At 41.9% G+C, this 144,179-nt stretch overlaps 1 protein-coding gene across 1 annotated transcript; it reads right to left on the bottom strand.

Annotated features, from left to right (window-relative positions):
• Positions 1–64,229: 64,229 nt before the first annotated feature.
• Positions 64,230–114,953, bottom strand: LOC128059613 (ankyrin repeat domain-containing protein 26-like). The gene is given in 20 exon segments (XM_052652024.1): positions 64,230–64,496; positions 66,557–66,724; positions 68,330–68,496; positions 68,499–68,864; positions 68,867–69,284; positions 73,797–73,818; positions 73,820–73,978; positions 74,685–74,907; positions 76,609–76,744; positions 83,012–83,211; positions 83,293–83,353; positions 86,482–86,560; positions 93,042–93,075; positions 95,818–95,853; positions 95,856–95,884; positions 100,602–100,665; positions 100,668–100,707; positions 104,828–105,001; positions 105,164–105,278; positions 114,724–114,953. Coding segments are annotated over 20 exon segments (2,988 nt in total).
• Between the last annotated feature and the right edge of the window lie 29,226 nt (positions 114,954–144,179).

The following is a 144,179-nucleotide window of genomic DNA, read 5'->3' as shown; positions in this document are numbered from 1 at the left end:
TCCTGTTTCCCTTAGTTGAAGAGACCCATTTTTGCTTCCCACATCAAATGTTAAGGAGCCCTGATGTGATGGAGCCTACAGCACATGCTTATTTGAAGGAGTTTCAAAGTTCCCTTGTGGCTCATCTGGTAAAGAATCCACCTGCAATGCGGGAGACCTGGGTTCGATTCCTGGGTTGGGAAGATCCCCTGGAGAAGGGAAAGGCTACCCACTCTAGTATTCGGGCCTGGAGAATCCAATGGCGTGTATAGTCCATGGGGTTACAAAGAGTCGGACACAGCTGAGCAACTTTCACTTTCACTGAGAACTTCAGGCTTTGGGTTGAAGTGTTTCCCTGATTTTGAGGAGCTATGAAAACAAAAGCCTACGTGATTCTTCAGATGCTGCCGTCCAATTTTGCCATGGCCCTTTCTTGAAGAGGCTTTGTGTTCCATTTGCAGATTCTCCCCTGCTTTGTAGTAGATGAATTGACCATAGAAACTTGGGTTTATTTCTTGGACTCTCAACTATCTTGTATGGATCTGGATCTGCATGTATGTTTGTGTGACCAACACCATACTGTCCAGATGATCCTAGTGTTGCAGTCTAGTTGGCTATCAGGCAGCCTGGTGGGCCCATATCAGGCTTTCTATCGTTAGACTGTGCAGACGATTTAGGCTCCTTTGTGTTTCCATACCCATTTTGGAATTCCTTGGTTTAGTGCCCCGAGAACATCTCTCGGTGTTTTGAGAGGAATAGCATGGACCCTCTGGATTGCCTTCGGGGCTGTGACATCATTTCACCAGTAGGAATCCTTTCAATCTATGAGCTCAGCTTATTTTCCATCGGACCGTGTGGATTTCATCTTCTTTCATCCATCTCTTGCAGTTTTCTGAGAACAGGTCCTTCCCTCCTGGGTTACATGGACTCCTGGGTATTTCCTTTCAGTGTATGTCATTGTCAGTGGGGTTGATAGTTACCTTCTCATTCTAAGAGTTTGCTGTGAGCGTTGGAAATGTAAACGATTTCCCTCCCTTCCTCCTCACCCATCTCTCTGAGCTGCCAGGTCGAACAGGCCTGGGACTCAGGGAGTGCAGCCAAAACTTGTTTCTCAGGCCCTCGGTGCTGGGCATCATGTGGTATACTCTCCATGTACCTTCCTTGGCCTGGTTTCCCTTCAGACCTTTCCCTCGTTTTAGTAGCCTTGTTTGTGTTCTCTTTGGAGACAAATCCTTTATCAGCGGTGTGTTTGCGAGTATTTGTCTGCCAGTGTGTGACGTGTCCTTTACTTTCTTTTCATAAGGTCTTTACCAGAACAGAGACCTTTGATTTTACACAGTCCGCAGAATTGCCTTTTTGTGCCTTGCCTTTCTGTATTGTGTGTGAAGACTCAAAGCTCATGCCTAGCCTCTGCTCGAGTTTCTTCTGGATTTGTGAGACAGTTGGCATGGAGAATAGGTCTCAGGAAAATGTGAAGCACATTTGGTGTAAAGTGTCCAGTTTCCATCCACATTCATGTCACCCCCTCCCGTTTTCAATTCATCGGTCCTGAACTCTTTTGGAGGCCTTGTGTGAGGTTTGGTTGCATTTCAGTTTGGATTTCTGCCCTGTAGTAGATTGACCCAGTTCTGCCAGCAGGGACCCTGTGAAGTGGAGTGAGGTGCAGCCTGCACTTCCAGCACTGACCACAGGGTGGGGCACTCTGGGGCGAGTGCTGCCCTCCCCTCTGGGAGCCACAGCCTTAGGCATCCCAGTGAGGAGGGGCTGAAAGGCCTTCGTGTCTCAGGCGCCTCTGCGAGCTTGCCTTTGGGCCCCCCAGGTGCGCGTTTACCCTGACAGGAACCACTGCAGCGCACGTGAAGTGAGAACCCATCTGAAATCCGCCACTGCTCCTAAAGAGATGTCCCTGAGGCCCCTGGAGGACCCTGCACAGAACCCTGTTTGGTGGAAATGCTGGGGATCTGCTCCCTCGTGGGCTGCCCAGGGAAGGCTGTCAGCAGTCCAGACACAGCCCACGGGGATGACCGTCACTGCTGCCTGCAAAGGGTTTTTGTTGGCTGGTGGGTGTCCTCATCAGAGTGGTCAGGCCGTGTGGGCTGCCTCTCCATGCAAGGTCTAGGCCATGTCTCTTAGGCTAGAGCTCTCAGGTCTAACTTGCAGGTCTAGGCTGCGCTGGCCATGTGCATTGCCTCTCCTTGCAACTTTGCAGCTTGCTTCTCTTCTTTACTGTACATTGTTTTTCCAGAGTGTGTTTGGTCCACAAGGATGTTGGGTCTTTCTCTAGCCTTGTGTCGTGAGGTTTAGACAGCGCTTTTCTGGTTGTTGGCGTGCTCATTTTGCCCACTCTCTGTCCTGGCTTCTTTTGGTGACTTTGTTTGTGCCTTAGGAAGAGCTCAGCATTTTCCTTCTGGCTGAGACATCACACGACAGTAATGCCAACGTGGAGATTATTTGCCACATGGGTCTCATTTTGCAGATGGCATCTTGAAATCAGCTGCACTGCCCTTTCTGATACACAAAGGCTGCCTGAACGGAAATAGAACAAGAAGAATTCTGAAGTCTACTGTTGAAATATGTGCGGAGCCTAATAACACCGCCTTTTCTATGATTTTGTTCATCAGCATTGACTGGAGACATCCAGGATAGGGGAAGACACTCAGATAGAAGAAGATTCAAGGTTGTCAGGGGCGAGGGAGGAACAGGGAGTGCTTAAGGTGAATACAGGATTTGCTGGGGGCGGGGAGAATTTAAGGGCCCCCAACAACTGGAGAGTGGTGAGGGCTGCACGGCATTGTGAAGGCCCTTAATGCTCCGGAATTGTACGCCGACCATGGCTTTTATCTATTGACACTCAGAGGAAAACAATCCACAACTCTATGAAGAACAGCATACAAATCAAGAAAATACAGAGAAAGCGAATGAAGAAAAGCTCAGGAAAGGGAACTCTATCTCCATTGGCTGGAGAGAGAATTGATGGCGTCCTCGGGGTTGGGAGGCGAAGAGAGGGATGGAGGATGCAGAACTAACCCCTCCCCTGGACACAGTGTTTCCAGAAATGGAACTGGAATGGGCTCTGGGTCTCTGTCCAGAGCAGGGGCCCATTCTCTCTGCAGGGGTGTGTCAGTCATCATGTGCATGTGAGTCTTGGGCAGGAGCCAGGGCAGACTCTCCTTGCAGGGGTGGTAGCTTATCGCCTGACTCGGGTTCTGCTGCCAAAGGCCGAGCAGGGACAGGTCTAACTGCACAGGTAGGTGGACGTGGAGGTTCTCCCTGGGGGATTGGAGCATTGGCGCCTGGGGCTGGGGTTCCTGCAGGCACAGAGATCTGATCTTCCCAGTGTGCTGGCCAATACCCAGCGGGCCCGGTGTCTTTGGGAGGGGAAGTCTCAGGTCTCGATCTCCCCTCAGTGGATCCCTGTGTCCTGCACCCATAGCAACCATCTCCGTAGGGACAGGTCTTGGAGGTGGAGCCTGGTTGAACGTGGGGGCTGGTGCTAGAGCTGTGAGAGAAAAAAAGATTACCCATGGCAAGCCTTGCCCTGTGCTTCTGCGGAGACAGAATTCTTCCCTGAACTTTCGAGACAAGTCCCACTCGAGGAAGTCACAATAGGATGCCTTCTGGGACTGCAGTGTGAAAGATGGGTGGTGTGAGGCCAGCCTTTGGTCCAGGTCCAGCCCCCACCTCTGGGGGACCCCTCGTTGTGTAGCTCAGCACCCCTTCCCCACACACTCACATGCACAGCCCCAGCCTCCTCACCTCTGTGCTCTGCCGTGCTGGGCCCCAGGTCCTCCTTCTGCCTCAGAGGCAGGGGTTCTCGGGGCTCTGGGTCGGAGCCGGGTGTGGTGAGCCCCGTGGCAACCTCATACTGGTCCCCGGAGAGTGTCCTGGGTGGCATCTGGGCAGGAGGCCTTGCCTGCATTCTGTTCATTCCCAGTTGGCTGACCCCTCCTCCGGCACGTTCACCTGGAGCCTGCACTGGGCCTCACGGGCAAGGGGGAAGGTGGTCCAACCCCTCCCTCGGGGAGGTGCATGGGGTGTCTCCCTCATTGGCCAGATCCAGTGGGAAGCTCTGCAATGCCAGTGACCATCAGTCAGCCCTGCTGGCGAGCTGTGCCTGGCCAGTATGGCTGCTGCTTCTGCCCACTTCACCTTCTGCTCCAAGAATGAGCGGAGATGCATGTCTGCTCTGACACCCCCCCCACCACCACCCCTGGGTGGGTGTAAACCCGGCTGAGGGCGTGAGGTCAGCCTGGGCAGCCGGCACTGCCTGGACTCTCCCCATTCCGCCCTGGCCGCTCTCCCCTGGGGTGTGGACATACCCGGCCCACAGGCTTGGGACCCACATCCGTCTGGGCTTGCTTGAGGGCGACATACCCTGAGAAAACCCATCCAGACTCACAAGGCAAGGACTCAGGGTTACCCAGGTGGGATGGGAGACGGGGCCCTGCCTGGCCTGGGGCTCCCGTGTTACCTTTCTGTTCCTTCGGGTAAAGGGCCAGAGGCCTCTAGGGGTGGGCCCTGAGCCAGTGTCACCCACGTTCCCACACACTCTCCCTTTGAGGTCTGCTGAGGCCTCGGCCTCTGGGCAAGGCAAACAGCAGAACATCTTGGCCGCGAGCAATCTGGCTGCGGGCTCCTCTCCACTGTGGAGGCCTGGATACCCAGGTTCCGGGTTCCATTGGGTTCTGTTGCAGGAAGTGACACCATTTCCTAGGTTCGTTGCCGAGGTCCCTGACAAAAAGCTAGACCGTGTTTCTCAGGCTCTTGGTGCTGGGCATCATTCGGTATACTCTCCAAGTACCCTCCTTGGCCTGGTTTCCCTTCAGACCTTTCCCTTGTTTTAGTAGCCTTGTTTGTGTTTTCTTTGGAGACAAATCCTTTATCAGTGGTGTGTTTGCAATATTTGTCTGCCAGTGTGTGACGTGTCCTTTACTTTCTTTTCATAAGGTCTTTACCAGAGCAGAGACCTTTGAATTTTCACAGTCCACAGGATTGCCTTTTTGTGCCTTGTCTTTCTGTATTGTGTGTGAAGACTCAAAGCTCATGCCTAGCCTCTGCTCGAGTTTCTTCTGGATTTGTGAGACGGTTGACATGGAGAATAGGTCTCAGAAAAATGTGAAGCGCATTTGGTGTAAAGTGTCCAGTTTCCATCCACATTCATGTCACCCCCTCCCGTTTTCAATTCATCAGTCCTGAACTCTTTTGGAGGCTTTGTGTGAGGTTTGGTTGCATTTCAGTTTGGATTTCTGCCCTGTAGTAGACTGACCCAGTTCTGCCAGCAGGGACCCTGTGAAGTGGAGTGAGGTGCAGCCTGCACTTCCAGCACTGACCACAGGGTGGGGCACTCTGGGGCGAGTGCTGCCCTCCCCTCTGGGAGCCACAGCCTTAGGCATCCCAGTGAGGAGGGGCTGAAAGGCCTTCGTGTCTCAGGCGCCTCTGCGAGCTTGCCTTTGGGCCCCCCAGGTGGGCGTTTACCATGACAGGAACCATTGCAGCGCACGTGAAGTGAGAGCCCATCTGAAATCCGCCACTGCTCCTAAAGAGATGTCCCTGAGGCCCCTGGAGGGTCCTGCAGAGAGCCCTCTTTGTTGGTCATGCTGGGGATCTGCTCCCTCGTGGGCTGCCCAGGGAAGGCTGTCAGCAGTCCAGACACGGCCCACGGGGATGACCATCATTGCTGTCTCCAAAGGGTTTTCGTTGGCTGGTGCGTGTCCTCATTGGAGTGGTCAGGCCGTGTGCACTGCCTCCCCATGCAATGTCTAGGCCATGTCTCCTAGGCTAGAACTCTCAGGTCTAACTTGCAGGTCTAGGCTGCGCTGGCTGTGTGCATCGCCTCTCCTTGCAACTTCGCTGCTTGCTTCTCTTCATTCTGTGCATTGATTTTCCAGAGTGCGTTTGGTCCACAAGGATGTTGGGTCTTTCTCTAGCCTTGTGTTGTGAGGTTTAGACAGCACTTTTTCGGTTGTTGATGTGCTCCTTTTGCCCACTCTCTTTCCTGGCTTCTTTTGGTGACTTTGTTTGTGCCTGAAGAAGAGCTCAGCATTTCCCTTCTGGCTGAGACTTCGCATGACAGTAATGCCAACATGGAGATTATTTGCCACAAGGGTCTCATTTTGCAGATGGCATCTTGAAATCATCTGAACTGCCCTTTCCAATACACAAAGGCTGCCTGAACAGAAATAGAATAAGAAGAAATCCGAAGTCTACTCTTGAAATATGTGTGGAGTCTAATAACACTGACTTTTCTATGATTTTGTTCATCGGCATTGACTGGAGACATCCAGGATAGGGGAAGAGACTCAGATATAAGAAGATTCAAGGTTGTCAGGGGTGAGGGTGGTACAGGGAGTGCTTGAGGTGAATACAGGATTTGCTGGGTGCAGAGGGTGGGGCCGGGAGAATGAAAAGGCCCCAAATGAGAGAGTGGTGAGGGCTGCACAGCATTGTGAAGGTCCTTAATGCTCCAGAAATGTACCGCTGGCCATCAGTTTTATCGATTGACATTTAGAGGAAAACAATGCACAACTCTGTGAAGAACAGCATATAAATGAAGAAAATACAGAGAAACCGAATGAAATGAAGCTCAGGAAAGTGAACTCAATCTCCATTGGCTGGAGAGAGTTGATGGCGTCCACCGGGGGTGGGGGTGGGGGCCAGAGAGTGATGAAGGATGCAGAAGTAACCCCTCCCCTGGACACGGTGTTTCCAGAAATGGGACTGGAAAGGGCTCTGGGTCTCTGTCCAGAGCAGGGGCCCATTCTCCCTGCGGTGGTGTGTCAGTCATCATGTGCATGTGAGTCTTGGGCAGGAGTCAGGGCAGACTCTCCTTGCAGGGGTGGTAGCTTATCGCCTGACTCTGGTTCTGCTGCCAAAGCCCGAACAGGGGCAGGTGTAACTGCACAGGTAGGTGGACGTGGAGGTTCTCCCTGGGGGATTGGAGCATTGGCGCCTGGGGCTGGGGTTCCTGCAGGCACAGAGATCTGATCTTCCCAGTGTGCTGGCCAATACCCAGCAGGCCCGGTGTCTTTGGGAGGGGAAGTTTCAGGTCTCGATCTCCCCTCAGTGGATCCCTGTGTCCTGCACCCATAGCAACCATCTCCGTAGGGACAGGTCTTGGAGGTGGAGCCTGGTTGAACGTGGAGGCTGGTGCTAGAGCTGTGAAAGATGAAAAGATTACCCATGGCCAGCCTTGCCCTGTGCCTCTGCGGAGACAGAATTCTTCCCTGAACTTTCGAGACAAGTCCCACTCGAGGAAGTCACAATAGGATGCCTTCTGGGACTGCAGTGTGAAAGATGGGTGGTGTGAGGCCAGCCTTTGGTCGAGGCCCAGCCCCCACCTCTGGGGGACCCCTCGTTGTGTAGCTCAGCACCCCTTCTGCACACACTCACATGCACAGCCCCAGCCTCCTCACCTCTGTGCTCTGCCGTGCTGGGCTCCAGGTCCTCCTGCCTCAGAGGCAGGGGTTCTCGGGGCTCTGAGTCAGAGCTGGTTGTGCTGAGCCCCATGGCAGCCTCAGACTGGTCCCCAGGGTGTGTTCTGAGTGGCATCTGGGCAGCAGGCCTTGCCTGCTTTCTCTTCATTCCCAGTGGGCTGACCCCTCCATACGCACGCTCACCTGGAGCTTGCACTGGGCCTCACGGGCAGGGTAGTGATCAGGTAGGTGAATGGGGTGTCCCCCTCATCGGCCAGATCCAGTGGGAAGCTGTGCAATGCCAGTGACCATTAGTCAGCCCTGCTGGTGAGCTGTACCTGTCCAGTATGTCTGTTGCTTCTGCCCACTCGAACTTCTGCTCCCAGAATGAGCGGAGTGCCTCTGCCCCCTGGGAGGGTGGAGACCCTGCTGAAGGCGTGAGGTCAGCCTGGGCAGCCGGCACTGCCTGGACTCTTCCCCATCGGGCCCAGCCTGCTCTCCCCTTAAGTGGGGAGTCATTTGACCCACAGGCTTGTGACCCACATCCGCCTGGGCTTGCTTGAGGCAGATATACCCCGAGAAAACCCATCCAGACTCACAGGGAAATTACTCAGTGTTACCCAGGTGGGATGGGAGAGGGGGCCCAGCCTGTGTCTCCCCTGTTACCTTTCTGTTCCTTTGGGCAAAGGGCTAGAGGCCTTTTGGGGGGGGCCCTGAGCCAGAGTCGTCCGCGTTCCCACACACTCTCCCTTTGAGGTCTGCTGAGGCCTCGACCTCTGGGCAGGGGCAAACAGCAGAACATGTTGGCAGCGAGCAATCTGGCTGGAGGCTCCTCTCTGCTGTGGAGGCCTGGATACCTAGGTTCCAGGTTTTGTTGGGTCCTGTTGCGGGAAGTGACATCATTTCCTGGGTTTGTTGCCGAGGTCCCTTACACAAAGCTCCCCAAGGGAACCTCTGCGTTTCTGACTGTTCACCCATCTTGTTAGTCCCTGTACAGGCACTGTGAGATACACTGCCCTCCCCTCCCCCCACCCAGCCACAGCTTGGTGGTCCTCGGTGTAGCCAGGGCCTCAGCTCTGAGAACACAGCCAGTTTCAGACCAGGCTCCTCCGCCTCATCTGTGATGTGGCCCTGGACAAGCCATGTGCCCCTCAGATTTTCCTCAATGTCTCCATCTGCTGAGTGGGGGTCATTCTCACATCTACAGCCTAGGTCTGTTAGCCTACAAACAGCTCCAGTGCCTGTTTAGTCTTGGGCTGGTAATACATGGAGCTCATGCACTGAAACTTTACACAGGACGGATTCAATACAGGGCTGACATAGCACAGAATGGGAGTGGAAAGAGGCCTGGGTTGCACTCTAGAATCTAGGAAAAGGCACTCCCATTCCTGCTTATTTCGAGACACCCCCATTAGGAGGATCGACAGTAAGGTTCAGACATCACCCCCTCTGATAACAACCTTCCTCATCCCTGTTTTCCATTGAGATTCTGTTTCAAGTGTCCCTCCTCAGCCTCTAGTGGATGGGGAGGCTGCCCCTCCAATGGCTGCCAGCTCTAAGGTGAGTGCGGAGCAAAAGAGAGGGGGCCAGGCAGTCAGGCAAGGAAATAAAAAAAAAAAAAAAGAAATTCATTAGAGGGAAAAGCGAAGGTGACTGGCTCTTATGGAGCACCAATGTTCTCCCTTTCTGATGGAATCCTTCTTATACCCCACCAGTGAAAAATTCTCTGAAGGGATGGTAACGTAGCCGGAGGTCTGGAATCTGGTGGTCTCACAGCTTTGAGAAGACAGTCACCAGTGAGGTAACAGGATGCCATTTGGGCAATTTGGTCAGTCTCACAGATCGCTGTGATTTATTCTTTGTTTGCAAGGTTGACCTAACGAGCCATCTTATCAATGAGCCCCCATGTGGGCCCTATCATTCCTAGGATAAGGGCTGAAGGTCAGTCTTCTGTGACTGCTTCCTGTGGGACTGGGTTGTCATGGGGGTAAGAGAAGAAAAGGCTGCAATGAAGGTCATGCGGATTTGTGTGGGGTCGAAGTTTTTGATAACCTGAGTAGTTAGAAGTAGCTCGTCGATAGTTCAGTTGGTGAAGGCTTGTAAGCAGTCCTGAAGAAATTTTGAAAAAAGATGCATTCAGAAAAAAAAAAAAAAGAGCGGGAGTTAACTGTGGCTCAGATCATGAACTCCTTATTGCCAAATTCAGACTTAAATTGAAGAAAGTGGGGAAAACCACTAGACCATTCAGGTATTACCTAAATCAAATCGCTTATGATTATACAGTGGAAGTGAGAAATAGGTTTAAGGGACTAGATAGGATAGACAGAGTGCCTGATGAACTATGGATGGAGATGAAAGAAGCGAAAAGCAAAGGAGAAAAGGAAAGAGATACCCATTTGAAGAGTTCCAAAGAATAGCAAGGATCAATCAGAATGCCTTCCAGTGATCAATACAAAGAAATAGAGGAAAACAATAGAATGGGAAAGGCTAAAGATCTCTTCAAGAAAATTAGACATACCGAGGGAACATTTCATGCAAAGATGGGCTCAGTAAAGGACAGAAACGGTATAGACCTAAGGAGAGGTAGCAAGAATACACAGAAGAACTGTACAAAAGAGATCTTCATGACTCAGATAATCATGATGGTGTGATCACTCACCTAGAGCCAGACATCCTGGAATGTGAACTCAAGTGGGCCTTAGGAAGTATCACTACGAACAAAGCTAGTGGAGGTGATGGAATTCCAATGGAGCTATTTCAAATCCTAAAAGGTGATGCTGTGAAAGTGCTGTACTCAATATGTCAGCAAATTTGGAAAATTCAGCAGTGGCCACAGGACTGGAAAAGGTCAGTTTTCATTCCAATTCCAAAGAAAGGCAATGCCAAAGAATGCTCAAACTGCCCCACAGCTGTACTCATCTCACATGCTAGTAAAGTAGCGCTCAAAATTCTTCAAGCCAGGCTTCAGCAATACGTGAACTGTGAACTTCCAGATGTTCCATCTGGTTTTAGAAAAGGCAGAGGAACCAAAGATCTAATTGCCAACATTCTCTGAATCATCAAAAAACTATGAATTCCAGAAAAACATCTATTTCTGATTTATTGATTATGCCAAAGCCTTTGATGTGTGGACCACAATAAACTTTGGAAAATTGTTCAAGAGGTGGGAACACCAGACCACCTGACCTGCCTCTTGAGAAACCTGTATGCAGGTCAGGAAGCAACAGTTACAACTGGACATGGAACAACAGACTGGTTCCAAGTAGGAAAAGGAGTACGCCAAGGCTGTATATTGTCACCTTCCTTATTTAACTTATATGCAGTGTACATCATGAGAAACTCTGGGCTAGATGAAGCACAAGCTGGAATCAAGATTGCTGGGAGAAATATCGGATATGCAGATGACACCACCATTATGGCAGAAAGTGAAGAAGAACTAAAGAGCCTCTTGATGAAAGTGAAAGAGGAGAGTGAAAATGTAGGCTTAAAGCTCAACATTCAGAAAACGAAGATCATGGCATTCAGTCCCATCACTTCATGGCAAATAGATGGGAAAAGTGTGGAAACAGTGTCAGAATTTATTTTTGTGGGCTCCAAAATCACTACAGATGGTGATTGCAGCCATGAAATTAAAAGACGCTTACTCCTTGGAAGAAAAGTTATGACCAACCTAGACAGCATTTTAGAAAGCAGAGACATTACTTTGCCAATAAAAGTCCGTCTAGTCAAGGCTATGGTTTTTCCAGTATTCATGTATGGATGTGAGAGTTGGAGTATAAAGAAAGCTGAACACCGAAGAATTGATGCTTTGGAACTGTGGTGTTGGAGAAGACTCTTGAGAGTCCCTTGGACTGCAAGGAGATCCAACCAGTCCATCCTAAAGGAAATCAGTCCTGAGTGTTCATTAGCAGGACTGATGTGGAAGCTGAAACTCCAATATTTTGGCCACCTGATGTGAAGAGCTGACTCCTTTGAAAAGACTCTGATGTTGGGAAAGGTTGAAGGTGGGAGAGGAAGGGGATGACAGAGGATGAGATGGTTGGATGGCATCACCCACTAATGGACATGAGTTTGGGTAAACTCCGGGAGTTGGTGATGGACATTTAGGCTTGGTGTGCTGTGGTTCATGGGGTCGCAAAGAGTCGGACACGACTGAGTGACAGAACTGAACTGAAAGTTAGAAAAATGGTAAGTAGAAGGAGAGGCCCTAGAAAAGGTAGGACCCAAGACATCCCATTCCAATTGCTTAACCAGTTTTCCTGTGAATGACTGATGTGTTGGCATCAGTCATCAAGCAGTTTCTTGCTGCTTCCTTTACAATGCCTGATTTATTGATGTAGAAATAGCAGGCTTCCTCCAAAAATAGGCATCAGTTCAGTCAGTTCAGTTCAGTTCAGTCACTCAGTCGTTTCCGACTCTTTGTGACCCCATGCATCGCAGCACTCCAGGCCTCCCTGTCCATCACCAACTCCCGGAGTTCACTCAGACTCGCATCCATCAAGTCAGTGATGCCATCCAGGCATCTCATCCTCAGTCGTCCCCTTCTCCTACCCCCAATCCCTCCCAACATCAAAGTCTTTTCCAATGAGTCAACTCTTTGCATGATGTGGCCAAAGCACTGGAGTTTCAGCTTTAGCATCATTTAGGCTTGATCTCCTTCAGAATGGACTGGTTGGATCTCCTTGCAGTCCAAGGGACTCTCAAGAGTCTTCTCCAACACCACAGGTCAAAAGCATCAATTCTTTGGTGCTCAGCCTTCTTCATAGTCCAACTCTCACATCTATACATGACTACTGGAAAAACCATAGCCTTGACTAGATGGACCTTAGTCAGCAAAGTAATGTCTCTGCTTTTGAATATGCTATCTAGGTTGGTCATAACTTTTCTTCCAAGGAGAAAGCGTCTTTCAATATCATGGCTGCAGTCACCATCTGCAGTGATTTTGGAGCCCCCAAAAATAAAGTCTGGCACTGTTTCCACTGTTTCTCCATCTATTTCCCATGAATTGATGGGACCGGATACCATGATCTTCGTTTTCTGAATGTTGAGCTTTAAGCCAACTTTTTCACTCTCGTCTTTCACTTTCCTCAAGAGGGTTTTTAGTTCCTTTTCACTTTCTGCCATAAGGGTGGTGTCATCTGCATATCTGAGGTTTTTGATATTTCTCCCGGCAATCTTGATTCCAGCTGTGTTTCTTCCAGTCCAGCGTTTCTCATGATGTACTCTGCATGTAAGTTAAATAAGCAGGGTGACAATAGACAGCCTTGACGTACTCCTTTTCCTATTTGGAACCAGTCTGTTTTTCCATGTCCAGTTCTAACTGTTGCTTCCTGGCCTGCATACAGATTTCTCAAGAGGCAGGTTAGGTGGTCTGGTATTCCCATCTCTAGGCCTCCTTTTTCTGCTGTGAGGAGTTCCAATCCTCTTCTGTTTTGGAGGACCATGGTTGTCAAGGAATCTAGCTAGTTTTGGATAGTGATAGAGCTGTTAGCTGTTTCTTCTAGGCTGTGCTGTTTCTTCTAGGCTGTCAGCGAGGTCTTTAGAAAGGCTTTGATAGTAATTTAAAGAGGTTGTGAGTCCTGCGATCCCTGTCCCAATCCCAGCAGCTATTCCTAAACTGATTACTAGAGGAGTGAGTTTAATTGCCCATCTGGGTCAGTTATGAATTCGTGGATAGGAAGGGTTTGAGTGTTAGGAGCAATAGACATGTCTGGGGCTAGATATACCAGGTTGCATGTTCCCGTCCAGTTAGTGGGAAAATATAAATAAATAGTGGTTCCACATAAGGAGGAGGAAATGGCAACCCACTCCAGTATATTTGCCAAGAGAATCCCATGGACAGAGGAGCCTGGTGGGCTACAGTCCATGGGTTTGCAAAGAGTTGGACACGACTGAGCGACTAATTCTAATACCACAGAAGAAAAATATTCTAGGAATAAAAAGACAACAGCTGAAATCTATAGCAAATAGGAGTCTTTCTAGGAACTTGTTAGTACTCTTTGAAACTGACAGTGAACTAGCGAGTGTAACCTCTACAGGAGGAGTATTTACACCATATGCAGCAGGGAGTCTCCCTGAGAAAGTAAGAGAGTGTCCTACAGTTCCTGAGACATGATAGGTCAGCTTGAAGGGAAGGAGAGATGTGAAGTGTGATTACAGAGGTGTGGTGGTATAGCTTCTAGTTGGGGGTGAGAATTGTTTATAGAGTTTTGTTTGGAAAAACAGAAAGGAGCCAGTTGTTATAGATGAATGTCAGAAGTGATGGGTGTTAAAGGAGCAGTACCCAGGCTAGATCAGTGGGTGGGCTTGGGATCATAATAGAGGCTTTGAATTTTGAGAGAAGGTCTCTCCCAAGAATAGGAGTGGGGCATTTTGTGAGTATGAGAGAAGAATGAGAAAATGGGCCATCTTGAAGTGTGCAACGGAGAGGCTCGGTTATTCATGGTATAGATATGAAGCCGTCAACCCCTATGACAGAGACCTGAGAGACCTTGGATTTTCCGGAGTAGGCAGGCATAGCAGAGAAGTGGCCCTCGTGTCAATGAGAAAGGAGATCGGCTTACCTGTGTCAACTACAAATTGGCACTTACCAAGAGCATTACGAACGACTGGACAGCAAAGGTGTTTTCCATCTGCCTCTTTGGAGCTTGAGCCCCATGCTGCTATAGCTGTTGACCTTCAACAACCCCTGAGGGAGTTTCGGGTGGAGGGAGGAACTCTGTGCTCCAGGGAATCTGGTGGGACAGGTCTTTAGATGGTTGAATGTTTTTAGGAACAGACTTTATGACTTCAGTCCTTGCATGTCCTCCTATCTAGAGAAGCACTAAATCCCTTCGGGGTGGTATCAGATCCTCATGACTAACAAAAAGCCTTTTTTAAAAAGAGTGCTTCATGGTATTGAACTCCCTTTCACCAAAACCTTATATATTGTCTGTCCCACACTGCCGCTTGAGAGCAGTCTCTCAGAGCTATCTGAGATGCTGCCTCCTGGGCTGCAGTCCACATTTTGCCCCAAATAAAACTTAACTCACAGCTCTCAAGTTTTACATCTTTTTTTAGTGGACAGTTATGGCGACCACAAAGGGACCCAGAGAGGACTTCTTTCCTTCGACTGGACTCAACCAGGAACCAGAGCTTTGGTACCAGCAGTGGCACCTTGCGCCCATCTGCCTCCTCGGGGAGTGCAGACGAATTTGGGAAGATCTTTCCTGGTTCTTGAATCTCCCATGTTGGTTGAGATTCTGAGTTTTATTCAGTGGTGGAGCAGGTTACCTGCCCCCTCCTAGTAGGAAGATACTAAGGGGGGGCATACCCCCCTTGATGAAACATCTGGGGCATAGCCACTCATGGTCTAGACACTGAGTGGGGCTTGGTTGAAAGATACTGAGGAATTCTCACCCAATCAAAAGATGCTGGGTAGGGGTGCTGGCTGAAAGATGCCAGGGGAATTGCCCATGCAATGGAAAGGTACTGGGTAGGGGGGCTTGACTGGGGAAAAAATCAACAAATACCCGGGGCTCGGCTGAAAGATGTCAAGGTTGCTTCATTGTAGGGGACTGAATGGTCTTGGCCGAGCGGTCAAGTAAGAGGCTGATCTGACACTTTTCCTCAATTGGACAGCCATTATAGAATATAATAGGATAAAACTGAGAAAAATACATGAGAACTCTGCTCTGAAGAAAAGGGACAAGACTCCTCCCGGCCAGTTTCGGTTTTCTCCGGTAACTGAGAAATTTACGGGAGTGGTGGAGGCCTAGTTCTCATACTGTTCAGTGGTCCCATAGGAAACCCACTCAATTAAAATACTTGCTCATCTGGGGGTCACACATAAGGACTGGCCATTCAGCGACTGGGCAGCCCTGGTGTTCCTAGATTGCCAGAGGCAGAATCCAAGACATGTAAGATGAGCTGAAATGACTCTGGGGTGATTCCTGGAGGAGTTAAGCTCACAAGCAGCACATGGGCCCACTACACAAGTTCACTAGTGATTTTTGTCCCTGAAAATTTCAGAGTAAAATAGGAAATAAAATCTCTCAAAAACAGAAACAAAGAGGTGTCAGAAAGCCAGCCTCTGACTAACACTCTAGGTAGCTTCATGTACAATACATATGGAGCTCATACTTGCAAGTACCTAGTTAATTGGAGAAATTGTACTAAAAGAGAACTCAACCTAAAATGGCCAAATTGGGGTTCCTTTGATATTCTAAAATTGATATTTTTGCATGCACAGTTAGAAAAGGCCAGCTGTGCTTTGACTGGTATCTGCTGCTGCCAACTTGCTTTAGTCCTGTGCGACTCTGTGCGACACCAGAGACAGCAGCCCACCAGGCTCCCCCGTCCCTGGGACTCTCCAAGCAAGAACGCTGGAGTGGGTTGCCATTTCCATCTCCCATGCATGAAAGTGAAAAGTGAAAGTGAAGTCGCTCAGTCGTGTCTGACTGTTAGTGACCCCGTGGACTGCAGCCTACCAGGCTCCTCTGGCCATGGGATTTTCTAGGCAAGAGTACTGGAGTGGGTTGCCATTGCCTTCTCCGTGACTGGTATCTAGAAGCTTATAAAACAGAAAATGGTAGAGTAACTTCTTTGCAGAAAATCAACAAGAAATTGCTTGAAACTATCAGAATGAGAAAGGCTGCTGGCACTGACTTTGCCAGGTCACAGGTCTAGTGGAACTGGGAAGTAACTTTTGGCATTTATGCCATTTGGTTTTGCTTTTGGGGGCACTTTTGCCACTAGGCTTTTGATTTGGGAGCATCTCTTTGCTTTTTATTTCATTTGGAGTGTGACTTCTGGCTGGTGAAGTTGTTCAGTTTGGTTTGTTGGTTTGGTTTGAGTGTACAGACATCTGGTACAAACTGTTCGAGCTAATATGTGAATTGCTCACTCTAAGCTTCTACACCGCACCTGGGAAACCGTTGGGGAAACTTTTTAAGTGACTGGCCAATCTATAGCTATGATCCAATGCCAAGAAAAGTGGCCTAAAATTATTAGATGTTTACTGACATAGGATAAGAAAATGGACTGAAGTTCTCTCACTTCCAGGACTTCCTCTTGTAATCCACAGCCGGGGGCTGATCAAATTGAGACCCCCTAATTTCCCAGAGAGACAATCCCTGCTGGGACCAATCTGCCCTTGTTATCAGGGCCAAGTTGAGCAATATTTGGTCTAAATTTCAGCTGTAAAACTATGGTCACAAAAAAATACAATTTTTGACAATGTGGTCGCAATATTCTTTAGACTCCAGAGGAAGCTTGAAGAGAAAAATTATCTCTTTAAGAGTTCTTGCCCTGAGGAAATAACTCCTCCTATACATCTAGACCATATCTAATTCCTGAAACCAAAACAAAAGGGGAACAAAACCTTTTAAAATCTTACTGCAACCATTTTTTATTCATAACTAACTTTGAAAAACAAAGCTATAGAATCTCTTGTGTCTATTTGGATGTATGTATGTCTCAGTGAGTGTCTTTGCTTTTTTTGATAATATTGCTGATTGCTGAGATCAATTTGTAAATGAACTCTAATCTAATTGGCCTTAAAAAAAGTAAGCACTTACAAATCAGTAATTCTAAGTACAAGAGAAATTAACCTAAATGAATTTCAGGTCCATGTGAAATGGGAAATATTCAGTGTAAAATACCTGGTATTAATGTTTAGTTGTTGATCTAAATGATATAGACATGTCTAAGAGTACTTAACATTAAACAGAATATTTCCATTGTACCTAGGTTTAATATAAGTTAAATATTATTATATCCGTTACAAGTTTGTCAGCAAGGAAATGACTTCCAGTGAAAAGACTTCTAAAAAATGTAGATGAGCTATGAGCCTTTAGATAGGCTCTATTAAAAATAATTATGCTTTTTAGGAATATGTATCTAAAATAGTCTCTCCAGATTGGGGTAACTTGAACTTCTAAGGGTTGTGCTAAAATAAGTGTTGGAAGTCTATTGAATAGAAGAGTTATTTCCAAATAAAATAAGATTTTGGAACATTTACTACTAAACACTAATTACCTCTTACTGAGAAACTAAAGAGATTTGAGATTAAACATAAATGATGTTTGGTGCCATTCTAAAATGTTCTGTAAGTAAACAAAGGTTTTAGAAATCATCACTGGTATTTTATTTATTTATCTATAAAATGCTAATATAAAAGTCAGTTCTTTGTTGCTTTAGGGAAGTAGGAAGTGTGTTTTCAGTAAAGAAGGTATGAGGAATAGAATTTCATTTTGTGAAGGGAAAAGGAAGTAAGTCTGACTTACAGGTGACTTTTTAGGATGGAAGAACACAGTAATGGGTACGATAAGGTTTCTGAAAAGTAAACCATGAGGAAAGAGTTTTATATATATATGGTTAGGACTAAGTTTAAAATAAAGTTAACTAAGTGTACCTTTTAAGTAAGCTGGTGCAAACACTTGAGTTTAGCTTTTCTGTCTGTTAAGAGGGCACCTTTCCTTCATATAAAGAACTGCCTTTGACAACAGATTTAAGTTTCTTTATCTCTTAAATGATCTGTTCTGAAATTCTTTATTGTGACTTTGGCTAGCTGAACAGTATTGTTTCACAATGACTTGTAGTCCTATCTGACTGAATTGTTCTAAACCTCTTTGATATTTGTTGACAAGGCTTGTTCAATCATTCTAAGGAAGAAGATTTCTAGCCTAACTTTGGGATGCTTCAGAAGGCCCCTGAAACATCCCAAAGAGAGATATTACACTAATTGGGTTCGTTTTATATACAGAATTACATGGGAAGTATTGTCAAGTGAGTAATAAGTCTCAGGTTATATTGTATGGTAATATGTTACTAATATAGATATCCTAGAAACTGTATGGAGTTCCTGAAATTTTGATATGTTTGGGTAAAATGTTATCAGGTATAATTCAGTTACTATCTCAAAATATTGTCATAGCACTAACCAAATTTTGCAAAAATGCTTCCTCTTCAAGATTTATAAAAATAACTTTTGGATAAATACCAGTTTCTGAACTGGAGAAAGATTCTAAAGAAAAATCTGCTGACTTCACAAAGGTTAACAAGAGGACTGAATGAACTGGTGAATATGCTTATAACTTTTATGGTTTCTAGTTTTTCAGGTTTAAGAAAAACTTGCCCTTCAAACTAATTATGACAGTAATTTGGTAAAATTATATTTTATAAAAAATTGAAACATTTGTCTTTTCTCTCTGTCTGAACCCTCCAGAGATTGGAAACTCTTAGTTTCCAGTAATTTTATCAGATAAGTTAGGAAGGTTATTTCACTAACAGGTACAGAAATCTGAAGGAACTTGAATCTGAGACCTTGAGATCGGAGGAATTCACTTAGATCTGTTAGGCAAAATCTGTGATAAACGTTTGGCATGACTTTCCTAGTCCTGAGAGGTTTTATTTTAAACGTTCAGTCTGAGACTTTTGTAGTCTCAGCAAAGCAAAAAAGTCTATGATCAATTATGGTTATATAAATCATAAGGAAAAATTTATTGCGACCATACTTATATTACAAATAAGTCTTAATTTGGTTATATTTGGTTAAAATGATGGTGATTTTAGGGAGAAAAAGATGTTTCAATGAATGTTAAATCCCAGTTTGTTAATGGAGGTCTGTATCTACTAAGACTCATTTCCTGGATAGTTCTTTGTTGTTAGGGTATATTAACGTAAAATTTAATTGCATTATTAAAGGACACTCTAGGGTTGTTTCTGAAGCTTATCTTAGTAATCTGTCTTTGGATGAAGATCAGATGCTTCATGCATGACCTGCAATTAAGACTGAAAGAAGACATAGTTTAAGGAACTCTCTCCAACCTGAATGGATGGACCTTTCCATCAGGTACTCTTAACTAGCTCATGCCCAGTGAAATTGAAGGGAAACTGACTCTTGGGCTAACTCCCACTTCCAAAGGCCCCTAAGCTGGACTGGGTCTATAAAGATGCCTGCTGACCTCAAACTCACCTTAAAACAATGCTCAAACAGAGGAAAAGACGCTACTCTAGGACGAGAAGAAGATGACATCACAAGTAGACAGCTTGCCCAAGATGCTGATCTGACTTTTATGATCATTTATAATGTTTTCTTGATTCCTTGGACCTATGCATATCAATCAATCTTTTCTATCATGGACATGATTCTATGCTAGTTTAAAACTCAATCTAGTTGTTTGATTGTGGCCAATTACCTATGTCTAGTACTTCTGGGTTTCCTTGGTGGAGTTTTGTTCTCCAGGGTTACCCACTAGGAAATTTCTTTTAGATGACTGTTCAGTCCTGTTCTATCTTGATGATATTATGAATGGGATTCTCTCACCTGGCCAATTAATAATACCTGCTCTGGGGATGCTGGCCATAGATTTAAGTTTTCTCTTAGGGTCATTTTAACTCAATCGGAGTGATGACCTAAGTTTCAATTAACAAAATTAACCTATCATTTGTGAAAAGGAAAATTCCCACAATTATGGGGTAGATCTACATGGTTAACACCAGGTTATGGTCATTTAAGTTTAAAAGTTCCTCTATGTTGGGAAGGGTTAAGTCATACTAAAAATGATCAACCTGGTAATTACGAGACAAGGCTGGGTGCTTTATGAACTATGTCTCTTATTACCCTTAGAGAGAGTGATTGGTATGGAACTCAGTGGATTTGTGGCACTAGTTTATGGCCTTCATATCTACAGGGTTGGATATGAAGGTGTAGCCCGGGATTCCCATGAATTTTATGTCATACATGTCAATGAATTAGAGGTAACCCTAGCCAGTCTATCATTGGTATGATCCCAATGGGTTAAAGACCTGTATTCTACTGGTATGATCATTTAGCAGCTTGTGTGTATATGTGTGTGTGTGTGCACCTTCAGTGGGGTTGGAGGACGTAATTGACCATATCTAAGCCTTAACATCTTTCATAAGCTTTAAATGAGAGTAACTGGGCTATTAGCCTATTGAATTCTGAGATCCCTATGATGAGAGAGGCAGTGCTACACAACTGCAAGGCCCTTGACACCTTAAAGCATCTCAGGGAGATATCTGTGCTGTAATGCAAACTGAATGCTATATTTTCATACCTGGTAAATCCTTTAATGTAACACATTTGAATCACATGATAAATAAGATTTCTGCTTTCAGTGACCCATTCCCTAATCTTGACAATCTTTTAAGAAAACTGGTGTGGGAGGCTCATGGCTAAAATATTTACTTTTAATTCCGCTAGTGTTACTAACTACACCATTTATATTTTGCTTGTTTCACAAGATTATCATTTCTTGTATTACCAAGTGTATGAACCTCCAATGAAAATGATGACTAGACTTGAAGCAGTTGATCAAATGTATAGCTTGATATATGATCAGTGATTGTAATAATGTAACTCTAGGTTTGAAAAGATGCAACGAGAGGGAATACTTTCCTGGACCATAACTAGAAGACAGGTGTCCAGAGATCTTTGACTATTAAGACCTAGTCCAGTAATAGCACCTTGAGTGTCTTATCAACAAAAACCTTCTTCAGAACTGGGAATGAGCCTTCCCAGAAATGAGAAACAAAATGCTCATGAAATGCCCGCCAAAGTATGGTCAGATTTATGACCACAAGGGGGCTGTGTCAACTACAAATTGGCATGGACCAAGAGCATTGCCAACGAACAACAAAGGCGTCTAGAGATTGAACCCCATGCTGCTCTAGCCATTGACCTTCAACAACCCCGTGAATTGAGGCACTGGGTGCTCCAGGGAATCTGGTGGGACAGGTCTTTAGATAGTTGGATGTTTTTAGGGACCAAGATTTTATGATTTCAATCCTTGCATCTCCTCATATCTAGAGAAACACTAAATCCCTTCATGGTGATATCAGATCCTCATGACTAACAAAAAGCCTTTTGTAAAATGAGTGCTTCATGGTATTGAATTCCCCCTTTGGTAAACAATCTGCCTGCAGTGCAGGAGACCCAGGTTCAGTTCCTGGGTTGGGAAGATCCCCTGGAGAAGGAAATGGCAATCCACTCCGGTATTCTTGCCTGAAGAATCCCATGGACAGAGGAACCTGGCAGGCTACAGTCCATGGGGTCTCAAGAGTTGGACATGACTTAGCAACTAAACTACTACTACTACTGCTACTTCCCCAAAAGCTTATAAATTGTCTTTCCCCCACTGTTACTTGAGAGAAGTCTTCTCTCAGAGCTATCTGAGATGCTGCTTCCTGGGGTGCAGTCCTCATTTTGCCCCAAATAAAACTTAACTCAAACTCTCAAGTTGTACATCTTTTTTTAGTTGACACCTGCCACTGCAAAAGTTACCCTGGGCTCCATAGAGGTGATGAGAGTCGGGGCCTGGGGCCCTGGGCACCTCCAGTATTTCAGTGGTGAGCCTGAGGAGGCTGGTCAGAGCTGGGTCAGAGAACTGCTCAGGATCAGGAGGGGATGTCTGGTTCCCTAGAGGGATCCAATGTCCCTTTGTGCCACAGCTGGGACATGGACCTGGAGGGGGCCTTGGCTTTAGGTGTGAGCGGGCCCAGTGGCCTTCTTTGCTGCATTTGAAGCAGGGCCCAGGTCGCTTCCTTTCTTTGTTGGTTGATGGAGGCTTGGAGCCATGTAGGGCAGTGGCTAAAAGGTGGCATTTGGCTTGATCTCGTTGGGCCTTCTCTAGCTTTGCCTGTCCTTCCTGGTTATTGAAAATCTTAAAGGTTAAATTTAAAAGGTCTCATTGAGGGGTTTGAGGATCTTCTGCCTTTTTTAGTTTCTTTTGGATATTTGGGGACGACTGGCAGATAAAATGGGTGTTAAGGACAATGGTACCCTCTGCTGAAGTGGGGCCTAATTTTGAAAATTTTTTGTAGTGCTTCTGTTAACCTGGCTAGAAACTGTGCTGGGTTTTCATCTAGCCCTTGAGTTATTTCCAAGAGCTTGTCAAAGTTGATGGCTTTATGCCTTACCTTTTGGAAGCTCACAATGAAGCAAGCAACCGCGTGATTACAGGCTGCTTGTCCAGGTCTCCCTGCCTAATAATCCCAGTTGGGATCATTGTGGGAATAGCTGTTTCCCCTATGGGTTTAGTGTTGTGTGTCCTGTGTATCTCATCAGCATGCGCCTGAGAGGCTTGCTGTAGTCGTTCCTTTTCTTCTGGGAGAAGAGTGGAGGAAAGGATGATGTAAATATGATGCCAGGTTAAGTTGTAAGACTGGGTAACATGCTTGAATTCTTTTAGATAATTATCAGGGTCCGAGGAGAAGGAGCCAAGATGCTTTTCAATCTGAGATAGATCAAAGAGGGAGAATGGGACATGAACCTGAACAATGCCTTCTGCCCCAGCTACTTCCCCTAAAGGGAGGAGTGGAGCGCAGAAAGGAGCGGAGTCCTGCGGTGAAGTTTCCTGTTTTAAAGGTGTTTGCGACAGGGTACTAGGGAGGGGATCTAGGGAAGTGGGGTAAAGCCTTAGGACCCTGGGGTAGACGATGGGGCTGAGGTCTCAGAGGTTATCTCAGGCACAGGCTTGGGTGGGGGTCGGGAGCTGCAGCAGTGGCCTGTGCCTGAGAAGGAGGGAGGAAGGAGGGGGTGTAAGGTGGAGGTTGTGCAACTGGATCTGGAGCTGCTGCAAGGGGATTGGGAGTGATAGAGGGTGGGCTGTTGTCGGAAGGGTCGAAGGAAGAAGAAGGCAAGTCTGAACAGGGAAGGGGAAACATCGTATTTGGAGGATGTGGCCCAGAGTGGATTCACAGAGAGAGGGTCGAGAGTGAAGAGCAAAGAAGGCCTGAACATAAGGGATTTCTAACCACTTGGCATTGCAGTGGCAGAAGCTATCAAGGTCCGGTAGAGTATCATAATCAAGAGTTCTGTTTTCTTGCCATTGGGACCTGTTATCGAGTCTGTATTGCAGCCAGACAGTGTTAGAATAGTAAATAAGTCTTTTTGGTCTTATCTTCCCTTGGAAGCCCAAGGCTTTTAGGTTACGGAGAAGGCATCCTAGAGGAGTAGGTTTTGAGGGCTGGGATTGAGAATTTCCCATTGCCACTGAAGAGGTAGGTTAGGCAAAGGTGAGAGAAAGCAAGAAGAAAGGTCCGAGAGAAAAGGCTTCCCCATTCTCAGGACTCTCTCAGAGAGTAATAACAGTCTGGTTTGATATGGGCATCCCCTATTTCAAAGTCAGATGGAGTGCAAGGGCCATGGAAATCCTCCCGCCCAGTGTGAGAGAGAAGATCCAAGAGAATAGGATTCCACTCACTCTTGTAACCTGTGGATGAAAAGTGGGCTGGTGTGTGGATGTCAGTCCAGCAAGGCAAGTGGAGAGTCTCAGTTTCTTGGCAAGGTCCAAGGGAGGGGACAACTGGAGGTGGGCAAGGAGCCTACCCAGGTGCCATGGATCTTCCTTCCTGGGCTTTGGCACTAAAACGTAAGGTGAGTGTGGAGAAAAAGAGAGCAAGCTGGGCAGTCAGACAAGAAAAGGTAATTCATTAGAGGGAAAAGAGAGGGTGACTGGCTCTTAAGGAGAACCAGTATTCCCCCTATCTGACAGAGTCTTTCTTATACCCCACCAATGGGAAATTCTCTGAAGGGATTATCACATAGCCAGAGGTCTGGAATCTGGTGGTCTCGCAGCTTTGAGAAGATAGGCACCAGGATGCCATTTGGGCAATTTGGTCAGTCTCACAGATCACTGTGATTTATTCTTTGTGAAATCATCATAATGAGTCATCTTATCAATGAGATCCCATGTGGGCCCAATCACTTAATAGGCTTGTGCCAAAGTACTGATTCTGAATGTCAGCTCATAAGGCAGCAGCTTGAAAAGTGCATGGGTCATGTGGAAAGGAGAATTATGGACTAGTTTTAGGAAAAGTGCCAAAGGGGCAAGGATTTCTTGGAGATTTCTCTAGGGATGAAATCACTTATTGATGACATTTAAAAAAATCCTCCCTGTACCTAGCTGGCCCAGTCCTAGCAAGAGAGAATTCTGACATTCCCCACTTACCTTGCTAGCACTGCTTGCCCTACTATGTCTATCTATTACCTGTGGAACACACATATCTAGCCCAGCCATGCCCACAACGCTCCTCCAAAATGGTTTCCCCCTGAGGGCCTGGATTCCCCCCACAACAGACTCCTTCCCTACCACACACAGTGGTTGGACTCGGCCATGACTCACAACCCCTCAAGGTGGTTCCCACTCCATGTCAGCTCCAGCCAGAAGCACATCTGCAACTGTTGAGGAGGGGTTCACGCTCGGCTGCACTGGTGGTCAACCAGACCCATCAGCCTGCCCAAAGCAACGTTGGCACGTCCAACAGGACACCACACTCAGCCTACACAGGAGACACACTGGATTTCCTGTCTCTGCTGACCTGGAGGAACTGTTCTTCTGAGCCACACAGGAGACACTGTACTTAAGTCCACTCATTCAACATGGAGTCATAGATCATCTACCTAACATTAATGCATAGAAGCAAAAAAGATAGGCAAAATGAGGAGACAAAGACTATAAATGAACAGCTAAGACATAACCTCAGACAAAGAATTAAACAAGGTGGAGATAAATAATCTATATCAGATGGGTGCAAAGTAAGGGTCATAAAGATATTTACTTCCTTATATCCTTGCTGGTTCATTGGTTAAGATGTTCCTAACAATGTAGGAACATCGGTAAAGGACAGGAATGGTATGGGCCTAACAGAAGCAGAAGATATTAAGAAGATGTGGCAAGAATACACAAAATAACTGTTCAAAAAGCTTCACGACCCAGATAATCATGATGGTGTGATCACTCACCTAGAGCCAGACATCCTGGAATGTCAAGTCAAGTGGGCCTTAGAAAGCATCACTACGAACAAAGCTAGTGGAGGTGATGGAATTCCAGTGGAGCTATTTCAAATCCTGAAAGATGATGCTGTGAAAATGCTGCACTCAATATGCCAGCAAATTTGGAAAATTCAGCAGTGGCCACAGGACTGGAAAAGGTCAGTTTTCATTCCAATCCCAAAGAAAGGCAATGCCAGAGAATGCTCAAACTACTGCACAATTGCACTCATCTCAAAATTCTCCAAGACGGGCTTCAGCAAAACGTGAACCATGAACTTCCAGATGTTCCAGCTGGTTTTAGAAAAGGCAGAGGAACCAGAGATCAAATTGCCAACATCCACTAGATCATCGAAAAAGCAAGAGAGTTCCAGAAAAACGTCTATTTCTGCTTTATTGGCTATGCCAAAGCCTTTGACTGTGTGGATCACAATAAACTGTGGAAAATTCTGAAAGAGATGGGAATACCAGACCATCTGATCTGCCTCGTGAGAAACCTATATGCAGGCCAGGAAGCAACAGTTAGAACTGGACATGGAACAACAGACTGGTTCCAAATAGGAAAAGGAGTACTCTACGGCTGTAAATTGTCACTCTGCTTATTTAACTTCCTCGCAGAGTACATCATGAGAAACGCTGGGCTGGAAGAAGCACAAGCTGGAATCAGGATTGCCAGGAGAAATATCGATAACCTCAGATATGCAGATGACACCACCCTTATGGCAGAAGAAGGGAATGAACTGCAGATACTTTTAAAAGTCATGAATATCAAAACATCATGCTTAGAGATCAAAGATTACACAACAGATGGTGAGATACACCATGTTCTTGGATTAAATGAATCAATATTGTGAAAATGACTCTGCTACCCAAGGCGATCTAGAGAGTCAATGCAATCCCTGTCAAGTTACCAATGGCATGTTTCACAGAATTACAACAAAAATTTTTACAATTTGTGTGGAAACACAAAAGAACCCAAATAGCCGAAGTCATCTTAAGAATGAGAAATAAATCTGGAATAATTAGCCTCCCTCAGTTCAGACTATACGACAAAGCTACAGTAATCAAGACAGCAGGGCAGTGGCACAAGAACAGAAATAAAGATCAATGGAGGCTGAACCATAGAAGAAGATTTGATATCTTCCAAAGAAGATATATAGATGGCCAGAAACCCATGAAAAGATGCTCAACATCACTCACTATTCTGTCAGTACTATAGAAATGCAAATCAAAACTACAAATGTGGTATTACCTCACACCAGTCACAGTTGGCATTATCAAAAAATCTACAAACAATGCAGGAGAGGATATAGAGAAAAGGGAACCCTCTTGTGCTCTTGCAGGAATGTACATTGATACAGCCACTATGGAGGGCAGTATGTATGTTCCTTAAAATCTGAAAATAGGACTACCTTATGATACATCAATCTAGGTTACGCTAGAAAACCATAATTTGAAACGACACATGCACCCTACTGTTCATGGGGTCACAAGGACTCACACAGGACTGAGCAACTAAGCACAGAATGAACACACACACACACACACACGTAATAGTTCAAAACATAGTTCAAATATATGCACACATATGGAATCTAGAAAAATGATACTGATGAATCTGTTTACAGAGCATAAATAGAGGTAAGCCATAAAAAATGAACTCGTGGACACAGCTGGGGAGGGAAAGAAGGGGACAGATTGAGAGAGTAGCATTGACGTATGTACACTACCATGTGTGAAATGCTAGCTAGTGGGAAGTAGCTGAACAGCACAGGGAGCTCAGCTTGCTGCTCTGGGATGACCTAAAGAGGAATGAGGGGTGGAGGGAGGATCAGCAGGGAGGGTGTATATGCACACGCACAAATGATGCACTCATGTTGCAGCAGAGACTAATGCAGCATTGTAAAATAACTATAACCCAATTAGAAATAAGGCAAAAGAAAGAACAAATAAAAATATAAATATCCATCACTCCCCTGGCGGTCCAGTGGTGAAGATTCCATGCTCCCAATACAGGGATCCCAGATTCCTGTACTAGTCAGGGAACTAGATCCCACATGCCACAACTGAGACCCAGAGCAACCAAATAAAAAACTAAATTAAAACATAGAAGCACCACGGAAAGCATAAATACAGTGTTATCCATATATGTCTAATGAACTTTATAGAGAATGGGTACATTTCCTTTTAAGAAAAAGACTTGAACATTAACAGAAATAAATTAAGGAAATTTAAAAACAAAAAGCAACCAAAAACTTACCATGCCAAACAATAAGTGTCAGACATAAAGGAAAAATACATGAACCAATCTGTATGAAATCCTAGAAAAGTAGATCTAATCTCTGGGGATCAGCATATTATTGGCTGCCTAGGGTTGACTGAAGTGATTGGGAAAAGGACAGGAGAATAGTTGGGGTGATGGATGCATTCTGTATCTATTACATATATAGGTAACCCTCAACCAACACAGGTGTGAACTGCACAGGTCCTCTTACACCTGGATTTTTTTGATAAATACATACTATGACATGAGCCATGGTTTTTGAATCCACAGATGTGAAACTGAGGCTACAGAGGGCTGACTGTAAAGTGTACACATTATTTTTGATTACATGGAGGGTCTTAATAATTTTTGCTTTCAAATAACTAAATTTTCTAAAGGGAATGGTGCTCAGAGATATACATTGTTACTTTCATCTCCACCAGCCTACCTCTCATCTTCATGTTGATATCTAAGAGATGCCTCAAGCTCAGGCAAGTCCACAGCCGTGACTTGTCACTTCCCATCTGTTCCACCAGGGGCCTCCCCCATAGTTGTCACTGCTTGTTTCTCGGGTCCAAACAACGGTGTCATAATTGGCTACTTCCTTTCCACCAACTCCAGATACAAAGATATGAATTGAAGAAAAATAAAGTTGAGTCTGTCTTTCAAATATATCTAGTCTTACCCATATATGGGCACTTGCTTTATTACACTACTAGTACCAGTCAGAGGTGAAGTGGATTTTAAGTCAGTGGTGCTTTATTAACTACCCATGTGCTGCTGCTGCTGCTGCTGCTAAGTCGCTTCAGTTGTGTCTGACTCTGTGCGACCCTGCAGACGGCAGCCCACCAGGCTCCCCCGTCCCTGGGATTCTCCAGGCAAGAACACTGGAGTGGGTTGCCATTTCCTTCTCCAATGCATGAAAGTGAAAAGTGAAAGTGAAGTCACTCAGTCGTGTCTGACTCTCAGCAACCTTATGGACTGTGGCCTACCAGGCTCCTCCATCCATGGGACTTTCCAGACAAGAGTACTGGGGTGGGGTGCTATTGCCTTCTCCGAACTGCCCATGTAGATGGAATAAAATCAGTCCAACAAAAGTCAGTTCCAAGTGAATAGTGGTTCTAAATGTGAAGGTAAGAAAACCTGGAAGACATAGGGGAATATCTTCATGATCTCAGGTAGGCAAAAATAGACACGAGTCTACTTTGTTCATGCTGCATCTCCAGTATGGATGCCCAGTATTAACAGAAGGAACATAAAGGAAATTTCAACACCTTCTGGAGAAATCTACACACATGCAAGTACTTGAGTCATTGTGAAAATATACAGTGTTCTTAGTGATCAGATTGAATGTGAGAAATGTCACTTCTTATTAGTCTAACATTGAATGCAATCCTAATTAGCATTCAGACTGATTTTCAGGATAAACTGAGTCTAAGCTTCACACAGAAAAACTGAGCAAGAATACCTCAGGAAACCCCTGAGGGGGAAAAAGTCAGATCAAGTGACGAGGTGTGATAACGCCTACCATGAGATGAGACAGATTTTAAAGCCATGATTATCATTTTGTTGAAGAACCAGGCCAAGTGTAGTACAAGGTGCATTACTGGCTCATGAACAACCACTAAAAATACTGCCAATTATTAAGGTTCTGACTTGTTAGGTGCCTCCCAATTCAGAGATCTCAGAAGTGTGAAGACATGTGTGCTTTGGACTGGCCTTGATGCATGGATTCTCAGAGAGATGAAGCGAACAATGAAAAAGCCAGATACAGACTCCCAAACGGGCATAATTTTAGTAGAAGATTAACATAATATTTCAGATAGTTGGGAAAAGGAGATCTTTTCTTGACTGATAGTGAGAAAACTAGGTAGTCATCTAGGAAGAGATATTCTTGTCTCACACTTTACACACAGACATACACACACCCTACAGCTGTCCCAAATGTGTGCAACCAAAAGCCAAGAGATAAACAGTTGTGTAGAAGCCAAGGGATAACAATTGTTCCATCCTCAGACTAGGAAGGCCTTTCCAAATATGCGAAGAGCCTACAAGCCACACAAACTGATAACCTGACTGCATAAAAACAAAGCCCAGTGCTGAGGCCAACCCTGTCCCAGAACTGAAGTGAAAATCCAAAAGGTAAGATTGGAGGTAGCCTAGCCCTTAGCCCCAACCCATCCTGTTTTCAGAGTCCTCATTCTCCCCAGAACCCCACCTGCATGGCTGGTGGTGTTCCAGTTTATATGGGACCTCAGTCAGTTCCTAGAAGAAGAGGGTCACTTTATATAGAAAGCAGGTTGAATGGTGTCCCCAAAAGATCTGTGCCCCAGAAATTGTGAAGGGATCTTGTCTGAGAAAACGGTCTTTGATATCAATAGATTTGCTCCACAAATGGCTGCTACAAACCATCAGTTCAGTTCAGTCGCTCAGTCGTGTCCGACTCTTCGTGACCCCATGAATCACAGCACGCCAGGCCTCCCTGTTCATCACCATCTCCCAGAGTTCACTCAGACTCACGTCCATCGAGCCCGTGATGCCATCCAGCCACCCATCCTCAGTCGTCCCCTTCTCCTCCTGCCCCCAATCCCTCCCAGCATCAGAGTCTTTTCCAATGAGTGAACTCTTCTCATTAGGTGGCCAAAGTACTGGTGTTTCAGCTTCAGCATCATTCCTTCCAAAGAAATCCCAGGGCTGATCTCCTTCAGAATGGACTGGTTGGATCTCCTTGCAGTCCAAGGGACTCTAAAGAGTCTTCTCCAACACCACAGTTCAAAAGCATCAATTCTTCGGCACTCAGCCTTCTTCACAGTCCAATTCTTACATGCATGCATGACCACAGGAAAAACTATAGCCTTGACTAGACGGACCTTAGTCGGCAAAATAATGTCTCTGCTTTTGAATATGCTATCTAGGTTGATCATAACTTTTCTTCCAAGGAGTAACCGTCTTTTAATTTCATGGCTGCAGTCACCATCTGCAGTGATTCTGGAGCCCCCCCCACAAAAAAAAGTCTGACACTGTTTCCACTGTTTCCCCATTTATTTCCCATGAAGTGATGGGACCGGATGCCGTGATCTTCGTTTTCTGAATGTTCAGCTTTAAGCCAACTTTTTCACTCGTCTTTCACTTTCCTCAAGAGGCTTTTTAGTTCCTCTTCACTTTCTGCCTTAAGGATGGTGTCATCTGCATATCTGAGGTTATTGATATTTCTCCTGGCGATCTTGATTCCAGCTTGTGTTTCTTCCAGTCCAGCATTTCTCATGATGTACTCTGCATAGACGTTAAATAAGCAGGGTGACAATATACAGCCTTGACGTACTCCTTTTCCTATTTGGAACCAGTCTGTTGTTCCATGTCCAGTTCTAACTGTTGCTTCCTGACCTGCATACAGATTTCTCAAGAGGCAGGTTAGGCGGTCTGGTATTCCCATCTCTTTCAGAATTTCCCACAGTTTATTGTGATCCACACAGTCAAAGGCTTTGGCATAGTCAATAAAACAGAAATAGAGGTTTTTCTGGAACTCTCTTGCTTTTTTGATGATCCAGCAGATGTTGGCGATTTGATCTCTGGTTCCTCTGCCTTTTCTAAAACCAGCTTGAACGTCAGGGAGTTCACGGTTCACGTATTGCTGAAGCCTGGCTTGGAGAATTTTGAGCATTACTTTACTAGCATGTGAGATGAGTGCAATTGTGTGGTAGTTTGAACATTCTTTGGCATTGCCTTACTTTGGAATTGGAATGAAAACTGACCTTTTCCAGTCCTGTGGCCATTGCTGAGTTTTCCAAATTTGCTGGCATATTGAGTGCAGCACCTTCACGCATCATCTTTCAGGATTTGAAACAGCTCAATTGGAATTCCATCACCTCCACTAGCTTTCTTTGTAGTGATGCTTTCTAAGGCCCACTTGACTTTACATTCCAAGATGTCTGGCTCTAGATTAGTGATCACACCATCATTTGTTTAAAAAAATTTTTTTTCAAGGGAATGATGTGTGAAGGGCAATAAATCAAGTCTTAAACCAAGATGTGCCTGTGCTTAGTGCAGCCTAGGAGGATGCCTCGGTGCCTCCTACCCACTGACCTCACAGAACAGGGCCATCCAGCATTGCAACATTGAAATCTCTTGGAGCTGGCCTGTGCTCTGCTTCCCCTGATGTCCTACAAACTCTTCTGCTTTTAAGGGGCTCTTAAAGCAACAGCTCTATTGAGATGAAATTCATATTAACGTGCAATTCATCCATTTAGAGCTTACAATTCAGTGGTTTTTATTATATTCAAAAATAGCCATTACCCTATGTAATTTCAGAAACTTTCATCACCTCAAGATGAAAACCAGGGAACTTCCCTGGTGGCCCAGTGGTTGAGAGTTCACCTTGCAGTTCAGGGGACTCATGAACTGCAATCCTGCATGCCATGAAGCAACTGGGTCTATGTCCCACAACTACTGAGGCTTGCACACTCTGGAGGCCATACAACGAAACTGGAGTCTGTACACCACAGCAAGTGACTGGCAAAATGCAGTGAAGATCCAACATGTAGCAACTAAGACTCGATGAAACCAAATACTTAAAAAAAGAAATATACTTAAGAGTGTTTAAAATTTTAATATTTTTATAGAAAGATTTTTGAATTCTAAGGTGCTCTACAATTTTCAAAAGGTTCACACATGATTTCCTCTAATCTCCTATTCCCATAATAACGTTTTTTTTCTCCCCCACCACTATATTGCTCTCCCCACCAGTATATTTTATAGATATATAAAATCATGAACTGTGAAAAATAAATGCAAAAAACACAAATTCATGTACCATCATAACAGGGCAGGGTGATCCTTGCCTTACCTAGTGATTAGTGAGGCTGAATATCTTTAACTTGCTGGACATTTGTGTGTCTTTGGAGAAATGTCTATTTAACTTCTTTGTGTGTTATAAACAGGTTGTTCATGTTTGGTTTTAGGAGTTCTCAATGTTAAAGGTATAAATCCCTTATAAGATGTGATTTTATCACACTAGACTTAATGTTGGGGTTGCTCAGCATGGTCAGTGGTCACTATGGACTCAGCCCCTCCTCTGTGCTCACATTCCCTGTCCTCAAGGAAATATGCATGGTTCACAACAGAGAACCCTCTGAAGGTACTTCTGTATACTAGAAACTGGCAAAGGCCAAATGTGAGGAGAGGACACAGAAAAGGAAACCTGCCTCTGGGGTGCGCCACAAATTGCCAAAGCTTGGAAGTCCTTGCTACTTGGGATTTTGAAAAATGCTTCTTAATATGTAAATGAAGAGAGGAGGCCCATTCCGGCTATTTCACATCCACTGGGAAAGTAAGTTGGATCCCTGCCTCAGAAAACATCACCCAAGCATCTAGACATACACTAAGAACCAACACTTGAAAACTTGACAAATTTTAAAATTTTTGATTGAATATTTTTCTTTTTAATTGAGGTATTATGGATTTTTAAAGATTTGTTACTTTAAGGCATACAGCAAAGTGACTCAGGGATTCAGTGTCTCAGGGGCTTCCTTGGACAAAATTCACTCCATGGCCCACCCCTGGGCCATGTCCTCTACTCAGTTCAGTTCAGTCACTCAGTCGTGTTCGACTCTTTGTGACCCCATGAATCACAGCACGCCAGGCCTCCCTGTTCATCACCATCTCCCGGAGTTCACTCAGACTCACGTCCATCAAGCCCGTGATGCCATCTAGCCATCTCACCCTCAGTCGTCCCCTTCTCCTCCTGCCCTCAATCCCTTCCAGCATCACAGTCTTTTCCAATGAGTGAACTCTTCTCATGAAGTGGCCAAAGTACTGGAGCCTCAATTTAGCATCATTCCTTCCAAAGAAATCCCAGGGCTGATCTTTAGAATGGACTGGTTGGATCTCCTTGCAGTCCAAGGGACTCTAAAGAGTCTTCTCCAACACCACAGTTCAAAAGCGTCAATTCTTCGGCGCTCAGACTTCTTCATAGTCCAACTCTCACATCCATACATGACCACAGGAAAAACCAGAGCCTTGACTAGACGGACCTTAGATGGCAAAGTAATGTCTCTGCTTTTGAATATACCATCTAGGTTGGTCATAACTTTTCTTCCAAGGAGTAACCGTCTTTTAATTTCATGGCTGCAATCACCATCTGCAGTGATTTTGGAGCCCCCAAAAATAAAGTCTGACACTGTTTCTACTGTTTCCCCATCTATTTCCCATGAAGTGATGGGACCGGATGCCATCACTAGTTTTCTGAATGTTGAGCTTTAAGCCAACTTTTTCGCTCTCCTCTTTCACTTTCATCAAGAGGCTTTTTAGGTCCTCTTCACTTTCTGCCATAAGGGTGATGTCATCTGCATATCTGAGGTTATTGATATTTCTCCTGGCGCTCTTGATTCCAGCTTGTGTTTCTTCCAGTTCAGCGTTTCTCATGATGTAGTCTGCATAGAAGTTAAATAAGCAGGGTGACAATAGACAGCCTTGACGTACTCCTTTTCCTATTTGGAACCAATCTGTTGTTCCATGACCAGTTCTAACTGCTGCTTCCTGACCTGCATACAGATTTCTCAAGAGGCAGGTCAGGTGGTCTGGTATTCCCATCTCTTTCAGAATTTTCCACAGTTTATTGTGATCCACACAGTCAAAGGCTTTGGTATAGTCAATAGAGCAGAAGTAAATGTTTTTTCTGGAACTCTCTTGCTTTCTCGATGATCCAGTGGATGTTGGCGATTTGATCTCTCTGGTTCCTCTGCCTTTTCTAAAACCAGCTTGAACATCAGGGAGTTCACGGTTCACGTATTGCTGAAGCCTGGCTTGGAGAATTTTGAGCATTACTTTACTAGCATGTGAGATGAGTGCAGTTGTGCAGTAGTTGGAGCATTCTTTGGCATTGCCTTTCTTTGGGATTGGAATGAAAACTGACCTTTTCCAGTCCTGTGGCCACTGTTGAGTTTTCCAAATTTGCTGGCATATTGTGTGCAGCACTTTCACAACATCATCTTTCAGGATTTGAAACAGCTCAACTGGAATTCCATCACCTCCACTAGCTTTGTTTGTAGTGATGCTTTCTAAGGCCCACTTGACTTCACATTCCAAGATGTCTGGCTCTAGATTAGTGATCACATCATCATGATTATCTGGGTCATGAAGATCTTTTTGTACAGTTCTTCTGTGTATTCTTGCCACCTCTTCTTAATATCTTCTGCTTCTGTTAGGTCCAGACCATTTCTGTCCTTTATGGAGCCCATCTTTGCATGAATGTTCCCTTGGTATCTCTAATTTTCTTGAAGAGACCTCTAGTCTTTCCCATTCTGTTGTCTTCCTCTATTTCTTTGCATTGATCGCTGAAGAAGGCTTTCTTATCTCTTCTTGCTATTCTTTGGAACTCTGCATTCAGATGCTTTTATCTTTCCTTTTCTCCTTTGCTTTTTGCTTCTCTTCTTTTCACAGCTATTTGTAAGGCCTCCGCAGACAGCCATTTTGCTTTTTTGCCTTTCTTTTCCATGGGGATGGTCTTGATCCCTGTCTCCTGTACACTGTCACGAACCTCACTCCATAGTTCATCAGGCACTCTATCTGTCAGATCTAGACCCTTAAATCTATTTCTCACTTCACTGTATAATCATAAGGAATTTGATTGAGGTCATACCTGAATGGTCAAGCGGTTTTCCCTACTTCAATTTGAGTCTGAATTTGGCAATAAGGAATTCATGATCTGAGCCACAGTCAGCTCCTGGGCTTGTTTTTGTTGACTGTATAGAGCTTCTCCATCTTTGGCTGCAAAGAATATAATCAATCTGTGTCCTCTACTCAGAACAGGCAATAATCCTGAAAACACCCAGCAGCGTGTTGTGGTGCTCGTGGGTCTTTTTGACTGAATCAATTATTCTACCATGACACACAGAAGAAGCCTAGATGCTAGGAGGGGATCTCCAAACCTATCTTCAAACAGGAGGGCTTGCTCCCTTGAATATGGTTGCATGAAATCGCACTTGGGAAGGGAAAAGGTGTGTCATGAACATTTTGTCTGCATAGGACAAAGTAGTTTATAGAGATGATGCACAAGCTCATCCCAGGACACTGAGCATATGGACACAGTGACTTGATTCTCAGCCCTATTCTTGGGGCATTGCACTGTCTCCACCCCTGACATATGGTAAAGTGCTCATAGGTGTCCTGGAGAGTAAGGTCACATGACCTGTATCTGTCTAATCTGTGTGTTCCATCCTCCCTGGCCACCGTGATGGGCTCAGGACTGAGGCAGTGACCAATCGGGGCCCAGGGCCGGGACTCACTCTGGAATCAAGGGGAAGAGGAGTTCTGGTTCTGCTGGAAGGGGTGGGGCCAGTGAGGTCAGTCTACAGCAATGGGAGGGGCATGAGGTCGGCCTGGGGCGATTGGTGACCTTCCTGCTGCCATCAGGATAGAGGTGCAGGCTTGAGAATGAGGGCGCTGCTGAGCCCAGGGGTTGAGAGTGCCGGTTCCTGCTATGGTCCCTGAGCTCCACCTGAGACCTGAGGGAAGCCGTCTGCCTGTAAGTCCTCCTGCTTATCTGTGAACTTGTTAGAACCACGCTGGGTTTTCTGTCCAGCAGGCTAAGTGGAGACCCTGGAAATGCAAGTGTGTGGGATTTGGCTGGCTTCAGGGAAGAAATACCAGATGACACTGGGAGACTCAGTCTAATCTGGATTCTGTGATATCTCTTGAAAGTGAAGTGAAAAGTCCTTCAGTTGTGTCTGACTCTTTGTGAACCCATAGACTATATGATCCATGAAATTGTGCAGGCAAGAATACTGGAGTGGGCAGCCTTTCCCTTCTCCAGGGGATCTTCCAAACCCAGGGGTCAAGCCCAGGTCTCCCACATTGCAGGCAGATTCTTTACCACCTGAGCCACAAAGGAGGCCCAAGAATATTGGACTGGGTAGCCTGACCCTTCTGCAGTGGATCAGGATTCCTGACCCAGGAATCGAACTGGGCTCTCCTGCAACACAGGAGGATTCTTCACCAGCTGAGGTATCAGGGAAGCTCAAGACCAGCTACTATTTCTAGGATTACTCTAATGAATCTTCACAGGATTAAGGTAGCAACCTGCTCAGGTAGCAATCGATGCCCTTATTCTAGAGGACAAAACTGGGGCTCTAAGAAGGGGGTAACCCAGCTATAGCAGGTTAGTGTGTACCCAGACAAACCTCCCAGATCCTGCTGTTAGAACTCAGGGAGGCCACATGGTGGGGCTTGTCCGTGTGACAGGGGCTAAGGCACCCAGCCCACACTGGGTGCTGTGGGGACCTGACTTGGTAACTGCTGTCTGGCAGCTTGGAGACTCACAAAAGCAGTTTCATTGAAGAGAGGAAGGGCACCTCCCTTCATCCACCCCACCACACCCTCTCCCACACCCTGCCCCCTTTCTCTTGCTTTGTGAGGAAATTAAAGTCATGCTCATGTGACCACATTGGCTGTCCACTGTTCACAGGCTACCACTGGAGCTGCTACAGGAGAGGCCAAGAGCCTTTACCCCTGAGTACCTCTTTCCTTTGCACCATCGGGGCCCTCCTCCACACTTGCACACCAGAGGCCTTTTCTGAGACATTCAGGTACCCTCCCTCAGTTTGCAACAGGCTGTATCCACTGCTGTCCTTTCAATGCCTCCCTTGAAACTCAGCTCATGAGCTCCTTTGCCTGCATTGAAGCCCACCTGGCTGCCATGAGAGGGACAAAGCTGTGAATCCAAAGCGCAGGTCTGATAGTTGGGAATTTGTGTATAAAGGACCTGATTATTCACGCTATAAAGGCTGTAGTAGCCTCCAGGGGCCCAGAACTAGGGTTTGGGCCAACATGACTACAGAGGTTTTTGATGCCTGGGGAGGCTTCTGTATAGTGGGGCTGGGGCAAGTTTCTTGAGGTTCTGAAGGCCCACTGTGTGCAGGTTCACAGTACAGAGGGGAGAAGGTGGAGTCTACCCTGGAGATGGTCACAGCTCATGGATGAGCCAGACAGGCATGCAGGTCCTGAAAGCCCCTAAGCTGCCTTCCTGAGGGAGGGATGTGGGGCAGAGGAAGAGACCCAGGTCTGCTCCCTCGTGTGGTACCTGGGGCAGGTTGTCACCAGACTAAACACTTACATGGTGATGACCATCGCTGCTGTCTGCAAAGGGTTTACACTGGCGTGTGTCTTCATCTGAGAGGTCAGGCCGTTTTTAAACTACACTGGCCATGGGTATGGCCTGTCCACCCTCACATGTTTCTTCTCTTCCTTACTGAACATTCATTTCCAAGAGGGTTTTTGGGCCATAGGATGTTGGCTTTTCTCTAGCTTTGTCCAATGAGGAACACTTTTTGGTTGTTGGTATTGTTCGTTTTCCAGCTCTCTCTTTCGGCTTATTCTGTGAATTTGTTTGTGGAACAGGAAGAGCTCCGCAGCTCCCTTCTGGCTGAGATGTCACATTTACAACAGCAATGCCTAAATGGAGGTTCTGACCACATTTGCCGAAAGGGCTTCATTCTGCAGATGACATCTTGAAAGTACCTACACTGTCCTTTCAGTTACCCGAAGGCTACTTCAAATGAAATACAAACAAGAATTCTGAAGTTTAGTCTTAAAATATGTGGAGAGTCAGAGAAATCCCCTGGAGAATGGAACAGCTACCCACTCCAGTATTCTGGCCTAGAGAATTCCATGGACTATAAAATCCATGGGGTTGCAAAAAGTCTAACAAGACTAAGAGCCTATAACGTTCCCTTTCTGTCAGAAAAAAATCCATTTTTCTATCATTTCAGTGATTGGCATTGATTACAGACACGCAAAGAATGGGAAGAAATGGAGAAAGAAGAAGACTAAATGTTGTCAGGTGGGGGAGGGAGGAATGGGGAGTGCTTGACATGAATCCAGGGTTTTCTGGGAAGTGGGGAGATAGAATGAGAAGGTGTGAATGTAGACAGTGGTGATGGTTAACAGCATTGTGAAGGCCTTAATATTCCCAAATTGCATCAATTAAAGTAATATTTATTAACAAAAACTTAACAGAAAAAAATACATAAAGCCGTAAAGAAAATAAAACATCACAAGAAAGCTACACATAAACCAGATGGAAATAAGCTCAGGGGAAGGGCACTCAATCTGCCCTGGGTAGGGAGCAAGTTGATGGCATCCACGGGGATGGAGGCTGCAGAGCCAACAGGTCCCCTGGACGAGATGTTTCCAGAAAGGGCTCCAGGTCTCTATCCTGAGCAGGGGCCCGTTTTCCCTGCAGGAGTGGGTCAGTCAGCGTGGGCATCTGGGTCTTGGGCAGGAGCCAGGGCAGGCTCTCCCTGCAGAGGTGGTGACTCATCCCCTGACTCGGGTTCTCCTGCCAAAGCCCGAGCAGGTGCAGGTGCAGGTGGAGGTGGATGTTCTTGCTGAGGGGGGTGAGACATCAGTGCCTGTGGCTGGGGGTCCTGCAGGCACAGAGGTCCAATCTTCTCGGGGTGCTTGCCAGTACCCAGCTGGCCTGGTGTCTTTGGGAGGGGAAATCTCAGGTCTCTATCTCCCCTCAGTGGATCCCTGGGTCCTGCACCTGGAGTAACCACCTCTGTAGGGATAGGTCTTAGAAGTGGAGCCTGGTTGAATTTGAAGTTCAGAGCTAGAGCTGGGAGAAAAGAAAAGTTTGCCCACAGGCCATCCTTGCCACGTGCCTAACTGGACACTAAAGCTTCCTAGAGATTCCCAAAGAATACCCAGCATAGGAGCCTTCTCTGCAGTCTATAAGATGGGTGGTGTGAGGCCAGCGTTTGCTCCAGGCCCAGAGCCAGCTCTGGGGGATCCCTCCCTGTGTGGCTCAGCACCCTCTCCCCACATACTCACATGCACAGCCCCAGGCTCCTCACCTCTGTGCTCTGCCGTGCTGGGCTCCAGGTCCCCCTTCTGCCTCAGAGGCAGGGGTTCTTGGGGCTCTGGTTTGGAGCCAGGTGTGCTGAGCTCCGTGGCAGCCTGAGACAGGTACCCGGGGTATGTCCTGGGTGGTGTCTGGGCAGCAGGCCTTTCCTGCTTCCTCTTCATTCCCAGTGGGCTGACCCCTCCATGGGCACGCTCACCTGGAGCCTGCACTGGGCCTCACTGGGAGGGGGGTGGTAGTCTGATCCCTCCCTCGGGGAGGTATATGGGGTGTCCTGCTCATTGGCCAGATCCAGTGGGAAGCTCTGCAATGACAGTGACCGTCCCCTGCTGGCGAGCTGTGCCTGGCCAGTATGGCTGCTGCTTCTGCCCACTCGAACTTCTGCTCCCACAACGAGTAGAAACGAGTGTCTGCTCAGATATGCACACAGGACGAAGGAGACTCACCTGAGGGCGTGAGGTCAGCCTGGGCAGCCGGCACTGCCTGGACTCTCCCCATCCTGCCCAGCCTGCTCTCCGCTGGGGTGTGGACATACCCTGCCCACAGGCTTCTGACCCACATCCGCCTGGGCTTGCTTGAGGCCGACACACCTCGAGAAACCCCCATCCACACTCACAGGGAAAGGACTTAGGGTTATATGGTTGGGATGGGAGAGGGTACCTGGCCCGGCCTGGGGCTCCCGTGTTACCTTCCTGTTGCTTCAGGCAAAGGGCCAGAGGCCTCTCGGGGGTGGGGGGCCTGAGCCAGCATTGACCATGTCCCCACACACTCTGCCTGTGAGCTCTCCCAATGCCCCGGCCTCTGGGCAGGGGCAAACAGCAGAACATCTGGGCAGCAAGCTCTCTGACTGGGGTTCCTCTCCACAGTGGAGGCCTGGATACCTGGGTTCCGGGTTCTGTTGGGTTCTATTGCCAGGAAGTGACATCATTTCCTGGGTTCGTTGCCGTGGTCCCTTACACAAAGCTCCCCAAGGGAACCTCTGGGTTTCTGACTGCTCACCCACCCCCTTAGGCCGTGTGTAGACACAGTGACTACCACACAGCCCACCCCTCAGCCTGGGGAGGCCTGGGTGCAGCCAGGGCCTGAGCTCTGAGGACACAGCCATTTTCAGACCAGGCTCCTCCTTCTCATAAGTGATGTGGCCCTGGACAAGCCATGTACCCCTCAGGGTTTCCCCAGTGTCTCCACCTGCAGAGTGGGGGTCATTCTCCCATCTCCTGCCTAGGTCTCTTGGCCTACAAACAGCTCCAGTGCCTGTTTACCCCATGGGTTGGTATCACTTGGAGCTTGTGCACTGAGACTTCACACAAGAAGGACTCAATACAGGGCTGACCTAGCATAGAATGGGGCAGAAACAGGCCTGCATGGGCTCTGGGACCTAGAAAAAGCCACTCCCTTCCTGCCTATTTCTTGACCCCCACATTGGAAGGACCAGAAAGTAATATTCAGACATTATCTCCTCTAATATCAACCTTCCTCGTCATCCTCTTCCATTGAAATTCTGGTTCAAGTGACCCATCTCAGCCTCTAGGAGAGGGGGAGGCTTCCCCTACAATTGCTCCCAGCATCCTTGTGTTTTACTCTCATCGCCTTGGGTCATTTCACCCCTTGCAGGGTGAATAGGCACTGTCATTGGTTCAAACCGCAAGATAGATTCATGCAAATTCTGTGAAACCTGCTCATTTCCTCTGTCCATCATTCAGTCTCTCTTTCTAGATCCATCTCTTTCTTGACCTTTCTAAATTCAGTCTGTCTCTTCCTCTCTGTGTCTCTCCTGTGGTTGCATGCATGCATGTACACATGTATATTGTTCACTTAGGGTTAGGGTTTAGGGTTTAGTTTAGAGTGAGATAAAGGTTTGGGGTTGGAGTTGTCAGGGGAAGGGATAGGTATGGTGTTGTTTCAGGGAGACTTAGTGGTGTGAGTTCTCAGTAGGTGTCAGGGGAGGGGATAGGTCTGGTGGTGTTTCTGGGAGACTTAGTGGTGTGAGTTCTCAGTCTATGTTACCTATGAACCCCTTATCAGACATTCTGCTTGCAAATATTCTTTCATGTTCAGTTTGCTACCATTTTGATTTGTGAATGCTTAGCTATTCTGTTGCAAAGCTGTTCAATTGGATCGAAGCCCATTGGTGTACTTTGGTTTCCTGTTTCCTTTACTTAAAGAGACCCATTTTTGCTTCCCCCCTCCACATGTTCAGAAGCCCCTGACACTTAGGAGCCTATGGCCCATGCTTATTTTAAGGAGTTTCGTAACTTCAGGCCTTGCGTTGATATGTTTCACTGAATCTGAGGTGTTAAGAGACCAAAAGCCTATGTTATTGTTCAGATGTAACTATCTAATTTTCCCATGGCCTTTTATTGAAGAAGCTCTTGTTCCCATTTGTATATTCTCCCCTTCTTTGTCATAGATGAATTGACAAATTAGAAGCTTGGGTTTATTTCTTGACTCTCAACTCTATTCCGTGGGTCTGGTTCTGTGTGTTTTATTTAATACCAGTACCATGCTGTCCTGATGATCCTAGTGTTGTAGTCTAACTGGCTATCAGGCAGCCTGGTATGTCCATTTCAGGGCTTTTCACCAGATCGTATTGACTAATTTGGCTCCTTTGTGTTTCCATATACATTTTGGAATTCTTTGGTTATAATGCCCTAAGAACATCTGTGGGTATTTTGAGAGGAATAGCATGGACCCTCTGGATTGCCCCACAGCGGGGGTGGGGGTGGGTGACATCATTTTACCAGTAGGAATTCTTTTGATCCATGGGCATAGCTTATTTTCCATTGGATTGTGTGGGCTTCACCTTCTTTCACCCATCTCTTGCAGTTCCCTGAGAACAGGTGCTTCCCTCCTGGGTTAGATGGACTCCGAGGTATTTCCTTTCAGTGAATGTCATTGTCATTGAGGTTGATACTTGCCTTCTCATTCTAAGTGTTTGCTGTGAGTGTTAGAAATACAAATAATTTCTTTTCCCCTTCCTCCCTGTCCATGGCTCTGAGCCTCCAGGTAGAACAGGCCTAGTCAGGGTCACACAGGGCTCGGGGAGTGGAGCGAGACCGAGTTTCTCAGGCCCTCAATGCTGGGCATCATTTGGTGTACTCTCTGTGTACCTTTCTTAGCCTGTTGTCCCTTCAGAGCTTTCCTTCAGGCTCGTTTGTGTTAATGTTCTTTGTGTATTAGGAGACAAATCCTTTATAAGCTCTGTGTATGCAAATATTTGTCTCGCAGTTTGTGATGTGTCCTTTGCGTTTTTCATAAGGTCTTTACCAGAATACAAATCTTTGATTTTACAAAGTTCACTGTATTCCTTTGTTATTCTTTGTGTACTGCCTTTTTGTGTTATGTGTGAAGACTCGGAGCTCATGTCTAATTTCTGCTCAGTGTCCTTCTGGATTTGTGATACGTTTTGCATGGAAAGTATGTCTAGGAATAATTTGAAGTGAATTTGTTGTAAGGTGTCAAGTTTCCATCTACGTTCATGTCATCCCCTCTGGTTTCCAAATTCATTGCTCCTAAACTCTTTTGGTGGAGAAGGCAAAGGCACCCCACTCCAGTACTCTTGCCTGGAAAATCCCATGGACAGAGGAGCGTGGTAGGCTGCAGACCATGGGGTTGCAAAGAGTCGGAAACGACTGAGCGAGTTCACTTTCACTTTTCACTTTCATGCACTGGAGAAGGAAATGGCAGGCCACTCCAGTGTTCTTGCCTGGAGAATCCAAGAGACGGGGGAGCCTGGTGGGCTGCTGTCTATGGGGTCGCACAGAGTCGGACACGACTGAAGTGACTTAGCTGCAGCAGCAGCAGCAGCAAACTCTTTTGGAGACCTTAACAGAAAGATGGTTGTTTTTCAGTAAGAATTTCCACAGTTTAATGGATTCAGCAGTTCTACCAGCAGGGATGCTGTTTCCAGTGAAAGGTAAGTCAGGTGTGACCTCACTTTCAGCACCAACCCCCAGGTTGGGTTGACAGGGCGCTGATCTTACATCTGTGAGCCACAGGCCACAGACATTCTTGGCTGTGTGAGCAGCTGAAGGGAGTTCAGTCTCCGCAGGCGCCCACCAGGGCTTCGACTTTGGACCACCAAAGGTGAGCATCTAAGATGATAGGAAAAACTTTGCCAGAAGTGGAGTGGGATCCACCCTGAGGATGGGCTCTGATAGTAAAGAGATGCACCTGTAGTACCTTCATGGGTCCTGCATACTCTTCTCCCAGAGAGAGAGATGTCTATGGGCTCTGCTAGGCCCTCTGCTCTCTCTTGTGGGTCTTGAGGTCTGGTTGTCACCATACTGAGCACCTAGCACTGAGATGATGACCACTGCTCTCTGCACTGTGTTTACCTTTGCCCACGTGTACATCTGAAGTCTCAGGCCATCTCTGAGCTACACTAGCCATGTGAATTGCCTCTCATTGGACCTTCACATGTTTCTTCTCTTTCCTTACAGAATATAGATTTTCTAGAGCATTTGGGGGCCACGAGGATGTTGGGTCTTTCTCTGGCCTTGTCTTATGAGGAACACTTGTCCCTTTGTTGGTGTGGGTTTATCTTTCCTGTTCTCCTGCTTGGTTTATTTTTGTGAGTTTGTTTGTGGCAGCGGAAGAACTCAGCATTTCCCTTTTGGCTGAGGTGTCACACTTAAAACAGCAGTGCCTACCCATCATTGCTAAAAAGGCTTCATTTTGCAGATGACATCTCAAAACCACCTTCCCTGCCCTTTTTGATACCAAAATGCTATTTCAAATGAAATCAAAAGCAAGAGTACCCTAGTCCAGCCTTTAATTATGTGGGCAGTCAGAAAAAGCCACCTTTTCTATGGTTTCATTGGTAGGCATTTATTGGCAACATCCAGAATACGGGAAGAAAGAGAGAAGGAGGAGGATCACAGGTTGTGAACAACCTCATATAAGCAGATGATACCACTGCAGTGGCGGAAGGCAGAGAGGAACTAAAGAGCCTCTTGATGAAGGTGAAAGAGGAGAGTGAAAAATCTGGCTTAAAACTCAACATTCAAAAAACTAAGATCATGTCATCTGGTCCCATCTCTTCATGGCAAATAGATGGGGAGAAGTAGGAACAGTGACAGATTTTATTTTCTTGGGTTCCAGAATCACTGTGGAGGATGACTGCAGCCATGTAATTTAAATATACTTGCTTCTTGGAAGGAAAGCTATAACAAACCTAGACACTGTATTAAAAAGCAGAGACACCACTTTGCCAACAATTGTTCATATAGCAAAGCTATGGTCTTTCCAGTAGTCATACTATATGGATGTGATAGTTGGACCATGAAAAAGGGTTGAGTGCTGAAGAATCGATGCTTTCAAATTATGCTGGAGAAGACTCTTGAGAGTTTCTTGGACAGCAAGGAGATCAAACCAGTCTGTGCTAAAGGAAATCAGTCCTGAATATTCATTGGAAGGACTGATGCTGAAGCTGAGGCTCCAATACTTTGCCCACCTGATGCGAAGAGCCAGTTCATTGGAAACGACCTGGATTCTGGGAACGATTGAAGGCAAAAGGAGACGAGGGGGGCAGAGGATGAGATGGTAAGATAGCATCCCCGACTCAATGGACATGAATTTGAGCAAACTGCAGGAGACAGTGGAGGACAGAGGAGTCTGGCTTGCTGCAGTTCACAGGGTTGCAAAGAGTCAGACACTACTCAGCGACTCAACAACAGCAACGAGTCATTGTCTTGGCTCTTCAAATATGCTTAAGGTTTAGATTTTAATGTATTTTTGTCTTAAATTGCCTTAAGTAGTGCGCAATTGCTAGTATTTTAAAGATTACAACTGTTTGGATATTCAAACTGATTGACAATATTTTTATTAATCTCAAACAATTTTGGTAGTGACCTTGATATTTTTATTTTTTAACAATACTAATCAGATGTTGCAAAACATGTTTCAATAAACTAATATTTACAAGTATTTATCCCTATGCTGTGAGAAAATATCAAGCATGGCAATATTTTACTTTGAAAACAAGCTAAGAAGTATATTTTAGATGTGCTACAGATAGTTTGTATTCTTTTAAAGCCATGAAAGTAAAATTTTAAAAAATTCTGATTTTGACATGTTTAAAATATGAATATGTTAATGTGTTTTCATAGACTTCCATCTTAGGTTTTTTAAAAAAATATTTTTTCAATCACTTTTACATTTTATGCATATTATCTGCCCATAGCACATGTTTAGTAAAGATCTTTGCACCAGTGAATAAGTGAATAATTCAGTGCCCTTGAGGATCAGGGAGGCAAACTCTTTTCTAGGCCACTAGTGAAAATAGACATTTTTGTAAGCTGACAGAGGACATGTGTTTAAAAAATAATGACAGCATGTTCATAACTGTAAGGGATCATGTGTCTCTCACCAGGCCCACCCTCCCTGTCCCTGTCTCATTCAACTCCCTGGAGTAGAAGGTCCTTGTCACTGATACTTTCCTTTCCTTACACACGTGTTTCTGTCTCTGAATCGTGCAGGATTTCCTCCCACAAGACAACCCTGAGCATGCATTTCCTCCCAACCAGCCCCTTAAAACCAGCTCCAGCTATAAAATAAGCCTTGTTAACATATTACCTGAATATAAATGATAAACTAGTGAATAAAACAAAAAAAGAAAGGCTCATAGATACAGAAAACAAACTAGTGGGAAGAGGGAAGAGGGAGGGGCAGTATAAGACTGGGGGATTAGGAGGTACAAAATTTTATGTTTAAGCTACAAGGAAATATTGTACAGCACAGGGGATATAGCCAATGTTTTATAATAACTATAAACAGAGTGCATGCTCAGTCGTCTCTGACTCTGCGACCGTGTGAACCATAGGCTGCCAGGATCCTCTGTCCATGGAATTCTTCAGGCAAGAATACTGGAGTGGGTTGCTCTTTCCTCCTTCTGGGGATCGTCCTGACCCAAGGATGGAACTTGTGTCTCCTGGGTCTAATGCATTGAAGGGGCTTCTTTATCCACTGAGCCATTGGGAAAGGTCCCATAAATGAAGTATATACTTTCAAAATTGTGAATCACTGTCTCACAAACTTTATTGTGTATCAGTTATACTTCAATAAAAAAGATTTTAAATGAAAAAAATTTAAACAATAATATAGAAAGTAGAGAGGAAAACACAGGGGAGCTTCCAGAAAAAAAAAAAAAAAAAAAAGCTCTGTGCTGCTCAGTTCAGTTCAGTTGCTCAGTCATGTCCAATTCTTTGTGACCCCATGGACTGCAGCACGCCAGGCCTGCCTGTCCATCACCAACGCCCAGAGTTTACTCAAACTCATGTCCATCGAGTCGGTGATGCCATCCAGCCATCTCATCCTCTGCCCCCCGCCCCACTTCCCACCTTCACTCTTTCCCAGCATCAAGGTCTTTTCCAATGAGTCAGTTCTTTGCATCAAATGGCCAAAGTATTTGAGTTTCAGCTTCAGCATCAGTCCTTCCAATGAATATTCAGGACTGATTTCCGTTAGGATGGACTGGTTGGATCTCCTTCCTGTCCAAAGGACTCTCAAGAATTTTCTCCAACACCACAGTTCAAAAGCATCAATTCTTCGGTGCTCAGCTTTCTTTATAGTCCAGCTCTCATATCCATACATGAGTACCAGAAAAATCATAGCTTATACTAAAAGCTATAAGTTGGCAAAGTAATGTCTCTTCTTTTTAATATGCTGTCTAGGTTCTTCCAAAAAGCAAGCATCTTTTAATTTCATGGCTGCAGTCACCATCTGCAGTGATTTTGGAACCCAAGAAAATATAAAGTCTCTCATTGTTTCCATTGTTTATCCATGTATTTGCTGTGAAGTGATGGGACCAGATGCCATGATCTTCGTTTTCTGAATGTTGAGTTTTAAGCCAACTTTTTTACTCTCCTCTCTCACTTTCAACAAGAGGCTCTTTAGTTACTCTTCATTTTCTGCCTTAAGGGTGGTGTCATCTGTCATCTGTGTATCTGAGGTTATTGATACTTCTCCCAGTAATCTTGATTCTGTGCTGCTATTTAAGACAGGTCTTGCCCTGAACAAGAGCCCCACAGCCTCACCTCAGATGCCGTGGCGCCAACAGGGAAATCTGTTTTCCTTCAGACGTGGCCATACGCAGGCACGTCTCCCAAAGGCACTGTGATGCCCCCTCAGTCATCCTGACGGGGAAGGCGGGACGGAATCTCTTGGCCGCGGGGAAGAATGGTCTGCAAGTAAGTGGACATGTTGCTCTGGAGCCCTGCACACGGAAGAAAGGGCGGGTTCTTGCGCCACCTGCCGGCCATGTGATGGCAGAGCAGGACGCTCAGAACAGCATTTGGAGAGGGACACGCTCCCCACCCTCCCCCCAACCCGCTTGTCCAGGATTGATAAAATTACTAAATGTATCAATGTCCCAACCTCTCTGCTGATGACACTGGTGATGCCCTGCTCCCGTCATGCCAGCTTTCCTGCTGGACGTGTCTCACCCTTTGGAACCACCTTCCAAACCCTTGGAAGCCTAGAGAACAAGTCATCAGCTTTTTATGGCACCTGAAAAAAATCCTCTCTATTCCGTCCCTAGAAAGGAGCTGCACGTTTCCACCATCAGATTCTCCACTGGATCATTAACCTGATTATAGAAATGGCCATTGGATGCATGAAATGGTGCTCAGCATCACTAACCATCAGGGAAATGAAATCAAAACCCTACTGAGAGATCACCTTACACCTCTTACAATAGCTGTCATAAAAATGATCAGAAATAAATGCTAGCAATAAAGTGCAGCAAAGGGAACCCTCTTGCAATGTTGGTAGGAATGTAAATTGTTGCAGTTGCTATGGAAATCAGTCTGAATATTCCTCAAAATATTAAAAACAGTTCATTTCAGTTGCTCAGGTGTGTCTGACTTTGCAACCCCATGAACTGCAGCACGCCAGGCTTCCCTGTCCATCACCAACTCCCGGAGCTTGCTCAAACTCATGTCTATCGAGCCAGTGATCCCATCCAACATCTCATCCTCTGTAGCCCCTTTCTCCTCCCACCTTCAATCTTTCCCAGCATCAAGGACTTTTCCAGTGAGTCAGTTCTTCACATCAAGTGACCAAAATATTGGAGCTTCAGCTTCAGCATCAGTCCTTCCAGTGAATATTTAGGACTGACTTCCTTTACAATTGACTGGTTTGATCTCCTTGCAGTTCAAGGGACTCTCAAGAGTCTTCTCCAACACGAAGTTCAAAATCATCAATTCTTCAGTGCTCAGCTTTCTTTATAGTCCAACTCTCACATCCATATGTGGCCACTGGAAAAACCACAGCTTTGACTAGATGTACCTTTGTTGGCAAAGTAATGTCTCTGCTTTGTAATACACCATCTAGGTTGGTCACAGCTTTTCTTCCAAGGAGCCAGTGTCTTTTAATTCCATGGCTGCAGTCACTATTTGCAGCGATTTTGGAGCCCAAGAAAATAAAGTCCATCACTGTTTCCATTGTTTCCCCATCTGTTTGCCATGAAGTGATGAGACTGGATGCCATGATCTTAGTTTTCTGAATGTTGAGTTGTTTTAAGCCAGCTTTTTCATTCTTCTCTTCCACTTTCATCAAGAGGCTCTTTAGTTCCTCTTTACTTTCTATCATAGGGTGGTATCATCTGTAGATGTGAGGTTATCGATATTTCTCCCTGCAATCTTGACTCCAGCTTGTGCTTCATCCAGCCTGGCCCTTCACATGATGTACTCCACATATATGGAGAAGGAAATGGCAATCCAATCCAGTATCCTTGCCTGGAAAATCTCATGGACAGAGGAGCCTGCCTGGTTGGCTGCAGTCCATGGGGTCGCAAAGAATCAGGCACGACTGAGTGACTAACACTTACTTACACTTATTCTGCATATAAGTTAAATAAGCAGGGTGACAATATACAGCCTAGACAAACTCCTTTCCCAATTTGGAGCCATCTGTTCCGTGTCCAGTCCTCAATGTTGCTTCTTGAACTGCATACAGATTTCTCAGGAGGCATGTCCGGTGGTCTGGTATTTCCATCTCTAAGAATTTTCCACATGCATGCATGCTCACTAATTCGATTGTGTCCAACTCTTTGCGACTCATGGACTGCAGACCACCAGCATCTTCTGTCCATGGGATTCTCCAGGCAAGAATACTGGCATGGGTTGCCACTTACTCCCCCAGGAGAATCTTCCCAGCTCAGGGACTAAACCCACATCTCCTGCATCTCCTGCACTGACAGGTGAATTCTTTATTGCTGAGCCAGCTGGGAAGCCCCTTAAACCAGTCTCTACCTCTTGGGGTCTCAGTTTCCCAATTATACACAGAGTGTTTGGACACAGAATTGCATAAGCACATGCATGGGTGGGCATATTCTCAGGCTCCATCAACACTGGGTGGGTTGCTGGTGTGTGTGGGCTCAGAAGACACAGGTGCACAGGCCTCTAATGTGGGCGGATGCAGGTGGATCTGTAGCAGGAGTGGCCAGGACTCCTGCCGACGTCCCAGCTGAAACAAGTGGCCATGGGCAGGCCCCAGGACAGTGAGTGCATCTGAAACTCACCCCCTTGCATAAACACTCAGCCTGGACCAAGGTCTCTTTTCTGCTCAGGAGGTGAACTCTTTGCAGTGCTCCCACACACAGCCTGTTAAGTACCTCACATCCTCTGGATTCCAGAGGACAAACATAATTTTACATGCAAGTAGTTCTTGGTGAGGCAATGGGAGTGGAAGTGACATTTACCCATGTACAGGCTCATTTCCCCCTTAGGACTAAGTGGAATAAACCCAACCAAAAAGAGTTGAAGTCACATGTTGATTATGGTGCAGCCACACATTGAATGCTGCTGGTTCAGTTCATTTCAGTTCAGTCTCTCAGTCGTGTCCAACTCTTTGTGACCCCATGAATTGCAGCACGCCAGGCCTCCCTGTCCATCACCAACTAAACTCCGGGATTATTGATAATAATCATGGCTTTAAATCTGTCTTATCTCCTGGTAGGCCTTATCGTACCTCTCACTGGATGCCAGGGTCCAGCCCTGGTGGATCCAGGGAATTTGAAGTGGGGATGGAGTCAGCGTCTGGGAAAGGACTATTTAATTAGAAATATAAAGAGAGATTAGGAAAGTATAGTAGGAAAATTGGTGGAGAAAAGAGGCTGAATAACTTGGTTTACATGGAAAACTAATAAAACCTCGAGACAAGAGGTTTGCACCATTTATGTAGGCCACCGGCACCCACTTGAATAGCGGAGGGTGCCCTGCCTTGGGCGCTCTCTTGCATGGGTCTTTGAAGCCAGGGCAAGTAAGTAGACGTGGTGAGCCTCCACGTTCCAGATGGGAATTCAGCCTGAAAAGGAGAGGGATGGAGAGGGAGAAAGAGAGAGAGAGTCGACATGGGGGGAGCCAGATTTCCAAGAAGCCAGTTCGAGAAGCTGGTCTGAGAAACTGGTCCATCCTTTATTGTTCAGGAAAGCTTTTTATACTTTTTGTTGCACATAGAGATTAATGGATAATACAAAATTATGCAGTGTCAACAGCCCTGACTCTTATCGAGACCAGGCTTTCTCTCTGCATACCTAGCTGTATACACAAGTCTTAGGTGATTTACATCATCTTCTGGCCAGAAGGCCAATTAACATTTTACAGCCCTTTTCTGATAAGGGTAATAGTGTTGTTCTTCCCAAAGTCTGGTGCCACTCTCAGAAAGCACTAAATAAAGTTATATTCTTACATAGCAAGGACACAACAATTTATAACAAAAAAAGAGGAGTACAGTGATTTATAACAAAGGGAAAATTCATTAACTCAAAAGTCTAGTATTGTTAACATCAAAACTACTATATTCCTATTTCTGCATCCCATTTACATTGATTAATATCCTCCCAGGTGCCTAAAAGATAAAGGATATGGAGGCCTGGCAGTAAACATTAACTCAACAATGTAACCCTTCACCAAACTAATTCTTAGCTCTAAAAGGCTCTATATCTTTAAGATATTTTAAGCTTCATGCCTCTCGCGGTTGGGGGGCTGTAAACAATCACAAGTTGTAAAAGTCTCCAACTGTCAGGCAAGTTAGAGAGCCATCAGAGGGATTTGAGGTAAAACATTCCTTTCATATGCAGGAGACCAGTTGGAGCTCTGTTAACATTTTCCAGAGAAAGGTGGTTGGGGATAGCCCCCTGTAATGTCAGAAGAGTATAGTATAGCAGACAGTAAACAGACAGATTTTGGTTTTGGGGTAGATGCTCAGGCAGAGGACCCCTTGAGACCTGACTCGCCTTGCCCGTTAGGTCTCTCCACATGACCTTGTCATGGGTGGGATCTCCCTTGCTGGCTCCCGGCAACTGGACCTGGCTTTTTTTCCCCTCAGAGCTTTCCTAGGTATTCTTGCTCATTTTTCTATGTGAAACTTAGAATCATTTTATCCAGGAAATCCGTCTGAATGGTTGTTAATTAGGAATGCATTAGATGTTAGACTAATGAGAAGTGACATTTATATGACATTCAATCGATCGTTAAGAACACTGTGTATCTTCACAATGACCCAAGTATTTGCATGTGTGTAGTTTCCTCCAGACGGTGTTGAAGTTTCCTTTATGTTCCCTCTGTAAATATTGGGTATCTACACTGGAGATGCGCCATGAACACAGCAGACATGATTTCCCGCCCTTGGATTTTTGCCTACCTGAGATCATGAAGAGATTCCCTTATGTCATCTACTGGTTTTTCCTACCTTTCCACTTAGATTACTATTCACTTGGAACTGACTTTTGATTTTATTCCATCTAGATGGGCAGTTAATTAAAAGCATTTACTTAAAATCTACTTCCCTGCTCTCTGGTACTGAGTCAGTGAGTGAATGAATGAAAGTCATTCAGTCGTATCTGACTCTTTTCAAGCACACGGACTGTACAGTCCATGGAATTCTCCAGGCCAGAATACTGGAGTGGGTAGTCTATACCTTCTCTAGCGGATATTCCCATGCCAGGAATCAAACTGGGGTCTCCTGCATTGCATACAGATTCTTTACCATTGAAGCTATCAGGGAAGTCGCTCTTCAAAGTGAAAGTGAAGTCGCTCAGTTGTGTCCGACTCTTTGCAACCCCATGGACGGTAACCTACCAGGCTCCGCGGTCCATGGGATTTTCCAGGCAAGAATACTGGAGTGGCCTGCCATTTCCTTCTCCAGGGGATCTTCCCAACCCAGGGATCGAACCCGGGTTTCCTGCATTGCAGACAGACACTTTACCGTCTGAGCCACAAGGCAGGCTCTTACTAGTTGAGCAATAAAGCAAGTAAGTGTTCATACATGGGTAGAACCAGATATATCTCTAAGACAGAATCAACTTTATTTTTCTTCAATTCGTGTTTGGAGTTGGTGGAAAAGGAAGGAGCCAAGAATGGAATTGTTGTTTGGGCCTGAGAAACCAGAAGCAGTGACAACTATGGGGGGTTGGTGGTGATGGTGGCAGGAGCACCTGGAGGAACAGAGTAGAGGCAGAAAATCATGGCTGTAGACCCTGCTGATACAGGCATCTCTCAGACTTCAAAATGAAGATGGGAGTTAGGCAGGTGGAGATGAAAGTACCAAGTTGTATCTCTGAGCACCATTCCCTTTACAAAATTAGTTCTATGAAAGCAAAAAAGTATTAAGACCCTCCATGTGGTCAAAAATCTGTGTATACTTTACAGTCAGCCCTCTATATCCTCGGTTTAACTTCTGCGGATTCAAAAACCATGCGACATGTCATAGTATGTATTTCTTGAAGAAAATCCAGTTTTAAGTGGACCTGTGCAGTTCAAATCTGTGTTGTTTGAGGGGTAACTGATTATGTAACACAGTTTGTTTATCCGTTGCCCCCTTGATGAACTTTTGGGGTGCATCTCTGTTTTGACTGGTATGAATATTCATGTAGAAGCATCTGTTGGAGTCCCTACTGCCAATTCTTTGGGGTTTAGACCTAGGAATAGTATTGCCAGGTCATATGGTAATTTTACATTTTTGAGGAATCTGTGAACTCTTTTCCACAGTGGCCACATCATCTTCCATTCTCCCCAGGAAGATACAGTGTTCCAGTGTCTCCCTATGCTCCCACAACTTGTTAATCCTGTGCACTCTTTTTATATTCTGTTGTTTCTGATCTTTACATTGAAGGTATCTTAGATGTGAGGTGGTTTCTCATTGTGGATTTAAATTGCATTTCTCTAATGACAAATCATGTTAAGTATGTTTTCATGAGCTTAGTATGATCTACATGCAAGAAAACTTAATGGTATAGTTTTATGATTTCTGACAAAATACACCCAGGTACAGGCACCACAATCAAGATACAGAATGTTTCTATCACCCCAAAACTTCTCTTGTCCTTTTCCCAACCAGTCTGATCAATGCTAGGCAGTCAATAATCTGCAAGTCTCCAGAGATTAGATCTATTTTTTAGGATTTCTTAAAAATCAGATCATGTGTTTTCATTTTTGTCTGACTTCATTTGTTTGTCATAATATGCTTTCTGTTGTTGCTTTTTGTTTGTTTTAAAATTTCCTGGGCGGTCCTAAGATGGCAGAGGAATAGGATGGGAAGACCACTTTCTCCCTCACAAATTCCTCAAAAGAACATTTCAACGCTGAGCAAACTCCACAAGACAATTTCTGAATGCTGGCAGAAGACATCAGGCAACCAGAAAAGCAGACCATTGTCTTGGAAAACAGGTAGGAAAAAATATAAAAGACGAAAAAAGAGACAAAGGAGGTGGGGAGGGAGCTCCGTCCCGGGAAGGGAAGCCTGTCCTGGGAAAGGAATTTTAAGAAGAGAGGTTTCCAAACACCAGGAAACACTCTCCCTGCCGAGTCTGTGGTGAGCGTTGGAAACACAGAGGGCAACATAACAGGAAGGAAAAATAAATAAATAATTAAAACCAACAGATTACAAGCCCAACAGTAACTCCCCCAGTGGAAAAGCGGCACAGATGCCTGCATCCGCCACTAGTAAGTGGGGGCAGGGCAGGGAAGTGCAGGAGGTGCGGGCTGAAGAGATTTGTAAGAATTGGGCAGGAATGCCCCACGTGTAACCAGAACGATCTAACTTGGGCTAGCAAACCAGACTGTGGGATAGCTACCACGCGAAAAGCTCGAACATAAGACACCACCAGGACCACGCACAGAACAAAGGATGGAACAGAAATAGCCGGCTGCAGACCATCCCCCGCCGGGGACAGGCAGCCAGAGCCGTAAGGGCTGGAAAGGGGCAATTGCAGCCCTGGAGAGACTCTACCTACCAAACTACAAGCAGGCTTCTTTGCTAAGACTTTTGGGGATGCTGGACAGTCACCATCTGCTTCACAAGGGGTGCCAGTGGCACACCCAGAAAACTGAGCAGCAGAGACAGAAAAGGTGACAACTCGCAGCGGCCGCGCTTGCCAAACTCCTGAGCTACTCGGACCTGGGAAGGGCACAAAACGCAGTCCCAACCAAATCTGAGCCTCTGAGGGCTATCTGAGCGCCGAACCTGAACGGCTTAGACCGGGGAGGTGCACGCAGCCTAGGGCCGACCTCAGATGGTTCCTGGCTGAGCATCGTAGAGCCAGAGCAGTTTGTGCGCCGCGAGAACGGACAGGTCCAGAGGAGCTGAGACACTGTGCACACGACAGTGCTATTTGTTTGCAGCATCCCCCTCTCCCCACAGTGCGACTGAACTAGTGAGCCTAAAAAACCAGCAAACAGAAGAAGTTAAACAGAGGGAACCGCCTTGGAAGTGACCCCACACTGCCCACAACATCAGAGAAGGGCCAGATATATCTTTACTATTTTTACAATCATTTCTTTTTTTTCCTTGCCTTTTTTTCTAACTTTTTAAATTGTTAAGTCTTCTATTTCTCCTCTAATTTTTATTTCTATAACCTACTATTACTTTTCAAAGAAAAGACTCTATTTTTTTTAAGGCAAACACCATATATAGTCTTTATGTGGTTGTTGTTGGAGTTTTTAAATAATTCTTGTGGCTTTTTTTTTCTTTTTTCTTTTTTCCTTCTGCTTCTTTTCTTTAATATTGTATTTTTGAAAATCCAACCTCTACTCTAGATTTTTAATCTTTGCTTTTTGGTTTTTGTTGTCAATTTTGTACATTTAAAAACCCAAACTTCACTACCCAGTTTTACCTGAGAGCGAGATTACTGGCTTGACCACTCTCTCTCCTTTGGACTCTCCTTTTTCTCCACCAGGTGGCCTCTGTCTCTTTCCTCCCCCATCTCTTCTCTATCCAACTCTGTGAATCTCTGTGTGTTCCAGACGGTGGAGAACACCTAAGGAACTGGTTACTGGCAGGATTTGTCTCTCTCCTTTTCATTCCTCTCTCTTATCCTCCTGGCCGCCTCTGTCTACTTCCTCCCTCTCCTCTTCCCTGTATAACTCCTTAAATACCTCTGAGCGGTCCAGACTATGGAGCGCACATAAGGAAGTGACTACTGGCTAGCTTGCTCTCTCCTCTTTTGATCTCACCGCATCTCATTCCAGTCACCTCTAACTACCCCCTCCCTCTTCTCTTCTCCATGTAACTCAGTGAACCTCTCTGGGTGTCCCTCAATGTGGAGAAAGTTTTCATCTTTAACCTAGATGTTTTATCATCGGTGCTATAGAGATGGAGAAATCTAGAGGCTACTGTAAAAATAAAACTGAAAACCAGAAGCAGGAGGCTTAAGTCCAAAGCCTGAAAACATTAGAGAACTCCTGAATTCAGGGAACATTAAGCAATAGGAGCTCATCAAATGCCTCCATACCTACACTGAAACCAAGCTCCACCCAAGGGCCAAGTTCCAGAGCAAGGCATACCACGCAAATTCTCCAGCAACACAGGAACACACCCCTGTGCTTCAATATACAGGCAGCTCAAAGTTACTCCAAAACCACTGACGTCTCATAACCCATTACTGGTCACTCCACTGCACTCCAGAGAGAAGAAACCCAGCTCCACCCACCAGAACTCCAACACAAGCCTCCCTAACCAGGAAACCTTGACAAGCCACTGATACAACCCCACCCACAGTGAGGAAGCTCCGTAATAAAGAGAACTCCACAAATTCCCAGAATATAGAAAGGCCACCCCAAACGCAGCAATATAACCAAGATGAAGAGACAGAGGAACACTCAGCAGGTTGAGGAACACTCAGCAGGTTAAGGAACAGGAGAAATGCCCACCAAACCAAACAAAAGAGGAAGAGATAGGGAATCTACCTGAGAAAGAATTCCGAATATTGATAGTGAAAATGATCCAAAATCTTGAAATCAAAATGGAATCACAGATAAATAGCCTAGAGACAAGGATTGAGAAGATGCAAGAAAGGTTTAACAAGGACCTAGAAGAAATAAAAAAGAGTCAATATATAATGAATAATGCAATAAATGAGATCAGAAACACTCTGGAGGCAACAAATAGTAGAATAATGGAGGCAGAAGATAGGATTAGTGAAATAGAAGATAGAATGGTAGAAATAAATGAATCAGAGAGGAAAAAAGAAAAACGAATTAAAAGAAATGAGGACAATCTCAGAGACCTCCAGGACAACATGAAACACTCCAATATTCGAATTATAGGAGTCCCAGAAGAAGAAGACAAAAAGAAAGACCATGAGAAAATCCTTGAGGAGATAATAGTTGAAAACTTCCCTAAAATGGGAAAGGAAATAATCACCCAAGTCCAAGAAACCCAGAGAGTTCCCAACAGGATAAACCCAAGGCGAAACACCCCAAGACACATATTAATCAAATGAACAAAGATCAAACACAAAGAACAAATATTAAAAGCAGCAAGGGAAAAACAACAAATAACACACAAGGGGATTCCCATAAGGATAACAGCTGATCTTTTAATAGAAACTCTTCAGGCCAGGAGGGAATGGCAAGACATATTAAAGTGATGAAAGAAAATAACATACAGCCCAGATTACTGTACCCAGCAAGGATCTCATTCAAATATGAAGGAGAAATCAAAAGCTTTACAGACAAGCAAAAGCTGAGAGAATTCAGCACCACCAAACCAGCTCTCCAACAAATGCTAAAGGATATTCTCTAGACAGGAAACACAAAAAGGGTGTATAAACCCGAACCCCAAACAACAAAGTAAATGGTAACAGGATCATACTTATCAATAATTACCTTAAACATAAATGGGTTGAATGCCCCAACCAAAGGGCAAAGACTGGCTGAATGGATATGAAAACAAGACCCCTCTATATGCTGCCTACAAGAGACCCACCTCAAAACAAGGGACACATACAGACTGAAAGTGAAGGGCTGGAAAAAGATATTCCACGCAAATAGAGACCAAAAGAAAGCAGGAGTACCAATACTCATATCTGGTAAAATAGACTTTAAAACAAAGGCTGTGAAAAGAGACAAGGCCACTACATAATGATCAAAGGATCAATTCAAGAAGAAGATATAACAATTATAAATATATATGCACCCAATATAGGAGCACCGCAATATGTAAGAGAAATGCTAGCAAGTATGAAAGGGGAAATTAACAGTAACACAATAATAGTGGGAGACTTTAATACCCCACTCACACCTATGGACAGATCAACTAAACAGAAAATTAACAAAGAAATGCAAACTTTTAATGATACAGTAGACCAGTTAGACCTAATTGATATCTATAGGACATTTCACCCCAAAACAATGAATTTCACCTTTTTCTCAAGTGCTCACAGAACCTTCTCCAGGATAGATCATATCCTGGGCCATAAATCTAACCTTGATAAATTCAAAAAAATCAAAACCATTCCAAGCATCTTTTCTGACCATAATGCATTAAGATTAGATGTCAATTACAGGAGAAAAACTATTAAAAATTCTAACATATGGAGGCTGAACAACACACTTCTGAATAACCAATAAATCACAGAAGAAATCAAAAAAGAAATCAAAATATGCATAGAAATGAATGAAAATGAAAACACAACAACCCAAAACCTGTGGGACACTATAAAAGCAGTGCTAAGAGCAAAGTTCATGGCAATATAGGCATACCTCAAGAAACAAGAAAAAAGTCAAATAAATAACCTAACTCTACACCTAAAGCAACTAGAATAGGAAGAAATGGAGAACCCCAGAGTTAGTAGAAGGAAAGAAATCTTAAAAATTTAGGGCAAAAATAAATGCAAAAGAAACAAAAGAGACCATAGCAAAAATCAACAAAGCCAAAAGCTGGTTCTTTGAAAGGATAAATAAAATTGACAAACCATTAGCCAGACTCATCAAGAAACAAAGAGAGAAAAATCAAATCAATAAAATTAGAAATGAAAATGGAGAGATCACAACAGACAACACAGAAATACAAAGGATCATAAGAGACTACTATCAGTAATTACATGCCAATAAAATGGACAACGTGGAAGAAATGGACAAATTCTTAGAAAAGTACAACTTTCCAAAACTGAACCAGGAAGAAATAGAAAATCTTAACAGACGCATCACAAGCACAGAAATTGAAACTGTAATCAGAAATCTTCCAGCAAACAAAAGCCCAGGTCCAGATGGCTTCACAGCTGAATTCTACCATAAATTTCGAGAAGAACTAACACCTATCCTACTCAAACTCTTCCAGAAAATTGCAGAGGAAGGTAAACTTCCAAACTCATTCTATGAGGCCACCATCACCCTAATACCAAAACCTGACAAAGATGCTACAAAAAAAGAAAACTACAGGCCAATATCACTAATGAACATGGATGCAAAAATCCTCAATAAAATTCTAGCAATCAGAATCCAACATCACATTTAAAAGATCATACACCATGACCAAGTGGGCTTTATCCCAGGGATGCAAGGATTCTCCAATATCCACAATCAATCAATGTAATTCACCACATTAACAAATTGAAAAATAAAAGCCATATGATTATCTCAATAGATGCAGAGAAGGCCTTTGACAAAATTCAACATCCATTTATGATAAAAACTCTCCAGAAAGCAGGAATAGAAGGAACATACCTCAACATAATAAAAGCTATATATGACAAACCCACAGCAAACATTATCCTCAATGGTGAAAAATTGAAAGCATTTCCCCTGAAGTCAGGAACAAGACAAGGGTGCCCACTTTCACCAGTACTATTCAACATAGTTCTGGAAGTTTTGGCCACAGCAATCGGAGCAGAAAAAGAAATAAAAGGAATCCAAATTGGAAAAGAAGAAGTAAAACTTTCACTGTTTGCAGATGACATGATCCTCTACATAGAAAACCCTAAAGACTCCACCAGAACTAATCAATGAATATAGTAAAGTTGCAGGATATAAAATCAACACACAGAAATCCCTTGCACTCCTATACACTAATAATGAGAAAATAGAAAGAGAAATTAAGGAAACAATTCCATTCACCATTGCAATGAAAAGAATAAAATACTTGGGAATATATCTACCTAAAGAAACTAAAGACCTATATATAGAAAACTATAAAACACTGATGAAAGAAATCAAAGAGGACACTAATAGATGGAGAAATATACCATGTTCATGGATCAGAGGAATCAATATAGTGAAAATGAGTATACTACCCAAAGCAATCTACAAATTCAATGCAATCCCTATCAAGCTACCAGCGATATTTTTCACAGAACTAGAATAAATAATTTCAAGATTTGTATGGAAATACAAAAAACCTTGAATAGCCAAAGCAATTCTGACAAAGAAGAATGGAACTGGAAGAATCAACTTGCCAGATTTCAGGCTCTACTACAAAGCCACAGTCATCAAGACAGTATGGTACTGGCACAAAGACAGAAATATAGATCAATGGAACAAAATAGATAGCCCAGAGATAAATCCACGCACCTATGGACACCTTATCTTTGACAAAGGAGGCAAGAATGTAAAATGGAGTAAAGACAATCTCTTTAACAAGTGGTGCTGGGAAAACTGGTCAACCACTTGTGAAAGAATGAAACTAGATCACTTTCTAACACCGCACACAAAAATAAACTCAAAGTGGATTAAAGATCTAAATGTAAGACCAGAAACTATAAAACTCCTAGAGGAGAACATAGGCAAAACACTCTCCGACATAAATCACAGCAGGATCCTCTATGATCCACCTCCCAGAATTCTGGAAATAAAAGCAAAAATAAACAAATGGGATCTAATTAAAATTAAAAGCTTCTGCACAACAAAGGAAAATATAAGCAAGGTGAAAAGACAGCCTTCTGAATGGGAGAAAATAATAGCAAATGAAGCAACTGACAAACAACTAATCTCAAAAATATACAAGCAACTTATGGAACTCAATTCCAGAAAAATAAACGACCCAATCAAAAAATGGGCCAAAGAACTAAATAGACATTTCTCCAAAGAGGACATACGGATGGCTAACAAACACATGAAAAGATGGTCAACATCACTCATTATCAGAGAAATGCAAATCAAAACCACAATGAGGTACCACTTCACACCAGTCAGAATGGCTGCGATCCAAAAATCTGCAAGCAATAAATGCTGGAGACGGTGTGGAGAAAAGGGAACCCTCTTACACTGTTGGTGGGAATGCAAACTAGTACAGCCACTATGGAGAACAGTGTGGAGATTCCTTAAAAAATTGCAAATAGAACTGCCTTATGACCCAGCAATCCCAATGCTGGGCATACACACCGAGGAAACCAGAATAGAAGGAGACACATGTACCCCAATGTTCATTGCAGCACTGTTTATAATAGCCAGGACATGGAAAAGACCTAGATGTCCATCAACAGATAAATGGATAAGAAAGCTGTGGTACATATACACAATGGAGTATTACTCAGCCATTAAAAAGAATACATTTGAATCAGTTCTAATGAGGTGGATGAAACTGGAGCTGATTAAACAGAGTGAAGTAAGCCAGAAAGAAAAACACCAATACAGTATACTAACACATATATATATGGAATTTAGAAAGATGGCAATGATGACCCTGTATGCAAGACAGCAAAAGAGACACAGATGTGTATAGCGGACTTTTGGACTCAAAGGGAGAGGGAGAGGGTAGGATGATTTGGGAGAATGGCATTGAAACATGTATACTATCATTTAAGAAACGAATCGCCAGTCTATGTCTGATGCAGGATACAGGATGCTTGGGGCTGGTGCACGGGGATGACCCAGAGGGATGTTAAGGGGAGGGAGGTGGGAGGGGGGTTCATGTTTGGGAACGCATGTACACCCGTGGTGGATTCATGTCAATGTATGGCAAAACCAATACAGTATTGTGAAGTAAAATAAAGTAAAAATAAAAATCAAAAAAAAAAATGAAAAAGTGAAGTAAGTTTATATGAACAGGTATTGAAAGCCCGGCCTTCCATTCTGAATGTTGAAAATCAGTTGCAGAATTGTAATTTTTTTGCCTATATAATATATATAAAGATTGGAAAGATAAGGATCTAACTGAAAACACTAGTTTTCCCTAAAGAATACTTGGTCGAGTAGACTTTCATTTGCTATGTTTCATTACTGTTTAAATTTTCATTACACTGAGCATGTTTCATTTCAGAATAAAAATGTTAATAAAAACAATTTCTCAATTAAAAAAAGTATCTCTTAAAAACAAGAGATCTAGGACAAAAAAGTCATTAAATGTCTCCTTGATTAGCACGGTTAATGACAGCTTTTACTTAGTGTGCATAAGTCAAATAAACACCTCAGAAGTTCACCAAATTAAAAACAAGGATCATTCATATCAGAAATCTGAAACCCAATGAACAAAAGATAATAGAACTAACCTCGGTCAAGTAAGTCTCCATGCTGTTATTCAAAGGGCGTGAAATTGAGGTAGAAAACCCTACGTTTGTTCTTGGAGTAAGATTTCCGTTGGGCACTAAAGGATTATTGAAATTTCCAACACACGTGGGCTCCAGGACTGGCCTCCTGCTAAGAGGGCTGAGTAAAGATCTGTTCTGCCTCAAGTTTCTTCACCTCAAGTTTGGTGCTGATCACTGCCAGCCTCTCATGAGTCCTGGGGAAGATGGAAAACACCAACTTTACTCATGTTTCCCTAAATTATCTGCATTTTTAAAGTCGCCATATAGTAAATGGAATTCCCAATATACCGTTTGAACACTGAAAACACAGAGCAGACCTCCTGTAAACAATGATAGTTGTAACCTAGCTCTAAAGAAGTACACATGCGTCTAGGGCTCCTCAAGTAACAAGTCACAGTTGGGAGAGGAGAGAAAGGGCATCAGAGAGAAAGGGAGGTGGCCTCACAGTGACAACCTGCTGCCCTCTGGGACACACCTGCCTCCAGGAAACAGTTCAGGGAAGAAGAAACCCCATCCCACAAAGCCACTTTGAAGCATTTGCTTTCACCACTCTTGTATACACGTTTCACTCATGACCTCGGAGAAATAAAGCTTTTGGCTCTGAGGCATCACCTAGAGCCATAATCTCAAGAGAGGATGAGAAAGTCAAAGGATGAGGCTGAAAAGAGCTAAAACAGCCCCAGGATCAATTAGAAGTGTCCACTGCTTTTCTAAAGTTCACTTTATGTTACTTCACTTCTATGAAGGGCCTGTGTCAGTATCTGTTTTTGATGATTGAGGGAAAAAAAAAATCTGAGGACAATTTCTGGTCTCATTTAAAAAGCCAAAACTCAAACAGTGTTCAGTGTACGTTTTTCAGTGAGAGGCATCGCGCTCCCCAAGCAGGGAGACTGGCCCCACTGAGCTCCTTCCCTGGAAGCCACACCCCACATCTCAGCATCAAGTTGCCCCAGCCCTGAACCCTGTCTGGGAGCACCTGTACTTCACTTGTGCACATTTATTTTATGTATTGACCAGCAGAATGTGTCCTCAGGTACCTGCTTCTTGGCTTTATGATGCTTTGGCTTATGAAAGGCTTCCTAGGAGTGCTCTGCTTTCAGAGAGTGGGGAAACCTGGACTAGGCACTGCAGGTGGGATCTGCCCTTTCCATTCTCCAGACCCCAAAGTCAGGTCACTATATTACTTTTAGCCACTTTGTGATTTATCCTGCCTTTAACCCATGTGTTAATTTCCCCCTATTTCATAAGTATGCCCTTACATAGTGTGGAACAACTTGATATGGTACTAATAGTTTGTCTTAAGGTGCCCCCTTAGCAGTGACCATTTAGTTAACTTTCACTTCCTACTAATCTCATGTACCCCTCTCTATAAAAATTAGGCTTTAGAGACAAATTAATGAACTAAATTTAGTTTCTGTGATATTGTGTTTTGACTTACTTGTCTAGTTTATCTTCCAATGACTATAACTTCACATACTAGGGAGAGTTGCTTATATTCTTCCAACTCTGCTTTATTAGAATCTTCCTGAAAACTTTACATTTTGGATAGTTCAGATTCCAAGTCTTTAATTATGAGTTCCATCTGTTGAAATTCAGCTTGTGTCTAAGGCAAATTGAAAAAGATAACATTTTTAAAATAATCATTAACGTGGAAAATTTGAGTCAGTGATTCAGCAAGTGGTTTCAAAGGTAAAAAAAAAAAAAGAGAGAGGAACTTTAAAACAATTATCATTAATGTGAAGTGAATTAAATCTGAATTATAAAATTTAACTGGAATCACTGTTATATTAATACTTATATAATCTGATAATTCAAAGAATAAAAGGATCAACTTAAAATTTTAAAAATTGAACAAGATGACTTAACAATAATTCAAGAGGATGGTACCAGTTTTAAACCACAATGCTTTCTTTTCTTCCTAATGGTCTTGTTTTTTACCAATTGGTCTTATAAGTAAAAGAATTCTCTAGTGAGAATCATTCTGAAAGGTCAATTTAGTGATAACTGTGATGGAAACTGAAATATTTAAAGGGAAAACAAGTACCCCCTTCCTTCCAGAAATCTACAAAACTACCTGCTCTAAGGGAGGTAGAGGAAACACATAAGCTGTATAGATCCCAAATGTAATGTACAGCAAAAGTGAATTCAACCACATGACAGATTAGCAAATTAACCTGCAAAAATAGGTTGCCTTCCTTTCATTTCTCTACGAGATCCTGTCTCGCTCTTTCTTCAGTCTCCTGTTGATACTGCTCTACTTGACTGTGTTCTGCCTTATTCATTTCTATATGACTTCTGAGGGTCACTGCTTCTTGCTCCACCTTCTTTTTCTTCTCTCTAGTTTTTTGCATTTCTTTTGCATTCGTTTCATAGATAACAACTCCTGTTGAAAAACTTGATTTTTTTGCATCCAGGTGCAGACATTTTGAAAATGCAGTTTCCAGCTCTGCTAGAAAATCATCAGTCTTCAAGAATAAAATGGTACTGTTTGCTAATGAAGAAAGTGGACTGAGCACAGCCTAACTCAAACCCAGGATCAAATAAATATGATGTTATCTGTATTGTAGACTGTAGGACTGGGGATTACTCAGAGAATCAAGAAAGAAGTTCAAACCACTAAGAGTTACAAAATATATTCTTCACTGTCATCTTTGTCACACAACAATTGCACTTGATTTTACACTCTTTTATTGTTCTACAATAATATTTTTCTATTTTTCCTCATAAAATGACTACAAGTCACCTCTTAGTAGAATGTCTCTTACTTCTCCCCCCATCTTAATGTCCCAGGATTTTAAAGAAGTTTGAGGGATATTGTATTGAGTTATCTAGGGCTAAGTTAATAAGTCCCTCCAAAAAGAAGACTGTGAGAATAAGACTCTAATTAATACATCTTGTAAATATGGATTCTAATCCCATAAGCCTTTTTCTGATGTACAAAGACTTTTTGCTAATTTGAATTGCATTCCAAAGGAAATTATTTGAAAAGTTAAAGAAATCCCATTTCCTAGTAGTTTACAGAGATGATCCACACATTTTTCTGAACAGCAACAACAAAAAATGCCTCATTCTTGTAATCCTTTGTTATTGTCCATTTACGCAAGACAAGTGCTGTGCATATCAATAAGTATTCCCTGTTACACCAATGTATACTTAGCCAATATTCCCCCTCATGGAAGAAATGTCAATAGTGTAAAATTAGGGACTAAACTGTTCCTCAGAGACTAGGTAACAAGCGCTGATGTGAAAAGGCGCAAAGAGCTGGACAGTCATGAAAGCTCCATGAAGGAGGAGAGACTGGGCGCCAGGTCTGAAATAATGAAGGACTACCCAAGAGGAAAAGAAACTGTAAAGACAGAAAGGACAGTCTGAGCAAGGGCCAAGAAAAGGTGAAATCTGCCAGCTAACTTTGAAGATAAGATCCAACCACAGGGAAATAAAAACATGTGCACACAGAATCATGGAAATCAATATTCACAACAGCATTATTAATAGTCCAAAAGCGGAAACAACCCAGAGGTCCATCAAGTGATGGTGGATACATGGCTTAGCTTACTGTTGACAACCAACAGAAATGGAAGAACTGATACTTGTTATCACACGGATGAACTGTGAAAACACGAGGTCAAATGAGCAGAGCTAATCCCAAAGGAGCATACTGCATGATTCCATTTATATAAAATACCGAGGACAGGCTTGTCTAGAGAGACAGATCTTAGACGGGGTTTCCTGGGGCTGAGGGAGATGGGAGGCCACGGGTGGTGGCTAAGGGATGCAGGGTTTCTTTTAGGGGATAATGGAAATGCTCTAAAATTGACTGTAGTCACCGGTTACACCTCTCTAGACTAAGAGATACTGAACTACACATGTTGAGTGGGTGAATTCTATGATATGTCAATTATATCTCAATAGCTTTAAAAAAATCCAATGGCAGGATCCAGATAATCTTCTTAATGCTCTAGTTTGGATGTACGTATTCTACACCATCTGAGTACCTCCATGATTTTACAATATCCTTAAAATGAAAAGGAAAGAAGGCAATGCGTAAACTTCAACTGGTTTGTATAATATCCTTTCTGCACAAGTTATTCTGAAATCCATGAAATAAATATATACAGAACTCTACAGCCCTTCACAAAAGGCAAGATGAGAAATGATAATTTTCTGAACGTTCCATTAAACTAATATTATCCTCTGATTTTAACCTGGCTTGCCTCATCATGGTAATACAGCTATCACTTTAAAAAGCATTGTTTCAAAGAAAAAAAAAAAAGGCTCTCAACTTGTGTGAATAATGAGACACAATTCTCAACTTTCCTAAGGGTAAATAATATAAGAAAAAAATAATGTAATGCAAATGGTGGGATGAAAGTCAGAGTTTAAGAAACGAGTGCATTATAAAGATAAGAAAATTGCAGTAAGTTACTTGTAACAAAAATACAGAAGAAAGCTGACCATGGAGACGAGTGTCCTAAAACCCTTTATCCTACATATTAACTGTTAACACGTTAAATTTCATACATACCTGACTTGTGAGTTGACGTAGCTGTAGTAGTTTACAATTGTTCTTCAGATCCTGTGCCTCAGCTTCTAACTTAGCACAATAACATGACATGACTTTCAGTGAAGCCTCCGACATAGACTGCTTTTTTACAGCATCATCCAGTTCTTGTTGAAGTTGTCTCACAACTGCCTAGTAAGATGCTCTGTCATTGAGTTTATTAAATCACTTTACTATTATGTTATGTTAATAATAGATAACTCCAACACATGGACTTTGAAAACTATCACCACAGACAGCAACTCACCTTCTCTTTCCTCCTCACTGAATCTGGTTACAGACACGGAAGGGGCCACCCTCCAGCCTTCCTGATATTAAGTTACTCAGACAAAGGATGCGGCCCCACTGTCCATGCTCTGCCCCTCCCAATAAATCTGCAGAGCTTCATCACCTCACGTCCAGAAAGAAATGAGTGTGTAGGTGGGAAAAGTGATGGAAAATTCCACACTGTGGAAACAATGTGGAAACATTTTCCTTTCCTTTTTTATTAGAAGTTTTGATTAACTCAGAGATCTTCACATATTCCAACCAGGGCTCAGATCTTTCCAATAGATTCCTACCTCAGCAGAAAAATGAGGCCATTCCCTTGTGGCTTATCTATTTTATATCTAGTAGTGTGCCTATATTAATCCCAAACTCCTAATTTATTCCTCTTCCCCACCTTTGCCCTTGGCTAACAGCTCTATTCAATATTCTGTAGTCACCTACCTGGGAAAAGGAACAGAAAAATAATGGATATAGTATACGAATAACTGAATCAACTTGCTGTACAACTGAAACTAACACAAAATTGTAAATCAACCATATTCCAATAGAAAGGAAAAATGCAATTTAAAAAATGAGGTTGCTCCTATGGCCTTCAAGGAGCCTCAATAACTTGGCCTCTACCTGCCTCTACATTGCAGCTCCTACAACCCTCTCCCTGACTCACTCCATTTCTGCTGCTCACGAATCCTGCCATCCTTCATTTTTAGAGGACAAGCTTGTATTCAAATGATACTGATTGATACTTAAAATGAGAATTATGAGCAAATTGTTTGTAAAAATGTTAAGTAAAGCATAAATAGCAGTGGGAAGATTAAATCAAGAATAGTTTTGCTAAAGCTCACCACCTGAGTCCCAAATTATGATTTCATGATAAGTAGATGCATTTGAAGAGTTGAGAGGCTTTAAGAATAAATGATTCAAGGCTAAAATGTTTCCCATATTAACTCAAATTGACATGAACAAAAATAAAATTGTACCAAAAAATATAACAAAAAGCTATGACAGGCTACTGAAGCCAAAGTTTGATATATAAAATACAGCCTCTGGGAAACCTGGAAGTGACTATCAAGATAATCCAGGTAAGTGAAGTTTCATTTCAAAGTATTCATTTCAGGTTTGAGCATTTCATTTATCTGCTTTGTCATGATACTGAAATGTGGTAACATAAAGATTAAAATTATTACCTTAATAAAGAGTAAATTATTAGTACCTGTCTATGTTAAAAATTTAGAACTAAATCTCTTAACATTTCATAAACAACACGATGTCCCTACTCAAAGTAAAGCATTTCTTCGGTCTAATTTTTATTTGCTGGATACAAGGTATGCTTTTATGCTGGTTTAGAGACCATTGATTCACAGCCTGTGTATTTTTTATACCCAACTAGATTCAACATTTAGCCAGAATCAAGAATCACTTTGAACTTTCTTACAGGAATTCTGAGAATTATTTCTCCTTCTCGATACTCACTTCTCCTTCTGCTTTCTCATTTTCGTACCAATACATTCTCTCTTTTAAACGATTACACTCCTTGATTAACTGTTTGTTTCTTTCCTCCAGCATCAGATCTTGTTTCTCACATTCGGCCTGAAGTTTTCTCACGATCTGCTGAAGCTGGTCTTGGATGCTAATGACATCTTCTCTTTACGGTCGGCTCTGTTTTGTGCATTACCCAGTTGCTGTCGGAGCAACACGTTTTCACTCTGGAGTTGAGATAATCTCTCCTCTAAGGATTTCTGCTTTCCAAGGTATGTATTCACTTTGCCGTGTTCGTTCTGACACATGTTTCCAATTTCCTGTTTTTGACACTCTGATTGGCTTAGATCTCTCTGGACATGTTCTAACATCAAAGTCTTTTCTCTAACATCATCTCTCGTGTGATGCAGCTTGATTTTCAGCTTCTTGAAGATACTTTCCACTGCAGATAGTTGCTGGGAAAGCGTCTCATTGTTATCTTTTAGATTAGCCACATCGGACTTCATTTTGTCCTGCAAGCATAACCACTGTCTCTTCCTCTCTGGAAGGCAAGTTCCAGATCTCTTTTTGATGTCTGACCTTGATCATGATCTTGTGAGGCAGCAGCCAGTCTAGAACGGTAGGATTTCACTTCCGTTTCTAGTCTTTGTTTACTTTCTTTTTCGTTCTTCAGCTAAGAGGTTAGCATTCTATTCTCAGCTGTCAGAGCATTAAGCTGGCCTGGATAGTGGGATATAGTCTTTGTTAACGTTTCCTCAATCAGTTTTATTGCCTTTTGAAGATCATCATTCTTTACTTTGAGAATTTTCATGTCCTCACAATAGTTCTCTTCCTTTTCCCAGTGCTGACGTTTCAGTGCATCTGTCTCCAGTCTCAGTGTGGCAAGTTCATCCTGTAGCATGTGGTTTTTGCTTAACAGGTCTTTTGCTTCTTCACAACTATCAGAAACCTAGCAAGAGAGTTCCAGAAAAACATCTATTTCTGCTTTATTGACTATGCCAAAGCCTTTGACTGTGTGGATCACAATAAACTGTGGAAAATTCTGAAAGAGATGGGAATACCAGACCGCCTAACCTGCCTCTTGAGAAATTGGTATGCAGGTCAGGAAGCAACAGTTAGAACTGGACATGGAACCACAGACTGGTTCCAAACAGGAAAAGGACTACGTCAAGGCTGTATATTGTCCCCCTGCTTATTTAACTTCTATGCAGAGTACATCATGAGAAACGCTGGACTGGACGAAACACAAGCTGGAATCAAGATCACTGGGAGAAATATCAATAACCTCAGATATGCAGATGACACCAGCCTTATAGCAGAAAGTGAAGAGGAACTAAAAAGCCTCTTGATGAAAGTGAAAGACGAGAGTGAAAAAGTTGGCTTAAAGCTCAACATTCAGAAAATGAAGATCATGGCATCTGGTCCCATCACTTCATGGGAAATAGATGGGGAAACAGGGGAAACAGTGTCGGACTTTATTTTTTTTTTGCTCCAAAATCACTGCAGATGATGAGTGCAGCCATGAAATTAAAAGACGCTTACTCCTTGGAAGAAAAGTTATGACCAACCTAGATAGTATATTCAAAAGCAGAGGCATTACTTTGCCGACTAAGGTCCGTCTAGTCAAGGCTATGGTTTTTCCTGTGGTCATGTATGGATGTGAGAGTTGGACTGTGAAGAAAGCTGAGCGCCAAAGGATTGATGCTTTTGAACTGTGGTGTTGGAGAAGACTCTTAAGGGTCCCTTGGACTGCAAGGAGATCCAACCAGTCCATTCTGAAGATCAGCCCTGGGATTTCTTTGGAAGGAATGATGCTAAAGCTGAAGCTTCAGTACTTTGGCCACCTCATTCGAAGAGTTCACTCATTGGAAAAGACTCTGATGCTGGGAGGGATTGGGGGCAGGAGGAGAAGGGGACGACTGAGGATGAGATGGCTGGATGGCATCACGGACTCAATGGACGTGAGTCAGTGATTTCCGGGAGATGATGATGGACAGGGAGGCCTGGCGTGCTGCGATTCATGGGGTTGCAAAGAGTTGGACACGACTGAGCGACTGAACTGAACTGAACTGAACTGAAGTGAAACAAAGGAGACTTTTAGTTAGTACTCAATAAAGTGACATTCCATTATTTCCTCTGAAATGAAAGACTAACTTGTATGTTTATACAGTGTAAAGACTGCACCAAGTGTGTCTTAAACAGGGAAAAATAAGGTTCAATTCAATCCTCAGACGTTATACAAGCAGAAATTCCCAAAGGTTCAAACATTTAATGGAAGACAATGAATCCACGAAAGTCAAAAATAAATCCCAAGAGACTTTTCAAGAAGCTCAGAACTGGAAAGGCTTCTTTCTGAACTACAACAAACCCAGAAGGCTTAAAATAAAAGATTCATAGATCTGACTACACTTAAAAATTGCATCTGATGTGGAATATTTATATAATGGAAAACTAGTAAGCCATAAAAAAGAAGGAAATAATGTTATTTGAAGCAACAGGGATGGACCTAGACATTATCACCCTAAGTGATGTAAGTCAGACAAAGACAAGTATTATATCATACCGCTTATATGGAGAATCTAAAATGAACTTATTCACACAACAGAAAGAGACTCGTGGACACAGAAAACAAACTTATGGTGACCACAGGGGAAAGCGGGGTAGGGGAAGGGATAAATTAGGATGTTGGGATTAATATATACACACTAGTAGATATAAAATAACCAACAGAGATCTACTGTACAACGTAAGGAACTACACTTAATATTCTGCAAGAAGAATCTGAAACGGTATATGTGTGTACATGTGAGTGTGTGTGTGAGTGTGTATGTGTATTAGTCACTCGGTCATGTCCAACTCTGCGACCCCATAGACTATAGCCTGCCAGGCTCCCCTGGGAAATTTCCAGGCAAGAATACTGGAGTGGGTATCCACTTCCTTCTCCAGGCTGCTGCTGCTAAGTCGCTTTAGTCGTATCCGACTCTGTGAGACCCCATAGACTGCAGCCCACCAGGCTCCCACATCCCTGGGATTCTCCAGGCAGGAACACTGAAGTGGGTTGCCATTTCCTTATCCAATGCATGAAAGTGAAAAGTGAAAGTGAAGTCACTCGGTTGTGTCTGACTCTTAGCAACCCCACGTACTGCAGCCTACCAGGCTCCTCCGCCCATGGGATTTTCCAGGCAAGAGTACTGGAGTGGGGTGCCATTGCCTTCTCCACATTCTCCAGGGGATCTTCCCAACCCAAGGATTTAACCCGCGTCTCCTGCATTGCAGGCAGATTCTTTACAGTCTGAGCCAGCAGGGAAGCCCCATTTATATAATATACACACACATATATACATATATATCTGAATCACTGTGCTGTATACCCGAAACTAACAGAATATTGTTAATCAACTATAATTCAATAAACAAAACCACTTGCTAGATTTATAAACACTGCATTCGATACCTCCTATACATCTACTTCACAGTAAGAGCCTTACCTCTGTATAAATAGACTACATTTTGTACAAAAAGTTTTTCCTTGAGAATATGCTACCTTCTAACATTTTAATAGGCAATTACAAGAATTACACCTATTAACAACTTTACTAGGCAGTTGTACAAACATTAATTAACTCATTAGCTGTAATGATTCTTGAAAGGAAAAAGTTAAAAATATGAGTAAGCTGCAGCCTTTTCGCCAGGTCTTTGGACTCTACTAGTCTTCTTACATCAAACCACATGTCTCTAGTACAAACATATCAATACAAAATAGGCTTCCTATTTCATTCATGGTACATACACTCATGGTAAATAAGGTAAAATTTAGAAAGCTCTTAGAAAACTATGAGATTATTTTCTGCTGCAATAACTTTCATTATCTGTCCATAATGTTTAAAATAGTAGGATGGGGAAAATACAATGAAAAGCACTTAATAACTATCACTAAATATATATTATGGTATATCTATCACTGTTTCAAAAGTTCCTTGTAGTAAAATAAGACACTCCCAGAGCAGAGTGCTCATTTTCTCACAAGCAGAATAATGACATCCAAAATGTGTTCTCTGAACTGCCTATAGTTTCCTCCTTACCATCAGCGGAAGTGATAAACTAACCTAATAATCATTCGAGGAAGTGAAATCATTACCAAAACCTAGAATATCTTTAATTGGTAGCAAGAGTTCTTTTTTTTTTTTTTCTCCCCTTGGTGTGGGGGAGGCACTTTTACAAGTTGTTCTAAAGAAACAACTTTTTAAAGTGTTCAAAAGTGTTTTTACAACTGATGTCACAGATTTTACAAAACAAAAAACAGTAAATGATGTGAAAAGGTCACTGACAGAGTATTGGTTAAAGAAATGACAGTGGAGCCAAGAACGGACTCTGATTTAGACACTGAAGGTGATGACGTGCATGGAGTGACTGACACGTTCACTCCAAGGCAGAGGGACTTGGTCTGGTAGCGCAGTCGATGGTGGACCACACACGGTCTTCCTTGCCTAAACCACAATCAGGGTCCCTGCTCCTCCGAGAGAGTCACAAAAGATTTGAGATCGATTCCTATGGAAAATATTAAAGGCCTCTCCTTGGATGAGGCCATCATATGTCACTACCTGACTGCTCTAGACAAATGGATTTGGATTACAAATACTACTTTCCCGAGCTCTTCCCGAGAGATTTTCGTTGTGGGAGATCTGCTGCTAGGACCTCGGGGATGGGACCCAGTCCATGTTTGAGAGGAACATTGGGTGTAGCAGCAAATTCCTCTGCTCTGAGATGCCACTCAAGAACTCTGCAGAAGGAAGGATAACCAACTTCAAGAGTGTCTGGTTTCTACCAACTGCTGGAAAAAAATTCCTGCACCTCTCGAGGATGCCAGTTAACACCTGTCCTCGAGGACTCTGCTGTGAGGGAGAATGCAGCTGGGGAAGCTGGAGCCAGCTCTGAGCTGTTCATGGGGCAGGTGGACTGGAGGGTGACGGGTGCAGAGGGAGGGGGGTCCACAACACTCAGCAGCCTGCCAGATTGAAGGCCAGAGGCAACCTGATGTAAACTTAGGCAGGATGGTCCCTCCCAGCGCCCCTTCTCTTCTAGACCTATTCACTCACGAATGGTCCGTCAAGGCTGAAGGATCGGTTACCTGAGGTGGGATGAGAGCTTAATCTCCAGTTTCTACACCATTCTCAACCCTGTGCTTTCTCAGGATCTATTGTGTGAGCTACTGACGTGACCTCTTCCTCCCTCTGCTCGAAAAAGTGCACCCAGCATGTCAGGATCATACAATTATTATTTCTGGCCTTGTTTCTTTGGGAACTTTGAATTTCTTTTCTTTTGTTTTTAACAATTAACCTAAAATTTCCTATAACACTAAACAAAATGACACTAAATAAATGGCATTTTTAAGGGGGGTATTATAAATAATATTGATAAAATCATGTTAGAAATTTGAAATTTTCACCAAAGATTACTCTACCTGATTCAGATTATTTCTCAGGCTTCAGTTTCATTTCTACTGCTTGGAGAGTGAGTTCTAGATGCTGTTTCACTTCAACTTCTTTACTATATTGGTCTTCTTTTCTTCTTAAATGCTCCCTCATTTTTTCATATAACATCTTGGCATTTCTTCTATTCTCTTTTTCTTGCTTTAAGGTGAATCTGCAAAATTTAAACCTCTTCTTAGAAACTCATGAGATTATTCACTGCTGCAACAACTTTCATTCCCTCTTTACAATGTTTAAAATAGTAAACGTGGGGGGAATACAATGAAAAACACTTAATAATGGTCACTGTTTTCAGACAGAGGGTTAAGAATAAAACTGTATAAAATTTTGTTTTCATTTTCTCTTGAGAAAAGTGGCTACTTCATAAATCTATGGGTGGGAGTGTAAAGTAATAAAAACTTTCGTAAGAATAGTTTAGAAATATAGGTCACAGACCTTTTTTAAGTTCTCATACTTTGACCAAATTATACAATATTATTAAAGAAAATGTATTTAAAATAATTAGAAAGGTAGAAATGCATTTATGGAAAGGTGTTCCTTGAAGTATTAAATAGAATACAGGAAAGTGAAAAACAACTGAAAGTCAATTTGGTAAATATTTAGTGGGGTTTCCATTATGTAGACTTCTGTATGGTCATAAAAATGATGATTTGGAAAAATATACATTAAGGTATTAGAAGCATTCAGTGTTAAGGACCTGCTATATTATTTCCAAGAATTTCACACTCCACAATACTAGTAAAACTTTCTCCTCTTTAAAATCCTAGAGGATAAGTTAGTCCTTATAACACGTCTATGTCTCTGCAGTATTAAAGGAAACAATAGTTCAAATATTTCTTTAAAAGCGAGGTGTACAGTACCTCAAGCTGTCGTGCTCTCATTCCCACTCCACTTTCTGATGCTCTAACTGTGATTTCACTTCTTTGGTTTCTGCCACCTCTTTCTGTAGCCCACGAACCTTACTTTTCATTCTGTAAAATTCTCCCCTAAGTAGTTCACAGTGGCTTCTTTGGTTTCTATGAAAATCTACTAATCTTTCATGCGACAGAATTGTATCTTGAATTTTCAACAAGCTAACAGAATCTGCATGATGAAGAAAACAAAGATAGAAACAAACAAACAAAAAATTATGTGAGTAATTTTTGAGTATAAAGGACTGTGCCTTTCACGTTCACTCATCCATGCGCTGAACAAGTATTAATGGTCTATAATGTGCAAGACATTATTCTAAGCTCTGCAAATAAAACAGATGCCCCTGGCTCTTGTTTAGCTTGAAGTCTAGTAGCAGACAAAGACAAATAAAATAAATATGAACTCAGATAGATACTCTAAGAAAAGAGTTCTATGATCAGATAACAGAACTTGACATAGACTGGGTCCAGGAAAGATTTTCCTGGGGAAGAGATGTCACACTGAGAAATGAAGGATGAGCAGGAAGTAGTAAGAAGAGTAGGAGGAACAAACCTGTGGACAGTCTCCAGCTGCCATATGTTTTAACCAAGACAGAATGAACAGCTACTGATTTACCTTCCTGAGTGGAGCGAGCAAAAACAACTCCGACAAAATACATTAAACAATTATTTTCATGACAAAGGACTTCAGGGAATGAAAGAGAATGATCCTGGAGACACAGGAGTTTAGCCTAAGGGACGCCCCAGCTCACTGCCTTGAGAGAATTTCCAGGCCTCAACAGGAGGAGAAGGAATGGAAGCTGAGTCAGCCAGACTCCCTGATAGGAGGAGATGAAGCTGATAGTCTGGTGAAACCAAAGTGGGCAGAGATCACAGATCAGAACTGCGGAGAGGAGAGAGTGGAACAGAGAGGAAAAGGACCTTGGGGATCTGAGGAGGAGCCCCTTGGGCATTCAGCAGAGGAATGAACAGCGCTCATCTGGGAGAAATCACCTGAGACCAGGGAAAAACCATCTGAAAAGACTATAGGAACCTGTGACTGGTGTTCACTCAGTCCCAGGAATTCTATCGATTCTCATGAGCCAGGCTGGAAAAACTTCTTACAGTAGAATGAACAGGGTAGTCAGCAAGGTCTTGCCTCCAAGGCAGGAAATAATCAGCCCTAGCCCCAGGGCCCCTCTGGATGCAACTAACAAATCATGAGAAGCAAGAGCACAGAAAGATCTCTGGAAAACTCTCAATATTTGGAAACTAAATCACATGGATCTAAATAACCCTTGGATCAAAGAGGTAATGAAAAGAGAAAGTACAAAGTATTTTGAACTGAAGGAAAATTAAAATGTTAAGACCAGCAGACATTTTAGGGAACTGATAAGCTGATTCTAGAATTCATGTAGAAAGAAGGTTGAAAACTAAAACCAGATGGAACTACACAATTGTGACCTTTAACCAGGCAGCAAAGAGAGGCAACAGTTGGGCTTGAAGCAAGGAGGTAGCCTGATAAGACCTGAATGTTTAAAAATAGGCAATAATTACAGTTGCTGTGCAGACCAAGGTTCTGCCAGGTGGAGTGGCAGGGAAAGAAGTCCTGAGATTATTTCAGTTACTCTAGGAGGAAAATGATGCTGACCTGACCGTGGGTGGAGCCATAGGAAAGAAGAAGAGTCAACAGAAGGTACAGGGAGTGAGAGGATCATTGGCCTGTGACTCAGAGTATACACTCACTTTCATGTCCTTTTAACGCAAAAGAAACTTCTGAGATGCACGGCACTGTAGCATATCCCTGGCTCCAGAGCAGTACTGACAAGGTGTGCATATATCACTGCTCTATACATAGATAGGCTTTCCACTAACATTTACACTGTGGTCCTACCTTTACACCCCACGTCGAGAGGTTCTACTTGCAACGTGGAATTCATAGTGTAAAGCATGTCACCATCCTCAGAATCAGTCTCAGACGACTGAGTTAAGTCATCCAGGTCATTCATGTAATTAATTTGTTCTTTGACCTACGCGTAAACAATACTGTAAAACAATGTCCTTAAAATATGTATAAACACACCAAGTGTACAGAGGTGATAAATCTCCGTATCAGAACAAAAACAGACATTTCTTAAAAAAAAAAGATTTTTTATCAAAAGGATAACTTTATCAACAGTGTTTCTAAATGATGTGTTCAAAGTAAACTTCTCTACCACAAAGGTTTTCTTTTTTACTACTATTGCTTTGACAAAGTATTTTCGACAAGGATAGTATTTTTGAAAGTTCCTTTTTTTTTTTTTTTTTTTTTTTTACTATATCTTCTTCTTTTCATGTGGTGTTTTCCTTGCAAGCCTAAAAGAACAAATGATTCTTTTCAGCCCAATATTAAATATTCAAAAATACAAACAATACCTGAACTTCTCTTTTTTAAAATTTAATTAATTAATTAATTAATTTATTTTTTTAATTTTAAAATCTTTAATTCTTACATGTGTTCCCAAACATGAACCCCCCTTCCACCTCCCTCCCCATAACATCTCTGTGGGTCATCCCCATGCACCAGCCCCAAGCATGCTGTATCCTGTGTCAGACATAGACTAGCAATTCAATTCTTACATGATAGTATACATGATAGAATGCCATTCTCCCATATCATCCCCCCCTCTCCCTCTCCCTCTGAGTCCAAAAGTCCGTTATAGACAGCTGCGTCTTTTTTCCTGTCTTGCATACAGGGTCGTCATTGCCATCTTTCTAAATTCCATATATATGTGTTAGTATACTGTATTGGTGTTTTTCTTTCTGGCTTACTTCACTCTGTATAATCGGCTCCAGTTTCATCCATCTCATCAGAACTGATTCAAATATATTCTTTTTAACGGCTGAGTAAGACTCCATTGTGTATATGTACCACAGCTTTCTTATCCATTCATCTGCTGATGGACATCTAGGTTGTTTCCATGTCCTGGCTATTATAAACAGTGCTGCAATGAACATTGGGGTACATGTGTCTCTTTCAATTCTGGTTTCCTCGGTGTGTATGCCCAGCAGTGGGATTGCTGGGTCATAAGGCAGTTCTATTTGCAATTTTTAAAGGAATCTCCACACTGTTCTCCATAGTGGCTGTACTAGTTTGCATTCCCACCAACAGTGTAGGAGGGTTCCCTTTTCTCCACACCCTCTCCAGCATTTATTGCTTGCAGATTTTTGGATCGCAGCCATTCTGACTGGTGTGAAGTGGTACCTCATTGTGGTTTTGATTTGCATTTCTCTGATAATGAGTGATGTTGAGCATCTTTTCATGTGTTTGTTAGCCATCCGTATGTCTTCTTTGGAGAAATGTCTATTTAGTTCTTTGGCCCATTTTTTGATTGGGTCGTTCCTTTTTCTGGAATTGAGCTGCATAAGTTGCTTGTATATTTTTGAGATTAGTTGTTTGTCAGTTGCTTCATTTGCTATTATTTTCTCCCATTCAGAAGGCTGTCTTTTCACCTTGCTTATAGTTTCCTTTGTTGTGCAGAAGCTTTTAATTTTAATTAGATCCCATTTGTTTATTTTTGCTTTTATTTCCAGCAAAGGAGGCAAGAATATACAATGGAGTAAAGACAATCTCTTTAACAAGTGGTGCTGGGAAAACTGGTCAACCACTTGTAAAAGAATGAAACTAGATCACTTTCTAACACCTCACACAAAAATAAACTCAAAATGGATTAAAGATCTAAATGTAAGACCAGAAACTATAAAACTCCTAGAGGAGAACATAGGCAAAACACTCTCAGACATAAATCACAGCAGGATCATCTATGATCCACCTCCCAGAATTCTGGAAATAAAAGCAAAAATGAACTTCTCTTTTTTATAGAAACTCTTTGCATTGGCAAGTAATTGTCTATAAAGGATGCAGAAATAAGTAAAAGCAGCATTAAAGGACACAGAAAATATATCAGTAATATCAATAAAGTATTAAAGTTAGATCCAAGGAAAGGAAAAACAAAGTTACTTGCATTGTGTGATAGGAAACTGTATACCAATGTTTTTTGCACCCGTCCTTTTCCATAAGAACTAACTTTTATGGCAATACGACCTATCTGGGAGGTATTCCTTCAGTCCTTCTAAGAAATAAATCCATTTGAATAACCAAGATATTAGCTTTTTGAGGATGTACTATGCATCAGTTCAGCAGAGTTCAGTTCAGTCGCTCAGTCGTGTCCGACTCTTTGCGACCCCATGAATTGCAGCACACCAGGCCTCCCTGTCCATCACCAACTCCTGGAGTTTGCTCAGATTCACGTCCATCGAGTCCGTGATGCCATCCAGCCATCTCATCCTCGGTCGTCCCCTTCTCCTCCTGCCCCCAATCCCTCCCAGCATCAGAGTCTTTTCCAATGAGTCAACTCTTTGCATGAGGTGGCCGAAGTACTGGAATTTCAGCTTTAGCATCATTCCATCCAAAGAAATCCCAGGGCTGATCTCCTTCAGAATGGACTGGTTGGATCTCCTTGCAGTCCAAGGGACTCTCAAGAGTCTTCTCCAACACCACAGTTCAAAAGTATCAATTCTTTGGCGCTCAGCCTTCTTCACAGTCCAACTCTCACATCCATACATGACCACTGGAAAAACCATAGCCTTGACTAGACAGACAGTAGTTGGCAAAGTAATGTCTCTGCTTTTGAATATGCTATGTAGGTTGGTCATAACTTTTCTTCCAAGGAGTAACCGTCTCTTAATTTCATGGCTGCAATCAACATCTGCAGTCATTTTGGAGCCCCAAAAAATAAAATCTGACACTGTTTCCACTATTTCCCCATCTATTTCCCATGGAGTGACAGGACCAGATGCCATGATCTCTGTTTTCTGAATGTTGAGCTTTAGGCCAACTTTTTCACTCTCCACTTTCACTTTCATCAAGAGGCTTCTTAGTTCCTTTTCACTTTCTGCCATAAGGGTGGTGTCATCTACATATCTGAGGTTATTGATATTTCTCCCGGCAATCTTGATTCCAGCTTGTGTTTCTTCCAGTCCAGCGTTTCTCATGATGTACTCTGCATATAAGTTAAATAAGCCGGGTAACAATATACAGCCTTGATGTACTCCTTTTCCTATTTGGATCCAGTCTGTTGTTCCATGTCCAGTTCTAACTGTTGCTTCCTGACCTGCATACAGATTTCTCAAGAGGCAGGTCAGGTGGTCTGGTATTCCCATCTCTTTCAGAATTTTCCACAATTTATTGTGATCCACTCAGTCAAAGGCGTTGGCATAGTCAATAAAGCAGAAATAGATGTTTTTCTGGAACTCTCTTGTTTTGTCCATGATCCAGTGGATATTGGCAATTTGATCTCTGGTTCCTCTTCCTTTCTAAAAGGTTCACATATTGCTGAAGCCTGGCATGGAGAATTTTGAGCCTTACTTTACTAGCATGTGAGATGAGTGCAATTGTGTGGTAGTTTGAGCATTCTTTGGCATTGCCTTTCTTTGGGATTGAAATGAAAATTGACCTTTTCCAGTCCTGTGGCCACTGTTGAGTTTTCCAAATTTGCTGGCATATTGAGTGCAGCACTTTCACAGCATCATCTTTCAGGATTTGAAACAGCTCAGCTGGACTTCCATCACATCCACTAGCTTTGTTCATAGCGATGCTTTCTAAGGCCCACTTGACTTCATATTCCAGGGTGTCTGGCTCTAGGTTAGTGATCACACCATCATGATTATCTGGGTCATGAAGCTCTTTTTTGTACAGTTCTTCTGTGTATTCTTGCCACCTCTTCTTAATATCTTCTGCTTCTGTTAGGTCCAGACCATTTCTGTCCTTTATCAAGCTCATCTTTTCAGGAAATGTTCCCTTGGTATCTCTAATTTTCTTGCAGAGATCTCTAGTCTTTCCCATTCTGTTGTTTTCCTCTATTTCTTTGCATTGGTCGCTGAAGAAGGCTTCTTATCTGTTCTTGCTATTCTCTGGAACTCTGCATTCAGATGCTTATATCTTTCCTTTTCTCCTTGGCTTTTCTCTTCCCTTCTTTTCACAGCTATTTGTAAGGCCTCCCCAGACAGCCATTTTGCTTTTTTGCCTTTCTTTTCCATGGGGATGGTCTTGATCCCTGTCTCCTGTACAATGTCACGAACATCATTCCATAGTTCATCAGGCACTCTTATCTATCAGATCTAGGCCCTTAAATCTATTTCTCACTTCCACTGTATAATCATAAGAGATTTGATTTAGGTCGTACCTAAGTGGTCTAGCAGTTTTCCCTGCTTTCTTCAATTTGAGTCTGAATTTGGCAATAAGGAGTTCATGATCTGAGCCACAGTCAGCTCCTGGTCTTGTTTTTGTTGACTGTATAGTTTCTCCATCTTTGGCTGCAAAGAATATAATCCGTCTGATTTCGGTGTTGACCATCTGGTGATGTCCATTTTGTAGAGTCTTCTCTTGTGTTGTTGGAAGAGGGTGTTTGTTACGATCAGTGCATTTTCTTGGCAAACCTCAATTAGTCTTTGCCCTGCTTCATTCCACATTCCAAGGCCAAAATGCCTGTTACTCCAGGTGTTTCCTGACTTCCTAACGCATACATATGGAATTTAGAAAGATGGTAATGATAACCCTATGTACGAGACAGCAAAAGAGACACAGATGTAAAGAACAGTCTTTTGGACTCTATGGGAGAAGGCAAGGGTGGGATGACTTGAGAGAATAACGTTGAAACATGTATATTATCATATGTGAAACAGATCACCAGTCCAAGTTCGATGCATGAGACAGGGTGCTCAGGGCTGGTGCACTGGGATGACCCAGAGGGATGGGATGGGGAGGGAGGTGGGAGGGGAGTTCAGGATGGGGAACACATGTACATCCATGACTGATTCATGTCAGTGTATGGCAAAACCACTATAATATTGTAAATTAACTAGCCTCCATTTAAAATAAAAAATAAATAAATAACAATGACATGAAACGTACATGTTGCTAGAGATATTTTTAAAAGAAAAAAAATATCTTCCACGGATAATTTTATAAACTCTGGTGGTAATTTTTCTTTCCTTATGATTTTATAATAACAAGTAGTCTATATAAGAAAAAAATCATAAATTGTGATTTCATTCATTTAATGTATGTAATTACCCATTATTTGCTGACATTCAGAAAAAAAGAAAGCAGAATCTCTCCAGAGGAAAACATATACTTCTACGTTTCTTCTTTCAGACTGTTGCAGCTGAAGGTTTCCTCATTTAATGCAGAGAGATTAAGAATCTCTTTTATAAAATTATAAATTATAATTTTAGTAAAAAGAATATATAAAATGCTTATGTACTTCCTCTTTATTTTCAGAAAGATCTAAAACACCCACCAAGGTTATAACAAACAGTAAGAAAAATTAGATAAGTACATTAAGTATTTAGCGTCACACACAACTGAGCAACTGAACTGAACTGAAGTTAGAAACCACAATAAACAGAAGGGCCAGAAATTCTTAATTCATAATACATCTCTGAAGGCCTAAAACAGGACTTATCTTGAATTATCTCTAAACGAAAATTTTGCTAGGTTAAATAAAAGACATCGCTTCATTAATTTCAAAGTGAGAATTTTTTTAAAAAGAGAAATCACTTCAAATTTAAATGAACTTCCAGAGGGAACTATATTTATATATATATACACACAAACATGCACAAGTATAAACAAATCACATTGCTGTACACCTGAAACTTACACAGTATTTTAAATTGACTACACTTCAATTCAACAAAAAAACAAGAACCACCACCAACCTCAAAAACAACCATCAAAAAAAATAAGGAACACATTTTTTTTAGTTCATAAAAATCAGCTATACATCATTCAAAAGAGTTTGAGCATTGTTTTTTTACGACCTCACTTTCTCTTCTTAAGTTGAATTTGAAATAATTTCTTGCATATTTATAATATAGAGTTCCTGATCTGACTGACCCCTACTATTTCTGTTGTGTTTGTATAATATCTGTCTCCTCTTCACCCTCATTCCATCTTATATTCATCTTGTCCTTTTAAAAGGAATTCTTCCCCTTTATCCTCCCAATTTTCATATTCATCTAGTTGCTTTTCCCCAGTGCTTTGTGGTTCTCTTCTTTCATAATGGCACAGTTAGTATGCCAGTATTTATAAATCTGAATCACGCACATGTATGGATCTTATTATCACATCATTTCATATCGTGACTTTGAGGGCTTCTATTTCTGTGGTGGGATCCTTTTTGTCATCATAAGGATCAGGGGACTGGCTTGTGAACAAATACAGAGAAAGAAGAGTTACAAACAGAACAACTTACCTTGGTACGACCAAGGCCTTCTACAGACTTGAGAAGTTTTGAAACAGGCTCAGGCAATGGGAAGGCAGGATGACAGATGCCCTCCAACCAGGGTGATGGTTTGGGAAATGTTTCAACCACATCTTCAACGTTACTATCAGAATTATTGTCCTCAGACAGAGTTGTACTCTCCGGTCTCAAAATGCCACATGTTGCTTCTACTACAGTGAAAACAGGAAAGAGTACATGTGTCATTTCAAATGAAGGAACAACACCAGGAGGATAGTCCTCAAATAACTTACTGTTTCTCTTGGATTGCTGAGAAGCCTTCATTAGCTTCATAAACTTTGATTTCAGGACATGCTGGAGAAGAAAATAAGAGACTGAAGAATGTAACAATTATCAACCTGAATAAAAGAATTATAACATCCCCCATTCCTCTCTGACCTAACACAAAGAGCACAGGCTCTGGAGTCATTCAGATGTGGATTCAAATCCCAGTTCTGTCACTGACTGACCTGCTCATGGGGAAAGGATTATGACAGATGACATCAGAAGCCCCAGATGTTCCTCTCCTTATCCCTAATTGACTGCTATACAAATACTAGGCCACCCACTAGATTACTTTCTCTTCCAAAATGTTCTAGAGTAATAATTTATCCCCGGTAGTTTAGAGCACTATTGAAAAACTAAGACATTTAAATTAACTGCTATATTTTGAAATTTGCTTCCAAGATTAATATATACATAGATTATCACTTGTGAAGGGAAATATGAAAGTTTAGGTTTTAACAGAACCTTATTTAGATGGGCTAGAACTGCAAACAGGATAAGCTTCTATTCTGTTTGTTAAACAGCTAGAGATCAATGAAACAGGGAAAAAAATTCAGCTGCTTCCATGAAACAGGGAAAAAACAAGGTTAAACCCATAGGGCAATGATCATGAATGAAAGCCACACTCTAAATAGAAAGCCATAAACAAACATGTTCACAATAGAGGCAGAGAGAGATGGACTGAAAGAACAGACACTGAAGAAATGTGTTCTGCAAGGAAAAATTAGGTTAACAGTAAATATTTTTAAAAAAAATTTAAAAAAGGTAGAGGAGGAAGAACAAAGGAAAAATTGAGACATTTCTAGTCAAGAACAAACTTTATAGAAAAGAAAGTATAATAATGTATGTGGAGAAACATATATATTTAGAATTTATATACAATAGATCAGTAACATATCAGTATTCTTAAGCCTTATTCTATTCAGTATTCTCATGCTTATGCCATGAGCAAAGCCTCTGTTTCATATGATTTTATTAATATATTTTTATGCATCTACACTGTTCTTCAAATTTTATGAAAACATCAACCTCAGTTCAGCTCAGTTCAGTTGCTCAGTTGTGTGTGACTCTGCCATCCCATGGACCGCAGCACACCAGTCTTCCCTGTTCATCACCAACTCCCAGAGGTTTTACAGACTCTTGTCTATTAAATCGTCTCATCAAACCATCTCATCCTCTGTCGTCCCCTTCTCCTCCCGCCTTCAAACTTTCCCAGAACCGGTATTTTCCAATGAGTCGGTTCTTCACATCAGATGACCAAACTATTGGAGTTTCAGCTTCAGCATCAGTCCTTTCAATGAATATTCAGGACTGATTTCCCTTAGAATCGACTGATTGGATCTCCTTGCAGTCCAAGGGACTTTGAAGAGTCTTCTCCAACACCACAGTTCAAAAGCAGTAATTGAACTCAGTCTGTTTTATAGTCAAACTCTCACATCCATACATGACTACTAGAAAAACCATAGCTTAGACTACTAGAAAAACCATATGAAACCATAGCTTTGCCAGAACTTTGCTGGCAAAGTAATGTCCCTGCTTTTCAATCTGCTGTCTAGGTTGGGCATAGCTTTTCATCCAAGGAGCAAGCGTCTTTTAATTTCATGGCTGCAGTCACCATCGGCAGTGATTTTGAAGCCCCCCAAAAGAAGTCTATCACTGTTTCCATTGTTTCGCCATCCATTTGCCATGAAGTGATGGGACCAGATGCCATGAATTTAGTTTTCTGAATGTTGAGTTTAAGCCAACTTTTTCACTCTCTTTCACTTTCATCAAGAGGCTCTTTTGTTCTTCTTCAATTTCTGCCACCGTGGTGGTGTCATCTGCGTATCTGAGATTATTGATATTTCTTCTTGCTATCTTGATTCCAGCTTGTGCTTCATCCAGCCTAGCGCATCACATGATGTACTCTGCACAAAAATTAAATAAGCAGGGTGACAATTTACATCCTCGATGTACTCGTTTTGTGATTTGAAACCAGTCTATTGTTCCATATCCAGTCCTAACTGTTGCTTTTTGTTCTGTATACAGATTTCTCCAAAGGCAGGTCAGATGGTCTGGTATTTCCATCTCTTGAAGAAGTTTCTACAATTTGTTGTGATCCACAGAGTCAAATGGTTTAGCACAGTCAATAAAACAGAAGTAGATGCATTTCTGGAACTCACTTGCTTTTTCTATATTCCAGAGGATGTTGACAATTTGAGCTCTGGTTCCTCTGCCTTTTCTAAATCCAGCTTGAACATCTGAAGTTCATGGTTCACATACTCTTGAAGCCTGGCTTGGAAAATTTTGAGCATTACTTTGCTAGCATGTGAGATGTGTGCCATTATGTGGTAGTTTGAACATTCTTTGGCATTGCCTTTCTTTGGGAATGGAAGGAAAATTGAGCTTTTCCAGTCTTGTGGCCACTGATGAGTTTTCCAGACTTGCTGGCATATTGAGTGCAGCACTTTCACAGCATCATCTTTCAGGATTTGAAATAGCTCAACTGGAATTCCATCACCTCCAATAGCTTTGCTCATAGTGATGCTTCTTAAGGCCTACTTGACTTCACATTCCAGGATGTTTGGCTCTAGGTGAGTGACCACACCATCCTGGTTATCTGGGTCATAAAGATCTTTTTTGTAGAGTTCTGTGTATTCTTGCCACCTCATCTTAATATCTTCTGCTTCTGTTAGGTCCATACTATTTCATCCTTTATGGTGTCCATCTTTGCATGAAATGTTCCCATGGTATCTCTAATTTTCTTCAAGAGATCTCTAGCCTTTCCCATTCTATTTTTTCCTCTATTTCTCTGCATTCATCATTGAGAAAGGCTTTCTTATCTCTCTTTGCTATTCTTTGGAACTCTGCATTCAAATGGGTATATCTTTCCATTTCTCCTTTGCCTTTTGCTTATCTTCTTTCCTCAGCTATTTGGAAGGCTTCCTCAGACAACCATTTTTTTCTTTTCTTTTCTTTTTTCTTTTTCTTGGGGATGGTCTTGAGAACTGCCTCTTGTACAATGTCACGAATCTCCATCTATAGTTCTTCAGGCACTCTGTTTATCAGACCTAATACCTTGAATCTATTTGTCACTTCCATTGTCTAATCATAAGAGTAAATACTACATGAAACTAATTTCAGAGCAGGAAAACTAATTTCACAACAGAACACTTTACCTTGGTTTTAAAATCTAAGACTTCTTCATTTGATGTAGGCCCTAAATCAACACCAGGTTTGTTGGGAAACTGCCGGGGTCTAGCCCCAGTGAATCCAGGGTAATTCGAAGGTCGGGACGGAATCGGCATCCTAGGAAAAAACTCATTTAATTACAGATATAAAGAGAGATAAGAAAGGAATAGTGTAGTAGCAAGATTAGTGGAGAAAAGGAGGCTGAATAACTTGGTTTATGTGGAATACCAATCACCACCTACGTAGGCCACAGGTGTCTTTCCATCCTCCCGAAGAAGAGGAGGCACTGAGGCCTCCCCGGTCCGATCTTAGAAGCCCAGGCAGAATTAGCAGGCTTGGTGAGTACCCACATTCCAGATGGGAATTCCGCCAGAAAAACGGGGAGCAAAAAAGAACAGCACGGAAGAACCAGTCTTTCCAGAAACTGATCTGATTTCTTTATTTTTTAGGTTTGCTTATATACCTTTTGTTATAAATAGGGATGAATACAGAGTCACCCGGGGGTCAGCAGTCCTGACCTTTATCAAGATCAGGTGCCTCATATAAATGTATATAAAAAAAGCCTTAGGGGTTTTACATCATCTTCTGGCCATGAGGTCTGCTGACATTTTATGATCCTTTCTTTTTGATAACCAAAAAACTTATTTTTTCCAAGGGTGCTTTTTCTTAAACCAGGCAGCACCCTCCAAAGGTAGCAGATAAAGTTGCATTCCTATAGGGTGAGGATGTAGTGGGTTACAACTAAGAAAGGAATTTATTTAACCTAAGGTTAACATGATTAATCTTAAAGGTTAATACTTATTTCTCCTATATGTTAGTTATATATTCATTAACATGTATAAGGGCAGGGGATATGGAGATTTAGCAGAAAGCATCATCCCAACACATGAAAACCCTTCACTAAATAGACCCTTAAGGTCTATTTAGTCTTAAGACAGTGATAAAGTTGCATTTTTACATAGCAAGGACACAGTGATTTATAACAAAGTACAGTGATCTATAACAAGAGAGAAAATTCATTAACTCAGAAAGTCTAGTATTGCTAACATCAAAAATTACTATATTTCCTTTTCTATATTCCAAATACATTAATATATTCCCAGGTGCCTAAGGATATGGAGGCCTGGCGGCAATCATTGACTCAACAATGAGAAAAGCCCTATGCTAATTAAGACTTTAAAAATACTCCAAGCTCTCTGTGATGTTTATGGTTGAGACGTAGTAAACAACCATGTGCTTGGCAGGAGTATGGATAATCCTGTTACACAAGCTAGTTTGCCAGCAGAGAGGTTTGACCTGAGACATCCTTGTCAAAGCCAGGGCAGGGAATTAGCAGTAATTATTGGCACAACAAATGAAAAACCCTTTACCAATATAATTCCTAGCCAACCCACTATACTAATAATTTCTAACTTCCCCAAAAGAAGCAAGCAGCTGTGCCAGCTGGCATGCTCAGAGCAAGCGGCTGTGATGGCCGGCACACTTAGTGCGGCTGAGAGGAGTTACCCCACATCCGAGGTCAGGGGCAATGGCCGAGAGTGCCAGGCTGCGAGAGCACAGGAACGGCTGAGAGGAGCCACCCCACGTCCGAGGTCAGGGGTGGGGGCAGGGAGGAGGCACCCCACGTCCGAGGTCAGGGGCAACAGTCTGGAGGAGCCACCCTGTGTATGAGGCCAGGGTCGAGGGCTGGGAGGAGCCACCCTGCGTCAGAGGCCAGGGACGGCGGCCGGGAAGATCAACCCACGTCCAAGGAGCGGTGGCTGCTCTGGCGCAGGAGGACCTAGAGGAGCTATCCCACGTTGAACATCAGGAAAGGGGATGGTGAGGACATACCCTTCATCCAAGATAAGGAGCAGCAGCTGCGCTTTGCTGGAGCAGCCGTGAAGAGATACACCATGCCCAAGATAAGAGAAACCCAAGTAAGATGGCGGGTGTTTCAAGAGGGCATCAGAGGGCAGACACACTGAAACCATACTCACAGAAAACTAGTCAATCTAATCACACAAGGACCACAGCCTTGTATAACTCAATGAAACAAAGCCATGCCTGTGGGGCAACCCAAGAAGGGCGGGTCATGGTGGAGAGTTCTGACAGAATGTGGCCCACTGGAGAAGGGAATGGCAAACCACTTCAGTATTCTTGCCTTGTGAACCCCATAAACAGTATGAAAAGGCAAAATGATAGGATACTGAATGAGGAACTCCCCAGGTCAGTAGGTACCCAAAATGCTACTGGAGATCAATGGAGAAATAACTTCAGAAAGAATGAAGGGATGGAGCCAAAGCAAAAACAATACCCAGCTGTGGATGTGACTGGTGATAAAAGCAAGGTCTGATGCAGTAAAGAGCAATATTGCATAGGAACCTGGAATGTCAGGTCCATGAATCAAGGCAAATTGGAAGTGGTCAAACAAGAGAGGGCAAGAGTGAATGTCGACATTGTAGGAATGAGCAAACTAAAATGGACTGGAATGGGTGAATTTAACTCAGATGACCATTATATCTACTACTGCGGGCAGGAATCCCTCAGAAGAAATGGAGTAGCCATCATGGTCAACAAAAGAGTCCGAAATGCAGTACTTGGATGCAATCTCAAAAACAACAGAATGATCTCTGTTCATCTCCAAGGCAAACCATTCAATATCACAGTAATCCAAGTCTATGCCCCAACCAGTAATGCTGAAGAAGCTGAAGTTGAACAGTTCTATGAAGACCTATAAGACCTTTTATAACTAACACCCAAAAAAGATGTCCTTTTCATTCTAGGGGACTGGAATGCAAAAGTAGGAAGTCAAGAAACACCTGGAGTAACAGGCAAATTTGGCCTTGGAATGTGGAATGAAGCAGGGAAAAGACTAATAGAGGTTTGCCAAGAAAATGCACTGGTCATAGCAAACACCCTCTTCCAACAACACAAGAGAAGACTCTACACATGGACATCACCAGATGGTCAACACTGAAATCAGATTGATTATATTCTATGCAGCCAAAGGTAGAGAAGCTCTATATAGTCAACAAAAACAAGACCAGGAGCTGACTGTGGCTCAGATCATGAACTCCTTATTACCAAATTCAGACTCAAATTGAAGAAAGCAGGGGAAACTGCTAGACCATACAGGTATGACCTCAATGAAATCCTTTATGATTATACAGTGGAAGTGAGAAATAGATTTAAGGGCCTAGATCTGATAGTTAGAGTGCCTGATGAACTATGGAATGATGTTCGTGACATTGTACAGGAGACAGGGATCAAGACCATCCCCATGGAAAAGAAAGGCAAAAAAGCAAAATGGCTGTCTGGGGAGTTCTTACAAATAGCTGTGAAAAGAAGAGAAGAGAAAAGCCAAGGAGAAAACTGAATGCAGAGTTCCAGAGAATAGCAAGAACAGATAAGAAGCCTTCTTCAGCGACCAATGCAAAGAAATAGAGGAAAACAACAGAATGGGAAAGACTAGAGATCTCTGCAAGAAAATTAGAGATACCAAGGGAACATTTCCTGAAAAGATGAGCTTGATAAAGGACAGAAATGGTCTGGACCTAACAGAAGCAGAAGATATTAAGAAGAGGTGGCAAGAATACACAGAAGAACTGTACAAAAAAGAGCTTCACGACCCGGATAATCACGATGGTGTGATCAATCATCTAGAGCCAGACATCTTGGAAAGTGAAGCCAAGTGGGCCTTAGAAAGCATTGCTATGAACAAAGCTAGTGGAGATGATGGAATTCCAGTGGAGCTATTTCAAATCCTGAAAGATGATGCTGTGAAAGTGCTACACTCAATATGCCAGCAAATTTGGAAAACTCAGCAGTGGCCACAGGACTGGAAAAGGTCAGTTTTCACTCCAAACCCAAAGAGGCAATGCTAAAGAATGCTCAAACTAGCACACAATTGCACTCATCTCACATGCTAGTAAAGTAATGCTCAAAATTTTCCAAGCCAGGCTTCAACAATATGTGAACCATGAACTTCCTAATGTTCAAGCTGGTTTTAGAAAAGGCAGAGGAACCAGAGATCAAATTGCCAACATCCACTGGATCATGGACAAAGCAAACGAGTTCCAGAAAAACATATATTTCTGCTTATACCAGACCACCTGACCTGCCTTTTGAGAAATCTGTATGCAGGTCAGGAGGCAACAGTTAGAACTGGACATGGAACAACAGACTGGTTCCAAATAGGAAAAGGAGTGCATCAAGGCTGTATATTGTCACCCTGCTTATTTGACTTATATGCAGAGTACATCATGAGAAACGCTGGACTGGAAGAAACACAAGCTGGAATCAAGATTGCCAGGAGAAATATCAATAACCCCAGATATGCAGATGAAACCACCCTTATGGCAGAAAGTGAAGAGGAACTGAAAAGCCTCTTGATGAAAGTGAAAGAGGAGAGCAGAAAAGTTGGCTTAAAGCTCAACATTCAGAAAACGAAGATCACGGCATCCGGTCCCATCACTTCATGGGAAATAGATGAGGAAACAGTGGAAACAGTGTCAGACTTTACTTTTGGGGGCTCCAAAATCACTGCAGATGGTGACTGCAGCCATGAAATTAAGACAGTTACTCCTTGGAAGAAAAGTTATGACCAACCTAGATAGTATATTCAAAAGCAGAGACATTACTTTTCCGACTAAGGTCCGTCTAGTCAAGGCTGTGGTTTTTCCCGTGGTCATGTATGGATGTGAGAGTTGGACTGTGAAGAAGGCTGAGCACTGAAGAATTGATGCTTTTGAACTTTGGTGTTGAAGAAGACTCTTGAGAGTCCCTTGGACTGCAAGGAGATCCAACCAGTCCATTTTGAAGGAGATCAGCCCTGGGATTTCTTTGGAAGGAATGATGCTAAAGCTGAAACTCCAGTACTTTGGCCACCTCATGCGAAGAGTTGACTCATTGGAAATACTCTGATGCTGGGAGGAATTGGGGGTAGGAGGAGAAGGGGATGACAGAGGATGAAATGGCTGGATGGCATCACTGACTCGATGAACGTGAGTCTGAATGAACTCTGGGAGTTGGTGATGGACAGGGAGGCCTGGCATGCTGCGATTCATGGGGTCGCAAAGAGTTGGACATGACTGAGCGACTGAACTGAGCTGAAGTCTAAAACATCTCATGTCTCTCACGGTTGGGAGGCTGTAAACAATCACATGTGGCCAGAGGAACCTATACAGGCAGGCTAGATAATGTTCAGAGGAGTTCGTAAGTTGAAACACTCTTGTCACACCCAGGAATTTTTATTGACTTGGAGCTGTAAGTTAACTCCTTTTCTGAGAGAGGTAATGGGGGTCAGTCCCCCCATAAAGTCAGAGGTATAGGTGAGAGTATAAAACAGTAAAGTAGGCACTCTTGTTTTGGGGGTAGATGCTCAAGAACAGGGGGTTTCCTGAGGCTCGATCCGCCTTTGTGTATGCTGAAGCCTCCTTCCTCATGACCTTTGCCTTGGGCTGAGTTCCTCACGATGGCTCCCGGCAGGAAACTTTTAAAGCAAAAACATACAATAAAAATGAGTGAGCTCATGTCCTTGAACAAAAGGAAAAAAAAAAGTGAAAGTTTGTCTATATATTAAATGAGCTTTCTTGACATGGATAAAATTTGGCCTGTTTTAAAACAGCTTTAAAAAAAATTTTTTTTTTAAAGATTTCTTGCTGTGGACCACTTTTAAAGTCTTTACTGAATTAGTTCCAATGGTGCTTCTATTTTATGGTTTGGCTGTCTGACCTTGGGTCATGTGAGATCTTAGCTTCTCTGACCAAGTATCGATCCCATACTGCCTACACTGGAAGGTGTCTTACTAAACATCTTAACCACTGCACCCCCAGGAAGTCTCCAAAAAAGTTTTTCATTACCTATTTCTGCATCCATCTCGCCCAACCTATGAAATATCTAGTTAACACTCATTTTTAGTTTCCATAACAGAGAGTGACAGCCAATGTATCGGCAGAGCCTAGAAATAACTTGTTTTCACTAAAAGTTCTAACAGCTGAACTGAAAATCCAATTGATGGATTGAAATAATTCTTGTTTGTCCAAACTGGAATAAACCTGATGACTTAAAGCGGAAGAATAGGCTTTTCCTTCTCCATTGTCTGTTCCAAGTTCAGAGACGAATCTGAGTCCTTCCAAAATGGGAGTCTTGGTCCGTCAGCAGGGATACCACTTACTGAGATGGCACCACTTCTCTCTTTTACTCTAAGGGAGTACAGGGAGTTTCCCCACAACGCTGAAACTTAAAATGTACACAAGTCAAAGAACTAATTTATATCTTTAACTTATATGTACATGGGTACTTCTCAGTCTCTGCTGAGGGCAATAGGAGTGGATCTGAGAGCCAGGAAGGCCAATTGTCAAACCTCTTAAAGCCACAGTTGCATAATTAAGTAAAAGTAGGACACAGCTACTTTACAAAGCTGCTATGATGACTCTATGAGGTCACAAATGTTAAGTACGTAATGCAGTGTCTAACCCAGAGTAGAACACTCAACAAACATTAGTTTCTCTTCTCCATGTTCCCTTAGTTAAACATATAATTTAAAACATCCATAAAATCCTACCTCCTCGAAGAGTCCTCTTCAGAACTTTCATCCACTATTAAAGAAAAAAGCAAGATACATTTTAAATCAATGGAAGAAAAATACAGAATATTAAAACCTCAAGACTGAGCCTTTGTTTAAAAGTATTCCTTTCAAACCACACCTGGAGGCCACACTAGAGGAAGCGAACAGTGGTTGTACTATACTTCTAGGCCACTAATGCCTAAGAACCACTCCTCCCCTTTATAGTCATCAAATGCAAAACAAAATAACAAAGAAAAGAACTGCTCTTTACAATGACCATAATCCTAACCAAACTCCAGGAGACTGACAGAAAATGATACTATACCATGAATACAATCAGTGCTATAAGCTGACAATAGCACGCTTAAACAGCACAGTGCTTCTGAATTTCTATTGCCTGGAGCGCTGAACAGAGACTATAGGTGTCTTGCTGGGACATGACAACTTCTCTGGCTCTTCAGTTCACAATGAAGATGCCCTATCACAGGGAAGCCTGGTCAAAGGCACTGAACCTCATAGCAAGGTAAAACATCGGAAACAAAAGTCTTCTCTTCCTGGCCCTCTTTCCAAAGGCAAGAGAAGTATGAAAGACGTAGTGATTCCAGGTTTAGAAAGGATAATCTCTAGAAAGGCAGGTGGCAGAGGGCAAACGGGTAAAGGGGTTCAACTCAGTGGTGAGAATGGGGACTAGACTTGTAGTGGTGAGCATGAAGTAGGGTACACAGAAGCTGAACTTTTTTAAAAAGTTCTCTCTCTCTCTCTCTCTCTCTATATATATATATATATATATATAGGTATATATATATATATATATATATAGGTATATATATATATATATATATATATATATAGGTATATATATATATATAGTTCCCTATATATAGAGAGAGGAATATATATATATATATATATATATATATATATATATGAACTTCTTTAAAAAATTTCAGCTTCTGTGCATATATATATATATATACCAACATGTTTAAAAAGAATCGCTTGAGACTATCTCCTTCCATTGCTCAAGAGTATCTGGACCACACAGAGCAGGATGTTCCAAAGAGTACTGTGTACTAGTGAGGGATATCATTATATCAATCCTTCCCATTATATGGCAAATGTTTATAGAAATCATGCTTTTTCAGCTTGGAAGCCATACATCATCACATCCTAAGCTGATGAACAAGGGGAGGGAGGGAAGGATGGAGGGAGCCAAAGACTCTGGTGGGGTTGGACAACATTTCCAAGGGGTCATCATGATCTAATGCTGGAAGGATGACTCACATGCAGTGACTCCACGGGGAGAGGAGCACTGCAAGCTTGAGCAAGGAGAGCAGGGGCAGTTATTTTTCAATGTTTGCACCCTGTGACATCAGAACAATGCTTAGTACATAAAAGACACTTGAAAGTTATCTGTTTAGTGAACAAATGAACAAATAAATAAGCAGCTTTTCTTTGAAAATTTTCTTTAGAAAAATACAGAAATTAACCAGAGAGAACTCTATTCTGAGCATATTGAAGACCAAGACACTGTCATCTCTGTATCTCCTCTGACTAGTGTAATAAACCAACCTACCGTTTTTGTTGTTCAATCACCAAATCGTGTCTGACTTTTGTGACCCCATGGACTACAGCTCACCAGGCCCTTCTGTCCATGGAATTTCCCAGTCAAGAGTACTGTAATGGGTTGCCATTTTCTTCTCCAGGGGATCTTCCCAACACAGGGATCAAACCGTATCTCCTGCATTGGTGGGTGGATTCTTTACTACTGAGCCACCTGGGAAGCCCCCTTTGATTAGATCGCAAAGAGTCGGACACGACTGAGTGACTTCACTTTCACTTCACTCAGTGAAAGGAATCCTTGGATACCCTGTACAATGTGCTAGATGCCACATTCAGTGGACCTAATGCTGTTTTTGTGAATGCAAAGTATTTTTGTGCTTTTATTAGAACCTGCAGAGTCCCAAGTTGTTCTATTTGAATATCTATTATGATAATCTTTTAACTGATGGCAAGAGAACATCTTGTTCTTACAAAACTACACTCTCATGACAATTGTCCAACACACAAAAGAAAATATCTGATCCTAATGAAGTCCACCTCTCTCACTCTCTCGGGATCTGTAAGGAATGAAGTTGGTAATCTAGACCTGCTTGGTACAATAGGCAAAACAACTGGCTCTCAACCAGGCATTGCTTTTCTGCCTTCTGTACAATTGGTAGGTATCTTTCAGAAATAATCTCTCACGACTATGCTGCACACTGGCTCAGCTTTGCAGTTATTGTTTATCCTTTCTTATCTTACCAGGAAGGGATTATCCAAGTTCCCAGTTTTAATGATGGTAACTATTTTAGTGAGACTAATCACTACACAGTAACTACTAACTATTCATTCACTAAATGCAAACCATTTCTAAAAATGAAAGTTCACTTTCATAAGACGTCCAATCTGCTATACTATGACTATACATGAAATATACATGATACTCACTTAAAATTTTTTTTTTCTGATTTACACAAAGATCTAAGGACTTTAGGGGCCATATTAAAGAGGTGGATTTCTTTTCAGACAATACTGTCTTTGATGTTAAATCACCTACAATTAACTTCTTAAAGAATTCTGAATACTAGAGTATAAAGAAATTAATTTTAAAAATAAAATACACATGCAATTTACACTAATTTTTTCACAGTTCTTTCATTATTGAAACTTCCTCATTCCTACTTTATCTATGGTAGAATCACTGAGAGCAATTTGGTATCAGATGACATACCTGGGTTGCTATTTTCAGGAGAAGTTTTAGATCTCTTTTCTTATATTCAGAAATCAGTTGGTGAACACTATGTACTAAAATATGATAAATAATATTTTAACACTGATATGGAAAACAACTATCAAATTCTTAGATCATTTCAGACAATGTCAGAGATAATATCAAAACTTCAATTGTCACATACATTTCAAGTTTCTAAGTTCTATAAACTTTTATTTAGCATCTAGTAAAGGAGAAAGTAAAGGTATATTTTTACCCTGCTTATTTAACTTATATGCAGAGTATATTATGAGAAACACTGGGATGGATGAAGCACAAGCTGGAATCAAGATTGCCGGGAGAAATATCAATATGCAGATATCAATATGCATCTCAGATATGCAGATGACACCACCCTTATGGCAGAAAGTGAAGAAGAACTAAAAAGCCTCTTGATGAAAGTGAAAGAAGAGAGTGAAAAAGTTGGCTTAAAGCTCAACGTTCAGAAAACGAAGATCGTGGCATCTCGTCCCATCACTTCGTGGGAAATAAATGGGGAAACAGTGACTGACTTTGTTTTTTTGGGCTCCAAAATCACTGCAGATGGTGACTGCAGCCATGAAATTAAAAGACGCTTACTCTTTGGAAAGAAAGTTAGACCAACTTAGCATATTAAAAAGCAGAGACATTACTTTCTCCACAAAGGTCCGTCTAGTCAAGGTTATGGTTTTTCCAGTAGTCATGTATGGATGTGAGAGTTGGACTATAAAGAAAGCTGAGCGCAGAAGAATTGATGCTTCTGAACTGTGGTCTTGGAAAAGATTCTTGAGAGTCCCTTAGACTGCAAGGAGATCCAACCAGTCCATCCTAAAGGAAATCAGTCCTGGGTGTTCATTGGAAGGACTGATGTTAAAGCTGAAACTCCAATATTTTGGCTACCTGATGCGAAAAGCAGACTCATTTGAAAAGACCCTGATGCTGGGAAAGATTGAAGGCAGGAGGAGAAGGGGACGACAGAGAATGAGATGGTTGGATGGCATCACTGACTCAGTGGACATGATTTTGGGTAAACTCTAGGAGTTGGTGTCGGACAGGGAGGCCTGGCATGCTGCGGTTCATGGGGTCCCAAAGAGTTGAACACGACTGAGCAACTGAACTGAACTGAAAGGACGAAGAAAAGGAAGGTGAAGTAATCATGAGCTCAGGGCCGTACAGCTCCAATAATTAACTAGATTGAGCTTGGCATATGAAAAATCTCTCGAACTTGCAAATCCTAGTCCTATAACCAACTGCTCTTTGTTCCTGAAGTTGTTGTTTCTCTTCAGTTCAAAGTCTTCCTCTACATAACTGGGATATTACTACCTTACTTCACAAGAGGGTTAACAGGATGTAATGAGATAATATACCCCCAAAATGCTTGCAGAAACAGTCAAAGAGTAGAATAATTTAATCTTCAACTTTATTGCTGTAACTACTTTGGAATTCCAAGTAAATCCCAATGTGTGCTTTTTCATATGTTTAACATTCAAGTGTTGCATGAAACTGTTATTAATTCTGGTGATTAGCTATTCTTTGTGGTTTGTAATGTAGGGAATCTCAGCTTTTAGATAATGTGTACCTAAATTAATTTATAACATTTGCATTCACTACATTAGAGAACATAATGATCCCCCATTATTGCAGCTAATTACACCAAGAGCAGAAAACTAATCACAATCAAGACCTGCCCTGGACCACTACTCTTCCTTCTCTACCTACTCAAACTCTGAACCAGCAGATCTTTCTGACAATGATTTTTAATCTCTATGTTCCTCTCCAATTCACTTGGAAGACATATCCCTACTCTTACAGTGGGTACTAGCAAGCTCTAGACAGGGCTTACCTCTCTGAATTCCAACTATCTTACTTGAGATTTAGGGATTTCTGCTGAATGGGTTCCTTATGGGGCAGATTCTGAAAACATTTAAGGTGGAGGCAGACAGAAATCCGTTGGAAGATTTTCATTATTACAGGAAACAGATCCCATGAGGGGCCAAGCATAATTAGGGAATCTCAGGCAAGCTGGCACCCACTGCTCTGGGAAGGATGACAGGGAACCTGTGACCTAAGAAAAGGTGCCCCCACAGGATAAAAAGCCACCTAGAGGTTCAAGTCTAGATACAAAGGGGAAAGGGAAGTCTGCTCAATCCCTGCAGGAGCACTTGACCCTCTCTGACAGCCTAAAATGGTTCCCACTGACATCTGCTAGTGGAAAAGGTAAATAAGAGCCTCAAGCGTACCTCATCAGGAAGATCTAGGCTTCCATGTGAGCTCCACATAAGGTCTCTGAGTGAGGGGGGAAGCTAGGAAGCCCAGCTGCCCGAACTGGGTGCTGGTGCTTTGTTTGCAACATTGGCTGAGTGACAAGCATATATATGAGGACAAAGGAGCTCTCACTCTGAAGTCGACATGTGCATCACCTTAAATGCTGGGGAACCTGGACCCAGAGGGGTGGCCTGGGAGCAAAGGTCAATCGTGAGCCCACTGCAGGATGAGTTTCTTTCTTTCTTTTTTCCTTTTAAAATGATTTTATAAAGGTCTTTATAGAGCCACATCCAGACTCCAGATCCAGCTGCCAAGCAGACCCTGTCAAGACCAGCTGTAGCAGCAGTGCTGCAGCAGTAGTATCAGTGCAAGCAACAGAATGATGAGAAGGAACTATTTTCTCCCCTCCAAATGACTTGCAGAAGAGGACTGTCTCGTTGACCTTAGGGAATCCTCTGGGTTCTTGGAAAATTCAAGCAGAAGTGTATAGAGAGGCAAGTCCTCAAGGGAAAACAGGATTTGCTGCTAAACTAAATATTTCCAGACCCAAAGAACTAGTTAGAAATATCACAACTGTGACACTATTCATACGCCCTACTGAGAGGTCACACTCAGAATGAAATGGCTAATGTCAAGCTTTCAAAGGATCAAGGTCTACATGTCCTGAGATTAAGCACCCCAAGCCCACAGCCAAGAGTAACTAACTGGCCTTTGCTTGGCTTTCAGCTCTTGAGGGGGAACATCTCACCATCATTCTCCAAACTGCCTGCACCAAACTGGAACTCTCACTGGTCACGTAGCAAGTTACAGTTAAAATTATTTTTGGCTGCAGTTTAGTGAGAACTAGCATTTGAATGTGAACAGTTACATATTAAAACCACTAATAACAGCATATTCTTCTGCAGTCCATCCAAAAACATCTTTAGAAAAGATGTCAGCACCTTGCTGAAGGAGAAGTCTGACGACATTTGTTGATTCATACTTGACAGCAAGTATGAGGGCTGTTCTGAAACAACAGAGAGATGACTTCAGCCTCAGGAAGTTGAGTTGACTTCCTTAAACAGTTAATTTGATATGCTTTACCAAGTGAACACCTTGCCCTTTCATGAAGAACTGACCATTTACAGGCTCAAGTGTTCATCTTTGTAAATTACCTCCAAGGCTAAAATGAAGGGACAGAAAAGAAGCCTCCTATCCCACTGGGATGCCAGGTAGCAGCACTTACTATTTCAAAAGTCCCTGATGGGGACTTCCCTGGTAGGCCAGTGGATAAGACTCCAGGCTTCCAATGCAGGGGGCCTAGGTTCCATCCCTGTCAGGGAACTTGATCCCATATGCTGCAACTAAGAGTCCCCACAACTAGGACTCCATGCAGCCAAATAAATAAATGCTTTTTAAAAATAATAATAAAGTCCTTGATGGACAAGAAACGATACCGAGGTCACTTATCTGAGGCAGGTGACTATTTAAGGGATAAATTCCCCATTTCCTCCTTAGTCTGATATATTCGGCTTCAAAGTCAGCTAGAGGTTGGGTTAAGGAAAGGCTACTTGCAGGTTTAAATAAAAAATATTGATAATAATGGGAATAAACATAGTCATGGTGGCAGTTAATAATGTGGACAAGCATGTGCTAGGCACTAAAAGTGAAATACCATATATAAAATATCTCTTACACACAGGCACCTTTGAAAGACACATTACTATTTGCCTTTCATATCAGGAAACTTATTGCTGATGATAACCCTAATTGGTAGGAAACCTAGGAATTGAACCTAGCCTGAATCTAAAGCCCATCATTTTCGTCTGTATCATCCACTTCTAACTTGTCTTTGTTAAAGAAACTGTTTATCCGATCAAAGCTATCTTTCTTCCTTCTACCTGCATTAAAAATGAAAATATAAAAATGTACTAAAATGAGAAAGGATAAAAACTGATGATTCCACAGGATCTGGTGACAGTGAGTAATAATCACCTTTTTGTGGCTGTTGTTATTTAGTTGCTATGTTGTATCTGACTCTTTTGCAACCTAGTAACATTAGCATTCTTCAAACAAAGTAATTTAAAACAAAGAGTTATCCAAAAGACAAAATCAAGTCTTTTAGGTTTACTATGCATCTTATAAAAATATATACATACGAAGTAGAGGTTAAAGAATTATTTTAAAAGAATTAAGAAACTCGATACTGTCATGAGGTAAACTAAAATGCAGAATCCATATTTCACAAAGCTAATAAAACTAATTTGAAATCCCTCAGCTATTACAAGATCAACCAACCAAACAAAAAGAGGTTGCATATGACATCAGTTAATATTATAAAGGAATATGAATCCTGCTATACATTCCTGCTGTATATTGTTCATGATTCCCAGTCAGAATAATTGATTTTCTACCTAGGTGATGACGTGTTGATCACAAATGAATCCTCTTATTCATTTAATCTTGATACTACCATCCTAGAACAGCATTAAGTGTTTTAAAAAGAAAAAGAACAACAGTACCTTTTCTTCTTATCAACCGCATGTATATTCGTGTTTTTCTTTACTAAAAACTCCACGATCTGCCCTCTCTTTCACGTATCGCAAGTAACAGTGGTGTCAGGTCATCCTGTAAAACAAGGAAAACCATTTCTAATGTACACAGTTTACCTATTTCTAAGCTGAAATTAAAATCGTGCAATAGATTCTCTGAACTTAAAAACAAAAGTCAGAAAGTAAATGAAAGAGAGCCCTGTCCTCATTACCCTGTGCACCTTCTTTCTCTTTAATATGCTCCTCCTCTGGGCCTTCCCTGGTGGTCCAGTGGCTAAGTGTCAAACTCCTAATGCAGGGGGCGTGGGTATCATTTAGCTACTGTATAAACTGCAAATTTTAGGGATAATGCTGAGGCAGAAATACATAATACTATCTGTATCATGCATAACCTATCCAAGGATGACCATGAGTAAACTCAAAAGGTTTACAGACCTTCCAGTGGGAATATTATTCTCTATATGAACATGCAAAGAGAGAAACTTTTTTTTTCTTTGTCAAAAAGTCAACTGTGGTAACCCTGTTTTACTGCTTTCTCAGAAATGTCTCCTGGAGTTTAATCTTACTCATTTCCTCTTCCTTGCTTGCTCTTTCCATCGCCCTTCCTTAAGTTAGACATTCTGGCTGAGAGGTCAGCATTAGCTAGATGCTAACTGCATGCAGAATGAGCGCCTTCCCCACCTTATCTTCAAAGACCCTTCTTGATGACTCTCACGTGATTGCCTCCAGACCACCAGGAGGAAGCTACCAAAATCCTAGTGTTCTGGTGTCTGTCTTGCTTTACTGCACTTAGTTAAAGATTGCAGCATAAAATTACCAATAAATACATGCTCAACATTTTCTTGGGGAGTTGCTCTTCCACCAGCTCTCCCTGCACTGTCTCTTATAATCTTGTGTGTTTGTGAGAGTTATTCAATGCGAAACTGCCACAACCAACTTAACAATTCTAATTTGAAAAATTCAATCCCATTCTCAAGAGATTTTTTAAAATATGAAATCAATTATAGATTAATTAGACTATCTTTAAAAACCTTCAAATATTTATCAAAATAAACTATCAATCAAAAATTGGAAACTCAAATGCTTATGGATGGAAAGCTGATGACCTGAGTAAGTGAAAAAGCCAGGTGAGACTGGTAATCCCGAAAACACATGTTCCACACAGAAGGGGTGGCCTCTGCACACAGACCAAACAGTAGGATGGGCCCAAGTGGGTCCAGATTTGGTCTTTGGAGAAGCCTGAACCTCTGCATGAGCCTCCTGAATTTGAAATGTTGACTCAGTGTGTGGAGGTAAACTAAACATATCCAAGGGCCATATTTGGTTTATGGCCCACTTTTGGTTTTATGTTTGCTGTTTCCAAACAGATGAGTATAAAGCAAATATTTGTATGTGAAACCTTTCCTTTCTTTAGTATCATATATTTCACAAAAAGTGTGGGTCCCAATATGTAATAAATATGGCTATTAAGACTCATAATTCAATTAAACATAAATTCTTTTAAAAAGACTCATAATTCACAGTCAAGAATATTTCCACTGCCTGCTGAAACTACAGTCTATCTCTAGAATTCTTCTAGATTGTTAATAAAATGGATCATGAGTTTCCAAGCCTGCTGAAAATAAATGCTTAAAACAATTCTCCTATGTCCTGTTACTAACTTCACGGGTTTTAAAGCTCTCATCTGCTTATGCCAGGGATCAGCAATTCTAACAGACACACTGCAAGAGTCTGTCCTGCAACTGACACCAAAAAAGTCTCATGAGTTACTATTACTGCAGTCAGGAAAACCCTGTTGGTAACAAACATCTGTTGACCTAATGACCTGGATGATAAGTGAAGGTGCAAAATCCTTAAAGGGTCAGACTCTACAGAAGAAGTGACTTCACCATGAGCAAATTGCTAAAGACTCTCGGAGTGTCACTGAATGATGAGTGGTTGGAAGGAAAAGCAGTTATCGTTCAAGCCCATAGATATTGCCAAAGATACTCCTTTTAATGTCTCAAACACAGGGGCAGAGAAAAAGTCAGGAATATTGTTGGAAAGGTGGGAGCTGATGGAAGTAGCTAGCATTGATCAAACTCCAATGCTTCAGGAGACTACTTTCTTTTGTGAAGGGTGCATTTAGAAATGACATGTATTCACTCCATAGTTATTCATCAAGGATTGGATCAGAATCTCAAGGGAATAGTTCTAAATACACACGTCCAAGTGTTCCTCGATTTACTCAGTCAAAATCTACAGCAAACAGCCTAGGCTTACACATTTTTAAAATAAGTTTTCCCAAATAACTGTGGTTCACCAGCAGAATATAGCTGAGACTTATTGCAGCAACCACTCCAGTCTCATCTCTTACTCACACGGCCAATTCCTTCTCTTATGTGAAGGTTTCAATAAGAAAGAAAAGTGTAAGAGGCAAGAGTCATCAAAACTGCAATTTTTTAAAATTTTCCTGGGTAAACAGTGGTAGAACATGGACTAGTAAACCCAAAAGGCAACCTTATCTCATTATTTGTAAACTCCTTACTTCCTTCCCATCAAGACATTCTAGATGGGAGAGCAGAGGCTAGACTCTTATCTAAGTGGATGGTTCTGCCAGAATAGGATAAGATCAGGTAGTTATTTGCTCTTCTCTCTTAATTCTCACTTAATCACCACCTGTTCACTGTCAGTCTGTTTGGATCAGAATCTTCTTAAAATTGGCACCTAGGCAAGTTTACAATTCACTCACACTCTTTTTCAAAATAGCAACTATTATCTCTGAAAATGGAAAAGCATATAAGAAATATATAAACTGAAGGGAATAAGAAGCACAAACCAAAATCTCGGGACTTCCGTGGTGGTCCTGTGGCTGGGTCTCAGTGCTCCCAGGAAAGAGGGCCTGGGTTCGACCCCTGGTTAGGAAGCTAGATCCTACATGCTGAAACTAAGCCCAGCTCAGCCAAATATATAAATATTAAAATAAATAAATCCTCTTCTTGGAATTTCCCAACTGCCAAAATTCCAGCTTGACTTGCACTTTTCACTTGCTTGCTCCTTTTCCTTTCCTTTGACCCTCTTAAGACTTGGGCAATGAGAGAGAAAGTGTGTTTATATAAACCATTTTTCATAAAATGGGAATTTGTGAACAGTAGCAAGATTTCTATTATGTTGTAAAGTGCTTCCCTTATGTTTGAATGTTAAGACAAAGTCTACTGAGGCAAATTTTGCTTTACTGTGTTATCTTAGACTGATTACAAAAAAACAAAAACAAAAACAAAAAACAACCAACCTTAAGTGGGGTAAAATATTTGGAAAATGTTTTACCTTTAACAAGTGCAGTATTATAATGAATACCAGCCATAAACACATAAAGGAATGCTTTAGTCTCTAATGCCTGAGAAATATCACGATTTAAAGTGAAATCTTAGAAAATTTGGTTACTTCAAAATACTCTGACTCAGGGAAGGCTGGAGCTTCCAAAGATGAAAAACTGAGCCCACCTGTGAGAGTGGAGGGAATTCCTGGCGGGGCTGCAGCTGCAGGACGTCACATGTGTCCTGGAGAAAGCAAGAGGGGTGGCTTCGACATCACCAGCTCCACACACACAGCTGCAACCCCACCGAGCAGCTCCCTGGGGCTGAGCGCGGGAGACCCCGAGGTGTACATCATGAACCAAGCGGTCACCAACACAAGTGAACACCCTTGCTGGGAGTTAAACATGACCAGACCCTCTTGGCCGGATCTCAGAACCGGGGTCCTGGAAGGCTCAGGGCTCCAGGCCTGCTGCCTCCTAGGCCCACTTGCACTCACCCGGCTCCCCCTCATGGGCACTGGGTCTCCTTCCTCCTTCCACCCACCCCGAGGGACACCCATTCCCTGAGCCCCTGGAAGCAGCCACTCCTCACATCGCTTCACTCCCCCCAGGCCTTCATCATCTGTGGGCTCTGAGCCTGCCACCCACTCTCGGGCACGTTCTGATGGGAAATCTTCCTTCTGGAGTAGATGGCTGGCTGGGAGACAGAGCTTTGCCCTCTCTGTGGGCTCCAACATTTTTCCCCACCCCCCTGCAGTGGCTTTGGAGTTGTTTCCATGGTAACAGGGCTTGATGGATACTATTTACATAGTTTACCTATTTACATAGTTAGAAATAAAACACTTCTAGTTTAAAAAAGTGCTTTGCAAATATTTTGTAAATAAAGTTAGTTGAGATAGACCTTGTTCCTGGCTTCTATATTGGCGTCGCAGGAAAGCAGCTTTGCTGCGAGTGATATATTCTGGCAAAAGACAGCATAGTGGAGAGCAGTGTTCCCACTGATGTCTATGACATGTGGGTTGGCACCATGCTCCAGCAGAAGAGTCGCACACTCCTCTTCTTGGCATTCTACAGCCTGTCAGAGTTGCACCAAGAAACAGAGTGTAAATTCTAGGAATTCAAAGTAGACGGCCTACAAGCTTCACCAGTCTGCTGTATCTAAATGAGATGAATTCACTTTTAGTCTCAGTAGTTAAATCACACCCACCTCATCTGGACACGGTTTGCTGCCCCATACCTTCATCAGCGCTGTCCTGTTTTCATTGTCACAGAGGTTAAGCAGGCATTTTCTCTCCAGGAGCAGAGTGACAACCGCTGAATGGCCATTGGCACAGGCCAAGTGGAGGGCAGTCCTATGAAAGCAAGAGGAGTTTTCAGGAAACTGTAGTGTTACTGTTTCAAAATAAACAATTGTTCTTGTGATTGAAAACGTTCAATAGCATGCTATTTCTATCACTCTAAAACAAATATTTTGTTTCCTTCTGGAGAAAGAACATTATATATTAGCATTAACTCTTCTTAACACAGTAATGAAAGAACAATTTACTTGAATTGAATGACCATGACCTTGAGATTCAGCTCAACTTGGGTTTGAATTTGACTTTCACTCTGTCACTTAGCTGTCACTCAGCCTCTCTGTGCCTCAATTTCCTCATCAACAAAATGGAGAGAGAGAAGTAGTTCTCTCACAGGACAGCACTGTGATGCTTCAATGAGATCCATGCAAAGAGTTTAGAATGATTCCTGGCACAGGTAACTGTTAGGGACCAAACGACGGGCTCTAGGACCTGAGTCATGTTTACCAAAAAGAGACAGGATATGCGCTCATCCTGCCTGGCCAATCATGTAACGCCAGCTACTCCTTTAACCGAGACAAAGAACTGCCTGTATATAAGCCGCCATATTCCTTTGTTCGGGGCTCTTGTCAGATTCCCTTGTGTGGGATGAGACTTGGGCCCTAGTGTGCTAGGAATAAACAAACTCCCTTCTTGCTTTTGCATTACTGTGGTGGACTTGCTCTCTCGGTCGGTTCGGAGATACGGGCTTGGAGCATAATATCTGGGGGCTTGTCTGGGATCTCCATCCCGCTGGGGAGGACAACTCTCCTGGTAGAAGGGAGTAACCTCGTTAGGAGATAAGAGCTCTGAGCACCGGTGCTAACGTTGCAGAAGCCCAGATTAAGTCCGGGACCCAGTATCGTACTGGGGAGGCATCTGGGTGTAAAGTGCAGAGGCAAGTCCAGCATAAGGCCTGGGCCCGGTTTCATGCTGGGGAGGCAGCTGGCTCTGGTTACTGGATTAAATCCAGTGTAAGGCCAGGGCCTGGTTTCGTGCTGGGGAGGTGGCTGGCTCTGTGAACATCCTGCAGGTAAGACTGAGTGCATTGTTGGTGGCCACCTTGCGTTTGTTATCTGTTTGTCTATTAGTGGTGTCTGTGTTGCTCTTTGTGTGCTCTGTTGGCTCCCAGTGTACTTTTCTGCGATCATGGGACAAACAACTTCTACTCCTTTATCTCTTATGATTAACCACTTCTCTGATTTCAAGTCTAGAGCACAGAATCTATCATTGCTGGTGAAGAAAAGCAAGTTAGTAACTTTTTGTTCTGCCGAGTGGCCTGTTTTTGATGTCAGCTGGCCACAAGAAGGCACCTTCAGCCTGCCTACTATTCGAGCGGTCAGAGAGAAGGTGCTCTCCCCCTACCCTTCGGGACACCCAGCCAGACCAAACTCCATATGTTTTGGTCTGACAGGACCTGGTAAAAAAAACCCCTGGCCTGGCTAAAACCTTTTGTTTTTCAGCCCCTCACTTCCCTTCCCTCTTCCCCGCCCTTGCTTCCACAGGTTCCACAGGTTTCATCGGGAGAAGCCAAAAAGAGAACCAAGCCTTCAGCTCCTCCCAGAAAAAGGGGCCCCGCCTAGGGAACTTGGGGAAAGGTGAAAAAAAAAATGGCCGGCGTAGCAGAAAAAGACCCGGAGGTTCCCTCCTCCACCGTTCATGCGTTTCTGGTCCAGGTGGGGCCAGCCAGAGAGGGTGGAAAATGGGCATATCAGTATTGGCCCTTCTCCACTAGTGATTTGTACAATTGAAAAACCCAGACTCCCTCCTTCTCTGAAAAACTGCAGGGTCTTATTGATCTTTTAGAGTCTATCCTGTTTACTCACAATCCCACTTGAGATGATTGTCAGCAACTGTTACAGGTACTTTTTACTACAGAGGAGCGCGAATGGATCCTGTCAGAAGCCCGAAAAAATGTGCCAGGGGTGGATGGGAGGCCCACAATACAGCCTAACCTCATTGAGGAGGGGTTCCCCTTGGTGCGACCCAACTGGGACTTCGAACGAGCTGAGGGTAGGGAGCGTCTCCGAGTGTACCGTCAGACTCTCATGGCTGGCCTTAGAGCGGCCACCAGAAAGCCAACTAATTTGGCCAAAATAAATTCAGTGAGACAAGAGCCAAATGAGAGCCCAACAGCCTTCCTAAAAAGGATAATGGAAGCTTTTAGACAGTATACCCCTATGGACCCACAGGCAGATGAGTCACAAGAGGCAGTTGTTAGCATTTGTAAATCAAGCAGCCCCCAATATTAGAAAAAAAGTTACAAAAGATAGAGAGGTTAAGTGAACAATCCTTGCAAGATCTAGTGAGGGCAGCCGAAAAAGTTTTTAATCATAGAGAGACCCCAAAAGAGAGAGAGGACCACATTTGAAAAAAAAGAAAAAAAATTTAGAGCCGAAAAAAACCATAAAAATAAAAAAGAGCTGGCCCAGATATTTTTTGCTGGGGTTAAAAACAAAAACAGGTTCCAAAAAGGAAAAAAAAACTGGACTCAAAAACTGAAGAAAAAACTACAAGGCATAAGCTTAAAACAAAAAACAAAAAACAAAAAACAAAAAAACCCGAATGTGCGTTTTGTAGAGTTTGGACATTAAAAAGATGAATGCCCCCACAAAAAATCTAAAAGAGGGGCCCAAGAACCCCCAAAACGAGACTCCCTCCCTAGACAGTCATATCCTCTACGCGGGTGAGGATAGCGACTAAGGGGGTCAGGGCTCGAAGCCCCTCCCCAAGTCCTGGGTAACTATAAATGTGGAGGGGAAACCAGTTGGCTTCATGGTAGACATGGGAGCCCAGTACTCAGTCTTAAACCAAAAAGATGGACCTATGTCTAAAAAAAAATGTAGCTGGCTGCAGGGAGAAACCGGGACTAAACGATATGGATGGACTACAAAACGGCAAGTGAACTTAGGGGCCCACCAGGTGACCCATTCTTTTCTGGTGATACCTGAGTGTCCAGCGCCCTTGTTGAAAAGGGATTTACTGTCTAAAGTAAATGCCCAAATTCATTTCAACCACGGACGAGTGTCTGTTCTAGATGGGACCGGGCATCCTCTTCAGGTCCTGTCTCTGGCATTAAAAGATGAATACAGACTCTACTTGCCAGAGGCCCCAGCGACAATAAGCCCCAAAGTACAACCATGGGTTCAAAGATACCCTCAGGCCTGGGCCGAAACAGCAGGAATGGGACTAGCCAAACAGAGGCCCCCTATCATTGTGGAACTAAAAGCCAATGCTTCCCCAGTGAGGGTACGACAGTATCCCATGAGTCAAGAGGCTTGACAAGGAATTACTCCTCATATACAACGCCTCATAGACGCTGGGGTCCTAAAAAGTTGCCGGTCCCCATGGAACACTCCCCTGTTGCCTGTGAAAAAGCCTGGGAGAACTGATTTTAGACCGGTTCAAGATCTACGAGAAGTCAACAAACGGGTGAATGATATTCATCCTATGGTTCCTAACCCTTATACATTGCTAAGCAACTTGCCTCCAAACTACATTTGGTACACTGTTTTAGATTTAAAAGATGCCTTTTTCAGTTTGCCTCTTGCCCCTGCAAGCCAAGAGATCTTTGCCTTCAAATGGCAGGAAGACGGTGGTCAGACCCCTGTGCAGCTGACATGGACTCGCTTACCACAGGGTTTCAAAAACTCGCCCACGTTATTTAATGAGGCCCTGGACGAAGACCTCCGTGAGTATTGGTTTGAACACCCTACCATTGTTTTATTACATTATGTTGATGACCTTATGCTGGCAGCGGCTACATAGAAAGAGTGCCAAGAGGCAACAGGTGACCTTCTCCAAACCTTGGGGACTTTAGGTTACAGGGCCAGTGCCAAAAAGGCCCAGATTGCCAAGCAAGAGGTTACATACCTCAGTTATAAGATAAAACAGGGCCAGAGGTGGCTAACACAGGCTATGAAAGAAACCATCCTCCAGATCCCTGAGCCGGCTAACCCTAGACAAGTGAGAAAATTTCTGGGAACTGTGGGATATTGCCGGTTATGGATCTTGGGGTTTGCAAAAAAGGCCAGGCCCCTATATGAAGGGACCAAAAAAAAAAAAAAACAAAAAACAAACACAAGGACTGGAAATGGACTGAGCCAATGAAAGAGGCCTTCCAAGAGCTCAGGCGAGCCTTGCTAGAAGCTCCTGCCCTTGCCCTCCCTGATCCATCTAAGCCTTTCCAATTATTTGTAGATGAAAAGCGGGGGATAGAAAAAGGGGTACTAACACAGAGATGGGGACCATGGAAGCGACCTGTAGCTTACCTTTCCAAGAGACTGGACCCAGTGGCAGCCAGATGGCCACCGTGCCTCTGTATCATCGCGGCCACCGTGCTCTTAGTCCACGATGCTAATAAACTGACTTATGGACAGAGATTCTTGGTCTACACTCCTCATGCCATAGAGAGAGTTTTATAGCAACCCCCAGGTAAATGGATTTCTAATGCCTGCTTGATGCACTACCAGGCCTTGCTACTTGACACCCCACGGATTCATTTCCAAACGCCCTGCACTCTAAATCCGGCCACTCTTTTGCCCAATCTGGAGGAAAATAGCCCCCTCCATGATTGTAATGAGATACTGGCTGGGGTAACAGCAATACGAAAGGACTTAACTGATACTCCACTGGATAACAGTGAGCTAAAATGGTTCACAGATGGCAGCAGTTATGTAAAAGATGGACAGAGACGGCTGGGAGCCACAGTAGTAGATGACTCTGGACAGATGATATGGGCAGAGGCCCTTCCCATGGATACCTCAGCACAAAAGGAAGAGTTAATTGCCCTGATTCAAGCATTAGAGAGAGCCAAAGGAAAAAAAAATAACTATTTTCACTGACAGTCGCTATGCTTTTGGCACGGTACACATCCAGGGCCCGATATATCGGGAACGGGGGTTTTTCACAGCTGAAGGAAAAGAAATTAAAAACTTGCCTGAAATCCGTAGACTTTTAGAGGCTGTACAGATGCCTCGGGCTGTGTCAATAGTACACGTACCTGGACATCAGAAGGGTGACAGCCCCACGGCACGAGGGAATCGTGCCGCAGACCTGGCAGCTCGAAAAGTAGCTGATGAAGATTTCATCACCCCTGTGTTGGTGATCGGACTTCCACCTCCAGGTATGGGAACTCTGCCCCCAGCCCCTGAGTATTCATCCACAGACCTTGCTTGGATCCAAAAACACACCAACCTTTAAAAAGGTGAAGATAGATGGTACCGAGACTCAGACGGCTACTTGATACTCCCTGCTCAGTTGGGACAGCAACTATGTGAGCATTTACACTTGTCTACTCATCTGGGAAAAAAAAAAAAGACTCTGATGCTCTTTCAAACTGCGCACCTGCTATTTCCCCGGCACCAGACAACTGTAAAGAACATAGTGCATGCTTGTAAGGCGTGTCAACAGATGAGGCCAGGAAAAGGACAACATGCAGGACTGAGGTATCAAGGAGAAGGACCAGGGCAACACTGGGAAATAGATTTCACTGAGGTAAGGCCAGGCAAATATGGTTACCGGTACTTGTTAGTGTTGGTGGATACCTTCTCAGGGTGGGTGGAGGCTTTTCCTACAAAGGGAGAAACTGCGATGATAGTGGCAAAAAAGATTTTAAAAGAAATAGTTCCCAGGTTTGGCCTGCCAGTGACCATCGGCTCTGATAATGGACCTGCTTTTGTGAGTCAAATAGTTCAGAGCCTTGCCCTAGCCCTGGGGACTAAATGGAAGTTACATTATGAATACAGTCCACAGAGCTCAGGGCAAGTAGAAAGAATGAATTGGACTCTAAAAGAAACTTTAACTAAATTGGCTATAGAGACTGGAAGGGACTGGGTGACCCTCCTTCCCTTCACCCTCTTCCGTGTATGTAATACTCCTTATCAACTTAATCTGACCCCATTTGAAATTCTGTATGGAAGACCTCCCCCTGTATGTCCAATATTTAAAGGGAAAAAACTACCACCTCCCACGTTGGGACAATTCCAAGAGGCCTTGATGGCCTTAAGCAAGGTGCACTCTCGTGTCTGGAAACTGCTCCGGGAAATACATATGGGTCAAAATAAGGAAACTATTCCCTCACATGACATTGGCCCAGGAGATTGGGTATGGGTCAAAAGGCACCAAACCAAGGCACTAGCACCCAAATGGAAGGGTCCTTATGTTGTTCTTCTTTCACCCCAACTGCCCTAAAGGTCGACGGTATCGGGCCTTGGGTGCATTGCAACCACGTACGCCCAGCTGCTTCAGCAGAGCAAGAAGACGCTAAAAAAAAAAAAAAAAAAAGGGAAGCATCTCTGCACCCGTCCAACCCCCTGAGGCTAAAGCTTTGAAGGCGCCAACAGGACCAGGACAGCTCAGCTGGGCCATCTTGTGGATGACCCAGTTACTCTGCTCTGGAGCTGCCAGCATGAACCTGCATCAACCCGTCAAAATCACCTGAAAACTGCAAAATAGACTAACACGTGAGACGCTTAACTCCACCACCGCAATACATCCACCAAATACTTGGTGGCCAGACTTATACTTTGACTTTAAGCTGGTGGTAAATATACCCTGGAAGAGGGGCAAGCTCCGAAATCATGCATTCTGGGCATGTCCAGGTGCGCCCAGGCATAACTAAAAGATCTGTGAGGAGATACAGGGGGGACTCTGTGCTGCCCTAAAAAAAGAGTGTTGTTTTTATGCTGATCACACAAAAATAGTTAAAAAATCTATGGCCAAAATAAGAGAGGGACTAGCCCAATGTAAACGAGAACGTGAGGCTCAACAAAGATGGTTTGAGTCTTGGTTTCAACAATCCCCTTGGTTGACCACCCTAATCTCCACCTTGCTGGGACCCCTGCTAATACTTTTACTAATGCTTACCTTTGGCCCATGTATTATCAATAGACTTATAGCCTTTGTAAAGAAACGCATAAATACAGTACAGCTGTTTGTGCTTTGACAACAATATCAAACTGTGTCTCAGGACTGAGAGGAAGATTCCTCTATATGATCTAAGGACAGGGGGGAATGTTAGGGACCAAACGACGGTCTCTAGGACCTGAGTCATGTTTACCAGAAAGAGACAGGGTATGCGCTCATCCTGCCTGGCCAATCATGTAACGCCAGCTACTCCTATAACTGAGACAAAGAACTGCCTGTATATAAGCCGCCATACTCCTTTGTTCGGGGCTTTTGTCAGATTCCCTTGTGTGGGATGAGACTTGGGCCCTAGCGCGCTAGGAATAAACAAACTCCCTTCTTGCTTTTGCATTACTGTGGTGGACTTGCTCTCTCGGTCGGTTCGGAGATACGGACTCGGAGCATAACAGTAACAGGTCAGTAACTGTTAGGTAATATAATCATACTTATTACTATTACTACTATTTTACAAGGACAACATCTCAATGAAGTCAAAGGATATCATACCTCCTTTGCAGATATATTTTGAGGATTAGAGGCAACACTGTACTTCAATGATTCTAATACGTTCATTTTCTGACATTTTAATATCTCTGACATTGGAATGAAATGTATAATTCACAATGTCTGTACAACTATAATTGGTAGCATTTTTGTTTGCTCATTTCTCAGTTTTCCTGTTGCTCTAATTACCATAAGGTCTTTTTGTCTAAGGTTGCATCTTTTTAATTAAAATATAGATGTTGCATATTACATATTATTATATATTACAGGTACCCAACATAGTGATTCACAATTTTTATAGGTCATACTCCATTTAAAGTTATTATATGATATTTGCTATATTCCCCATGTTGTACAATATATCCCAGTAGCTGGCAGGATTTTAGTTCCCCCACCAGGTATCGAGCCCTGGGCCCACAGCAGTGAGTCTTAACCACTGGGTGACCAAGGAACTCCCTAGATTCCCTTGACTTCTGAAAAGGCTGAAAGTTGTCAGAAAATATCAATCCTCAAAAAAACTCCTAAAAAAAAATTGAAAGTGAGAAATCATTTTTATCTGTGCCACATTCCTATTAGTGCCAAAAAGACAAGCCCTGTCTGCTAATCCGACTAGCCTATATACAGCTTGATCTACAGAGAATTTTAAAGTGTTTGTGTTGTTAAAATGTTAAATCAACATCCAGCTTTCTTTTCTTTTGTTTCTTTGTGTGTGTGCCAAAATCCAGGAAACCCCAGAATTCTTACTTTTGAAATCATTCTTAGAAAGGTCTTTGGGGTGGGAGGGAGGCTCACAAGGAAGGGGATATATGTATACTTACAATTGATTTATGATGTTATACAGCAGAACGCAACACAACATTGTAAAGCAATTATTCTCCAATTAAAAAAAAATTAAGGTTAAGAAACAGTAGAAATAGAAAAAACAGAAAGTCTCTGTCAGCAGATAAAAAATGTATAAATAGGAATCTGAGTTTTATTCTGGTACTTTTCTCACTGTGCATATTTGAAATGTTTGATCCATACTCTACCTGAAACTTTTTGGTGAGATAAAGATTGAGTTACTTTTCTCTTTTACCAGGTTATTTCTACACACAGTTTATCATGTCTCATAGAAAAGGTCATCATTTTCAAGTTCTAAAGTTTTACATACATCTGGGTGTTTGGGCATTCTGTTCCATTCATTTATCTATCTTTCCAGTCGTTAGTAAATAAACACTTTGTGGGCACTTATAGCACATTTTGATATCTAGAAGGGCAAATCTTCCTCTATTATATAAAACTTTTAATTTCATCAGAACACTTAAAGATAGTATATGTAACCCAAAATCTTTAAAACCATGAAATGTTGATTTGCTTTAAATATAGAAAGACCATACATCCTAAGAAAATGCCTTCCTAGTCAAGGACACAGCCAGCTTCCAACTTCAAACCTGTCTTCTAAGGTCCTTCAGCAAAGAACACATATACTTAAGTGTACACTGATATAAAATGGATATTGAGTTGTATCTGAAGCATTTTTAATCCAGAAGTTGATTTGGCATGGGAATTATTTTGCTCACTATGCAGTTTTCTGTAATATATAACCTTATGGCATAAAAATGTATACATTAAAAATAAGATATTGACAACATCAGAAATATTTCCACTGCCCTCATCCACAATAGGCGATCCATGAAGAAGTACTTTCATAAATCACATGAGAAAAAATGCAAGAGCAAGAAGGTTCAGAAGATTTCTTGAAGGCTATATAACTTGAGAGCTTTTACTCATGAGTACATCATGCTAACCCATGCAAATAAAAAGTAGGAGGAAGAAAGGAAAAACAGATGCTATTCATGTTTCATTTCATTTCTGTGATTACCAACATGCAGTTAAATGACTTCAAAACTATCAGTAAAGCTCTATAAGGGGAATAATAAGTGGGTCCAAAACCAGCTAAGGCCTTTTGCTGCCTATAAAGTCTGCGGGGTGCTGGATCCCAGGAAGGTATCCAGGAGCCTTGGAGGGGAAACTCACAGGAGGGATCTCTGCTAGGCCCTTCCACCCCGCTTACCTCTTCATCTTGTCCCTGTCGTTCAGGCCATTTTTTCCAAACAACAGAACATGCTGCACTTTGGCTACGTTGCCCACAGTGGCAGCTTTGTGGATCTTTCTGAGGTCTTTGTCTCGGATGCGGTACCCGGGCTGGAAGTTGACTCCATGACCGCTGTCTCTCACCGGGTTGATGAAGGAGCCAAAGGGCGACACACCCTTCTTACTCCCAAAGCCAAAAATCTTCTTCATCACAGAGCCAAAGGACTCCAAACACCCCTCACCTCTCCCTCGGCTCTTCACAGTCCCCTACACCCAACACGAGCACTACAGGTAAGCCAGAGCTGTCCCGCCACAACCTCCCAGCTGGGAAGCTCAACGGTTTGGAATCTTTCATCCCAGAACGATCGTTGCTAAGCAACACCTCTAAACACATTGTCCATGTGCACAGAGGCCTGGCGTGCCAGCCCACTGCTCATATGCAAGAACTGTAAATTCATTTCCTGAAAGAAACAAACAATATCAATAAACCCTTATCTAACCTAAGAAGGAAAGAGAGGAAACTGAAATACAGAAATGAAAGTGACATTTTAACTGTATAACTGTCAAAATAACTATAGTCTCCAAAGCAATCTACAGATTCAGTGCAATTTCTATCAAATTACCAATGGCATTTTTCACACAACTAGAACAAAAAATTTTACAGTGTGTATGGAAACAAAAGACCCCAAATAGACAAAGCAATCTTGAGAAAGAAAAGCAAGAGCTGAAAGAATCAGGTACCCTGACTGCAGACTACTCTGCAAGCTTCAGTAATCAAAACACAGTACTAGCACAGAAACAGAAATATACTGAATGATCAATGGAACAAGACAGAATGTCCAGAGAGAAACTATATACCTATGGTCAATTAATCTAGGATAAAGGAGGCAAGACTATATACAAAGGAGAAAAGACAGCCCCTTCAATAAGTGGTGCTGAGAAAACTCAACAGCTACATGTATAAGAAGGAAATTATAACACTCCCTAACATCATACACAAAAATAAACTCAAAATGGACTAAACGCCTAAATATAAGACAGGTCCTGTAAAACTCAGAGGAGAGTATAGGCAGAACACACTCTGACATAAATTACAGCAGGATCTTTTTTCATCCACCTCTTAGAATAATGAAAATAAAAACACAAATAAGCAACTGGGATCTAATTAAACTTAAAAGCTTTTCCAAAATGCAGGAATTCATAAACAAGACAGAAGACAACCCACAGACTGTTTGCAAATGATGCAATTGACAAGGGATTAATCTCCAACATATTCAAACAGCTCAAAGAGCTCAATATCAAAAAACAAACAACCTGATCAAAAAATGAGTATAAGATCTAAGTACACATTTCTGTAAGGAACACCTACAGATGACCAAAAAGCACACAAGGGATGCTCAGAAAGGAAGCTCTGCATCACTAATTATTATAGAAATGCAGAAATACTATAATAAGGTATCATTTCACACCAATCAGAATAGCCACCATCAAAAATATACAAACAATAAATGCTGGAGAGAGTGTGGAGAAAAGGGAACCCTTCTACACTGCTTATGGAATGCAACTAGGTACACCCACTGTAGAAAACTCCATAAAGTTTTCTATAAAAACTAAATATAGAGTTGCCATATGATTCAGCAATCTCAGGTCTGGGCATATATCTGGAGAAAACCATAATTCAAAAAGGAACATGCACCCCAATGTTCACTGCAGAACTATTTACAATAGCCAAGACATTGAAGCCACCTAAGTGTCCATCACCAGAAGAATGGATAAAGAAGATGCGGTACACATACACACACACACACACACACACACACACACACACACACACACAATGAAAATGGAATATTACTTGGCCATATAAAGAAATAATAATGTCATTAGCAGCAACACAGATGGATCTCGAAATTACAATCCTAAGTGAAGTAACTCAGACAGAGAAAAACAAGTATCACATCACTTACATGTGGAATTTAATACAAATAAGCTTATTTACACAACAGAAACCAACTCACAAGATCTCAAAATCAAATTATGGTTATGAAAGGGGAAACATGAGGGGAAGGACAAATTAGGAGATTGGGATTAACATATATACACTATTTTCTAGTAGTCATGTATGGATATGAGAGTTGTACAATAAAGAAGGCTGATTGAAAAAGAATTACTGCTTTTGAACTGTGGTGTTGGGAGTAGACTCTCAAGAGTCCTTGGACTGCAAGGAGATTAAACCAGTCAATCCTAAAGGAAATCAATCCAGAATGTTCATTGGAAGGACTGATGTTGAGGCTGAAGCTCCAATACTTCAGCCACTTGATGTGAAGAGCTGACTCATCAGAAAAGACCCTCATGCTGGGAAAGATGGAAGGCAGGAGGAGAAAGGGGAAAACAGAGGACGAGAGGGTTGGATAGCATCGCCAACTCAATGGACATGAATTTGAGCTAATCCCACAAGAGACTGGAGGACAGAGGAGTCTGGCTGGCTGCAGTCCATTGGTCGCAGAGTCGGACACGACTGAGTGACTAACACTTTCACTTTGAATATGGAAAACTTAACAGTGCTGATTTTTAAATCGCTTAAGTTAGCTGCAGAGAAAATACTTAGTATCAAAAGTACTTAGATACTACTGTTTAAAAGTAGTATTAATACTACTTAAAAGTAGTATTTTAAAAATACCATATAAATTTTCATCATACACACAAAAATATTTCCCTTTAATAAAGATTTTCTCATCATGTTTAATGAGAAACAACTAAAATGTCATGAAAACAGTCCAGAAGGGAAATTTTTACTATTTATCTTTCAGATCATTTATTTTTTCTTCAAAATCTGTACATATTCTTGTGATGTTTTCAAAAGCAGGTCCTGAGACAGATTTGACCCATCTGTAGCTCCTAGAGGAGACAATCCATAGGACTCAGATTCAAATTCAGCAGCAGCTGGAAAGAAAAAAGATTACATTCTTTCTCTAAAATACTTGAGTTAACTCAGTATTAGTAAAAACAAACAAACAAACAAACAAAAAAACCCCAAAACCTGATATATTTCTAAATGCTCTGAAAAATGAAATATATCTATAAATGACAGAAAACAAAATACAAGATTACAATTATATAATCAGCCTACAGTCCCACATGTGCCTGAGTATCAGAGCTTCTGGCTTTCTCATTCTTCATTCATTTATTCAATAACTATCTGCTAAGGTGCCGTGACAAACACTGGAATTACAAGATGAAGGTGATCCAGTCACCCTGAGAAATGATAATGCCATAAACTTTAAAAATAGATGAACAGACAGTTTCCATATGGAGTCATAAATACTAAGACAGGTATACAAGATGGCACAAGGAACACTCAGAAGGGACATCCGGCTTTGTGTCAATATTGCCAGGTTTTGGTGGAGGTGCTATGGAAGTAGCTACCTGAAGGACAGGAAAAAGTACAAGAGTCAGAGGGGAGAAGCACGTACAAAGACCAGAGGTGAGGAAACGAATCTGTGGGATCCTACACAGTCTGGCTGCTAAGGGGCAGAATAAGGTGATAAAGAGATAAGGCCAACTGCTTTGGAAGGACCCAAATTGATGCAGGTGTTTGGAGCCTTTCCTGAGGGCAAGAGATAAACTAGTGACAAAGTCAATGACACAGAAATTATAGTCACCCACCAAGTGACAGCTACGCAAACATGACTGCTTGAGTCTGGGTGTTCTAGCCTTAACCACTACCAGACACTGGAGACGTTGATGAACTCCATGCTTTCTGAGAATGGTGTCAGGGTGCAGATGGACAGTTCCACAGCAATGGCAGTAGTAGAGAAAAGATACAGCCAGAAATAAACAGAAATACATAGACCTTTTGAGACTTTTTTAAAAATTATGGAACATGGTGAATAAATGAGGAAGAAGAATATTTTTCACTATGACTACTCATGCTTTCACATTTTTCATTAGCTATGTATAAGAAGAAAACATTTAACATAGCATCTGTTATCCAAACAATGGAAAGAGATGCCATTTATTGTTTACAGTGTATTTCAGAAATTAATATCTAAATTTAATTCATACATTTTGGCAACATACCTTCTCTTAGTTCTTTAGTTATACTCCTGTCCAACTCCTGCCGCACCTGAAATAAGTCAAATATTATTTATCTTTAAGTTAAGCAAGAGATATTATCATAGGAATGTTATACAGCTTACCAAATGTGACATTTAAATAATACTTTTAGAGACTAGACCTAATTTGAAGATTACTTAAGTAGAAAAATAATCACGTAAATCAAAGAAAATGCATTCCTACTTATTCTGCTTATAAATAACAGAGAACCTATATATGGAACGTTAATCTGATAAAAAGTACAATAAATATCAGTCTGTCGAGTACACATAATTCCACAGAATTAGAGAATGACCCATGATCCTAGGAATGACCCACAAGATTACTATCTTTTCCCCCTAACAGCTCCTGCCCTAAATACACCTTTATTTTGATTTCTAGGTGAGGATCCTGTTCAAATGGAGGCAGTAGTCTGAGTTGAATGTTATTAAGGAGAACACATCTGCAGTTTTCTTTAAACTTTTCCATTTAACAAAAACACAGGACCTCTGGCCACTCCTTTGGCTGAAAGCCTTTATACTTGTCTCCGTTTTATATAATATGGTTCCACACAAAAGTTTTTTTTTTTTAAGAAAGGTTTTTACGTTGGGAAAATAAAAGAAACAAAACTTTTTTTTAAGGTATGAGAGTCATGATTTAGGCAAAGCTCATAATTCTACAAAAGAAGTAAGAAAGCCAATGACTTTCTTACTGAGTCCAGAGTCCTATGCCAGCTACTTCCTCAGATTAAGAAAAAACACATAGATTTTTAACTATAATGCAGAGAAAATGAATATGTAAAACCTTCTTACATAGTTCAATAATACTTGTGGCATGACATAACATAGTAGCTTTCTAACTAAATCATGTTTTAAAGCAAGAACAAGAATAAATTATTGTCAAACTCCTATATGTAGCAGTCAGTTGATATAGTTAATTTATAAAGCATATTAAAAAAAAAAGAAAACACATGACAGGGAACTTGAAGAAGAAAAGTTTCAAGGTGAGGACTTGTACTCCTACCCTCCTTATGAAAGGTGAGGAGATTTACCTAACTGGTGAGTACTTCTCCCAAAGTGCTTGCTTGGTTCCAAATCTCTACTTTGAAAAGATGTATGTGCCCATAGCACGGTGAACTTGGGTGTGCAGTAGGCAGCCTGTGTCTGGGATGGGGGTCAAGCATTTGCTTCCTTCCCTTAGGCCTGCATGGGGAAGTGTCTGACTTGGGATGAAGTGTTCGGAGGCCTGCTGTGACCACACAGCTAAAGCTCATCCTCCAGGTTCACAGCTCTCAAGTAGTAAGACCCAATGTAGATGCAGTGCTGTGAAAGACACCTTAATTGCTCTCCTACGATGGCAAGAAGCCAAATGAGAAAACAGGTTAAGACTGCATTTAACAAAGGCTACTTTTCCGTGCATCACAAACATCAGGAAAACACCATTAAAACTATAAGCCTGTGTGCACTGACTGAAATGGATATTTTAATCACAATGATTGAACAATGAAAACTGGTTGCAATTTAAAGACTCCCCATCATTGCTATCTTAGATACCATTCATCCAGGTGATATCAACATAGAGATAAAGCGAGAGTCACTTCAGTCGTTTCTGACTCTGTGTGGTAAAACTTAAAAGGACACAGTGTTAATAGTTTGTCTTAGGGCGCCCTCTAGCAGTGACCATCTAGTTAGCTTTCACTTCCTACTAATCTCATGAACTGCGCTCTAGAAAAATTAGGCTTTAGAGACAAATTTACGAACTAAATTTACTTTCTGTGATTTTGTGTTTTGACTTACTTGTCTAGTTTACCTTCCAATGACTTTCTAACTTCTAGTTCTACTAGGTAGAGTTGCTTATATTTTTCCAACTCTGCTTTATGAGAATCTTCTTGCAAAGTTTTCACCTTGGAGAGTTCAGATTCCAAGTCTTTAATTCTGAGTTCCAGCTGACTTCTTATGGAAGCATTATTCTTCTTTTGTAACTGCTCTAAGTTCTCCTGAGAGCTGCTTGTATCTAAGGTAAATTTTAAAAGATAACATTTTAAAAATAATCATTAACCTGGAAAATGATATCCGCTCCCTTTAGTTTTGAGCCAGTTTTAAAGGTTAAAAAAAAGCAGAAGTTTAAAACAATTATCATCAATGTGAAGTGAATTAAATGCGAATTATAAAATGAAAGTGTAATTATTGTTATAGTGGTGCATATATGATCTGATAATTCAAAGAACAAGAGGATCAACTTAAAATTTTAAAAATTGAACAAGACAACTTAAAAATAATTCAAGAGGATGGTACCAGTTCTAAACCACAATATTTTCTTTTCCTCCTAGTAGTCTTGTTTTATACCAATTGGTCTTATAAATGAAAGGATTCTCTAGTGAGAATCATTCTGATAGGTCAATTTGGTGATAACTGTGATGGAAACGGAAATATTTAAAGGGAGAAACAAGTGTCCCCTTCCTTCCAGAAAACTACCAAACCAACTGCTCTAAGGGTAGTAGAGGAAATACATAAGCTGTATAGATCCAAAACGTAATTTACAATGAGGTGAATTCCAGTACATGACAGATGAACAAATTAACCTGCAAAATAGGTTGACTTCCTTTCATTTCTCTATGAGATCCTGTCTCGCCCTTTCTTCAATCTCCCATTTATACTGCTCTACTGGACTTTGTTCTATCATGTTCATTTCTATATGACTTTTGAGGTTCACTGCTTCTTGCTCCAACTTCGTTTTATTCTTCTCTAGTTTTTCACATTTCTTTTGCATTCCTTTCACAGATAATAACTCCTCTCTAAGAACTTGATTTTTTGCACCCAGGTGCAGATATTTTGAAGATGCAGTTTCCAGCTCTGCTGTAAGATCATCAATCTGCAAGAATAAAATAATACTGTTTGGTAACGAGGCAAGTGGACTGAGCACAGCCTAACTCAAACCCAGGATCAAATAGATACGATGGTGTCTGTATTGTAGAATGTAGGACCAGGGATTACTCAGAGAATCAAGAAAGAAGTTCAAATCACCAAGAGGCACAAAATATATTCTTCACGGTCATCATCTTTGTCACAGAACATTTGCACTTGATTTTATACTCTTTTCTATTTTTTCTCCATAAAATGACTACAAGTCTCCTCTTAGTAGAATGTCTCTTACTCCTTCCCACTATCTTAATGCCCCATGTTTTAAAGAAGTTTGAGGGATACTGTATTGAGTTTTCTAGGGCTGAGTTAATAAACGCTTCCCAAAAGAAGATTGTGAAAATAAGACTTTCAATAATAAATCTTGTAAATATGGATCTAATCCCATAAGTCTTTTTCTGAACTATGAATAGTTTTTTTTGCTAATTTGAACTGCATTCCAAAGAAAAATAATTCAAAAAGTTAAAGAAATCCCATCTCCTAATAGCTTAGTGAGATGATTCATACATTTTCCTGAACAACAACAACAACAACAACAACAACAAATGCCTCATTTTGGTAACCATTTGTTACTTTTCTCAGAACAGAACATACCAAACAAAACAACAAACAAAATTTGCAGGAATTTCAGTGACACCGAGTTGCAAAGAACTTTCCTTTAGACAGAATGATTACTCGGTAAGTAAAGGTGAGTGGAGGTGGTGGTATTGAAACTGTCTACAAATTCTTTGACACTTTTCTCTGAAATTCCCTCCCCTTAAATATGTGCTGGCCTCAGTAACTGATTTCTACTGGACAGAGTCTGGGGAAACTGAGTTTTGTTCTGTGGGCAGGCCCACCCTTAGCATCAGTCTCTACGCTGCGAAGAAGCCCAGACCACATACTGAGCACCTTGCCAGTGCCCCCACTGACCACCCCCAACTAATGTCTCATCCAAAAGCCAGCTCCAACTGCCAGACATGTGCATGAACTAATCTTCAGAAGACTCTGGTCCCCACCTTCACGACATCCCAGCTGATGCCAACTGGAAAAGAAACGTGCTGGAAAAGAAGTTTAGTGGCTTCAATAAACAACACTGGTTTCGTTCAAAATCTACACTTAGGAAAAGGTGGCCAGGACAGCTGGCTTCTCATCCCCTCGGCTTCAGATGGGGCAGCTCGAGGGCTGGGGGCTGGAATTGGTGAAGGTGTGTTCATTCCCATGTCTGATAGTTGGTATCTGTGGTTGGCTGGACTTTGGTGAAGGCAGACAAGTGAAACACCTACCCTGAACACCTAGGCTCTCTTTGAAGCCTGGGCTTACTCATAACATGGAGCCTGGTTCCCAGGTTGAGAGCCAGGCAGAAGCTCTACCGCCTTGTCTAACCTCACTTTGCAGTTCACACAGCATCACTTTCATCATCTTCTGTTCAATAGGAGCAAGTCACTTTTACTTGGCCTATATTCTACCTGTTTTAGAGAATAAAGTTTTTAATACTAATAGGTACATTTAAAAACTAGCACAGTTACTCACTGGCCACAATTTTTTTATATCCCTTCCAATGAAAAATACCCTTTTCCCTGCCCATCCCCTCACAAGTCTCAGTTAAGTGGAGCAAGTCTACCAGACAGTTCATGAAGATCATTTCTCTTCCCAGTTGATACTTTTTATAGAGTAACCAGCATAGTCTACTCCTTCAGGGTCCCAGGATTTGTACATGTATTGATTTCATAAACATTTTTCTGTACTCGACCAAGAAAGTTTTATATCCTAAATATTTCTGGAAACACTCCCCCAGTTCAGGCCGGCATCAACTTTTTTTTTTTTTTTCATTATTAATGCTTTCAGATTCTTCTCCCTTCATTTATTTGTATGCCTTTCAAGTTCCACCTCCTGTAGTGTTTAGAGTCACCTGTCTCAAAAGCACATGTGACCATGAACCACACGTCAAATCACATTAATATCTAGACATCTTAAAGCGACACATGATGCTTTCATAATCTGACTTCTGCCTGACCCTCCACCTCTCACCCTTTCTGTCCTTTGCTCTGGAATCCTGAACCGCTGATGATGTCCTCCTCACCTGTCCCTGTACTGTGGACAAATATTTACCCTCTCGTGTGTGTGCTTCTCTCCCCGTCTTGCTACAGCCTTCTGTGCTCTCCCTCGCCTGCCCTCTGTTCCCTTGAACTGCATAAGTCTGCTCTCAAGCAGTATCTCTTGAAAAGCCATCCCTGACACCTTTTATCTACATTTTTCTTTAAACTCCAGCGTCTAGTACTGAGCAGGAGCCCCCCAAAATAATTATTGAATAAAAGAACTAAAGATATTTGTATGCCAGGGTGATTTTTAAGAGCTTGTCCTCTGCAGTCTAAGAGCCAAGAGGGTAGACATGTACATTCAGGAGATGAAGATACACTTGAAAAATCTATAAAGTCCTAAGGTAGCTACAAGGAAAGAGATACTTGTTTATTTGGGGAAAGACAGCTGTAATCAAAGACAACTTTACAAAGCAGGCTGAGTCTTAGAGAGTGAAAAGTAATTTGTTGGGAAAGAAGATTTCAATTTAAGAAATCAATTTCTTAAAAAAAAAGTAACAGGAATTTTATAACCTATGAATAATGTTGCAGTTGAAGCTTGGCATGTTGTTGTATAGGTCCAGTTATGAAGTAGAGAAGATATTGTGGCTTTATATATCTGTCCTGTATTTTGAAATTTTGTTTGGTTTCTGATTGTTTTGTTCACTGATGTTTGGATGAATTTGTGAATGAATCCTTGAGATGTTTGTGTGCCTGTAACCTGATGAATTCTGGTATTTCCCAAAAGGTTTCTTGAAGTTTGAGACCAGTGGAAGTATTTCTTAAAGAAGTAAATATTCAGCTAAAGATTAAGATTGATATAAGCTGTCATTTGATACAATGTTTTAAATCTATGTTTTAAATATTCTGTCTTTTATCTAAATATTCTAAGTAATTTTAAATAAACTTAGAGATCTATTAGCAGAACCAGACTTAGAAATGACATGAGAGGGGAACTGTAAAGATGGCGGAGGAATAGGATGGGAAGACCACTTTCTCCCTCACAAATTCCTCAAAAGAACATTTCAACGCTGAGCAAACTCCACAAAGCAACTTCTAATGATCTAACTTGGGCTAGCAAACCAGACTGTGGGATAGCTACCACGCGAAAAGCTCGAACATAAGACACCACCAGGACCGAGCACAGAACAAAGGACGGAATGGAATAAGCTGGCTGCAGACCATCCCCCGCCGGGGACAGGCAGCCAGAGCCGTAAGGACTGGAAAGGGGCAATTGCAGCCCCGGAGAGACTTTACTTACCTAACTGCAAGCAGGCTCCTTTGCTAAGACTTCTGGGGGTGCTGGACAGTCACCATCTGCCTCACGGAGGGTGCCAGCGGTCCACCCAGAAAGCTGAGCAGCAGCGACAGAAATGGTGACAAGTCGCAGCAATCATGCTCGCCAAACTCCTGAGCTACTCGGACCTGGGAAGGGCACAAAGCGCAGTCCCCGCTGAATCTGTGCCTCTGAGGGCTGCCTGAGCGCTGAACCTGAGCGGCTTGGACCGGGAAAGTGCACGCAGCCTAGGGCCGGCCCCAGACGGTTTCCGGCTGAACATCGTAGAGCCAGAACGGTTTGTGCGCCGTGAGAAGGGACAGGTCAAGCGGGGCTGAGACACTGTGTGCACACGACAGTGCTATTTGTTTGCAGCATCCCCCCTCCCCACAGCGCGACTGAACTAGTGAGCCTAAAAAACCAGCAAACAGAAGAAGTTAAACAGAGGGAACCACCTTGGAAGTGATCCCACACGGCCCACAACATCAGAGAAGGGCCAGATATATTTTTACTATTTTTAAAATCATTCCTTTTTTTTTTCTTTTTTTTCTAACTTTTTTTAAATTGTTAAGTCTTCTATTTCTCCTCTAATTTTTATTTCTATAACATACTATTACTATTTAAAAAAAAAGACTTTTTTTTTTTTTTTTTTTTTTAAGGCAAACACCATATATAGTCTTTGGATGGTTGATGGTGGTTTTTTTTTTTTTTTTTAAATAATTCTTTTTTTTTTCTTTTTCTCTCTTTTTTTTTCTTTCTTCCTTTTTCCTTCTGCTTCTTTTCTTTCCAACCTCTACTCTAGATTTTTAATCTTTGCTCTTAGGTTTTTGTTGTCAATTTTGTACATTTAAAAACCCAAACTTCACTACCCAAGTTTACCTGAGAGCGAGATTACTGGCTTGACCACTCTCTCCTCCTTTGGACTCTCCTTTTTCTCCACCAGGTGGCCTCTGTCTCTTTTCTCCCCCATCTCTTCTCTGTCCAACTCTGTGAATCTCTGTGTTCCAGATGGTGGAGAACACCTAAGGAACTGGTTACTGGCAGGATTTGTCTCTCTCCTTCTCATTCCTCTCTCTTATCCTCCTGGTCACCTCTGTCTACTTCCTCCCTCTTCTCTTCCCCGTATAACTCCATAAATACCTCTGAGCGGTCCAGACTATGGAGCGCACATAAGGAAGTGACTACTGGCTAGCTTGCTCTCTCCTCTTTTGATCTCACCACATCTCATTCCAGTTACCTCTAACTACCCCCTCCCTCTTCTCTTCTCCTTGTAACTCAGTGAACCTCTCTGAGTGTCCCTCAATGTGGAGAAAGTTTTCATCTTTAACCTAGAAGTTTTATCATCAGTGCTGTATTGATGGAGAAGTCTAGAGGCTACTGTAAAAATAAAACTGAAAACCAGAAGCAGGAGGCTTAAATCCAAAGCCTGAAAACATTAGAGAACTCTTGAATTCAGGGAACATTAAGCAATAGGAGCTCATCAAATGCCTTCATACCTACACTGAAACAAAGCTCCACCCAAGGGCCAACAAGTTCCAAAACAAGACATACCACGCAAATTATCCAGCAACACAGGAACACTCCCCTGAGCTTCAATATACAGGCAGCTCAAAATTATTCCAAAACCTTTGATGTCTTGTAACCCATTACTGGTCACTCCATTGCACTCCAGAGAGAAGAAACCCAGCTCCACCCACCAGAACTCCAACACAAGCCTCCCTAACCAGGAAACCTTGACAAGCCACTGATAGAACCCCACCCATAGTGAGGAAGCTCCATAACAAAGAGAACCCCACAAATTACCAGAATATAAAAAGGCCACCCCAAACGCAGCAATATAATCAAGATGAAGAGACACAGGAATACTCAGCAGGTTAAGGAACAGGAGAAATGCCCACCAAACCAAACAAAAGAGGAAGTAGGGAATCTACCTGAGAAGGAATTCCGAATATTGATAGTGAAAATGATCCAAAATCTTGAAATCAAAATGGAATCACAGATAAATAGCCTAGAGACAAGGATTGAGAAGATGCAAGAAAGGTTTAATAAGGACCTGGATGAAATAAAAAAGAGTCAAAATATAATGAATAACACAATAAATGAGATCAGAAACACTCTGGAGGCAACAAATAGTAGAATAACGGAGGCAGGAGATAGGATTAGTGAAATAGAAGATAGAATGGTAGAAATAAATGAATCAGAGAGGGGAAAAGAAAAACGAATTAAAAGAAATGAGGACAATCTCAGAGACCTCCAGGACAATATGAAACCCTCCAACATTCGAATTATAGGAGTCCCAGAAGAAGAAGACAGAAAGAAAGATCATGAGAAAATCCTTGAGGAGATAATAGTTGAAAACTTCCCTAAAATGGGAAAGGAAATAATTACCCAAGTCCAAGAAACCCAGAGAGTTCCAAATAGGATAAACCCAAGGCGAAACACCCCAAGACACATATTAATCAAATGAACAAAGATCAAACACAAAGAACAAATATTAAAAGCAGCAAGGGAAAAACAACAAATAACACACAAGGGGATTCCCATAAGGATAACAGCTGATCTTTCAAGAGAAACTCTTCAGGCCAGAAGGGAATGGCAAGACATACTTAAAGTGATGAAAGACAATAACCTACAGCCCAGATAACTGTACCCAGCAAGGATCTCATTCAAATACGAAGGAGAAATCAAAAGCTTTACAGACAAGCAAAAGCTGAGAGAATTCAGCACCACCAAACCAGCTCTCCAACAAATTCTAAAGGATATTCTCTAGACAGGAAACACAAAAAGGGTGTATAAACCCGAACCCAAAATAATAAAGAAAATGGTAACGGGATCATACTTATCAATAATTACCTTAAACATAAATGGGTTGAACGCCCCAACCAAAAGGCAAAGACTGGCCGAATGGATACAAAAACAAGACCCCTCTATATGCTGCTTACAAGAGACCCACCTCAAAACAAGGGACACATACAGACTGAAAGTGAAGGGCTGGAAAAAGATATACCATGCAAATAGAGACCAAAAGAAAGCAGGAGTGGCAATACTCATACCCGATAAAATAGATTTTAAAACAAAGGCTGTGAAAAGAGACAAAGAAGGCCACTACATAATGATCAAAGGATCAATCCAAGAAGAACATATAACAATTATAAATATATATGCACCCAATATAGGAGCACCGCAATATGTAAGACAAATGCTAACAAGTATGAAAGGGGAAATCAACAATAACACAATAATAGTGGGAGACTTTAATACCCCACTCACACCTATGGACAGATCAACTAACAGAAAATTAACAAAGAAACGCAAACTTAAAATGATACATTAGATCAGTTAGACCTAATTGATATCTATAGGACATTTCACCCCAAAACAATGAATTTCACCTTTTTTTCAAGTGCTCATGGAACCTTCTCCAGGATAGATCACACCCTGGGCCATAAATCTAAACTTGATAAATTCAAAAAAATCGAAATCATCCCAAGCATCTTTTCTGACCATAATGCATTAACATTAGATGTCAATTATAGGAGAAAAACTATTAAAAATTCCAACATATGGAGGTTGAACAACACACTTCTGAATAACCAATAAATCACAGAAGAAATCAAAAAAGAAACCAAAATATGCATAGAAATGAATGAAAATGAAAACACAACAACCCAAAACCTGTGGGACGCTATAAAAGCAGTGCTAAGAGCAAAGTTCATAGCAATACAGGCATACCTCAAGAAACAAGAAAAAAGTCAAATAAATAACCTAACTCTACACCTAAAGCAACTAGAAAAGGAAGAATTGGAGAACCCCAGAGTTAGTAGAAGGAAAGAAATCTTAAAAATTAGGGCAGAAATAAATGCAAAAGAAACAAAAGAGACCATAGCAAAAATCAACAAAGCCAAAAGCTGGTTCTTTGAAAGGATAAATAAAATTGACAAACCATTAGCCAGACTCATCAAGAAACAGAGAGAAAAATCAAATCAATAAAATTAGAAATGAAAATGGAGAGATCACAACAGACAACACAGAAATACAAAGGATCATAAGAGACTACTATCAGCAGTTGTATGCCAATAAAATGGACAACGTGGAAGAAATAGACAAATTCTTAGAAAAGTACAATTTTCCAAAACTGAACCAGGAAGAAATAGAAAATCTTAACAGACCCATCACAAGCATGGAAATTGAAACTGTAATCAGAAATCTTCCAGCAAACAAAAGCCCAGGTCCAGACGGCTTCACAGCTGAATTCTACCAAAAATTTCGAGACGAGCTAACACCTATCCTCCTCAAACTCTTCCAGAAAATTGCAGAGGAAGGTAAACTTCCAAACTCATTCTATGAGGCCACCATCACCCTAATGCCAAAACCTGACAAAGATGTCACAAAAAAAGAAAACTACAGGCCAATATCACTGATGAACATGGATGCAAAAATCCTCAACAAAATTCTAGCAATCAGAATCCAACAACACATTAAAAAGATCATGCACCATGACCAAGTGGGCTTTATCTCAGGGATGCAAGGATTCTTCAATATCCGCAAATCAATCAATGTAATTCACCACATTAACAAATTGAAAAATAAAAACCATATGATTATCTCAATAGATGCAGAGAAGGCCTTTGACAAAATTCAACATCCATTTATGATAAAAACTCTGCAGAAAGCAGGAATAGAAGGAGCATACCTCAACATAATAAAAGCTATATATGACAAACCCACAGCAAACATTATCCTCAATGGTGAAAAATTGAAAGCATTTCCCCTGAAGTCAGGAACAAGACAAGGGTGCCCACTTTCACCAGTACTATTCAACATAGTTCTGGAAGTTTTGGCCACAGCAATCGGAGCAGAAAAAGAAATAAAAGGAATCCAAATTGGAAAAGAAGAAGTAAAACATTCACTGTTTGCAGATGACATGATCCTCTACATAGAAAACCCTAAAGACTCCACCAGAAAATTACTAGAGCTAATCAGTGAATATAGTAAAGTTGCAGGATATAAAATCAACACACAGAAATCCCTTGCACTCCTATACACTAATAATGAGAAAGTAGAAAAAGAAATTAAGGAAACAATTCCATTTACCATTGCAACGAAAAGAATAAAATACTTAGGAATATATCTACCTAAATAAACTAAAGACCTGTATATAGAAAACTATAAAACGCTGATGAAAGAAATCAAAGAGGACACTAATAGATGGAGAAATATACCATGTTCATGGATCGGAGGAATCAATATAGTGAAAATGAGTATACTACCCAAAGCAATCTACAAATTCAATGCAATCCCTATCAAGCTACCAGCCATATTTTTCACAGAACTAGAACAAATAATTTCAAGATTTGTATGGAAATACAAAAAACCTCGAATTGCCAAAGCGATCTTGGGAAATAAGAATGGAACTGGAAGAATCAACTTGCCAGATTTCAGGCTCTACTACAAAGCCACAGTCATCAAGACAGTATGGTACTGGCACAAAGACAGACATATAGATCAATGGAACAAAATAGAAAGCCCACAGATAAATCCACACACATATGGACACCTTATCTTTGACAAAGGAGGCAAGAATATACAATGGAGTAAAGACAATCTCTTTAACAAGTGGTGCTGGGAAAACTGGTCAACCACTTGTGAAAGAATGAAACTAGATCACTTTCTAACACCGCACACAAAAATAAACTCAAAGTGGATTAAAGATCTAAATGTAAGACCAGAAACTATAAAACTCCTAGAGGAGAACATAGGCAAAACACTCTCCGACATAAATCACAGCAGGATCCTCTATGATCCACCTCCCAGAATTCTGGAAATAAAAGCAAAAATAAACAAATGGGATCTAATTAAAATTAAAAGCTTCTGCACAACAAAGGAAAATATAAGCAAGGTGAAAAGACAGCCTTCTGAATGGGAGAAAATAATAGCAAATGAAGCAACTGACAAACAACTAATCTCAAAAATATACAAGCAACTTATGGAACTCAATTTCAGAAAAATAAACGACCCAATCAAAAAATGGGCCAAAGAACTAAATAGACATTTCTCCAAAGAAGACATACGGATGGCTAACAAACACATGAAAAGATGGTCAACATCACTCATTATTAGAGAAATGCAAATCAAAACCACAATAAGGTACCACTTCACACCAGTCAGAATGTCTGCGATCCAAAAATCTGCAAGCAATAAATGCTGGAGAGGGTGTGGAGAAAAGGGAACCCTCCTACACTGTTGGTGGGAATGCAAACTAGTACAGCCACTATGGAGAACAGTGTGGAGATTCCTTAAAAAATTGCAAATAGAACTGCCTTATGACTCAGCAATCCCACTACTGGGCATACACACCGAGGAAACCAGAATAGAAAGAGACACTTGTACCCCAATGTTCATCGCAGCACTGTTTATAATAGCCAGGACATGGAAACAACCTAGATGTCCATCAGCAGACGAATGGATAAGAAAGCTGTGGTACATATACACAATGAAGTATTACTCAGCTGTTAAAAAGAATTCATTTGAATCAATTCTGATGAGATGGATGAAACTGGAGCTGATTATACAGAGTGAAGTAAGCCAGAAAGAAAAACACCAATACAGTATACTAACACATATATATGGAATTTAGAAAGATGGCAATGACGACCCTGTATGCAAGACAGCAAAAAAGACACAGCTGTGTATAACGGACTTTTGGACTCAGAGGGAGAGGGAGAGGGTGGGATGATTTGGGAGAATGGCATTCTAACATGTATACTATCATGTAAGAATCGAATCGCCAGTCTATGTCTGACGCAGGATACAGCATGCTTGGGGCTGGTGCATGGGGATGACCCAGAGAGATGTTATGGGGAGGGAGGTGGGAGGGGGGTTCATGTTTGTGAACGCATGTAAGAATTAAAGATTTTAAAATTAAAAAAATAAATAAAAAAATGAAATTAAATTAAAAAAAAAAAAGAAATGACGTGAGAGGAAGAACAAGAAAAATGTGATGGAGATGAAAATAACCATTCACAGGTCTGTAAAAATGTAAATTTAAATTTCTGGTTTAGTCCTGTTTTCTATTCTTTAACAACATAATACAGTTTGCAATAGAATTCATAACAAATAAAATTACCTTTCAAAAGTAGCCTTTTAGAATCAACATGATCACTTAAGTTTTTATAGCATTTCAATTAGAAAACTTAAAATATTGTTAGAATCTATTATAATTTATCGCTTGTCTTTGGAATTGAGACAAAAAACTCTCCTGACTATTGTTTACTTCTTCCATTTTTATAATTTTTTACATGGTAAAGAAGGTGAAATCAAATGCTGAATCATAGGATTAAAGAGTTGAGTTAATGAACAATAGGACAATGATGGTCCCTGACCTAGATACGTGTAAAGAGAAATCATTGCCAGTGGTCAAGGTTTTCCATTGAAATTGCCAGTCACTGATGCCAAGATTAAATATTCATTCTGTCTGATATCTCAGCATAGTTGACTTCAGTTCAATTCAGTTCAGTTCAGTCGCTTAGTCATGTCCAACTCTTTGTTACCCCGTGGACTGCAGCATGCCAGGCCTCTCTGTTCATCACCAATTCTCGGAATTTACCCAAACTCATGTCCATTGAGTCGGTGATGCCATCCAATCATCTCATCCTCTGTCATCCCCTTCTTCTGCCTTCAGTCTTTCCCAGCATCAGGGTCTTTTTAAATGAGTCAGCTCTTCACATCAGGTGCCCAAAGCATTGGAGTTTCAGTTTCAACATTAGTCCTTCCAATGGGCATTCAGGACTGACCTCCTTTAGGATGGACTTAGGGAGGAACATTCAGCAACAGAGTAGGTCATAGAATGAACCCAACTGCCTATTAAAAGAATTGAACCTTCCACATTGGACCTTTATTGTTAGGGTACAAATAATAACTTTATAACTTATTTCATTTTCAGGTGGGAAATTAATGAATATTATTAAAAATGCTTTATCCACTTTCATTGGTGGCTGTTTGGATTTAATATAACCGAATGTAGGAGCTTCCCAGGTAGCTCAGCTGGTAAAGAATCCACATGGAATGCAGGAGACCCTGGTTCAATTCCTGGGTCAGGAAGTTCCCCTTGTGAAAAGGATAGGATACCCACTCCAGTACTGTTGGGAGACCTGGGTTCAATCCCTGGGTTGGGAAGATACCCTGAAGGAGGTTGTGGCTACCCATTCCATATTCTTGCCTGGAGAGTCCCCATGGACAGAGGATCTGGGCAGGCTACAGTCCTAGGGGATGCAAAGAGTCACAGATAGGACTAAGCACACACATAACTGAATGTAAGCAGGTAATATGTATCGATGTATAACATTATCATTATATATAATTTGTATTGAATTAGGAGTTGGTTCCTCTTTCTGATTGGTGTTAATAGATTTTGGCTCCTAGTAATATAAAGTTTGTCTGTTCTGTAGATATTAGTCCTTTAAAAAAATAAAAAGCTTTCAAATGTGCTGTAGGGACTCCCTGTTTAAGATATAGTAAGGGGAAATATTTTTAAGGGAAGGCAGCCTTTATAACTGTTGGAGATTACGAGTGAAATGACACAGTACAAGATACATAAGAGACAGACGACACGCACACTCCGGCCGGAGGAACAGAACTGGGCAAAAAACTAATTGCCGTTTATTATAAAACCCCCTAGGCAGAATTCCAGACTGCATGAATAAGCCTTTTCAGCACAGCACAGGTGCATACATGTTATCGTATAGCAAAGGGGAGTAAAATCCTAGTCTACTGCTGAGTCTGTACAAAGCCCTCTATTCCTTCTTTATCACAAGGAGGGAATGCTCCTTCATTTGCAAGGGACCATTAAACTCAAGGCTGTGTCCAGACTCTTTGGCAGAATGCCTCTTTTGCAAGGACGTCCAGCCCTAGCAGAGAGGCCCGTTTGCAGGCACATCTCTGCTACCCTATTAACCCTTCATTTCCTCCTTTTTTATTTGATTTTATAAACTGTAGCATGGTCTGGATCTTCTCTGGTTCGTGCTTTAGTTGTTTCCCTTTCTGCCATAGCTGGAAGACTAGAAAAGCAACACAACATAAAAGTAATATAAACACAGTGTTCCCAAAAGTAGTCCCAATTAGTGAGGATACATGCCCTAATGGATTTAAGTTATTCATCCCCTCTTGAAGACTTTTCAGCAAATCAGACCCCGTAATGTCAAGTAAAGTCCTGCTAAAAGTAGACAAATTTTGTCGTTCTAGGTCCATAAGCTCCATAGTGAGATTTTGATGCCCAGTCAAGGATTGTTTTGCTTTATCTCATCTTTCACTCATGTTAAATGGTACAGGTGTTATACAAAACTGAGAAGAATTTCAATCACATTTCAACACACTTCGTGTAGATAAAACAGCCAATTGATCTCCAAGCCAGGAAACGGTGTGTTGAAGATTGAGCATGTCAATAGCAAGTTGGGCATCCAAATCTCGTTGTTGTTGCCATAAGAAATGAGAGTCTTTATGCCAGTCCTGAATAAAATCAGCTGTTTTAATTCTTTGGTGTAACGCAAGACCTGCCACCGCTGCTGTTGCAGTTACTGATGTGACTGCTAGAATCGAAGCAATGACCACACCAAGCATATGTCGAGATCGGTGTAGCAAAGTCTGTACAGCTGTTACTAGATCAGAAACAGCAAAAGAATCTGACCATGGCCGAGTCAGATTTATAGGTAACCATACTTCTGTCCAAGCCTTAGCAATTACTAGCAAGAAATTGGAATTATAGGCTCGTCTTTCAAATTCTTCCCACCAAGACAGATCTGCATATTGAGTTAGACTACAATAGTCACATGACACAGACCCCACAGCATCATTCCAAGTCCAATTTTCATACAACAATGCAAAAGGATATTTTACACATGCCATTGCAGAATAAGATTTATTAACATGTAAATTAACATAGAATGGACCCGAAGAGTCACCATTGTCCAAAGTAGAGTTTCCTGACCAGATAGTGAGATTACCAGAAACCACCCATAGTTTCCAAATATCTCCTTGAATGTGCAGATATCCTTGCAATTGTAATTGAGGAGGGACAAATGCAAATTGCTGCCATTTAACTGTTTCATTATCATTGCCTATCAAAGTGCTATTTGCATGATGCCACTTAAAAGATTTATTTGACCATTTTTTTAAGAATTGCCCATGATCTGGACTCCAATCTACAATGATGGCCCCAGAATAATTCATGATTTTAAAGGGTCGATGACCTCGGTAATGTTCCCATTCCAAAGATTCTAGAGAAGGAACAAAAAAGTTAACAGGACATAGTGACATGTGTTTTCCATTATGAGTGTCCATCAGTTTGGTCGAGGTGCTAAATCCCCTGGTGGAAACAAGCACAGTAAAAGTAGCAAAATGGTAATTATTATATTTTACCCCCCCCATGTATTATAAGAATGATGAGAATGTTTCTTGGTGGGCAGACAAAGGGGTGTCCCCCTATACATAAAGGAATACCTTCCACTGCAATGGTCAAATTACTAATATTATATTGTTTATGATGAGATAGTTGTTCTATTCCCCCGCAAGCTGGCGGGGGAAAGAAGGCAGTCTCATTAGTACATACCTGCATTTCTGGTTCCCCCCAGGAAACTGCTCTTACTAATGGGGGATTAGGTATATATGCCCAATATGTATGATTACTTGCCGATACATTGATTACCTGACATATCACCATCGCCATCATGGCAAGCAAAAGATTGGTAGGATTCAGAGGTTGCCCCGCCTTCATTAACGTCTTCTCTGCTTCCTTGGTCAACCTCTTCATTTGACCCCATGTAGGAGTTGTTTCTTCCCTTGTACGGGAAGTAAGGCTTTTCTGTATAGTAAGCTCTTGGAATTTTTGAACAAGTGGATCAGCCATTGTTGATTTTGATCAGTCTTGTTGGGGTCCAAAACCTGTAATTATCAACAGAAATGAAAGCATACCCTCATCCCAAATATATTAATGATGCTGGGATCCAACCTTTCTCTTTATCTTTATACCAAATAGGCGTATTCAAGATCTTCTTATCCTCTTCTTTCCCTTGAAAATGCAACTCTGCTGCTGATAGATTACATTCAAAAATTTAGGGTAAGTAAGGTTTTATTCAGAATATCTTTAGGTTTCACAGATCTCTCTTGTTCCCCCTTTTTTATTTTTTCAAGATAATCACGCAAGTTACGATTAGCTCTTTCTATGATAGCTTGCCCTTGACTATTAAAAGGAATACCAAAAATACGAGTTATATGGTATTGAGATAAAAAGTGAGCTAATTTTGTGGATTAGTAAGCAGGTGCATTATCAGTTTTCAATTCAATTGGTAATCCCATAACTGCAAAACAAGATAACAATTGAGTAATAACAGCGTCAGCCTTTTCAGAATGTAATGCAGTGGCCCATTGAAAATGTGTGCAAGTATCTATAGTATGATGCACACAGTTTTGTTGTCCGAAGGAAGAAATGTAAATTACATCCATTTGCCATATCTGATTTGTTTGTAGTCCTCTTATGTTGACACCTGGTGGGGTAAATGGTAAAGCAAAGGGTGCACATATGGAATAAGAACGAACAATATTTTGAGTTTGTTTTCGAGTAATAGCATAAGATTTTTGTAACCCTTTGGAGTTGGTATGTTGTAAGAGATGTTCTCATTTTGCTGCTCCTGTAGGATAAAGTAAGGCATCAATTGTAGCATTTCCAGATGATAAGGGTACCGGAAGGGCAGAATGTGCACGGATGTAAGTAAAGAAAATTAACTCTGAACGCTGCAAGAGCAATTGTTGTACTTGGTAAAACAATTTATCAATAGCTGTTTTAAGAGTCAATGGAAGGGAGACATGGGGAAGCTGTAGGCAAGAGAGAGCAGCATATCGAGAATCTGAAACAATGTTAATAGGAAGTTGCGGAAAATCTTGCAAAACTAAATAGATAGCCCACAATTCATCGGGCTGTACAGAAGAAAATGAGTGGGGAGAACCTTGGAATTTTCCGGGGTCCAATATCCAGCAGTATTTTTATTTGCATCTGTAAAAATAGTGGGTCCCTTAACTGGAACATCTGAAATTGGGGAATGAGATATCATAGTGTTATTCCGGAGAAAATCAATCAATTTAGATGATGGATAATGATTAGAAAACGAACCGGGATATGAAGCAAGAGAAATTTGCCAGTTTTCATTGAATTGTAAACATCAAGATATTTGAGCAGTTGTTAACTGAGTAACAATCTGGTGTGGTTCACATCCTGATAATTGTAAAATACGATGGCAGCCCTTCTGTATAAGGAAGGCTAATTTATCCATATATATAGTCAATTTTTTTGTAAAAACTGTTAGGTAAGAAAACCCATTCTATTACTCCTTTTTCTTGAGCAATTACACCAGATGGGGAATGCGAGGTATGAAATATTATAAAAGAAATAGGTTGAGATGCATGTAAGTAAGTAAAAAAGCCATAATTTAGTCGTTGCTCAACAAATTGAAATTCCTGTAAAGCCAATGGGGTTAAGGTCCGGGGGCTATCCAGAGCTGTATCTCCTTCTAAAGTAGAAAACAAATGTCATAATTAATAAGTAGGAATCCCAAGTGCCAGGCATAGCCAATTAATATCTCCCAATAACTTTAGAAAATCATTTAAGGTTTTGAGATGGTCTCGTCTAATTTGCAACTTTTGGGGCCTAATTCTATGTTGTTCCAATATTGTCCCTAAATATGGAATAGGAAAGTCCTTTTGAATTTCTTTCCGGGGCTATTTGCAAATTGTATAGTCTTAAAGCCTCCTGTACTTTTAAAAAGAATTCATCACGTTCAGCAATACTAGGAGCTGCCAATAGGAGATCATCCATATAATGATATAGAATATAATTGAGGTATTCTTGATGGAGGGATTGTAAAGAGTGAGCTACTAATTCTTGGCATAAGGTAGGAGTATTTATCATTCCTTGTGGTAAGACTGTCCATTGATAATGCTTAACAGGCTAAGCATGATTAAGAACAGGAACTGTAAAAGCAAATTTATCTCTATCTTGCAACTGTAGGGGAATGGTAAAAAAACAGTCTTTAAGATCTAACACCATTAAGGACCAATTCTGAGGAATAAGAGCTGGAGAGGGGAGTCCCAATTGCAAGGCTCCCATAGGTTCAATACATTTATTAACTTCTCGTAAATCAGTTAACATTCTCCATTTTCCAGATTTCTTTTTTATAACAAAAACAGGAGAATTCCAGGGGGAGGTAGAGGGCTCTATATGACCAAGTTGGAGTTGTTCTTGTACTAATTGTTCTAACGCCTCGAGCTTCATTTGTGGTAATGACCACTGCTCAACCCATTTTGGAGTATTAGTTAACCATTTTAACGGGAGTGCTCGAGGAATTTGAGCAGTGGCTATTAGTTTTCCGATGGAATGGTTACAGAAGCCCCCAAAGGAGAGAGAAGATCTCTTCCCCATATATTAATAGGTATATTTATAATATAAAAGGTAACAAACACTGATCTTCCATTATGGAATTGACATTGTGAGGGATGGGTACTCTTCCAGACATCTGCAATGGAGCCCAATCCCGTCAGCATTAAAGGGCTTTTTTCTTTTTCCCAATCTTAGGGCCATTGTTGAGAAGAAATGACTGAAACATCTGCCCCTGTGTCTACTAGTCCTTCAAAGTTGTTTTCCTGTATAATCAAGGAGAGAACAGGGCGGGGACCTTTGATAAGCATTTCCCAAAATATATGTCACCCAGTACATCAAAATCCTCCTGTTCGTTTATTAGGAAGAGCCAAAAAGGGGTGATAAGGTAGGAGAAGTATTTGAAGAATACGTTCCCCAGCTAACAATGAAAGTGTGGTTAAAGTAGAGACCATAATTAAAATTTCCCCAACATAATCAGAGCTATTACCCCATGAATTATGGTTAAACCTCTCAAAGCTGCACTGCTATGGCCTAATATCAAGCCAAAAGTGCCTTTGGGCAGTGGTCCAAATACATTTATTTTTAATTTATAAATGCCTCCCCCTGGTGACAAAAGAACATTCTCAGCTGGTGGCAAATCAGCAGCAGCGCTCCCTGAAGCAGCAGACCGTAAGTCCGAAATCATCATCTGAGGTCCTTTTAATGGGGCATTGACTCGTAATGGTTGTTGGGAGGGAATAGGGTTGGGTCAGATGGGATGGGAGGAGGGCAAGGAGGAGAAGTCCCCGGTATTGTTCCTGGGCCCCAAGGACTTAGGCCCGCAGGATAGTTTCCTGGTATCGGGTTGCCCATTTTGTCTGTTTTAGATCTGCATTCATTAGTCCAATGAAACCCTTTCCCACACCGATGGCAAAGTCCAGGAGGAGTCTTAATCTTCCCAGCAAGAGATCTGTCTTTAGGAATTGCACCTTGATCAGCTTTTAATTTCTGACACTCTCTTTTCATGTGACCAGGTTTTCCACAATGAAGCAGTTACCTCCCTTTAGTGGTCTCATAACTTTGGCCAAGGCTGTAGCAAAGACATTAGCCTGATGCTCAGTCCCTCCTATTCCCGAGCAGGCTCTGATATATTCAGCTATAGATGCACCCTGTCCCTTTAAAGGTCCCAGTATACGCTTGCATTCAGGATCTGCATTTTCAAATGCTAAAGTTTGTGATAATATCTCTGAAATCTCATCCCTCCTTACAGCCCATTCCATAATTACCCTCAATCTTGCTAGAAAATCAGTATATGGCTCATTGGGGCCTTGCATTGTTTTAACAAAGGAGGGCTGGGCGTGGCCAGTAGGCACCACACGGTGCCATGCTCATAAAAAGACCTGGCGGACTTGTTGTAAGTCCTGATCAGAGTATTGAGCCTGTTCTCTTAAAGCCCGATATTGGCCCTCTCCCCTTAGCTTGTCCTCGAGAGGACCAGGGGGATTCTGTCCCTCATTAATCTGAGCCTGCTTTCTTGCTTCTTCTTCCCACCAGCTATGAAGTTGCAACCATTGAGAGCCCTCCAAGACAGCTTGGACAACAGATTCCCAATCTAATGGAATGATTAATTTGCCTTTTCCCAGTGATTCCAGCATAGCCAAAACAAAGGGAGATTGAGGACTGTACTGCACTCCTGCAGCTTTAAGATCTTTAAAAAATTTATATTCCAAAGGAGCATATTGAACATTTATCACATTGCCATCCTGCTGTCTCTGGATAGGAAACAATTGTGGAGGATTGATAAACCCACCAGGGGGAGCAGACAAGTCATCATCATGAAGCATAGACAAAGGAAATGAGAACCGACAATGTTCCCTGCCCACATCGGGCCGATTAACCGCAGTGGGGTAAAGAGAAGCACAAGGAGGAGCAGAAGGTGCAGATTTTTTCTCCTCCTTACGGGATTTCGACCATTCCTGGAATAGATGGATCATTTCTTTAATCTTTTTGCCCTCCTCTGACAAAACCAAAGAAGCCTCTGAATCTGATTCTGAACTATCAGATGTTTCACCATTTACAGGAGGAGGCTCATTTGTATCCTTACCTTCAGGCGATGCAGAAGCCCCGCCAATGTCTGACACATCCTCATAAATTATTTCTCCCCTCCTTGAAGCATTAGATTTAGTTTCATTATCAGTAGAGAGCAAGGTCAAAGCCTGTGTTATAGCACTACACAAAGTCCATAACTTCAAAGGGATCACATTACCCTTCTGATGTTGCTTTCTCAATTCCTTTTGAATTATTTTCCATTTCTTCAAGTTTAAGTGTAACTTAGTTTGATATTGAAACCAATGACAATATTGCTGCACCAAGCGGAAGAGCTCACTCAACTGACAAGTCGAGGCTTTAACGCCTATGGAGTGGAGAAGTCCTTGGACTAACTCCACGTATTGTGCCCGTAATGATGATGAGGAATTCCCCATGATTTTTTTGAAAGCTTCCCTCTGCTAGGGTGAGGAATTCCCCATAATTTTCCCGAAAGTTCCCCTGCTATGGATTTAAAATCCCCCGGGGTTACTCACCCTTTCGGTTTCACTCAAGCCCCACGTTGGGTACCAGATGTTGGAGATTACGAGTGAAATGACACAGAACAAGACACACAGGAGACAGACGACACGCACACTCCAGCCGAAGGAACAGAACTGGGCAAAAAACTAATTGCCGTTTATTATAAAAGCCCCCTAGGCAGAATTCCAGACTGCATGAATAAGCCTTTTCAGCACAGCACAGGTGCATACATGTTATCATATAGCAAAGGGGAGTAAAATCCTAGTCTACTGCAGAGTCTGTACAAAGCCCTCTATTCCTTCTTTATCACAAGAAGGGAATGCTCCTTCGTTTGCAAGGGACCATTAAACTCAAGGCTGTGTCCAGACTCTTTGGCAGAATGCCTCGTTTGCAAGGACGTCCAGCCCTAGCAGAGAGGCCTGTTTGCAGGCACATCTCTGGTACCCTATTAACCCTTCAATGACATTAAAAATCATCTCCTAATTCACTTTTGGTAGATTTAATATACATGAATTAATTCAAACATACAGGGACAAAATTGGGTTTTGAGTTCATGTTTTTCTCCTATTTTCAGGTAAGGCAAGTTATTTTTCACTTAACTGTGAAAGGGTAAGGTGAGGACGAGTGTCTTTGGCCAGAAGTCATTTCAGTGACTAGTCCCCTTGGAAGCTGAACTGTAGCAAATACACATAAACAGCTTCATAGGCACTATTTCCTGGGACAGGCGATGGAGAAGTGGATGGTAACTGAAGAGGAATGGGGAGTTCAAAGGAATTTCTTGTTTTATATTCAGAGGGGAGCTTTTAGCGTATATATGCTATTGGAAATGAGCCAGCAGAGAACGTGTGTATTAAGTTGAATCTTGTTTCCATTTCTGATACTAGAAAGCTTATTGACTGTATGACATTATCTTTAAACTATTACAGTAAATTAATTGTACATAATACTTCTGCTCATATATAGTTTTATGGTAAGGGCTTGTTCATTGGTTCTGAAGTGTAATATTCTTATGTAATTGAATATGGAGATGATTACTTCAATTAATTCTATCATATATAGATTTTTAAAAATTATAGAATCATGAATATATAAACACTTAGGCTATACTGAATAGGATTGAATCATTCCTTGATGATTCTGGATGATCGTATCATCGTGAGTAGCTACGGTTTTGGAAGGTACTCTGAAACATCACAGCATATTAACTTCATGTTGTTTATAGATTCCTGGGAAAAGGGGAAATTTTTGTTTATATTCAGTAGAAAAAGCTATTGACAATCTTTCATTAATTATTATTTTTGTATCATAACGTTCTAAATTACTAAAACAATCCATCCCATACTGAGTGTCCTTAACACATATGTTCTGCTCAATAAGTGCATGTCAGTGCATGAAGAAATGGCAGAATGGTTACATGAATGCCTATTGATGAATTTCTTTACAAAAAGCAAGTCTTTATTGCAAGTAGATTTTCAATATTGCCTACATGGAAAGATGTTTGATTTTTTTAGAAATATGTTAAGATTCAGAAATTATTATTTATAGTTATTGGTAGACATGGAATAATAATGTAGATTCATTTGCTATCATATTACTTAGAAAGACTTATTTAAATCCTACTTTCTTAGCATGTTTTGGAACCGCAGTGTTGAGGCCAGATTTCCTGGGTTTGAATTCTGGGTCTGTTGGTGACTTGCTATGTGACAAAAATTAAGCCATAAACGAAAGTTTGACTAAGCCATATTGATTAGGGTTGGTAAATCTCGTGCCAGCCACCACGGTCAGGGCTTGGGCAAGATCCTCAGCCTTTCTGTGCTCCATTTCTCCCTAGGTAGAGGACCTAATGTATTACCTATCTCCAAGAATTACTGTGAGGATTAAAAATGCCTTAAGACATGTCAAGTGCTTATAATAATGCCTAGCAGTTGCATAGGAAGTCCTCAGAAGGCTAATATCATGGTTATTATGGTTTTCTTATATATGGGTTTCTTTCTTATAAGGAATTAAGAAATACCTTCCAGATAGGTTTTATTGCCATAAAAGGTAGTTCTTATTGAAAATGACAACTGCCAAAAACCCTGGTATACTGCTTCTTATCAAATAACACAAGTAATGTTATGTTTTACCTTTTCCTTTGATCTAATTTCAATGGTTTATTAGTATTATTCATATATTTTCTTTGTCCATTAATGGCTACTCTTATTTATTTATTAATCCTTTAGTAAAAAATTACTTTCCAGTGCAATGGTTTTATGTTAAAAGCCAAAGTTTAGGTATTGTTTGTATTTTTAAGTATTTAATATTAGCCTGAAAAGAATCATTTGTCATTTAGGGCTGCAAAGAAAACATCTAATGAAAAGAACAAGGTATAGTAAAAAATTAATTATAAAAAATGTTATCTTAGTAAAAACTATTTTGTAAAAGGAATAGTGGCAAAACAGAAAATCTTCATTTGTGGTAGAGACATACACTTTGAGAACTTAATTTAGAAACACTACTGATCAAATTATGGTTTTGATAAAAATCTGTCCTTTTAAGAAGTGTCTGTTTTTCGTTTAATGACGTGCTATTTATCACCTTTATACAGTTAGTATATTTTATAAATATTCGAAGGACACTTTGAAACACTATTATTTTTGTGTAGGTCAAAGCACAGATTAATGACATGAGCTACCTGAATGACTTACCTCAGTCATCTGAAAGTGCTTCCCAGGATGGTGATGTCTTTAAATATTCCACATTGCAAGTAGAACCACTTGGCTTGAGGTATAAAGGTAGAACCATGGTGTAAATATCAATACGAAGCCTGTTTGTGTATAGTGTAGTAATACATGCTCACCTTTTCTAGTACTGCTCTAGAGCTATGGATATATTACAGTGGTGTGCATCTTAGAAATATGTTTTGTGTTAAAAGACAGTGACAGTGAATGTATACACTGAGCCTATGATCATTTTTACTGTACCTGAATTTATAATTATATATATATATGTATGTAATTATTTAATTTCTCTTTCCTCTTTCTCTTCTACTAGACTGCAAGCTAAACAAGAGCCAGGGTCATCTGTTTTATTTGGAGAGCTTAGAATAATGTCTTCCACTTGGTAGACACTTAGTATGGT

The sequence above is a fragment of the Budorcas taxicolor genome, chromosome 14 (genome assembly GCF_023091745.1).
Source record: "Budorcas taxicolor isolate Tak-1 chromosome 14, Takin1.1, whole genome shotgun sequence".
Taxonomy (NCBI): domain Eukaryota; kingdom Metazoa; phylum Chordata; class Mammalia; order Artiodactyla; family Bovidae; genus Budorcas; species Budorcas taxicolor.
The sequence above is the reverse complement of the archived record's forward strand: the minus strand, read 5'-3'. Positions and strand labels throughout refer to the sequence as shown.